The 121896-nt window shown below is 43.7% G+C and overlaps 3 protein-coding genes, 3 long non-coding RNA genes, 1 other non-coding gene and 1 pseudogene across 10 annotated transcripts; 5 read left to right on the top strand and 3 right to left on the bottom strand.

Annotated features, from left to right (window-relative positions):
• The first annotated feature begins 16367 nt into the window (after positions 1-16367).
• On the top strand, positions 16368-40357 carry TXNDC8 (thioredoxin domain containing 8). 3 transcript variants are annotated; one of them, XM_072958986.1, is made up of 6 exons: positions 16368-16475; positions 19853-19957; positions 24045-24104; positions 26504-26569; positions 39265-39330; positions 40252-40357. In XM_072958986.1, the coding sequence occupies exons 1-6, from the start codon at positions 16452-16454 to the stop codon at positions 40312-40314; spliced, it is 384 nt and encodes a 127-aa protein (XP_072815087.1). In that variant the 5' UTR covers positions 16368-16451; the 3' UTR covers positions 40315-40357. The 3 variants fall into 3 exon arrangements, with proteins under 3 accessions (XP_072815087.1, XP_031532976.1, XP_072815088.1); XM_031677116.2 differs by lacking the exon at positions 39265-39330; XM_072958987.1 differs by lacking the exons at positions 39265-39330; positions 40252-40357 and adding an exon at positions 31273-31356.
• Positions 40358-50289: 9932 nt separating this feature from the next.
• On the top strand, positions 50290-52958 carry LOC140695883 (uncharacterized). Its single transcript, XR_012071721.1, has 4 exons — positions 50290-50364; positions 51128-51276; positions 51639-51755; positions 52176-52958. It is a non-coding gene; the product is annotated as an uncharacterized lncRNA (long non-coding RNA).
• A 1082-nt stretch (positions 52959-54040) lies between these two features.
• On the bottom strand, positions 54041-54867 carry LOC116280257 (ADP-sugar pyrophosphatase pseudogene; annotated as a pseudogene).
• A 4437-nt stretch (positions 54868-59304) lies between these two features.
• On the top strand, positions 59305-59380 carry TRNAI-AAU (transfer RNA isoleucine (anticodon AAU)). Its single transcript has one exon. It is a non-coding gene; the product is annotated as a tRNA-Ile (tRNA).
• A 6467-nt stretch (positions 59381-65847) lies between these two features.
• Positions 65848-68840, bottom strand: LOC116280341 (uncharacterized). 2 transcript variants are annotated; one of them, XR_012072185.1, is made up of 4 exons: positions 68464-68840; positions 66944-68059; positions 66691-66782; positions 65848-66466 (listed from the first exon to the last, which is right to left on the bottom strand). It is a non-coding gene; the product is annotated as an uncharacterized lncRNA (long non-coding RNA). The 2 variants fall into 2 exon arrangements; XR_012072184.1 differs by lacking the exon at positions 66691-66782.
• On the top strand, positions 67752-79136 carry TXN (thioredoxin). Its single transcript, XM_006214779.4, has 5 exons — positions 67752-67883; positions 72089-72193; positions 72643-72702; positions 78331-78396; positions 78861-79136. Exons 1-5 carry the CDS (start codon positions 67860-67862, stop codon positions 78921-78923), a joined length of 318 nt encoding a protein of 105 aa, XP_006214841.1. The 5' UTR covers positions 67752-67859; the 3' UTR covers positions 78924-79136.
• On the bottom strand, positions 71787-76814 carry LOC116280342 (uncharacterized). Its single transcript, XR_004189686.2, has 3 exons — positions 76524-76814; positions 74460-74614; positions 71787-72254 (listed from the first exon to the last, which is right to left on the bottom strand). It is a non-coding gene; the product is annotated as an uncharacterized lncRNA (long non-coding RNA).
• A 21199-nt stretch (positions 79137-100335) lies between the features above and the next one.
• Positions 100336-106502, top strand: C4H9orf152 (chromosome 4 C9orf152 homolog). Its single transcript, XM_006214798.4, has 2 exons — positions 100336-101009; positions 104734-106502. Exons 1-2 carry the CDS (start codon positions 100817-100819, stop codon positions 105258-105260), a joined length of 720 nt encoding a protein of 239 aa, XP_006214860.1. The 5' UTR covers positions 100336-100816; the 3' UTR covers positions 105261-106502.
• Positions 106503-121896: the final 15394 nt, after the last annotated feature.

The following is a 121896-nucleotide window of genomic DNA, read 5'->3' as shown; positions in this document are numbered from 1 at the left end:
TGGTCCTACAGTAAACTGAAGGCAAAGGAAATCTACCCAAGTCACAATCATTCCTGCTCACTGAGAAGCAGGACCAGCCTTTGTGTGTTCTCTCCTAGTTTCACCTTCTGATACATAGCACACTTTAATTTACTAACTCAGCTCCTTTTACGCAGACTGCCAGACTCGATGCCTTTCCCCGCTTCTGTGGACCAGATTCTCCTTTTTATTTACCCCCTGACCTGTAGTCGCCTCTCCACCACGGCTCTGAGGTTAGCTCACAGCAGAGAGTTATCATCTGCCTGCCTCCCTCCATGCAGATAGAGGTTATATCTTATGTATCAACATATCCGTGGTGATATTTGCTGTAGAATATGTGCTCAGTAAATACCAAGGAAAAAAGGAAATAGTTAAGACTGGTGGGGAAAAAAAAAAAGCTTTCCTACAAGATAACAAAAAAAATGTTGAGGGCAGTCCTGGAGTGTAGTATCATAGAAGTATAATATTTTAGATAATGTGTGGATGTATCCGTCTAACCTCTTGGTACAGACCTCCACGGGAAAAAAAAATGGGTACTTGGCATTATCTTGTCCTGTACTTAGTAGTCAATCATGTATTTATTTCCTCTTCAGTCTTTATTCTTCATTCATTCCATCCAACAAATGTTTTGACTGATTGCCGGCTACCGGTCATAGACCATTGTACGTGCTGAAGAGACAGCAGGAATTAAAGTCAGTAAAGTCCTGCTCTCAGGGACAGACAAGCAAACAAACAAAAAATACACACACACACACACACACACACACACGCGTAATTTTTCTTCAGAGGAAAACAACCCAATGACTCAATTCTGTTTTCATAATTTGCGTTTCCGGAGTCAGAGACAGAAGAAATCTAAAAGATGAAAATGTTGACAGTTAACTTGATGTTTGGATTGATTCAGAGAATGCTGAGAAGCGGTCCACACATTATTACCTATCGGTGTGCTGATGAGTTTTGGAAGACGTTTGATAGTGACAGATTACTTCAGTCAAAGAAAAAGAGTGAACAGCGTTCAGTGTACCTGTGCACAGGGACCATCCTTTTGTCCTCAGCATTTGTGGGTTTTCTCAGCCCGCCCCCTCCGCGGCACTCACCTTGGCACGTGCTGTTTCATGTCCATCATTGCCAGGTGCTTGCTTTTCAAGCCACTTTGCAGCTTTAAACTTATAAATAAAGTGATGCTCTATCTGTGATCTATAAAATCTGTTCGTTTTATTTTTATTTCCTAACAACCGAAATTGCTCATCAGAAACCTTTAGTGTCTTTTGCCAATATGCCAGAATAGAACTGAGAGGGACAATGGTCTACCTCTATTCTACACAGAAGGAAAAGTTCTTCCCTTAAAAGCATGTTTATTAAGCCGGACATGAGTCTTAATATGCCCTAATAGGTTTTATTATTATTAAGACATAAACTGGGTATTGGATAACTGTTTGGGATTATTAATTTCACTGGTTGGGATAATGGCATTTTCAGTATTTTTTAAGGCTTGGTAGTTTAGGTAGTCACACCAAAGTACGTACTAATGAAATTACATGGAGGCTTGGATTTGCTTTCAGATGCTCCAGAAGGAGAGTAAGTGGTGGGGGTGGAGAGGCAGGTACAGCAAACACAGCAATAGTTAAGGCTGAGTTAGGGATATGTGGACGTTCATTACACCCCCCTCTCTACTTTTGTATGTGTTTGCCGTTTTCCACAATCAAAAAACAAAAGAAGTGTTTACATCACATTTGTTGGCTATGATCTGATGAATCTTGTGTTTGATATTCATGAAACTTGGAGTCAGTGCATTATTGTTTGCTCCCCAAACTGACAAATGCATGGTCTTTAGGAAACCCATGGTCTGAAATTATAGAACCATAGGATGTGTCCCTTCTTTAAAAAAAAAAAATGTAGCTGACTCATTCTCATGCCGTTTTCTTATTAATACGTAAGATGCATGAACTTAGTTGCTTCATCCTCTGGGCCACGTACCACTTCGCACACACATCTATTAAAACACTTTTATCTTATATATCATGGCTAATTTATGTCTGAATCTCCTTCATGGCAAGATTTATTTCTTATTCATGGCTGCAGTGATCAATAGCACCAGCTCTGTAATTCAACCACCCACATTCAAATGCCGGCCCCTGCCCCTGCGAGCCGCATGCATTGGCCAGGGTGCCTCCCTTGCCTCATCTGCATAATGGAAGCAACCCTAAGACCGACTCCAGCTGCTGTTGTGATGACTGAGCCTCACAAATAAGTCGGTACTCACATAATTTGCTGAGTCAGACAGTTTTTCTCAATCACGTACGTTTCCTTGTGAGTCCCGTTACTACACTAACAGTCTATGGGACTGTAATCCAGGCTCTTTTATCGCCTAATCTCATACTCTGTCCTGGACTGGAAGAAGCCTCGTAACAAGATTGAAAGCCGAGTCCTTCAAAGGAAAGTGCAGGCAGCGTTAACCCCAGTGCGACATTGCTGACGTGCGCTAGACAGGTGAGTGAGACCTCTGGACCTTATGGATTTGATGCTTCGATGGTCCCAACCCTCTCCCACTAAAGAAGGAACAATATGGTGATAAGGGCGCTGTCAAGGACTTGGAAGTAGAGTTGAAGAGAACTTTTATCCTTGGTCTGTGGTGCTATGCTATCAATTTGCCAAGATAGTCAATCTGCCTATTACCACCCCGAGCCCCTGCTACCACCACACCAGTGACCCTCCCCACTTTGTTCTACCAGCTTGGTGTTCAGGATTCTGACTCAGGTATCATAATAAGGACTTGAGGATTGATAAACCTTTGGCCAGAGTTGCCTCGCCACATCCCCAGATGCTATAACTGTGTCTAGGTAGCAGTTAAAATTAGACTTAAACACAAACCACAATGTTCAACAGAGTTAGGCTGCTAAACATATGTCATTCATCTAAAATATGTATGTTTACCATCTCTGAAATGGGAATACCTCTTACAATGGCGTTGTATGGTATTATTGGCAGTTTAATAGTATATCTTGCCATCCTAGTATCTTATTTTTTTATTTTTTTTAATTGAAGTATTGTTGATTTATAAAGTTGCATTAGTTTCTGGTGGACAGCATAGTGATTTTTTTGTACGTATATAGTTTCTTTTTCATTATAGGTTGTTACAAGCTAGTGAATGTAGTTCCACATGCTGTATAGTAGAACCTTGTTTATCTCATCATAGTATCGTAGATTCGGTAAGAAGTGATCAGATGAAATCCTTTCAGATCCTAGCTTTGTGTCAATATCACAGTTGACGTATGGAAACTTGCAGGCTTAGGTGATTACTGGCCCAAGTCTCTAGAGATATTTGCTGGGTCTTTAAAAAGCCTTATTTAGTCTCTGAGTTCTCTAAACCCTGCTATTTCTAATAAAAAACAAACAACACGATAGATGGAAAACATGTGAGTTCTCTGAAACCCTGAACTTTGATTTGAGAAATTGTTTTTGTATGAGTCATTGTGGGGTGTCTCTCTAGACCCTGAGCCCCCCCACACACACCCTGCCCACTGCCAGTTCTTGGGTTTTTCTAATAGCTGAGTGGAGACGATAGGAAAAGGGAGTTGGCTAAATCCACCTTCTTTGATAGTCATTTCCTTTCACATACTTAAACAACCTTCTCCGCCCATTATCAGCCTTATCATCAAGTTCATGGGTAATTCACATAAACACGCCCTGGAGGGTTTGTCTGTTTGGCAGCGGGCTCTGGACTACGCCCCTACGCCCTGCGCAGGGTGACTTGGTCTTCTGATCCTTTTCTGGGTGTGCTGACCTTCAAGTTCATATTCCTCTTTCCCAGAAAATATGCCTTTCCTTCCATTAGCTGCTGCATTAACAACCACAACTAGTCGGTCATTCTCAACAGCTTCACTCTCTGCAGCGTTGTTGTTACCAGAAGGGATAAGGACCTTAGTGAAGTTCTTAAGGTCCTTAGAGAGCCCGAGGACTCTCATGTTCAGGTTTTCAAAACGGAGCTCAGGGGTGAGGGACTTACCCAGAGTGACATCCTCATTGGCGATAGAGTGACGAACAGAACCTTGGCCACTGCCTCTGGGGGGCGTGTACCTCGCCCCTCCAGCTGCAGTCCAGATTCCCTCCAACTGCAGCCTTCAGAAGAGCAGACAGACCGCAGAACTGGACAGTTAGCGTCCTCTTCGTAATCGTTCTGGATTATAATAAAAGGGTAGGAGAATGCACTGGACATTACTATTATCACCAAGACTATGGTGGTGTTAGAGGTGCAGCAGTGTAGCTTGAGAATGGAGCTCAAAGGTCCACTTGCAGATGACTTTAAGATCAAGAAAGAATCAGTTGTCCACATCAAAGAGGGGAGGGGATGTGGAAAGGGGTTAAAGCATGTCTCACACTGTATCCCTGACCCCCTCACCTCCGCCAGGCAATAGGTTCCTAATCTTTGGTCCCTTAAATGCCTTCCCCATTTGAGGAGCTTCCTTGGCTGGATTCCTGCATTACCATTCTTCTATTACAGTAAAATTATATGATGTGGACTTGGGGATGCATTCGCCTCCTCGTCCTATTGAAGATCTTGGCTACATTCCCTCTTAAGCAAAAACACACAAGAACACACACACACACACACACACACATGATCCAAAGAAGGTTCAATACTTTTGTCTCAAATTAAGATGATAAAATCAAAACTTAGCAGACTTAGTGATTAGAGATGGGAGTAAAAAGAATCTGACCTCTGTACCTCTTAGTCTGTCTGGTCTCCTTGCTCTAGAAAATTAGACCTTCCTGCCCAGAACTTCGTGTTTTCACTCTTAGATGTTCCCTAACATGACGGAAAGAGGCCCAGTCTAAACCTTCGCTTATCTCTTCTACTCATTCTTTTGTCATTTTGTTTCCTGCAGAAGTCTCACCTCCCCGTCCCCATTGCCAGATGCCACCCCTTCTCCAGAAACTGGCAGCTCCCACGACTCTTCCTGTGTAGTGCAAGTTTTCACGGTTCCCAGCTTATGTTTTTCTCATCCGTCTTTTAAAGCCACTGGATAAAGCAGTAGAGGAAGCTTTTAATTGCCAAGTAGAGAAGGAGGACATCTGGACTCAAAGCACAATTTCCTTTACTTTTTTGCTTTTTCTCGGAATCGCCCCTGACTACTTGCAAGGGTGAACGCCCTGCTGATAGCATCCATGTTGCAAAAGGTGATGAACCTGGTCTGACTCTCTCCAGCCAAGATAAAAGAAGGAATTTATCATGGTGGCATTAAGTAAGAAAGCTTATTCTGAGGGTGTGCTGGGTCCACCTTATCTGTTTTTTGGAAGCATGTGAAATATGAACTTGACCGTGGCACCTGTGTGTTGTCGATGTGTTTCTTACCGAGCATCTGTTGTAAAACCTCCAGGTCATCCCTCCCTAATGTGTTCGCAACCATTTCAGGGGGTCCTGAAGCTACCTTTACACTCTTCTCCAAATAAGTAACACCTGCCATTCTTTCTCTCTTGGCTCTGGTTCTTTAAAATGAGACATCCCTGGAACTTACCTTGTGAAGTTCCTTCCAGAACTTGCTGCCGTTTCCTTCCCATCACCAGGTATCCATGGCCCCCAAAGATGACCCGTGCCCATCACACTGGCTTATGATGCTCTGCTTTTCCCAAACACTCATGGTCGCGATAATCTAGCATGGTGATTGCCAAATGGCACTGCTCACATTTCCAACATCTCATGAAGATTATGTGTGAAATTCAGTTCTTTTGCGACAGAGGATTATTCTCTGAGACTGTGCTCCCCAAATCCTCCTGTCTCTCTACTCCTAGTGCCTTCCCCAATTAGCCCAATTCAGTAAAACCTTGTGTTTTATTTTGAAACCACCCATTCGTGTAGTTTAAATTTTTTCAAAGAGGTAATACAGTCTCCTAGGCCTGTCTGTACTGGCTTTGCTCCGTGTTCTGTCTCTATCTCTTGAGGGAGGAGGATGGAGGGAAGAAAGGAAGGCATCCGGTGTGGATCAAGCACCAAACTGTTTTCAAGTGGCAAGGCTGGGTGATTAACTAACTCTAGTAGCGACAGAAGGCCCTCACAAGGTGTTTTTGTCCCAGAATTGTTCATGTTGGGCAAGCTAGAAATCACAGACCATGTGCCTTGCCTATGTCCTGTAGCACAGGTGGAATTGTGGTAGAATTTGCACATTAGATCATGGCATCTGTCGAATAAGCATCATTGGAAAGAACGACAGTGGGAAAGGCCTAGGGAGTCACAAGTGATTGAAGGATATACCTGATCATCCAGTAGCTTCTACAGAAGTGGGCTCACATGTGCTGAGATCTGCCTCGTCTATGACTCCCACATGCTCATTTGGTTTGTTACTGCAAGTGCAAAAGCATGGTTTGAAACTAAAGGAAGGAAGGAAGGAAGGAAGGAAGGAAGGAAAGAAGGAAATGATGGAGGGAGGGAGGGAGGGAGGGAAAGAGAAAGAGAAAGAGAAAGAAAGTAACCTAATTAAAGAACAGGATGCTCTAAGTCATCTACTTGAGTTGTTTTGCTTCTGTGGTGAAATAGCATTTATCAAAATCCAGATGAGGTTTTTGCCCAAACAGGGCAAAACAAGGAGAAACTTCAACAAATTTCAATTAATTTAAAACCTATTCTATTTAACTTCGTGTCATCTTTATGCCCCAGTAGAGGTGCTCACTGACTGCGTGCTCAGTGTTAAAAGAGTAACAATGACAATCTCATGGATTTATGGCGCAATCTTTAGTTTTCAAAGTCGGTTTCCACATATAATCTCATCTGATCTCACAACAACTCAGGGAGGTGGGCAGGCCAGGTGGCCTGAGGCTTGTTTTATAGATCAGCAGTTCTCAAACTTGTGCAGGTTTGGAGCGATCAGAAGTCGTGGTGCCCCCTGAGGAACGATGTGAACTACTGACATTGTCAATTACATGGTAACGCTTGTAGATTCTGGGCAGGAAGTGTCAGACTACAGGTCAGGCAGAAGCCATGCAGGCTGCTGGGGGACCAGGTGATTAGACCTGGGGCTGGAATAGGTGGGGAGAGAAGCAGAGTAGGTCTGGAAGGCAACAGCAGAGACTTTTCTACAGAGGGATCAATTCAAGGAGCAAGTTGAGGAGCCCAAAGTAGGCAATGCAAGAGGGTCAGTGAAACAGACATGAAAACACAGAGAAAGGGGTGAGAGGGCTGCATATCTGGACCATGAACAGGGCTAGGGTCCCTGGGGTCCTGCTGATTTCATGATGGTCAAACAGGGAACCAAAATTAGCCCAAAATGTGGAACCCAAATGCTGAAGGAAGGTCAGTATTAGTCACCTTATCCTCTGATAAGTTGGGTTGTACCATCCTGGAGGGCTCTTCTCCAAGACCTAGGTGAAGGATGAGGGAGGTTTGACCCTTTTCTTCCCTCTGCATGCACTGATGATAGGGCCCCCTGCACCATGTGAAGTGCCCCCATGAGCGTTTGTCTTGCACGGGACTTGGGGAGAGTGGAGGCAAGCTAAGAACCACCTGTAAGTCAGAGCACATGAGCGATCACCACAACTGGACTCCCCATTCAAGGATTGATGGACAAAATAACAGATAACTACAACAAAAAAAGAGAAAACCACACATAGGAATGTTTGGATTCCCCTTGGGAGTTACTGCAGAGAAAAGTGATGAGGGCGGAGTCTCCCGGGGGTTAGTTTTAGTGAGTTGAGTGAAAAGGGGGTCCCCAGCAGTCCGCAGAGTAGGAGAAAATGTTCCCATTTGGTCAGTGATATTACCATTCCTTTAAGTATAAGACTTGTAACCATGGCATCTTCTGATTCTTTCTTGTCCGTTATAGACCTGGAGGATATAGAAACTTGACAAATATCTGTCAAGCCAGTGCCATCATTTCTATTTTACGTATGCAGAAAATGTTGCCTTCTGCTCCACTGCCACTCTTGTAAAATTCCTCATTCTATCATGGATGAATTTCTGTATTTCCCAACACGTTGCCCTGAATCGGTATCTCTGCCTCTAGCCTGTACAGTATTGCTCATCCTTCCTAAAGGATGCCTTTCCCCCATCCCTTTCCCTGCTCAAGAACACTTAATGCGCCTTCTTCATTGCTTACTAACCTCAAACTTCTCTCTCTAAAGTCCCTCCATAATTTGATTCTGGTCTACAGAGCCAGTCTTAATTTCCTTACTTGTCATCTCAAACCTGCCCTCCATAGGGGCATTCAACATTCAAACATTTAACTTTCATACAACTTACATTTCCATATGTCATCTATTAACACTCTATTGTCCTGCATGTGTAAAAGTTATTATTTTTTTGGTGGCGGGAGGTAATCAGGTTTATTTATTTATTCTTGGAGGAGGTACTGGCAATTGAACCCAGGACCTCATGCATGCTAAGCATGCGTTCTACCACTTGAGCTAAAAGTTATTTTTTAATCTAACTTTACCAGCACTGATTTCTTTCCAGAGCTTTCTTCATCACTAATAAAGTTTTCAGTGGACAAGTAATATTAGCTTTTATACTTTAATTTAAAATATGTAATAAATAAATGTGGCTCTGATGCAAGAATAAACACACAAATCACGGGGAGAAAAGCAGAAATGCTTAAACACGCCCTCAGTTGTAATGTTATCACAAAGCCATGGAGGAAGACCGACCTTCAGTAAATCGAATCAAGGAAAGTGTACATATATTCTCATCTGTTCCCTCAACAACAAATAGTGACAATTACTAAAGAGTAAAATGTACCTGGACACAGTGGGGGAGGCATATATGTAATATTTTATTTGTTGAGGGGTGGGCACACCCTCTATCCTTCATGTATTTTGATTGTCCTCAGTTTTTGTGTTTTCATCATTACCAAAAAAAATTTAATGTTAAAACTAAAATTACTTCTTATTACTAGGAAAAATATGAGTATACACCAATAGCCACAAAAGGAGAGTTATCTTCTCAAACATACAATCAGTGGGAAAATGAAAAAAAGACATCAATATATTTGGCTAAAAAAATTAATTTCTGTCCCCCAAAATGATGAATTACTTAAAAACTTAAAATACAGAGTCTCACACATAAAAAAAAAAAAACCAAACAGCCCTCCTAATAAAAGTAGTTCAATACTCAATCATATTATATAAAAAAAGAGATATATGTTCAACCGTGTTAGTAATCAAGAAAATACAAACTAAATACAAAACGAAAACTATGATAATGTAACACCTTTTCTATCAGTTTAACAAAAAATTGGGTTATAAAAATCAGTAATAATGCTGGTGATGGTGTGACGCCGTAGGCAAGTTCTTGGACGTGCTGGTGTATGTAGGTTTGTGCAAGCGCTCAAGAAGGAAGGGTGGCATCACACATCAAGGTCACTAAAAATAGTACGTTCCTAGGAAATGACTCCAAGAAAGTGAGTTTCCACAATTACTTATTAGAAAGTCACTCATCACAATTTCATGTGATGCTGTTTTATGATTGTAAGTTTATAGAGAATATAAGAAAAACATACAAAAAAAAGTCAATTCAAAGACAGTGCCCTCAAATGATAGAATGGTATGCAGCAGTTAAAAATCATGCAGTCTGAATATATAAAAATAGATTAAAAAAGAAAAGTTTCTTTTGTATAGCACAGGGAACTGTGCTCAATATCTTGTAATAACCTTTAACAGAAAAAATATGAAAACAAATATAAGTATGTATATACAAGACTGGGACACTGTGCTGTACACCAGAAATGGACACATTGTAACTGACTGTGGTTCAATTAAAAAAAAAAAGAGGAAAATCATGTGGTCCAAGTATATGAGATAATGGGAAAATGCTCCTGGCAGAACATTCAGAGAGAGAACAGAATACAAAATCATGTAGTAATACAACGGTGATGTAATTAAACTAAATTTCACATGTATACGTGCGTGTGTGTGTAACATCAAAATATAAACAGTGGTGGTAATACAATCTTGGAGATAGTGTCCCAGTTAATTATTTTTCTCTTTAAAAAAAAATCTTTTTTTCTTAATGGCGGCACTAGGGATTGAACCCAGGACCCCATGCACGCTAAACACGTGCTCTGCCACCGAGCTATAAACCTCCCCTCGTTTAATTATTTTTCTGCTTTCCTGTTTTCAGTAGTTTGAAATGTTTTTGTAATAAAAGCCATCAGGAATACATAATTAACTATAGATTTTTACAAGAAGCATTGGAGGATTTTAGAGAGACCGTAAGCCACCTGTGGCAGTGAGCGGGGGTGACATGGAAAGTGAATGAAGACTCCAGTGTTCTCTGATAGAAAGGAAACAAAGGGATCTTTCAGCAGGAAAGAAGCAGCCATGAGGTTTTAGTAAATTCTTTTCCTTGGTGATCCCGGAGCCTCAGTTTATCCAACGGCACACAGAGTTCCTTTTCTGGTTTTACAGAACAAGTTTGCTGATTCAAGCAGATTGTTTTCTAAACTGACTCACTTGTAACATCGCCCTTCCTTCCAGTAACAGGCATTTCCCTGACCTCAGTCTGTGTTCCAGCTCTTTCCATGCCTGAAAAAAAATCCCAGGACTTTTTGGACCTAAATCTACGATGTTTAGGGCAGTGATGCACCTGTTTCTCCTTACTATGACCGCAGCTTCTCCGTATCTCCCATGCTGGCAGAAATCTCCCTATAATGGTGAGAATTGCCATGATACTAAATAACTGACCCCCCTGAACACTTTGCCCTTAGCAGGTTTTGACCGATACAATCTCACTCACTTCCCTGAAGGCACATTATGGGGGAGCTGAGTGATAAATGAGAATGGCCGTTTCTTCTTTATCTTTCTGCAAATCCCTGGCCTCTTGCGTTTCTTTTCCTCCCCACTGTACTATTCATACTCCCGCCCCCTAACCTTGAGCCAGTGCCAAATGCCTTTCAAATAACAGCTCTCCTTCCTGCTCTGTCCCAGGGACTAGCCATCGGCCCGGGGCCTTAGCAGAGCTTTGCTTCCTAGCAGTAAACGGATCACTGAAAGCCATAGTCCCATCTCAGTGCTGAAATTCCAAGCATACATGCTTGTTTTGCTTTTTTAAAATTGAAGTATAGTTGATTTACAGTGTTGCGTTAGTTTCTGATGTACAGCATGGTGAATCAGATATATATATTTTTTCGTATTCTTTTTCATTATATAGGTTAGTATAAACTCTTTCATATAGTTCCCTGTGCTGCACAGTAGGGTTTTATTGTTTATTTTATATACAGTAGTTTGTATTTGCTAATCCCAGCTCACTTCTGAATGTTGCGGTTGCCCATCTGATGTCTGGGAAGAGCAATGGTTGCATTTCTCATCAGTATCGCAAGGCTGATCTTTAGCTGGTACGTGCAGGAATGGCCAGGTGAACCAGTTGTTAAATTATCAGAATATAAGATGGCTGATAAGTAGCCTTTGCCCCCAGGTCCCACCTCATTGAGGCTCTTAGAAGTCCCTCTCCTTGGACACCTCAAATCTCCCCAAGTCCAGCCACTGGAAGGGTTAATACCTGGCAGGAGACCCAGCTGAGCTGATGATGAGCGGCTGTTGTCCATTTGTACTGATCACTGTCCAAGTCTCTCAGGGTGTTAGATATTTTGGAGGCTGCTCCTGCATCATTAGGGTGTTAAAGGCATGATACACCAGACCAACATAGGTTACTCCAGTTGCTACAAAAAACCTTCCAGTCTAGTGGTCCTCAGACTTGAGCACGCAGCAGAATCACCTAGACGGCTAATTCAGACACATATCTGGGCCCCGCCCCCGGGATTCTGATTCAGTAGATCCAGGATTCGACCTGAGGATTTGCATTTCTCACAATTCCCAGGGCATCTGCTGACGCCGACGCTCCCAGGACCTCTGTTGCACGGACAGCTCCCTGATAGAAACGTTATCTCTAGAACAGAGCTTCGCAAACACCAGTGTGCATAAGGATCACGTGGGGAACCTTCCAATACAGGTCCTTATTCAGTGCATCTGGGACGGAGCCTGAAGGTCTCCTTGTCTGTCAAGATCCCAGGTGATGCCAATGTCTGTGCACTTGAATGGCGAGGTCTTAGGGTGAGAGTTCGTGCTTCTCACCCCCATAATGAAAGTCCTAAACATAGGAATCCTTTATCCTTTCTGTGCACCCTTCCCTTCTTATCCTCCTTTTTTTTATTTGTTATTCTTTCGTTGTCGTAGTTGTTCCTGTAGCTTCTTTCTCTTTTTTTAAACAAACTCCCAGGTGATGCTGATACTGTTAGTCCGTGAACATGCTGAGTAAGTAGTAAGACTCTTTAATGTGTCTAATTCTACACCTCGACTGCAGCGCACTTGAGAACAGCCCCGTCTTTCTCTCATCGGTATCCTTGAACTCCTCCCCATCAGCCCTCAACTAACACCTAAACCAACACAAAGAGGAAGATATCACCAGAGCATTAGGTAAGAGAGAATAAACCGGCTTTTTTTTTCTCCCTTAGGATAAAACTAATAACCATCTGAGTTTAGTATTAAACAGTTCTCTAGCTACGTCTGTGGTCCTTACCATTTTGGTGTGTCTCTGACAGTTCCGAGGTGGACTGCAAGTAATGTCTGTGAATGATTTCTTTCTTTATTTTTATTTTTTATTTATTCTTTTCAAAGCCTTTTTTCACTTTGCCCCCTTTTGCTCTTCCTCCCTCCCATCTCCTCTCACCAACTGTCTTTTCCTCCTTTCTCCCTTTACTCCTTTTCTTTCCACTCTTTTTTCTTGTCGATGTTTTCAAGATTTCAAATTCCCAACCCACTCTCTGGATTCCACCCCTGGATAATTTTTTTTTTTTTTTGATGCAACCCTAACTTCTCAGAAAGCGACTCCACCCAGACTGTTTTGGAGCTGCATGATTCCAACAATGCGGTCATGAAATGAGTCTAGGAAAATATGTGTGCATGCTTGTCGGGGAAACAAAGCAAGCAGTCAAGTGCGAAGGGAAGTGCTCTTTTCTAGAAAACGCTTGACCGGGAGCTTTCTTCCAAGACTAGAAATTCGCCCTGCTTACCAACTAAGCGCTTTCTCTGCAAAACATTAAAAAGATGCCTGTTTTTGTGAACTTGGCTGTTTCCTGGATTTTAATGGTGCTCAATTCTAGCTGGGAATAAACAGACTTCTGTGATCCATCCTCTCCCTGCCCTTGGGCTGGGCAAGCTGCTTAGTGGGTAATTCGACGGAAAAGTCTGCAAGCCCTAGCATGGAAGACAGAAGTCCTGGCCCCGCCTTGCTCTATTTCCAAGAACCCAGGGATGTGGCAGGAGTTTGTTGGTTCAGTAGCTGCGCCTGAGAGTTAATTCTGTACTATCTCCTCTCCAAATGCAGTGGAGAGAAGTTCAAGAAGAGCTAATTCCTAAGGGGAAGGATGGTAGAGATGATAGATGTCTTCTTGGTGCAGAAACAAAAGGAATTCACTGAATTCAGTTCATCCAGTGCTAGGTGACTTGCTAAGGGACCTGCAGATTACAGCTGCCCCTGTACTCCTCCCTATCTGACAGGTGACCCGGATTTAATTTCTAAACTAATTCCAGCTGGGATAAGTTATCTAAGCTTGCTGTACCTCGAGTAGAGTGGCCACAATCGTTTAACAGATAGTTGCAAAATAACATAAGATGTTGCCTAGAGCGGAACCCACACTTCAGAAGAGTGGTTCTCAAGCTGGGGCTTGGAAGACGTTCAGTATATGTCAACATCTATCTTTCCTTCTTGAATGAAAAAGAAAGAAGAGAGGAGATGATAAGACCTTTAGTGTATAGCCATGAATACAGCTCCTGGCTGTGATGGTCGACACAGCAAAATCAGGGGTCTCAAACTCGAGCGCCAAGAGAAGCCAAGCAAGGGCTATTAATAAGTAAAGCACCTGAGGGACAAAGAGAAAAAGAATAAAGCAGACAATGGACAAAGACTTTAGAAATAGTTCAAATACCTATTGTAGTAGAAAACCAATGGCTGGATACACACAACAAAAATGGCATCTTGTCCCTCCACCGCGAGTTCTCAGAGCAATAGAAGATGGTGGGGACAGAGCTCAGCTGGAAAGAGCACCCCCTTTTCTAGAGGGGCAGCCACTGCTCTCCACCTGACAGTGTTCATGCAGCTCAGGACGAAAGGCCCAGCATTGTCAGATCTTATGACTTGTTTCAAGATGAGTAAGAGGTTTTGTTTGTTCCTAAAACGCTCTAGTTTATAGATGTTGGCCAACCCTGTGGTATGACCAACACATTGGGGCCATCGAAGGGCTTGTGGACGTGAGGTTTCAACCTGTGTGCTGCTTTTCCTTTTCCGAGTTCTGCCAGCTCAGAAGGGGGCATGCTGACCTGCTGTTTGCTTTCTGTTCTTTAAGAGGTAAGAAAACCCTTTCTGACGTAGAAACTTGGAAAGCCAGGACGGTGCGTGCCTTTGCCGGCTCGGGCTGGGGGTTGCACACACCTGACTAGGCTTCTTTCTATCTGCTAGTTCTCACCATAGTCCTAGGATGTGAGCACTATCTCTGTTTTGCAGATGGAGGAATAGAAGCTTAGATAAGCAAAGCTTTGCTCAAGAGCTCACAGCAGCAACACTCAGGTTTGAAACCAAACTGTTTTATCCCAGGTCGGTGCCTCTCATAGATCGTCAAGTGGAAGGATAACATTTGTCTGAGTCTCACTAAAGCTCATTTTTCTTCCACGTTCTCCCTTAAGAAATATTAGGCAGTTGGGGAGGCTCGGGAAGAAATTTAGATTACTGAACTGCCAGTTGGTAAATAGTTATTTCACAACATTAATGAATATTTTGAGTCTGGACATATTGGAGGCCAGAAATTAAATTCCTCAATCCTAAAGGTAGATTTCTGTCTATTGTTATGTACCTTGGGTGAGAAATTTTTAAACACCGATGATGATATTGAGTCATACTTCTTGCAATTTGACCCAAATAAAGAAATTTCTATAATACTGCATCTTAATGTTTTCCAGGTGAGTATCAGAAGCCCCAGCTTAATTCAGTTTAAACTATAAAGCAACTCGCTATCTGTGGAGTTGAAAATTCCAGGCTTAGATGGAGCTTCTGGTAATGTTTCATCCAGCGACTCAAGAAACCCAAAATTCAGGTTTCCTCTGTGTCACCTCTCTGCTTTCTGAAATATTGGCCTTAAACAAAAATTGAGTTCCTGTGTGTTTTGTTTACAACATCTTGCTTGTAGCCAGATAAAGAAAGAGAAACTCTAACTGACACAAGGGCTCGGAATCGCTTTCTCTCACTTTCTTGTTCTCTCTTTACGAACCCTTGGCCTCAAGACAGGATCGTTGGTTAGATTAAGATAATCAGGGTCGAACTCTGGATTTAGGGTTAAATTCATCCCGTACAAACTGCATAGCTGCTATAAAATAGAGGAAGGATAAATTTGCCCACAGGAAAACCAGTGTATTTGGGGGGAGAAAGTGGAGGAAATGAGTGGTGGGCAGCAACTGACGAGTATCTGCCGGCAAAAAAACAACTTGGCCGAAGCCACACAGAAATATTCATCGTTCATGTGTCATTTCGCTCATACAAAAAGGAAAGACAGATAGCTCGTTCCTGAGAGACCTGACGGGAGGTATGGAAAAAACCAGAAAGAAGGATTTTGCTGTTTTTTGTTTTACAGTAGAATTCTGCTATTTCTCACTTTGTCACTGTTGTGACGCCGAGGGAGAGTGGAGGAACACTGGTCATGGCCATGTTTGGGTTTTTTTCTGACACTGAATTCTGGAAAATGACGAACCACCCTGTGCAGGCTTTGGCAAGCTGCTGCTATTTTTGTAATGCTCAGCAGCTAAAATGTTGATATTTTTTAAAGATTGTGAAAACAGAGAATAGAAGACAAAAACTCCATGTGATCCGTGAAGCCCCAAATATTATCGGGGTCTTTGCAGAAAAAGTTTGCCAACCCCTGATCCAGTCCATAAAAGTGAAATTTCCTTACCTCTTAAGTAATTGGAGCCAAAGAACCCAGTTTAGGGACTCTGTGACTCATAAAGCCAAATTTATAGGAAACATTATTATAGGATTAAGGCTTTGGTGTCTTTCTCCACTGCAAAATAATCCCTTAAAAATCCTAAGTGAAAATAACTCATCTGTTAAAGATTACCTAGCTTATTGTTCATTTGGTGGTGGCAGGGGGTGGAGGAGGGGAGGGCGGGGCTTGGAAATAGGTGATAGAAGATTAAAAGGAGACAGGCACGTCACTGATCTGGCACACCAGGCCAGCAGTTGGCTGATTCTTGGCTGACCACACACTGACTAACTAGTCATGGCATAAAAATGAAATTAGCTCCAGGCCTGCCAGAGTGCCAGGTTCTGAGATGTCATGTTTAATGATGTCATAGAGAACTTACCCTTAGGTTCCGGCAAGGACCCTATAATTACTAAGAGACAGCTACGGTGAGCCAACTAACCCAACAGCAAGAGCTTGGTCAGCAGTTCCCAGGCGTAAATCATGGTGCAGAATATCAGAGACATGGCAAGTATTTTTTTGGCTTCAAGGAGTATTTCAAAAGAGACCATCTTGAAAACAGATTTGATAAACTTTCAGAATTATTTCCTTTGTTGCTCTGTAACAAGAGATTTTTTAAAAATTTTTTATTGAAGTGTAGTTGATTTACAAAGTTAGTTTCAGGTGTACAGCAAAGTGATTCAGTTATACATATACATACAGGTATATATTTTCTTTTCAGAATCTTTTCCATTATATGTTATTATAAGAAATTGAATATAGTTCCTTGTACTATACAGTAGATCCTTGTTTATTTACTTTATACATAGGAATATATATCTGTTAATCCCCAACCCCTGATGGATCCCTCCCTGCCCTTTCTCCTTTGGTAACCATAGTTTGTTTTCTATGTCCATGAGTCTATTTTTGGTTTGTAAATAGAATTTGTATCACTTTTTTTTAGATTCCACATATAAGTGATACAGTATTGATATTTGTCTCTCTCTGACTTACTTCACTCAGTATGATAATCTCCAGGTCCATCCATGTTGCTGCAAACGGCATTATTTCATTCTTTTTTATGGCTGAGTAGTATTCCATTGTATATTTACACCACATCTTCTTTATCCAGTCATCTGTTGATGGACATTTAGGTTGTTTCCATGTCTTGGCTATTGTATATAGTGCTGCTGTGAACATTGAGGGACATGTGTCTTTTTGAATTACAGTTTTAAGAGGAGATTCTTTTTAATGCTTACTCTTCATGTTGTTTCTTGAAAGATAGTGCTCTCTAGGGAGTAGCCAAGAGAAAAATTGATCAAAAAGACTTTTATGCCTTCCTGCTTCTCATTTCTTGCTCTGACTCTAGCTGGATCCAGGCCAGCTCCTAACATATCCCATCCTTACCTGATCCCACTGATTTTACCTTAGCTGTACCTGGAGAATTTTATGGAAGTAAAATAGTCCACGTTTGCCGTACCCTAGGAAAGAGAACAGAAACTCCAGGCATGCCTATAGAGTAGGGGCAGGAAAAGTGATGGCCAAGGGCTTCAACAGTTCCTTAGGTGGTATTTTTTATAAAGCTAGTTTCCATTTATTGTCCAATGGCACTGCCATAACAAATCTAAATACATATATAAGCCAGGGATAATTCTGTTTATCAAGAAGAAAATTGCCTCTAAAAGAGCAGTCAGGGGCCTACATCCTTTACAGGAGTGGGCATTAGCATCCAGACTTGCTGACTCCGACCTCATTACAGGAGGGCCAGGAGCTGGAGGGAAGGGGGTCACATGGGGCCCAGGCCTTCCATCTCCCAGCATCCTCAGACTTAAGACTTTAAACACTTTGTCCAAATGTACCTGTATGTAAGGTCACAAATATGAGACTGACTAGACTGAAAGGAGGCATTGCCATGTAACTTTGATATAAGAAAATGTTTTCAAATAGCACACTTGCTAACAATTTGAGGTTTTCTGTTTTGTTTTGTTCTGTTTTTTTCTGAGAATCTCACAGAATATTTGGGTCTCACTCATCCTCTGAGAAGCCCTCTCCATCTGCTCCACAGGGACCTATCATGAGAGCCTATAGTCTCCTTTATGTCCTTATTTAAATGTCACATTGAGTTGGACCTTGGCCACCCAGACTGCACTTGTCATCCAGCTCCCATCCTTCCTTCCTTCTCTATGTTTCTCCTTTTTTCTTTATTGGCAGTGATCACTAACTCATTATATATTTTACTCATTAATCTTACCATTTGGCTTCCCCTCAGCTGTGAGTTCCACAAAGGCAGGGGTTGGAAAGCTTTTTCTTTCTGTCCACAGCTTATCCCAGCAGCGCACCCCATTCCTGGTGTAGAGCAGGCCTCGGGAGGTACATGTGGAATCACTGTGTATACAATGGGATGTTCCCTTCAGAGAACTTGGCCAGGTCCAATTCATAGGACCAGCTAGGCTAGTCACACCCTAACAACTACTGGGATGTGAAACGAGTCCAGGGGCTCGTGAGGACAGCATCTACCTTATAACTTCAGAAGCAAGTTAGAAATGGAGGCTTGGCCTGGCTCTGTGCAATGTTAATGGCCCCTCTCTTAGAGGAATATTGGTAAAGGAAGAGAGTGTCTTTGAGCCATCAGTCCCACTCACTTGAAAGAAAGCCATTTGGCAATGTAATTGTCAAAACTCCCCTCTTATAGAGTGTATGACATCTGTGAATAAACCCCATCCCTAATCCAGTGATAGGCGCTGATTTACTTACTTCAGAGAGTGAGCCCATCCCTCCATCTTAATCAGTGGTCCAGGGATGAACACAGCATTGCATTTGAGCCAGAGAGAGGAAGAGTGAGCCCCACAGCTGTGAAGAACTCAGGAGATGATTTCGTATAGCGGTTAAGAAGATGGACTCTGGAGTCAAGCTTACTAGGTTAGCAATCCCAGCTACACCACTCACCAGCTGGTTGACCATGAGAAAGTTAATAAAGTTAGTTTTCTCATCTGTAAAATGGGGGTAATAATAATAATACCCACTCCATAGGGTGGGTGTAAAGATTAAGGACGGGAGTACCAGGCAGGGAGTAAATTAGGTACTATCTTGCAATTCCAATGAGAAAAGGAAAAATAAAGCTTGAACAAAACAGTATATAGCAGCAAATTATTCACTCATCAACTAAACACTCCATGAGCACCTACTGTGTGCCAAGAAGGGGCCGCGGAGGCGCAGGAGTGAATCAGGATTGTGTTCTGTAGGGACTTGTTGGGAAGACAAGCCATGTATGAACTAACTGGTGTAGGAGAGCTATTGTTTGGAAAGCAATCAAGCGTAGTTACCGTGATCTGAGGCCCCAAGAAGGGAACCCTTACTTTGCTTAGATGATACAGACAGCTGATGGTAAATTCACCTAAGACATTCAGCAAGAAGCGTGTCTAATCCTTAAATGGATGGTTTTCACTATAGCTTTTTAATAACGATCAGCCCCCCCAAACACCAAACGAGACAAAACCAAGAAATGATTCAAGGTGTTAGGTTACTTCTTTTAAATTTCACTCTCAAGGCATGTTTAGGTCCTTGTTTACAAAAATCGAATATAGATGCCCACTTTGAAGAACCGTTCATCACCACCCTCCACCCCTCATCTCTCGCTGGTCAATCCCGATTTCTCCCCAGAGGTATCCAGCCATTACCACCACCATTACCAATCCATTTGGGAAATGGAATTCTAATCTTTTTTTGTGGGTTTATTGTCACTTATATATAGTTAACAGATAAAAATATACATGCCCTCAGGGACATTTAGAAATGGTTGGGCCCCCGGGACAACATGGGGGTGAGGCACCATAACTCAGCTGTCATTTTATTCCCTGCAAGACTTTATGATGATACCCATTTCCTCATTTATGTTCTGGTCTCAGGATGAATTAAGAAAATTTTTGAAAGCTGCTGGAACGAATCTTGTGGTGGTTGAATTTTCAGCAAAATGGTGTAGTCCTTGCAAAAGGATTTATCCTCTTTTTCGTGTAAGTATCATCAGTATCTTTTTCACACTTTTAGAAGGAATTTAAAGTTCCCAAATTGTTCTGCCAGTAAATCTTCAAAGTTGGCTCTTATGAGCCATTATGGAATCATATTTCTGGGAAGCATCCTGATAAATCTGAAGGTAAAAGGCTAAGATCTAATAGATCATTCGTACAGACATCGGAAGATTAGTACTACTTGTTGACGGATGATTCTGCAAGGAACATCAAGACGTGAAAAAATAAAGAGTACAATTGTACAAGAAACAGATTATTCATAATAATGACATTTTACCAAAGTTCCAGAGTTCAGAACTTCCAAATATCGGAATAGATTCAGCAAAACATGATACTTGTTTTTAACCATAGTGTAAAAGAATGAACTGCCCCCAATCCTTCAACACTATTATCAGAACAAATCCTGAGTCCTACATATTCCCTTCATGTCTGATCTACTTCATGAAATAATCTAGTAAAATACACCACTTAGTTGTAATTGAATATTTATATTCAGATCTTTTTCCACATATGTGTTGGTTCATATTTTTATCGTCTCCCGATTATAATTTTAATGTCTCTACAATGTGTTATCTAGTTAATTTTCCTACTGCCCCATTTAAGAGTTGTCCCATTTTATTTATTTTTGGTGAAACATGCTGCGGAAAGAAACTCTGGGTATTTCCATTTCTCCTTACTGTGCGGAAGTTTCACGTTTACAATTTTGTGAATTTTATTCCTTCAAATACAAAGTTTTGACTTCTCTACACAACTGAAAATACGCTGGCTTTTGGTTTTTTGCGGGGAGCCACTCGTGACGGAGGGCTGCCGCGCACAGAACTTGGGCGTAAAACCCCAAAGTGCAGGGCGCCAGGCTCTGAGATTGAGGCTGCCGAGCACAAAGGTTGGGCCTAAACTCCCACAGTGCGGGGCGCCCGGCTCAAAGGTCAATTGAGTTAGAACAATCTCTGTCCCGCCACCCCTTTTACTAAAGAATACACCAGGTGCGCTAATGCCTGAGGCCATTAAGTCACAAAGGACCTTCAGAGGGAGAGATATGATCGGCACACAAATCAGTGATTTTTTAGAGAACAATCACCTGAGTTAAAAATATACGAGTCACGATGTTAGTTTATAGTTTAGAGAAACAATATTTAAGTTTATGACTTTTGTCTTATGATCCTGCTTTGGGGAATAGTTGATCCGGGTTTTTTGGGAACACTAAACAATAATGATGTCTTTTAAGTTAATGATTTTAGTACATGTTGTTAATATGCCCTAAAACAATACCGCTGCCTACGTGCAGGAATGTGTGAGCTAATGGGTTAAAATCATATAAATGAACTGCTGAAAATAAACTCGAGGTCCACTCTTGACCTAGCGTCTTGCGGGCTAGAGTGAGACCCTCTCAACCCCAACTTGTCTTGTCTTGCTGTCTCTTTGTCACGTCTTTCCTTTTCTCAGTCCTGCAGCACAGGTTTCTGGACCTGATCGATTGTCGGCTGGCACCGACAGTTTTTTTTTTTTTTCAGTGAGGTTTCTAACATTTCAACTTTTTTTTGACTTAAACTCTTGAATCTCCCTGAGTTCATTCTGAACACAGTCACAACCTTTGATATTTAATTTTAAAGAGATGGATATTCAAATAGGGAAGTGGGCTACATGACATCTCAACCGTCATTCTATGCTTAGAATTCTTCGAATATCCAAGGGGGTACATTTTAATATCTGACAGGTCCCTGATTCTGACAGTCAAAACTTTGAGCAAAAGAGTCCCCAATGTTTAGCTTCCAAAGTATAAATATCCTCACCTGCTACGAAGTCAAAGCCAATCAAATCCCAGTCTGGAACTCTAGCTGCAAGGGAGTCCCGGGAATCTATCTGTTTCCATTTCCAGGCTCTGCAGGAAGGTGGAATGAAAGTTATTTGGCTAAACCGTTACTCAAGACATTTTCAGATACACAAGAACTAAAACTTGACTACCCACAGGGTCTCTGCTAAAGGATGTATTGCAACAAGATAAAAAAAAGTGAATCCTATGAAAATGAACGTTTTAAGAAGTGATGTAAAACTTCTAAGCCCTGAGTGAAATCCCATTTGATCTGGGCCTTGGTGACTGAGAGCAGGGCTTAGCAAACTTTTCTGTAAAGGACCAAAGAGCCAGTATTTTCAGGTTTGAAGGCCATATGATCTCTGTCATATATACTCAGCCTTGATGTCATAGCACAGAAGCATGACAGTGGTGAACACATTCACATAAAACTTTGTTTACAAGACCATGTGGAGAGTTGGGTTTGGTCTATAGGGCATAGCTTACTGATTCTGGGCTAAGAGGATCACCAGGTGTAGAACCATAAAGACCATTTCTGGAAAAAGGGAGGGGATCCACTCATTGAGAAATTGCATGATGTGATCGTGGGAAGGCAACACCCCCTGAGGCTAACTTACAGTGTACACGGTGGAAGGGGCAACACACAAGCCTTTGAAAGGAAGCTGAGCCAGATGAAGAAGGCCCTTGTGTTACAGCTTCATGAGTTGCTATAGAGAGTCAACAGAGAAGAGTGTGTAGAAAGGTTTTGCCGTGATATGTGGGTTTTAGGAAATACTCTTAGCAGTGTTGTATAAAAGTGGGCTGGAAAGACAGAGGCAGGTAACCCAAGGCCAACAACAACTGAATGATGGGTTTACCAAAAGTAGAGCAGGGGGTTTGGGAGAAAAAAGGAAGGATAAATTCAATAGACATTTGAGAGCTGAGATCAGCAGGACAGGTGACCAGATGGTAGCAGATTACATGTGAGGAAGAACAGAGCAGAAGGAAGAGTTGTTGAGGGCAGAGGAGGGTCCTAGGTAGACGGAGTCAGGTAGAGAGAGAGGGCAGTGTTCACAAAGGGAACCCCAATTGAGCAAGGAACCCGTATCTGTACCACGTCTTCTGGCTACTACTCGATACAGAAATGACAACCGCTCTTGTCCCTGTCCATTTCCTGTCAGACTCAGGAAGCTCTGAAAACTTCATAAATAGGACCTGACCCTGGGAATCAGATTTCCACATAGGTCAAACCCATTCCCCCTGGCTCCTACCCGGGAACATCCAAATAGCTGGAAATTTGAAAGTTGCAAGTTAATTCCCCCAGACTTCTTCAGCGGCACTGTCTTCCTGCCAGGCGTGGAGATGCTGCCAGTCAAAATCAGCATCTTTGTTCTGAAAAAGTACTCTGTAACACTAAAGGACTTCGTGTTTCTTATCCAAGAGTTTTCCCCCAATTTCACCATCTTGATGGGCCACCGAAGTGGGAACTCCCACGTTGGTCACCTTCTGTGGACAAACCACCGGAGAGAGTGCCGATGACGGAGCTCTGCACGTGTCCATCTAATCAGCCCACATCGTCTTCTTCCTGCTTCCCCGTGGGAGCAGCCCCCAGTGACAGCCCCATCTGTGGTTGTCTCTGCTGGGCCAAGCTCTGGACACCTCACATCACCATCAAAGAGAGGTTTCATTTGAAACAGGTCACTGGAAATGCTTGAGATACAACATTAATGCAAACAAATCAATATGCTATTGTGTCCTCAGAGTATGAACACAGCTGTCTGGGAAAAAAAGGGAGGGAAGGAGGGAGGGAGGGAGGAAGGAAGGAAACCCAGGAGCTGACATTGACAGGCTGCTACTGCTGCATCTGGTACCACCAGACCCATTACCAACACCGTTGTCCATGTAGCTGCCAAAGATGCTTCCAGAACAAACAGAAGCAGAAGAGAGTTGTTTCTGCCTCCTCCCATTTTCCTGCCAAGGCTTCCATTTGGCAAAACCTAACTGGAAGACAGCCAGCCGGCAGAGGATTCTGGGAAATCTAGTTTGATCCCTCGTAGGACACACACTTTAGGTTCTGGTTCGGCAGTTGATCTTGGCTTGACCTTGGCAGCATCCGACCTTTGACTTTGGTGCTAGAAGTTCTAGGTGGTGGTGCAATGCCAGTATGATGCCTAGCTCTCTTGAACAACCTTTCTTTTCTTGTTTTTGCCCCAAGACACTTCTGCTGTGTAACTGAATATTAACATTAAGCTAACGGGGCATTTTTATTCTTTTGCTTTGAAGGCAATGTCTCAGCAATACCCAGGTGTAATGTTTGCCACCGTGGATGTGGACGAGGCTCGGGTAAGAATCTGAAGTCCTTCCCTGGAGATAGTTAAATTCGATGCAATGTCATTAAGAGCATGGTCTCAGCATTTAGATCATCCATTTAAAGTCAAGGCGAATTTCACAATTTTTTCTGGTGAAGTGTAGTCAACTCCTTCATAAAGCTCTTTTATATATATATATACATACATACACACACATCTTTTTTTAAGATAGCAAATATGTAGTTCTCCTGCTGCGCCCTCCCTTCCCACACTATGGGTGAACTCACTAACCAATCTCAGTATTCTTCACCACTTGCTCTGGATGCCGCCCCACAGTCCTGCTCAGCAGAGCGGCTCTAGGCAAACAATACCAATTGGATGGAGTTGGGCTCAAGGTAAAAAAAGATTTTCTGTAACAGATTCACCTATAGTAGATTTGCTAATCAATTTCTAATGCCTAACTCAATGCATGACAGACATTTTAACATACCTTGCTTTCCTCGTGCTCTGTCTTAGGCTTTTTGTGGAGTTTTTTAAACATCATGAGGAGTTCCAGGAACTCCTCCCCTGAAGTCCCCGGAGCCTTTCTTCCTCACCTCCACCCCACCCCCAAAATAACCAGCCTGGCATCCTTAATCAAAATGTGCTTATTATGACACACAATGTGTCTACAAAATTACTCTTCCTAACATTGGTTCATTTATAAACATGAAAAGTAACAATAACAGGTGGCCTGTGCATACACTGGATTGAATTTGAGTTTTAGAATCACAAGAAAAAAATACCTATTATTCACCCATTCTGCCCTATCATAGTTGTGTGACTTTTGACTTCTTATCAGTTCATCTCTATAGACTTCAATTTCTCAGATGTAAAACAAGGTACTAATACTTAACAGACTAGGAAAAGATTTTTTTTAAATACCCCAAATATATGCCATACTACCCAGAACATACTAGAAGTTCCATTTTTCCATTTCATTCAAAAGCATGACAGTGTTTAATTGCTCTTAAGGCTGAATCATATGCATTTGGAATACACAGCGAGGATCATTGTCTTTTTGTCTTTTTTATATTCACAGAGTTGTGCAACTCTGACTACAGTCAGTTTTGGAACCTTTTTACTTCTCAAAAAAAAAAAAAACACAAAAACCTTGTTCCCTTTAGCAGTCACCCCCAGTTCCCTCCCCCAACCACCCCGATCCTAGGCAACCACAATCTACATTGCCTGTAGATTTGCCTATTCCGGTCATTTCATATAAATGGAAGTACAGAATTCATGGTCTTTTGTGACTGGTTTCTTTCACTTAGTGTAAGTTTGCAAGATTCATCCATGACGTAGCATGAATAGTTTCTCCATTTCCTTTTATTCGTGAGTAATATACCACCTTTTATTTTTCCATTCATCCTTTGGATGGGCATTTGGGTGGTTTGCAACTTGAGCTATTATGAAATAATACTGGTATAAGCATTTGTGTATACATTTTCATTTCTCTCGGCTATGTCTCTAGGAGTGGAATTGCTGGGTCCTGTGGTAACTCTGTTTAACATTTCGAGGAACTGACAGATTGTCTTCCAAGCAGCTGCACCGTTTTACATTCCCTCCAGCAACCTGTGAGGGTTCTGATTCCTCCATACCCTCCCTGACATGCCTTACTGTTTCCCTTTTTGGTTGTAGCTCTTTGTCTTTTACAGTGAAACAAAATACACAATTTTCTAATCGTAATTTATTCAGTGTTGTCATTGCTCTGGTCATGAAGATTATCATTTTGTGTGTGAGGGTGTGTGTGTATGTTGTGGGTGGCAGGGAAGAGATTTGTTTTGATCCTATGGGTGGCTAATTTTCTTTCGACTCTTAGGATAGATAAAAAGGGGCATTTGAAATCAGACTGTAATGGATGAAAACAATTGGAATTCTGACATATTTTCTCGTCTCTTGGCTCCAAATCTTTCACAAAGCTGGGCAGTGAAGAGTCGTAAGGCTTAAAGGAAAGAAACATGTAAGATTTACTTAAAATGCAAGGCATTCTATCACCCCGTGTCTCAAGTGTGAGTTATAGAGAGACCTTTACTCATTCTTATTTTTCGCAAGATGCTCTTTCCATATTGGGTTCCACTGGGGCCCTTCTACAATCTTTCTCAAGCTCTTTTCAGTAGAGCTCATTTTGTCCTTCTGTCCATTTTGTTTTGGCCCCCGTCTCTTACCCGTCTCCTCAAGCTCCTTGATGAGAAATTCCAGGAACAGTCATTTTCTACTTTCACATTCCTGGAGGCTTTGTGGATATGTTAGAAAAGTTCCTGGCAGGAGAATCTGTAAAGTATCAGCTGTCCCTTGGCTTTCAGGCCTGCCTCCTGAGAAGTCACCAGGAACCATGCTTGGTCCAGAGAGAGGATACCAGAATTGTGACTTCATTCTGTTTCTTTTCCTTCCCAGGAGTTGGCCGAAATTTATCACGTCAAAGCAGTACCCACATTTCAGATGTTCAAGCAATTCCAGAAGGTATGTTTCCATAGTAACCAGTAGATTGAAATAGATTATAGAACCATCAGAGTCGGGGAAAAAAAAAAAAGGCCTGGGGTATCCTGGATGGATGAAACAACTGTATATATTTTTAATCTTAGCCATGTGATTTTTAGTTTATGAACTTTACATATTGGTAAGGGGTTAAAAAAAAATAACATGAATTGTAATCAATCTCCCCATTCAGACCATATGAGGTGTCCCTATCTATAAGAAATACCCCACTATCATCGCTATCTGGGTCCAAACCATCAAAAAAGAATCTTACCCATAAGACATAATTAAATTCTTGCACCAATGTTTACAAGTTGTTCACAACACTTGGGTGAATGTTAATCCCATGCTATCACAAGGCAGTATAGCCTAATGGCTTCCCACCTCCTAGCAGTTTACTTAACAAGCTCTTTGTGCCTTAATTTCCCTATTTGTGAAAACACAGATCATAACACGTTTTTCCCTCTCATGGGGTTGTTGTAAAAATTAAGTGAATTAGCATGGCTAAACTTTGTAGACCCATCCTGACATGCATTAAGTGCTCAATAGCTCATGTTAGCTGTCATCTTGAAGATATTAATGGAACAAAATGTCTCTCATGTTAGCTGTCATCTTGAAGATATTAATGGAACAATATGTCTAAACTACTGGGTATGTGATGAAACTAGTAATTGTATATATGCCTGGGAGCATTGTCAGTGGTGCGTATCTTATGAAAAGTGATTTTGCAACATACTTAAGAGGAACAAACTGTGCATTCCCTTCCCCACATTATCCCACTCCTGGGGACTCTGGCTACAGAAGTGCCTCATGGAAAAATAAACAGCTAAGTGTTTAGTAATCGTAGAATTATTTCTATTACAATATGGAAATCATCTAAATGTCTTTTTTTTTAGTAGAGTGGCTAAGTGATTTATGATCTATCTATGCAGAATAGTACACAATGAAAAAGAGTTATAAAGACTATATGCAAAGTAAAACAAATTTCTTACTTAAACTTTGTAAAGATTATGTCTGTCGTATGGAGAATGAGAGCATCTGATAAGCTAGCTGTAGGATTTTCAGTTTCCATTTGCTTGTATATGTTTGCTGTAACGTTGTTGAAGCAATGGATTTAAATAATTTTCAAAAAAAAATCCCACTATCTATTGCCTCTCTTGACTTTTTACTTGAAAATTGAAACCATTTGACGTAGGCATCCTCAACTCCCCCACCTACATTGTCAAATTATTTGTGTCATCTTTTATTGTCGTCTCCCCCTCTTCCATCTCAGAAAAGAAGATGCCTCCTCCTTTGAAGTCAGTTCCGTCCATCTCTTGATTGCATCTCTCCCTTCTGTGCCAAGCTTTTACCCATCAGTTATCCTTTTTCAAACCTGGTGTTTGGACCCTTGCTGTTCTTGCCATCCGGCTACCATTCTGCATTCTCTATTAACAGTTCTCTGATTCTCCTCCAGGGAACCAAGTGCTTTCCTCTTCTGAGTCCATGTGCTTCCTTAGGGCTCCTTCTCCAGGCCTTGACCAACCAGTGGACTCCATCCCCATCAGGAAGGGGCCCTTCACTCCAGTCAAGCCAATCCAAGCCCAACCTGAGCTAATTTCAGGACTTTGCTTACGCAGCTGTGTGAAAGCCTTCTCTTCGGAGTGCACTGAACTTGAACTTGCAAAGACATGAGACTGATGCTACCACAGCCTGCTCGCCCCCACAGGGAACCCAGAAATGAAGCCACCATACGAAGGCTAGCAAGTCAGGCCAAGAAGTACCAATGGCATTGATTAGACCCTGGATCTATCCATGCCTGAAACCGAAACTTGCCCCATAGAGTCTTCAGTTATGTTAACTTAGAGTTGCTTTTTCAGGCATTTGCAACTGAACATTTTCTAATGAATAGCTGATGTTCTCTCAGACTCTTCTTCACATCATGGTCTAATTCTTGAAAGAACTGAATATATTTACCGCTTCCAATTCCATTCATTCCCTCATCTACTCTCTTGAAAGTCAAGACCCAATTGCAGTTCCAAGCCCACTTCTGTTTGACTCAGCTCTTAACTTCATACATTTTTCTGATGCTTTTCCAAGCCCAAGTGCCAAGGATCCTCCAGCACCTACTTTAAATGGCCATTTCTCAACCCTTGAATTCCTTGATTACATAAAAGCACGATTAACTAATCACCTCTTATATTCCAGAAACTTCCTCATCTGTTGGCTTCTATCCCTGAGTCCTCCCCAAGCTCTCCTCTGGCTTCTTTGTCTCCTGCTGTTCTCAAATATATGTGTTTCCCAAGGCTCTTTTTTTTTTTTTTTTCCCATTCTGCCTCTCTCCGTTAGTAATTTCACCCTGACTTCTTGTTCTAGCTGTGAATTACCTTTCACTTAAACAGTAGCCCTGCTCAAGCCCAAGTTCATGCCAAAGCTCTGTTCTCTTTTCCAGGTAGACCCTTGCACAGCTCCAGGTAGGTCATGCCCGCTCGATACCCCTCCCCTTCCGTTGTCTACAGAATCACGACTAGACCCTTGCATTCAAGTCTGACTATCAAGTTTCTCCATATTCTGGCCCCGTCTGCCTTTCCGAGCCCATTTTTGTTTGACTCAGATCTTAATTTCATACATTTTTCTCATGCTGTTCCAGGCACTTGGAATCATTTATATCTTACTTGAAATCCCCGTACCTAAGAGAATCCCCCCGTAGATTAAAAAAAAATACTCATTTTGTGTTTGATGAATGGGCGAATAGGCGAATGCTGGTGTCTTTCCCTGCATTCCACTGCCAGCTCTGCCTCCCTGCCTGATTCTGTCCTGATACTAATCCGACTCAGAGAAAGTTTCTCTCCAGCTCAGAACATCTTTCGGGTTTCAGCCCTTCTGCAGATGGAATTGCCACTGCTCAGCAGTTTGTTTTATAAAACAAACCTTTGGGGTTTCAACTGATTTTGTGTCTAGGCTCTTGTGCAAATCCATAGCTGTGCTTTTGAGGAAAGGCATGGCCTCATTTGGTCTCAGTTCTATATGGACGAGGAAGAGCCCTCGCTTGGGGGTGGAGGGACTTCTTATGCTCAAGTATTTCTGAACTGATACCCTGTAGGGTGTGGATCCCTTTTGAATGAATGGAACAGAATGCCTGTGTTCTAGGATCACTGAGGATCTCAAATTGGAATTTCATGGCAATCAGCTAATGGAAAATGAAATTAACTGAACTGATGACAGTCAGTGAAGCTGATCTACCTGCTTATATTCTGAGACCAGGGTCATCCAGAAGGCCTCTAATTGTAACGTGGATACCCATGTCCCAAGACATTTTCTTAAGAATGGAATTTCTCATTGCATAGTACTAACCTAGCATCCTGGTTATGGAGTTACCTTTTTTTTTAACTTGAGATTATTTATGTTGTAATGTCAAATGCGTCTACTTCTAAATTTTGTTTTTATCTGTGTGTAATCGAATCTCCAGAAAGATTCATACCTGAGTCAGTTTAGATATCCTTTGTAAACCTGCAGAAAAGATTTATAACATTGACTCCATTTGACAGAGTATCAATCCTTGAGGGGAGGGTATAGCTCAGTGGTAGAGTGTCTATTTAGCATGTACAAGGTCCTGGGTTCAATCCCTAGCACCTCCATTAAAAAAATAATAATAAAAGTAATTACCTCCCCCCCCCCAAAAAAAGAATATCAATCTTCTGTGCAAAAGACAAAGGCCAAAAAAGGGAGGGGGAGGGAGATAATAGAGACACTATATTACAAATCTTTTACCTCTTTTGACTTAACCCCTAGCATTTGGTATCTGAGTAGCCCTGTGGGGCTTCTGCAAGGTCCCCACTTCTAACCGTTGCATTCAGAGCTGCAGGCAAACCATGAGAGCTTGGAAATTTCCCCCAGGTTCTACCCAATAGTGGTCTGCACAGGAAAACCACTGGAACCAGAGGAAGTTTGGGGTGGCCAGGCAAAAAAAAAAAAAAAAACCCAAAACAGTCCATGTGAGTTTCCCTCCCCTCCAATAGAATTGACTAGGAAGGCTGCCAGTGACATTCATTGTTTTCGTGGGGATAGAGAAAAATTAAATTTACTTCTTTGAGACCACTTCTATAAATGTGCTCCCCTCTTTAATCTGGGAAGGCACAACTGAAAATTGACTTATTGAAGCAGTTAAGTTTTGTTTTTCTAGTATTAAAAAAAAAAAAACCTGAAGTCTAATTTCCATGAAGAAATGTTCTAAGAAATGTCTTCACATTTCTGGTAAACATCTGGCAAAGAGCCACTGTCCATTAATGTTTTTAAAAATGTACAATGGATAAAAAGCCTTGTGATAATTCCCCACAGAACAGAGAGTGAAGAGAATAGTTACCTCCCTTGAAAATATGATCTGCTTCTTTGCATTAGATCAGAAGGCTTAGGGAATCCCTTGGGTTTCTCTTTTTTCCATGCTGCCCAGAATCTCAGGATTACCTCCTCTGCTCAAATACAATAGCCCCCCTTACCTGCAACTTCCTGGCACTGCCTCGGTGCCATCTCCACACTGGATCATCCTTTAATGGTTTTGTTATTTTATCTTGCCCTTGAGTCTAGCTCATGTCAAATATTTTCAAAATACATAGGCTATAAACAAAATAAAACTTAAAAAACAAAAAACTAAAACAAATAGAGCTACGTAACAGTGACCTAGGATCATGGTGGGTAATGGGTCTTCCTAGATACTGGAAGTTTTCATGCACACGTTGGATGAACACCTGGCAGGGATACGCTGGAAAGAACAGCTGTAATTATTTCACAGTTTTAGGGCAAAGGACAGCCAAAGCAAATTCCAGGTAATAAATAAGGGGGGCTTTTTCCTTCCTGCTGTACTGCTTCGTGTTTTCATCTAGGACATCGCATCACGTCCCAGTGAGATCAATTGTGGTGAATGAAAGAAAGAAAGAAAGAAAGAAAAGACAAAACAAAAAGTGCATTCCTGTGGTATCTTTCAGATGGAGCATCCAAAACCTTGGCTGATTTTTGTAACCAGAATATTACACTGCATCCTATTATAAGTAGTTCATGAATTTGGTTTACAGACCCTCTTACAATCCAGTAAAGAGTATAAACTGTCTCTCCAGGAAAACACACATATGCATGTAAACTGGAGTGTGCATATAGTGTTAGGGTATTCATCGAGCCTCTGAAGCCCATTAGTAGATCCCCAATGTTAATAACATTGGTTCCAAACCAAAGTTGGTGTATGTGTATGGAGCAGAGGAAAGGAAGAGTAACAAAGATTTAGCAAGTCTTGGCCAACTGCTCAAGTGTGAGCCAGTTGTCAAAAGGTGGCCCCATCAGTCGTTCTTTGATACGAGAGTGAAATGGTTTCCAGAAGCTCTTAGGAAAGATGGGATATGGGTACATAAATGCTAATAAGTGAGTTGTTCACAAATGAATAATTCAAAAGAACTGAGCTCTCATATTAAGCGGGAGGAGGCCCTTGCCACGGGGCTCTAGCTGAGCTCATGGACGTCGTTGCCAGCAAGCACTCTCCTTGAAGTAGGTACAGAGATGGAAAGAATCCCAAGTAAGTGGCATCATCATGTGCTAGAAAGAGGACAGGATGGGAAGCAGGGGTCACAGACTCGATGTCTTCAGGGGCCAGGCAGGGACAACAAGTGAGACAACAGGAAGTGAGGACGATGGAGGTCCCTGTAGAATCACCCTCCCAAATGCTCCTTGTTCCAAGTTCATTAAAAAGTGTTTGACCCAACCCCCCACGAGTGTCTGCAGCTAGCTTTTGCCGTCTCTGGAATCAGATGAACCCCAGCTCTGCTTCCTATTAGTGGGGGACTTGGGAATGTGCCTTAAGCACCTTAAGGTTCAGTTTTTTATTTGTTTTTGAACTTTTTTTTATTGAGTTATAGTCATTTTACAATGTTGTGTCAATTTCCAGTGAAGAGCACAATTTTTCAGTTATACATGAACATACATATATTCATTGTTGCATTTTTTTCACTGTGAGCTACCCCAAGATCTTGTATATATTTCCCTGTGCTATACAGTATAATTAAGTTTCAGTTTTATTCTTTGTGAAATAAAGACATCATCATGTGTCTTTGAACTATTGTCATGAACATTTGTGATGATGTAACTAAAGTGCCTAGCGCTAGACTTACCACATACTGTAAAATGTGGCCATCATTAGAGTCCCAGGATCTAGCTGTGCACCTCTCTCCCTGAGAATTTACAGATAGAAGTTTAGAAACAAAGGTTAGGCGAGATCTCCAAAGCTCTCTGGGTAACTACAATATTCATTTAAGCTAAGTCATCTTAACCTTCAGGACTTACCCACCGAATGGTACTCAGCCTTAATGGATTGCGTTAGTTACAGAGAGGGTCTGCATGATGAGAAGAAAAGAACTCTCACAGGGTCTTCAGGGCTCTGAGGAGGGCAGATCCCTAAAAGGGGTTACGTTTCAGCCCCATAAGTAGCTGATGTATTGGCAGAGAGTAGTTGACTGGAGGAGGCAAGAACTAAGTGACATGCAGGGAAAGTCGAAGTATAGCAACTGTTTACCACCATTTAGCAACCTTTAGCACCATTGCTAAAGATGGAGCTCTCAGCTGTAGCAACGTAAAGGCAGTAATTACTTGTGTACCACTTTTCTGCAGGGCAGGGATTAGGGCAAGGCCAGTGTGGCAAGATATTGCTGGTGCAAGGTGGAAACCTGTCTTCATTTGGATTTTTGATGTTCTGTTCATCATGGATTTGGGGCATTACATTTTAATAGTTTTTAAAATATTCATTAAGATATTATTTATCGTATTTATTATTTATCTTAATGCTAAGTTTTTGGCACCCTTAAGGGTACCAAATTTAACATTTTTTCCACCCTAGTCCCAGCCCTGTTTTTCCCTGAATTTTAATTGTTGAACTACAGGAGTGTGTTTCATTCAGTGATTCGCCAGAAGGATTTACAAGACTCAATAGCATGTTATGTTCATAACTAAGATTTACTACAGCAGAAAGTACAGAGTTAAAGCAGCAAGGGAAAAAAATGCATTGTTGGAGTCTAGAAAGGTCCAGCACAGACTTCCAGTTTTCTTCCTTGTTCAGGGATATGCAGGAGAGTGCTCTCTCTAGCAGTGAACTTCTGGGACGTGTGTGGAATGTCTCTGCCTAGGGATGCCCGTTTGAGTTGCTGAGTTTGAGACCTTGGTGGGGGGACTAGTCACGTAGACACATCTTGCTAAGTAACCATTGCTATACAACCAGCCATGACAGTGGGAACTCAGGACCCCACCAGTAAAACCAGGTGAACATCATCCATATTCAGGTTTATGCAAAACAACTTGAGAAGCTAATGTGGCATAGTCCATTGCTCCAGATGTGTGGAACAGAATCACCCATCACTAACACAGAGAACACTTGGAGGACCACATTTCCTAGGGGTTGATGAAGGATCAATCATGGTTCTCTTGGAGACAGGCAAGGAGTGCGTCAGGACCCGCTACGTTAGCTTTTTTCTCACATGGAGTTGTGGAAAATCACAATGTCACCTTTAGTAGCAATAGTGCTAAATTGTGCTCATTGAAGAACATGGCTTAGACCCATGTCAAAAGACTTCCTACTAGTCCCTTGAAGCCTAGACCTTGAGATGACGCACCTATGGGAGAATCTGGGGCTGCAGAGGAGAAACTTACCCACCCAGATGGAGAAAATACTGCTGCTTTTCAAAATTATTGAGCCCCGAGAATGAGGACAGAGGGTGAGAGCTTTCCAGGGCTATCTGTAGAAGGCAGATGTCAGACCCACATCAGATGTGCTTTCCAGAAGGAGAACAGACCCGCCCCTTGAGCAGAACACTCCCAAAACGGGAGCAGAGAGGCCAGAGCTCAGCTGGTAAGCTCACCTCTGAACTTGGGGAGGAGTAAGTGAAGGGACATGGGACACAGGTCTATTTTCCCAATACTGGATGGTTGAGCAGAATGTTTAAAGAAAACGTGAGAACAAGAGTACATGCCATTGAAAGGAATGGCTCCCAAACTGTTTTTATCCCGGAGAACAAAAATTCCACCCCACACTTCCAGTAGCGTGCAGAATGGCATCTCCTCTGACCTGAGTCCAAAGCCACTTGTCCTCTACTCAGGGTAGCTTGAGATGGATTCCCACAACGTTGGGCTCACGCCTCCGTTTTCGACCGAAAGCCCTGTTGTCCTGAGTGACTAGCCCTCAGGCAGCTTCAGTTGATGGTATAGAATTAGGTTTGGCAAACTACAGCCCCAGGGCTAAATCTGACCTTCCACCTGTTTTTGTAAATAAAGTTTTGCTGGGACACAGCTCAGCCCATTTGTTTAGGTAGCTGCCTACAGCTACCTTCGGACTACAATAGTTGATCTGAGTAGTTCTGACAGACCATAAGGCCTGCAAATCCTAAAATAGGTGTTATCAGGCCCTTTATTTAAAAAAAAAAAGAGCTTGTCAACTCCTAACATAGAAGCAGCAAAGCAATTTAGTCATTATTTATGCCACCAATGCGCTAAGAAACAGTTGCCTAGGTGGTTTCTCAATCTGCTGCAGGAAGATGAAAAGTGAACCAGTGTTGTTACTGAAATCTCACTATTGCAGCAAGTTGAGAAGAAGGCCAGTAGAGACGAGGAAGAAATTAGGTAATAGATCACTCTTATACGCTCTCTTCTTGGATTCAAGTGCATGTAAATTCAAGCTGTTGGAAGCACTATTTCAGATAGGCTGTGTCTTCTTGGTTGGATTCTGCTCAACTCCAAAAACTTTAATGGACCTGCTTGGATTTATTTGCAGGGTCTCTGCCCTGGGTGTTGTGGAAGTCAAAGAGGAAGTGTACAAACACCTGCAATATGATGCATATGGTTTGGGGGAAGGAATGGGTGTGGGTGGAGTCTGAGACAGAAGCCGAGATAGGATCAAACAGTAATTAACACTGTCCACCTCGCAATAGAAGGTTGAGGTACTTTTAGACGTTCTCTTGTCAGACATAGCCTTGTCATCTTATTAATCAGTTTTAGTGCCTTAATAAATCCTTCCTAAAGAAGAAAAAGAACATCATACTATTTCAGATTACAAAGTTGTAGTGTACATGTGAATATTTCTACAGCCATTCCCCGACAAGTGTCTTGCATCAGTCGGTTGGTTGGGCTTTTTTGCCTGTGTTGTCATTCTTGCTGTTTCTTTGAGAATTTTGTTGTTGTTGTTGTTGTTGTTGTTTTTAACTCACTGCAGATGTCTGTAAATTGTTGAGCTTTCATACAGCTGGTCCAGATATGACTGTGGTGTTCACTCAGCCACGTTGCACATCAACTGGCCAAGGCATGTTCTCATCATTCTAGGAGTGTGTCACTAGTCAGAATCCTTAACTTATATTCTCAGAAGTCACTGCCTCTCTAGCCCTTTGGCATTTTCCCAGTGATAGGAATAGACTATTTTTTTATAGGTGAATGAATGTGTTTGGCGTGAAAAATTGCCTCTCATTGACCTGGGTGGTCCGTAAACGGAGGGGGAGGGGTTCACTTTATTAATCTCTCTATTTTTATCTGTTTGAAAATGTCCTTAATAAATATTGGAGTATTTTTTTGATTGTTGGACGCAGGTGGTTCTGTAATATATGGGGACAGCCACCCCTTATCCCACTGGTCTTTGCAAACGGGAGCTAAAAACTTTCATCAGCCGTCATTACTAGAGTGGCATGAAAAAAAATGAAGGCATTGAAAAGAGCAGGGTAAAAGCTCCTTCCTGACACCTCTGTGGAGCATGCCTTCTAGAGGTACAGCCAAACATTCAGGTTATAAAGGAGAAAATATTCTCGGTGGAAATTGTATGTTATTTGCCTTGCATACCTGTCCCTTCCAAAGAAAGCTATGTATGAAATAAGCTCTTATCACTTAAGCTGCTCCTCACTCATTAACTGTATTTATTAAGCTCCTGTATGCAAAGCCCCATGCTAGACAGGGAGACACACATATCACGGGTGCCTTTGGCAAACTGGACAAAGAAAGAATAAAATAGATCACATAGCACCTCCTCCCTGAAACTTAACACAATCTTGGACCTGGACCTCAAGGACCAGAAATCGGCTTAGCTCAACGAACTTCAAGTCTAGCACCGTTAACAGAGCACCTACACTGGGTAAGGTTCTGGGCTGGACACTAGACATGTGGAGAGAAAACTACAGTACAGTCCCCATCCTTGGTCTAGTGGGAGAGACAGATTAAAAAAAATCAGGTCTTTAATAGTGGGATGTACTGGGTACAATGAGATGACAGAGAAGGACTTGAGGGAAGTCTTCATGTGTTAAATCTCGAAGGATGTTTAAGATTAGCAAGTGAGAGAAGATGGGAAGAAGCAGAGTTATAAAATGTCGTGGGTGAGGGTCAGGAATTATTTGACAATCACACACCAAGAGTATAAAATTATCAAATTATCACTAGAATGTGAACACCACGAGGGGATTTTATTTTGTTTTGTTCACCACATGTCTGACTTATGGAAGGCACTCATTAAGTATTTATTAGATGAATAAATGAATCCACTACAACGTGTTACTAGAGTTCAGAGTTTATGGTGAAGAGTGACCCTAGGCATAGACAAGAAAAAATCAGGAAATCCTGGTATGAAGTTTCGATCTTATGATGAGGGAGAGAAACCCTGAGAAATTTTTACAAAGGATAGCGTGATGAGATTTGTGTTCTGAGCTTCAGTGGGGGAAAAGGACCTAAGGGGCGTAAGACTGGAGACAGAGAAACAAATTATAAGCTCTTGCTTAAGTCCAGGTGGAAACTGATGGGGTAAAAAATCCATGGAATTCAATGACAAATTTAAGGTCACCTAAAGCCATGCAAATGGCTAGCATGAAAAAGACTGGCAATACCAAGTATGGTCCAGCCTGGGGAACAACCAGGAACACTCATCCCCTGCTAGTGGAGTGTAAATTATTACAACCACTTTGAAAAACTGGTGGGTGTCTCCCACTAAAGCTGAACTCAGGCGTCCCCATTTCAGCTAAACAACAGAACCCAAAGAGAATGGCCGCTCACATGCCCCCAAAGATGTCCCTACAAAGTTGTGCTCCTGGAAGCACTATCGATCATAGCCAAAATGGATAAACTGTGTTATAGTCATGCAACAGAATGTTTTTAAAAAGCAAACAAAATTTTAAAAAAACAGAAAAATGAATGTACTGCCATTATACAGATAAATCTCATAAGCACCATGTTGAGTGAAAGAAGTCAGATGCAGGAGAATACATACTGTAGAATCCCATTTATAGAAGTTCAAGAACACCCTAGGCTAACTTACGATGAAAAATCCCAAATAGTGTTTGGCATTGGGCACAGGGCAGTGACGGGGAGCTAGCTGCCAAACTCCATCTATCTCTTGATCTGGACCTGGTTATACAGGTGAGCTCTCTTGGCAATAACTCCCCAAAACGTATGCTGAAATTTGCGCAATTTTCCGCATGTGTATAACGGTTTTAAATGTGGCTTCAGCTTCCCAGCTCAGGGAACAGGGTGGGCGATGGTGCCCTGTACTAGGTTCTAGGTATCTAGAAGGAAGAGGAGATACCTTCCACAGTAGCTAAGGCTCGTAGTGCACTTGGGACTTCTGGCTGCCCTTTGGTGGCTGTCCAAGCGTCACAGCACAGGCATGTCATAACATGGAAACCACCGCTTCCTGGAAATCTCCCTTCAGGGATATGCTTTCCTGTTGCTAGTACCCCGACAGATGGTGCCATCCCTTCACGGGGGGAAGTCTCCTCCAAGAAGAAAAGCCCGTCTTTAGGGACCCCCCAAACTCTGGCTCCACACTGGTTTTTGGCAGTAGCGGGGAGACCCTCAGATAAGCAGACATAATTAGATCCACTAGAGTTACTGCCATAAGGATGACAAAAACAGCTTCTTCTCACCCAGTAGGGGTGCGGGTGTCTGCAATTACATGGCGGTGCTCATGGGGAACAGACCCTTCTTTGCCGGTGCCTTTCTTCCGCTCAGCTGTTACGTGTGCCTTCACTGGAGTCCAGCCCCTCCTGCAGCAGAGGAGTAGAGGATAGAGGCTCAGGAGGAATCTTGGACAGAAGCCACGAGGAAGGATAAGTGGGAGCCACTGCAAACGTAGCACCCTTCCAGCTCCTGTGGGGAAAGACAGGCTGAGACGGAGGCGGAAGCCCAGGTCTCTCACAGCCTGCGTTCCACCCCAGCGTGGGTGACAGGCAAGGGGCAAAGTTCCTTTCCGACTAGATCAAGTGGTCTAGGAGGTCCTGATAACCCCGAGCGACAAGGGTTAAAAGAGCACTCCCCAGCCCCCACCCTCCGGGCTTATGGAGCAACCAAGGCTTCCTTTGTCTCACCTTGGGCAGGAGTTTCCTGGCAGTGGGTTCAGCACCTTGGGCAGTCGGCTAAGCTTAGCATCCTTTTCCTGCCCCCTGCCGAGTCCGGTCATTCAGTCAATCCTGCCAATGTTACTGCCAGGACTACTTGTCTGGGTACCTGCGCTGGCCTCAGAGGAGTTAAGAAACCCCCTTATGCCCCAGAGGCACCATCCAGCTGCCAGTGACTCTTAGGAAGGAGACGATCGCAGGTCCTTTCTGACACCTTCCTCCCCCGGTGGCCAAGGCCAAGAGAACTATTTATAGAGGAGTTGGCTACAAACCAGACAACCCAGATAAATCATGAAATTCTGCACCCACACTTAGGTAACCCTATTCTCAAGAATCAAAAGAGCAATTTGCTGTAATAGAAGTGGATCCCTGAACGAGCCGGTAAGTGAAATGGGATCAAGCCAGAGGCACAAAACTGGGTTTACTTTCGAGGAACAGAACGGCCCGTGATGCCTGTGGGTGTCACGCTGCTCCCTGGGGAAGGAGAATCCTTAGATGTGGGTGTAGTCTCTTCTCTTCTGCACACTGAGCACCGAAGTTAGCACTAGACCTTTCTAACCCCTGCTCCCAAAGTCCTGCCACCCCGTCTTGCTGCTGAAATCTCCCTCCCTGAAAACTTAAGTCTTCACCCAATCTCAGCCTAGTTTACCCACATTCTTCCTTCTCCCCAACTACTTCATACATTTGAAACTAAACTGATAATGAATAGTAAGAGTCTTTAATTTCCATATTTCATCAAATAGAAGATGCTCATTGGCAGATGGACCATTATTTTATCTACTACTGAAAAGTGTTCCAAATAAAATCTACCATCCACTGTGAAATGTGCCCTGACTCAGAGATGTGCGAATTGGAAAAGAAAATGTGCTTCTTAGAATCAGTTGATTAAAATACTGTTACCTGGACAAAAAGTCAGGGCATGAGAAATCACAAGCCATCTGAGTTCAGGGAATCATGCATGTGAATTAACCAGCCCTCAAGTGTACAAAGGCTCTGAGAAGTTTCAATGATTGGTTTTCCTCATTTCCAACAAAATAATATGTTTTAGATCTTAGTTTAGAGGAATATTACAGAGAAATAGATACATCTGACAAAACATGAGCATAAACAATTTCGAAAAGGTGCCACATAATGAAAACATCAGGACTTGAACGTGCTTAATGTGTATTTCCATTTAAAGTATCTTGCAGAGGATGGGAATGAGCAGAGGATAAATTTACCAGCAGGAACAAAATTGCTCAAAGCTTTATCTTTGCGGTGTTTGAACCAATTCGTATTTCACCTTTGTGTATTTGTGAACAGATTTTTGAATTTTGTGGAGCTGACCCTAAAAAATTGGAAGAAAAGATTCAAGAACTCATGTAAGCTGATCTCCAAGGCGAAATACACTTGCAACGTTGTAAAAGGCCACAGTGAACGTGTTTGGTTTCTTCTCTCCAGCAAATGTCGTGCTGTCCTGTTGCTCTCTCTCCTGACGCTTTGCAGGTTGAATTCCACATTGCAATCGCACTGCAAAAATCACTTAAAACTCTCGAGTGATCATTACCCTTCTCTAATTTGGCCTTTCCATTTACTCTGAGCACATTCCTTAGGCAATGACCTTCGCAGCACAGGCCCTGCACAGCTAAGTAATGAGGAGGTTTTCCAGAGGTTGCAGAAGGTGGAATTCGTCACAGCAATCACGAAACCAATAAATGTCTTATTAGCCTGGTGCCCTCCAAATGTATAGAGGCCTCTTCCCAACTGAGCCCTTGTCTGGGGTACAAAATTCTTCTCCAGTGTGTCATCTTATATTAGAAGAGTGTCATTTTTCTCTCTCCCACTGCCTTTCTAAAATTCTTCTATAAATTAAAAAAAAATCCACAAAAACAAAATCCAGAAAGTTACTTTCTTGCCTATAATGTTGTTTGTCTCTTTTAAAGACATATTTATTTACTTTTTATTTACTCTTTTAATGGGAGGTACTGGGGATTGAACTCAGGACCTCGTGCATGCTAAGCATGTGCTCTCCCACTAACCCTAAGCCCCCCTCGTTTGTTTTTAACTGAGATGGCTCAGACATCTAGAGCTCAGAGAAGATGGCTTCTTATACTAACTGTGCCCACCATGGGGCTGCCGTCAGCTGGTCTTAAGTCATAGAGCTGAATCAGCTTTCCCTAGCCAGTAATGACTCAGATTTTGACAAAGCAAAGGATCCATGTACTTTGATAGAATTCTTTGAAATAGGGTGTCGAGGAAGCCAACCCAGGCTCACTTACACAAGAAGCAACACCTGTTAATCATTCCACGGATATTTATTGAGTACCTACTCTGTGCCAAGCACTGTTGCAGGCACTTAAAATAAAACTTGATTCATAGACCCCCGAAGGCAGAGGTATAGCCAGACTTCATATGGGATCAGAAACAAGGGAAAAAGGGACATGGGGCACCCAGGATACTTCTGAGTATTTCTGTCCTTTGCTTTTCTCTTTTCATCTGAATCATCCTTTCTGTTGCTATAAATAGGTGTTCTTCACTTCCCCATCCTCCTTCTGGAAAGTAGCTCCTGCCAATAACTCTCAAGCATGCATTATCTCTTCCATTCAAGAGACTGACCAGGTGATTCCTTCAGGAAAGTTTCTAGCCAGGTGGCAGGATCACAATGGAAAAACGATCCTGCTCCAACTATAGGGGTGGGGTGGCAGGAATCCCAGGAGGGCAAGAGGCTGGAAAGACTTAAAATATCATGTCCCCTACAAAAACAGATTTTAAAATAAAGTAACAACTTACAGCAAAATTACTGGATAAAAGCTCAGATATACAGCTACGCTTACATATGTAAATACTTACTGTGAGCTAGGCAATGCACCAAGCCCCTTGCATTCATCAGCTCATTTAACCTTTGCAACAATTCTATAAGTAGCCATGTGCTGGTAAATGTTTAACTGGTTCTCTGGGAGGAAAAAAGTTCTGGTTTGTAGTGACTGTCGATTTCTGTGGTGTAACTCCTTGGTAGATTTCAAGTTACCAACGTGACATCGCTGAACGTGTTTGGGGAAAGATGTGCGTAAAAGGCTCCTGTGAGCTGGTTAAGATGCAGCTCCAGCCCACTGCTACTTACAAATGAGGTACTACTTTTAGCCCTATTTTCTTCCAGAGAATAAAACAGACAAGAATCTAGTTAAATGACTTGCTCAAGTTTGCCCCAAGGAATCCAAGGTTTTCAAATCTCCTTCATCTCTTCTAGAGAATTTATTGGAATTTCTTCTACCTTCAGGTGCACTGACTGCTCTGACACGTGATGAAGTATCTCATTTTCATGTTGATCAGTAACACAGTGTGTACCACTTTTATCTGCCTGTGGGTTTCCTCCCTGCCTGGATCCTGTAAAGCCCTGGGTTGCTCCATTCCGAGAAAATAGGGATCTGCGGTCTTGCCTCCAACAATGACTAGTCCCTCATTCGTCCCCATTGTGGATCCTCCTGTGGTGTGTTCACACTTTTTTGCATCCTCAGTAAACTTTTCATTTCACTGCTGACGGTGTATTCTTTTAAAAGACATTTGAAACTGCAATTAAACTCAACCTACATGGCATCCATGATGCTCCTAAATTGATTCAAGTGACTCCACCTGAACAGCCCTGGCCAAGTCTGCCTACACAGGCAATGACAACTCTGTCAGACCTGCCCCTTGTCAACCATGACTGTGAGGTGCCACTCGTCAGATGCATCTGGATTTCGGAGACATTAAAATGTGAGATAACATGCACCTGGAGCGTTCAGGCTCCTTGATCTTCCAATTCAATGGTAGTGCCATAGCAAAAGGGTAAATTCAGGGAACCCAAGTCCCTAAGCAAACTGTCGCAAAAAGGCTATTTTATTTATTCTGAATGATAACTCGATTTCAGCCCTTTGTATCAGTATCAGTTAATCGATGCTTGCTTCCTTAGGAAAGAACAAACAAGAGGACTCCAGCAGGGAGCATAGAGCTCTCTCGATCTCTGTCTAACCTCGAGTTGCTTATCTTGACTTTTAGGATGGTTAGCCTGGGATTCTCCCATAGGAAGGGAGCGTGTTCTCTTACTGTAATTCTCTGGTGTCCAGCCCAATGCACAGGCCAGAGGAGACCCAGGAAACATGAAACTGAATGCAACGTGGTACCCTAAATTAGAGCCCAGAGCCGAAAAAGGACATAAGTGGAAAAAAAGGGTGAAGTGTAAATAAAATCTGGAGTTTAGTCCACAGTAACGTACCAGCGGTGGTTAATTTGACACATCCATGGTAACTGATTAGCATCCAGGGACTGGGTGAGAGGTATCCAGGAACTCTTTTTACAATCTCTGTACCTTTCCTGTGAATCCAAAATGATTCCAAAATTAAAAGTTTATTTAAAAAAAATAAATGCCTCTCTGACAGGACTGCCGAGGAGAAGCACTATGCTTGGTAAGCACAGGGCATCCCTATTTGACCTAGATTTAACCGAGGCCGGAAGTTACCGAGCACTTCACTTCCCCATGAAATGACTGTTGACCTGAGGGCTTAAGAATGAGGAAGACTTTTATGAAAATTACAGGTCACAAAGTTAAACAGACTGGGACGTGGAGATTACAAGAGCGTTTTGGTTCCAAGAAAGTTTTTTTTTTTCCCTTTGTTAATAAAAATCTGAAGTATTGCAGGTGATGCTATAAGCAGACAGGCTAGGGCAGGGGGTCCCTGGAGGAAACGAACCAGATACAATTTCTGACTTAAGAAAAGCCATTTTGGCCTAAAGCATTTTGTGATCTAAACCTGGCCACACAATGCTTGCCCTTGAACAGGTCTCAGTAATTAATGATCTGAAGGAAACAAAGGAATGAATAGCAACCTCGGTACAGATAAAATCAAGTCCTGGTTCCTCCTCAAGGGATGTAGATAACAGTCTGATACATCTTTGAGTTCTGCGGGAACTACGCCCCTCCCCCCACTCAGGTGGAAGAGGGTAACTATGTGCTAAGACCTCAGACCGGTCAGAACCTAAGGAATGGTGACGTTGACCTTTTCTGACCCTCGAGACTTCAATCAACTAAACCTTGGACTCTGGAGGGCTTTGCACCTGTACCATGCTGACGTCGCCTCTGCTCAGGCCCCTTGATGCACATGCAGGTAACCTTAGCCTAAAACTTCCCCAGCTTTGCTGTTCGCGGAGAGGCTGCTCTGGGAAAGACCGCCGGTGTTCTCCTTACCTACTGCAAGTGAAAAGCCCTTCCTCCTGCTCTTTGCCTGGGTTGGGTCTTTTGGCTCCACATCCCCCAAGAGGGGAACCCGGCTTTTTCTTTTTCAGTGGGGGTTGAGAAGGCTGTGCCTTGTTTTTGAGGGATCTCACTGCTTGTTTGCTTGAACAAAATCAACCCTGTTATTTCTCTTTCTCACCAGCCTGACCTCAGCAGCAGAGCAAGGATGGAAGGTTTTATGGCCTCTAATCTTTAAATCTTTGGACCCAGGTGTACCAGGACAGAGGAAAAGGAGTTCCTCTCTCCACCAAAGCGAGAGTCCGGGGGGTCTTGGACCTGTCACCCTCCCGCATTCCCCAGACGTGCCATTCTGGAGCCCAGGTGATACCCGAGCGAGGCAGACAAGATTTCCATGGCAGGGATCTCAGCTTGGAGCTAGCCCGTCCTAGAGGGCCAGGCTGCTGGAAGGGCAAAGGATGTGGCCAGGGAGCTGTGGGCCAGATGGAGACCCTTGGCCTAGACCAGCACTTGCGCTAGTACAGGGGAGCGAATATTCCTGTTACCGATCTGAGTCCTTGGACTCTTTAATCAAAAGAAATTGTTAAGAGGCCAGGTGAGGAATTCAGGCAAGGCTTTACTGGGACTCGTGCTGCAGCACAACGGAGTGAAAACAAGAAGCAGTTGTCTTTGCTCACTCCTGAGTGGAAGGCAAGGTGGTTCTTTAAATGGGGTGAGGATCGGGGCAGGTCCATAGGTCAGACAGGAGGTGTAGCTTAGGTGGCCTGCCCACCCCCTTGGTGGTGCTTTGTGCAGGGCTCATGCACAGCACCCTGCTTTTGCTCTCAGCACCTCAGAAATGGCAGTTTGTGTCCTTTTTGCTTCTTGTTCATTAATACCCCAACTGCGCATGTGTGCAGCTATTTTCAGTCCCTTGTGGTTTCTTTGTATTCTGTTGCTCGAGGAAACGTTTGTCGAGGTGCAAGCACTCCAGTAATGGGACCCAGGCCCCAGGCTCCAGCCTCTCATTCCCATCACCTTGGTTAAGGCCTCTACCCATCCCCAGAGCACAGGTGCTGTAGAGAAGATGGCTGGGAAATCATTATACGGCAGGCGGCAATGGAAAGATGGAGTTGTGTGCACAAACATGGACTATGCACACATTAGGCCAACGAAAGTCAAGGACTACCTGTAATGAGTCAACTTCTGGCCTCTGGAAAGCGTCTTTAGAGAGGACGAGCAGGGTGGGGAATGAGTTCCATGCCCAGATGTGACATGGATGTTTTACGTTCTGTAGCGTCGTTGCATGTTGGAGCAGGAAGATGTTTCATTTTCTTCGTTATTATTTCAGTCCTGCTCTCCCTGTCAGCAGTATAACAGGATACATGTCAGAGCCCCAGACAGTTCCCTGCAAACCAACGTCTTCTCCATCTCCCTTTCAGCAGCCAAGGTCTCTCCATGATTTCTCTTGCCCGAGAGTAGAAGAGGGATCCCCCCTTTGATAATGGCCCTTCTATTGTGAGAGGAACAGAGAATGAGATGTCGCTTCATTTTTGCCATGTTATCTAATGCGGAGGTGTGCATTTCTACCAACACAATGGCTATCAAGCACTAACAGTGTTTTCTAGCTGAGATATGACTCAATAATGATTCATAAAATGCAATGTCACGGTTCAGCATTTTCTTAAAACAAAAAATTGGAGTGCATTTACAGAAGTTAACATTAAGTCTTATTTCACAAAACTCGTTTAGTTACATGTATGTTTATACTAGGGTCATGATGTAAAATACATTCCTCACTGTGGGTTCTGGGGAGTCACGACTGAAAACCTTTGCTATAAGGGTTTTATCTTCATCAGAGGTGACCCGGTACAGGGGTTCTCAAAGTGAGGTTCTGGGACCAGAGGCATCACCTGGGGACTTGTTAGCAATGTTCTCACACCCCTGCCTCCAGGCCTCCTGAATCAGACACTGGGTGGGGTAGGGGTGGGGGGTTTGTGGGAAGAATCCAGATTATTTTGGTACACACTCACATGTGAGCACCACTGGTAAAGTGCATCAAAGGATTAATTACAAACATCAACGAGGCATTAGCACCAAAGAAGAATGACCAAAAAAATCTGCAGCTCTTTTGATCAATAATGAGCCTCATGAATTTCACATACTATTTCATTTAACCCTCAAGCAAACCTGTATCAGTAATAGAGCTGTCCCTCGGTATCTGTGGTGGATTAATTCCAGAACCTCCTTTGGATGCCAGAATCCATGGATGCTCAAGTCCCTTATATAAAATGGTGAAGTATTTGCAGATAACCTACACACACCATCCTGGATATTTTAAATCATCTCTAGATTACTTATAATATCTAGTACTATGCGAATAGGTGTAAATACAATGTAAATGCTATGTGAATAGTTGCTTTCATGTGGCAAATTCAAGTTTTACTTTTTGGAACGTTCTAGATTTTTTAAAAAATTTTTTTTAATTTTCTTTTTTTTTTTTTTTTACATTTTCTAGGTGACTATTTTTTTTTTTCCTTTTTTGAGGTAAACAGGTTTATTTCTTTCTTTATTTTTGAAAGCGGTACTGGGGATTGAACCCAGGACCTTGTGCATGCTAAGCATGTGCTCTATCACTTAACTATACCCTCCCGACCTTTTTACAAAAAAATATTTTCAGTCTGCAGCTGGTTTGCAGAACCCTTGGATACAAAAGGCCGGCTGTGCTAGAGTTCTATAAATCCCCCAGGTGAGCCTTATTCATCCTCCTAAAAACAATGGGGCTTTTCTCTGGAAAACTCCTCCATCAGCTCCTGAAAGGCTGGGTGGGAACTTGCCTCCGGGTGAGAATGCAACCTCAGGCAGGATTCCTTAGCCCTGAGTTTTCCAAGCTTTAGTCATTTGCATGCCACTTTTATTATCACCCACTTACGCTATTCACTTGTTTTATATGAGTACATTTATTTTGCAACAAATCTCTTTATCAACACACCTTAAGCAGAAGAGGGGTGTTGGGCTCAGAAGTAGAAGAGGCCTTTATAAGCGAATACATTGAAAGAAAAAGATTCAGTGATGAAACTCGGCATGAGGCTTGTCACAGACTCGAAGGCTTAATGCTCCCTACTCCCCTCCCCTCCCCCCTTTCTTCTCCATTCCCTTCTCCTCCCTTTTTTTTGTGGGGGGGGTCTCTTTCTTCCAAGAGGAAGAATGACTATATTAGAGAGGTGGTAAAGATAAAATAGCACCAAATTAAGACTTTCTTTAATGTCTCCTAAACTTAAAACTGCCCTAAAAAATAAAGCCTATTAATTTTTTGGTTTTGTTTTTGTTCTTTGGGGTTTTATTGTTTGTTTGTTTTTGTTTTGGTGGGGGGGGTAATTAGGTTTACTTATTTGTTTATTTAATGGAGGTACTGGGGACTGAACCCAGGACCTCATGCCTGCTAAGCATGTGCTCTACCACTGAGCTACACCCTCCCACCTCCACTTAGTGTCTCTTAAACCTAAAACTGCTCTAAAAAATAAAGTCCATTAATTTTTTTGTTTTTTGTTTTTGCTTCTTTGGGGGGTTTTGGGGGGGGTTAATTAGGTTGGTTGGTTGGTTTGTTTGTTTAATGGAGGTACCAGGGATTGAACCCAAGACCTCGTCATACATTCTAAGCATGTGCTCTACCACTGAGCTATACCTTCCCCCCACTAAAGCCCATTAATTTTTTAAGAAGTGTACACATAAAAATAAGAGTTTTAAATTGGAAAAAAAGAACACGCTCCCTGCGTGAGTCAAGGCTATTTCACGCTGCCTTCCCCAAGCTACCCCAAGTCATCAGAAATTACTACCTGAAATTATCCCTCACAGTAACATTGGTCCATGGCCTCCATGGTGGGAAACATTCCTTAGCCAAAGTCTCATTACATGAAACAGTAAGAAGAAAAAGTGTAAACTGAATGGTTTCCTACTGATGGCAGAATGAAGTTGTGAATCATTCATCTTTCTGCCAAAGTTCTCCATCCATGATCTGGCCCTCGTGTTTATGTTAGCCCTTCTCCCATTGCCCTTGCCTGCCCCTGGCATTATCTCAAACTCTCTACTCTTCCCTGCATCTGAAAATTCCCCCCCCCCCGCACCTCTGCCTGTCAAATCTGACTCACAATCATCCAGCAAACATACCATTCCTTCAAATGGGCCACACAGTCACGTGATGCCTCCCTGGGTTTTCCCAGACAGGGAAGGCATGCCCTCTCTTGTGTGTCTCTGGAGCAGTGGGTGCACAACCATTACAGCCAACATCTTTTGTGGGGAGTGGTAGATTTCTATGTCTGTCTCGGTTACCAGATAAAATACACAGTGCCTAGCCAAATTGGAATTTCAGATAAACCATGGATAATTTTTTTAGTGTTAAGTCTGTCCCGTGCAATATTTAACTGGGTGTCCTTTATTTTTTACTTGCTAAATCTGGCAACCCTGTGTCTGTCTCCAATGAGACTTAGCTTCCTAAAACAAAGGCTGTGGCTTTCCATCCTTGTGTGAACAGTCCCGAGGACATTACCAAGCATGTAGTAGCAGCGTGGTAACTACTAGATGGAGGAATGGCTGCATGGATGGCTTCTGCCCAGACTCACACAGGAAACCCTAAGAGTTCAAGTCAGGCCAGGAATTCATTTCTATTCCAACCTAGAAATGCAGCTTTGGAAGGAGGAAAGAGAACATGCTCAAATATAATACATTTATTACCTACAAACTAGGCGCACAGGAGGGCGCAAAGCTGTCCACATGATTCTCCAGCTTGTCTTTAACACAATAACAAGGCACAGGTGCAAGGCTTTACAAGTCTGCAATCAGTTCCCACACAGGTCCCATTAGGAGGGTGAGAACTTGGTCTACTGAATCCAAAGCCAAGCAGAATGAGCAGCAGCAGCCAAGAATAGGTCTCCACCATGTCGGGGCCAGTTCGGCCCCTGTTAATCAGATAGCCAATGAATCACCGTGTTTTGCTTTAAAGCATTCCTATGAGGGCACTGGGAGAAGAATGACAGGCTCTAAAGTCAGAAAGACCTGGGTTCATAGTTGTGACTCAACCACTGCCGGGCTGAGGCCTCTCTGGGACTCAGTATTCCTGTCTGTAAACCCGGCTATAATGGGTACCTTTGGAAGGTGGATGCAAGTATTAAATGAAATAATGTACATGAAGTGTTTTGCATGGGGCCTGGTCCATAACAAGGGTTCAAAGGTAACAGTGATGGTGATGAGGACGATTATGTTTTCATTTCCACGTTTCAGCCAGACTGTAGTCTCTCAGAACATATGAACTGAATTAATTCTTTTGTTTAACTTCTTTTATATCCTCCAACAGCTTCTAGTACAATGAGCAATAAAGATTTTTCATCCTATAGACACTCAAAGAGACCGAAGTTTTTTAACTGTTCAGTATTTTCTTGCCTTTCATAAAGATGATGATATTTCACCCCAAATAGGGTAGGGTCAGACCAAAAATTAAGTGTCGGAGGTGACCGGTGGGCTGCACACCATCATTCACAAATCATTGACAGACTAAGTTCGGGCAGGTAAGAAATACTAGAGAAATAAAGAAGGAGGCCTTTCTTGAAATAGTAAAGAACAATTTGGGTATAGAAACCGCTCTCCCCACAGTTCCCGCCAAGATGTTCTACTGGATGTGCGCCTGATCACGGGTGCCCACCCTTGGGAACACACCTCGGCGAGGTGGTGGTTGCACTTCTCATCAGCTACTCAAGACGCGAGTTCAGAGTGATTGATATCTACTCTCAGCAAATGAATGTGCACCATATAGAAGACATTCTCCATCTTAAAATCCTTATTCGTTGCTAGCTTTATTAACTACAGCTATTGTTAAATTTGCATTTTCATATTAAGATCCCTTGACTTAAACCTAGCAAAGTCCTCATTGGCACCTGCCTTTATAAGGGTGTCACACACACCCGCAAATCATATTCTTGGAAGTCTGTGGCTTTGAGCAATTTACTTTACCTGGGATGAAATTTTTTCATCTGTGTGATGAGAAAGTTGGAATTCTGTGGTCTCTAAGTTCCCTTTCAGATCCTTTCCTTCTGTTTGGTCATTGCATCCTCTTTAGCTGATCCAGAGCCCCCCCAAGGCTAAGTCTATGAAAGAATGCATTGGTCAAATTATTTTTTTTCTCATCTTTTGAGTATTCATTTCTGGGTCAGCTGTAATGTGTACTCCAGCCAATCCAGGTGAAAAAGGATCCCAAGGTTGAGGTTTAGCTCTTGGTAACCAGAAAGGCCACTGACAACTTCTTTTACAAGGCTTGGGGATTAAAAGGAGCTTGACACCTAGAAAACATTCAGTAATTATTGGTTGTGTCATTGCTGTGACTGTCTGTTATCACTGCGATGGAGGAGATTAATATACAGGAATGACTGCATCCTTGTCTACTCCCTTGATGCACCTTGGGAATGCCCACCAGCTACTCTGTTGTGCAGAGAATGCCAAGAGACAGGGGGGGAGAGGAAGAATTAGCTAAGAGTAACAGCCTGGCTTGATGAGAGCAGAACTAGATGTTTCCTGACTTTTCTCAGTTTTCTTATTGTCACCCTATGCTTGTAGTTTGTATGAGGAATTCATCCATGTTGAACAATTTACAGGAGTCCCGATGCCTTAAATTACACCAACAGTTATTCATTTCCTTATGGTAAACAGTATTGGCTCCCAGTGGTCTTTAAAATGTAAATATACCCAGGTGGTAACACAGCAAATTCGTAACGCTTTTTTTAAAAGTAAGTTTCTTAGAGGGGTAGGGGTGCTTGGAGAGGGAAACATCCTGAGAGCATTTCAGAGTTAGAGATCAAGTAGAAGCAATGCGGTAGTGAAGAGGGTAAGAGAAAAGGATTTTAGGATCTGAAACGAGATTCTATAAAGGTAGGGCAGGGGACAGAGAAGATACGCCCCACTTTATGGTTTCACCTCTGGTCTGCCTCTCTCCCCCACCCTGCCCAGGTGTTAAGAGTCAGTGGAGTCCTTTGGGAGCTAGACCTGCTACATATAGTTCAGAAGTGCTCTGAGCCTGTGGCGTGTGTGGCTTCTGACAGCACCTGGTCGCCTCATCCTCAGGGCACCTGGAAGAAGCAGCCCTAGGACACTTGGTGGTAAGTCCACTCTGAGCAGACTATTGAGGACTTGCAAATCACACAGTCTCACCTAGAGCGGACGCTGTAATGTCCCCCAAATTCCTACACCAAGGGGAGGTCCCCAGCCCCCAGTTGTTGTGGCTATTGGCTGATAATGGCTCCCTTCTCCTGAGAATTACCCGCAGTTGATGGGAGCCCTTTGCCCAGGAGGTTATGACCCCTCTAAAGGCAGCCTGTAGTCAGTGACTAATTTGGGGGTAAATCTATCTTGGGGTTTGTGCTCCAGAGCCCGCTTCCTACGGATCAGAGGCTAGCCTTGACCTGAGACCTTGCTTGATTCTGTCCCTTTTCCCTCTGCTGCTTCACTCCCTCCCTTACAGGCTTTTTGGAAAGAGCACCCTCAACAAATTATATAAACCCCTATACCTGTCTTAGGATCTGCTTCTCGGAATTGCTACCCTTTACTTCATTGAATCTGAGATACTGTCAATGGTAAGGTTATTATTAAGAAAGAAAAATGCTGACAGTTAATATGTGACATGCCTTCAGTTCTCAGACACACCCTAATTTCAGTTGGAAAAAAATGCATCTTCGAATTAATTATGGTACATTTAATATATACGGTCTCGCTACATTGCATACACCTATGCCACCTGTTTGCTTATAGACAAATAAACTTTGTTTCAACTATCCTTTTACACAAAATAATTTACAAATCTAGAGAACCACTGCTGTGGTCTGAATGTCTGTTTAACTCTCCCTCCTCCAATTCATACGTTGAAATCCTAACCCTCAAAGGTAATGGTATTAGTAGGGGGAGTTTTGGGGGGTGATTAGGTCCTGAGGGTGGAGCCCTTATGAAAGGGATTAGCGCCCTAATAAAAAAGATCTCACAGAGCTTTATTCTGTCAGGTAAGGATGCAAGAAGTCTGCAGCCCAGAAGAGGGCCCTCCCCTGATCTTGGACTTCCAGCCTCCGGAACTGTGAGAAAGAAGTTTCTGCTGTTTACAAGCTACCCAGCCTGGGGTATTTTGTTGGAGGAGTCCTATTGCCATATCGAAATTTGGCTTTAGATCCCTTATTTATGGGCAAGTTTCATCTTACTTGGAGTTTCACCATCAGAGAGAGCAAAGCGAGCTGTTTTGAATAGCAGGGGAAATCATTGTACCTTATCCATGTACAGCTGCTTATCAAGGGCTTTCAGAAAAATTATTCCTGTCCACAGACCGTGAATTAGCCTTTGGGACAGTTTCAGACTGACTGACATAGAATTAGAGCTAGGGGACAAGATACACGGACCCTGAACCTCTGGGGAAGCATGTTGCTTTCAGGATGAAGTCTTACATCCTTAACATGGATGCAGGGCTGTGTGTGATCTTACCCCACTCTAAGTCTCTACCTTTATCTCCTAACACTCTGACCCCACATACACGCACACAGTCACCAGCCACACTCTGGCTTCTTTCCTGTTTGGGAAAGCGCTGTCTTTCTGCCATAACACCCTTTTCACATGCTGTTTCCCCTTCCTGGGATGCTCCGCCCTGCATCCTCTTTGCCTGTTTACCTTTAGCTCAAAGCCTTATCTGATTTCCCAGCTTATAAAAGGGCCCCTCATTTCACATTTTAATAGCACTGCATAGTTTCCCTTCCTGTGAGTGCATAGTTGCATCTTTTTAAAAAATATTTTTAAATTAAAAAAAAATTTTTTTATTGAAGTATACAGTCAATTACAATGTGTCAATTTCCGGTGTACAGTACAATGTCCCCGCCATGCATATACATATATATTCATTTTCATATTTTTTTCATTAAAGGTTATTACAAGATATTGAACATAGTTCCCTGTGCTACACAGAAGAAACTTCTTTTTTTAACCTTTACACTTATTCCTATGGTTATGCAATTAAGACCTATTCCCTTGTTAAGTTACATATTCCGCAAGGATTGCTCCAAGTTCTTGCTCACCGCTGGACCTGTCCCCAGTGTGTGGGGCACCCGATGAATCAGTTGGTTGGCTAATTGAGTAAACAGGGCTGCAAAAACCTTCCTCAACCAGCTGCATGAACACGAAGAATAGTGTAGTGCAATGATTAACTGAGTGTTTAGCCCCTGAATCAACGACATTCAAGATAAAATCGTGGTTCTGCCACTTACTAGCTGTGGGATTTGGGGCAAGTTAATTCACATTATTGTGTCTTAGCTTCCTCATCTGTAAAATATTTTTACATACATTATATATATAGCATGTAAGTATAATAATTTGGTATCTTATCAAGTCAAAGATGCCCTTGATAGTAAGACACGACATGTATCATTAAGGAAAACCAAACCTACCAATTAAACGAGAACACAAGGTTTCTTATCCCTGAGGCTTTTTTTGTACAAAACTGCCCTCTGTCCATCCGGAGGATTAGACAAGCAGCATCACAGGAACACTCCGCTGTGTGTGCTCCGCTCGCCCCCAGCCCTACCCGGGAGACTCTCTTCCATGCCTCTGGCCCCACTTCTGCAACACTGTCTACCAGCTGGTGTCAGTATGTTTCAGCCGAGAACCGGGAAGATGTTATGAACAAATACCGCAGCATGTGCAGTATCAACCATGCTTGTCATTCAACTGAGATGCTGAAAACGTGAACAGCCAGGCCCGTGTATGACGTTGTGGGTGACATCCCCAGCACCGCCTTGCCCCACTGGCTGACCACACTTAGGAGAGGCACAGGCTTCTTAAACTCCCCTCAGATTCAGAGAAATTAATATGTGAAAATAAGTGCGTTGGCAAGTTTTTACTTTTTTATTTACATTCTGCATAGTTTTTATTTTATGAAAAAGCTCATTTCAAATCTACGTTAAACTAAGCTGAATACAAAGTGTTGGTGAAGGAAGCCTGGGGGGAGGTGTCTCATTGACAAAAACATATGGGTCCTGTCCTCTGGCCTTACAATTTCAGGCAAGGCATTTCAAATGACTTCATGTTTGCATGTTTCAGTGCTGGAGCCCAAGAAGAGACTTGCCTCCATTGTCAGATGTCCATCAGCTCCTAGAGCATCAAGTCCCTTCTGCAGGTTGTTCTTTGGTAAAGAGATTACTCCCGCAATTCTCCATCCCCTGGCTTTGCCTTAGGTCTTGTGCTTTCAGCATCATCTCCATTAATAGTTACTATAGCGATGTATGTGGGCGGTTCAACACACCTGGATCTATAATTCAGTGGAGAACATCCAGCAACATATCCTTTTGTGGGGGGTAATTAAGTTTATTTATTTATTTTGGAGGGGGTACCAGGGATTGAACCCAGCTCCTGAAGCGCGGCTGAAGCGGGCTGACGTGACCATCCGGGACACCTGCAGAGAATTCTAGGCAGTAACCTCCCATTGGTGGGCGGAGCAGCTTCACCAGGATGATGAGCTTATAATGAAGAGTTCTTTGCAGCTCCGGGAAACCCGCCACCATCCTTTCCTGGCCGTATTTCACCAGCTCCCAAGCTCTTGTGTCACCCGTAGGAGCCATGTAAGTGTTTCCAGGCTTGACCCATTTTCCTTTTGAAATCAACTCCTCTGAAATAATAGACCGTTTGGTATTTTGAGAAGAACCTGTTGGTTCTTGGTTTTCCATTTTCAAACTGGTTAGTCTTTATAGTCCTTGGGCAAGAAGTTCACATCCAAGATGTGGGGGTGAAGGGAAGGGCACGCCTCTGGGGGAGGGAAAAAGAAGGGTGAGTCCCAGGCAGCAGCCTCAGGCGATATGGGGCTGCTGCTTCTCGATCTTAGGTTGCTGTGAGAATTAAGTGCGTTTGAATATACAAAGCACATGGATTACTCATCTGAAAGCCTGAGCACACAGTAATGAATCATCATTGTCTCCCAGCAGATATGATCACCTCTGCCAGGCAGTCTTTATCCTCAGTGTCCTTCCCTGGGGTCCCCTGGAAGGACCAGCTCAGCTGACATCGCACAGACTCAGCACAGCCCTCGATGAACTGAGTCGTCCATTCACTTTACTAATGGAAACAATCAGGAGTCGGGAGAAATTCAGGCTTTTTCAGCTGTGCAGCTGAGAGGTGTAACTCTCCACTGGAACGCCAGCGCCATGAGGGCAAGGATTTTTATCTACTTGTTCACTGCCATCAACCCAGTGCCCAGGACAGTGCTGGGCGCCTAGCAGGTACTCGCCACATTTAGTCAAATGAATGGCTGAATAACTCTGTAGATATTTACAAGAGTTAATAATATTAAGATGAGAGAATTCACACCGTGGAGATGACTCACAGCTGAATCAAGTGTAAAAAAGCCATAGTTGCCCTTTTTCTATGCCTTTAAAATATCCCAGTTTTATGGGACAGTTTTAATGGAAATAAACTTAGTAAGTCAAAGTTCTATGATTAATTATACTCTGCTTCCATTATAATTACGTATTGATCCAAGGCTGTTCGTGGAGCACCTGGCAGCTGTGAAAGAAAAACAGTAGCAGGTGTTTGGACTTAGTTCATGCTTGCTAACTAATTAGATGAGGATTTTTCCCCCTGGAAACCCGAAGCAGTTTTCATTTGGCTCCGAAATTGAAAGTCGGAACCCAGGGGCTTCGGCCAACTCTGTTTATCTCTCTTGCTTCTGGACCGGAAGATAGTCTAGCATTAAGATGCTTTTTGCAGATAACTAATGTTATTCATTAGAAGTCGGTTTTATAGTTTCGGTCTCAGCATTCTGACGATGCCAAATTTTACACAGCGGATGGACTAGAGTCACACTGTTACGGTTTGGATCATAGCTCTACCATTCGCCGGCTGTGTGACTTTGAGCATGTTAGTTAACATTTCTGTGCTCCAGTTTCAACATCTGTAAAATGGCGATAAGGATGATGTTTACATCACTAGATTATGATGACAATTAAACAAATAAATGCCTTGGACACAGTAGTGCTGTATGTGTTCCTTGAATCATAAAAATACTTTAATACTTTAGTTCCCAATAAAGTTTTGTCACTAACTGATTACGTGATCATTTAGGCACACAATCGAAGTTGTTATAAACAGGTTTATGTCAGGCTGATATTCACATGTGCCTAGTAAAAACAGAAAATGTGATTCCCAAATGCAGACTTGGTTGTGCTTAAGGGCGGTTTGGGTGCCGAGCGTCAGCTAAGCATTTTGGCACCCTGCAAGAGAAATTCACTCCGGCTACGTTAAGCAAAGCCACGAGGGAGGCCCCCAGAATCTAGCCTTAGGTAGGATGGGAATCTAGCATTTCCAGGGATCTCAGAAGCAGGCCCATGGAAAAATCCCTGTAGGAATGACTCCCATGATTTTCCCTCTTGCATCACCCCCCTAGACAGCTGAGTTCTTCTGAGAGAGTTTGATTGGCCTGAATCACCTGCCCACCCTCGGGCCTGGTGGGAGGGGGCAGGCGTGGCCCCTGGACGGCTGGTCCCAACAGGAGTACAATGAGTAGAGGAGAGAGTTATTCAGAGGAAAAGCAGGGCGTTATTACCCAAAGAAATGGGGAGGGTTGCCAGGCAAGCCAAAGCATCAGCCATCCACCCCATGAAGAAAGAAAACGGAGGGAGGAGAATGTTTTCTGAAATTCTGTTATGTTTGCACCGTAGGCCTTTCCCAGAATTTAAATGTATCTCTCTCGCTGAGAGGCTGGCCCAACCTCTCGGGGCATTCGCGCAAAAAGAGCAAGATCCTGGCAATCGTTATGAACTGCTTCTTTCCCTGGCTGAATGAAGCAGCTCTCCGGTTGTTTGTATTGCATTAATTTAAATACTAATCGTTGCCTCACATTTTCATGAGAGCAACAATTCCGAGTTTAATCAAAACACATCATGCTGAACTTTCAGAATTCAACAAATAAGTGGACAAAAATGACTCACATATTCATGAACCTTTTTTTTTTTCTCAGTTGTGTTGTTTTTGGCTATAAGGACCGTAACATCCAACTTGAAGCTGCATAAGCCAAACAAAAATGTCCTGAGGCACCTAACTGAATGTCCAGATGTCAGAGAGGCATTGGACGGGGGTGGAGTTTCACCCAGTGGCTCCAGCTCCTCTCCTCTGAAATCACCATGCTGCTTTCTGCCCTGTTCTCTCCCCATGTTCTTCATCTCAGGCCAGAAGCAAGATGGCTCAGGATTCCCAGGCCTCACAACTACACAGAACAGTATCTGGAGGAAGATGAGGTCACTTCTTAATGCAGATCGCAGGAATAAGGTAACGTCCCAGAATCTTCTAGAGAACTTTCTTCTTATCTCCTGGGCCCAGACTGGGTCATGTGCCCAATCCTGAAACAACCTTGGGCGTCAAGGAGACGCCATCTGTTAACTGGCTTAGATCTGGGGCCTTGAACCAAAGTGGCAAAGGGAGTTATATTACCATGCCTGGTTCCCAACTCACAGGCCACTAGACAACGAGGGAGGGAGAAAGGAACATGTGTTAAAGAGAAAATAAGGTAGGTATTTATCTTTTTTTTCTCCCCTAGTATCTGAAACTGACTCCTGCCCCACCCCTATGTCTGAGAAATTTAAGGTTTAGTGGAAGACAGAGGCATTAATGATATAAACCCCATCAGTTTTCTGACCTCCCTCTCAGCAAGAGCAGGGGCATATAACTGAGGCTCCACTGATCACACACCACTGTCTCGGTCAGGTTCTTTTTAGAACCCATGATGCAGAGAGCCTGGAAGCTCCTGGAAAATCCATTTGAGTGGCAGGTGGTCGCTGACTTCCAAGGACATCAGTGACACCAGCAATAATGGTACCTCCAGTGTGGGGCTGCCAGATTTAGCAAAGGAAAATACAGGAAACCCAGTTAAATTCAAATTTCAGATAATAAACAACTTTTAGTATAAATACTGTAAGTATGTCCCAAATAATGCATGGGGCATACTTACACATTAGACATTATGCATTGTTTATTTAAAATTCAAATTTAACTAGGTGTCCTATATTTTATCCTATAACCTTAATCTAGTGATGTCCAATTTCCAGTGGCAGCCAACTCCACCCAGGGATGTTTGGTATCAATGGCAAAAGGGTCCCCACCAGACTGGGTTTGTGGCTCGTTTTCAGTTGTGGTCCATCTGCTATCTCCCTCCCTTGCTTCTGCTCAGTTTCCAAAGTTCTGCATCATTGCCAGAAATTCTGTAAGAATAAATCATACAACGTACGCTTTGGTTGCTTGCTACTCTGAACCCTGATCATACAAACCTCAGCATCCACTACAGAAATGTGAACTTGTCCTTTGGCATTGATGTCAGTATGAAACATCAAGGGGAAGGGAACATTTTTAGAGCAGAAGTAGCATGGTACTGCCTTGTGAGGTCTGGGTCATAGGAGAGGAGGCTTCTTTGCAAGGTTCTGCTTTCTAAGCGCTTTGTCTTTACCTTAAGGAATTTCCTAACAACGTCTCCTGGTTTAACTAACCTTCAAGTGTAAAATGGAAAAAAATTCTGTAATCTTAGGTAACTTAAAAATTAAGGATTGCAAAAGTCTGGCATAGGCAAAAGCCCCTTTCCCTTTCCTTTAGCCCATCCTAACTAATAAAACTAAGCTATTTTCATATATAATAATCTGACTACCATTGCATTTAGCAATGTGAATATAACGAAAATGTGTAGTGTGAAAGGCATAATGCTTTTTGGATCCTAAATTGAACTGTACTCCTATTAACCTATTACATTCCAAGAATAATCTCTCTTCATGGTCTGAATTCCCTTTGGATTAGGGGCTGATACAAATTTACCAGTTGTCACCGGGGAGAACAGTGAAGCAGTTTAATTACGCTAGAGGTTATAGACTAGCTCATGGAAGAGGCATCTTGGTTCTGGATGGTGAAATTTGCTACCCTGCACACATGCCAGGGGATACTGGGTCTCTTGAGCTACTGGCTTATTAAGTGATGATAAAGGTTGTTTGCTGAGGTTGAACATGGTGTTTATAAGCTGGGCACAGCCTCTCCAGCCTTTTCCAGCTTCACTCCCTCACAGTGGGGACAGCTGGCATGGCTCTGGAAGCCAAATATGAAGCAAAGATTCTCTTCACATTTGACAATCCCAGGGGAGTGGTAATAGCTCAGTGGTAGAGCGCATGCTTAATGTGCATGAGGTCCTGGGTTCAATCCCCAGTACTTCCATTAAAAAAAAAAATTTGACACTTCCAAATATGACAGGCTACTAAAGCATAAGTGTGGTGCATTTTTTTTCTCACCCAGTAGTCATTCTTCTTTTCTCACACACCCTGATTTTCTCATGGGAAATTATTGCTCCCTACTATGTGAAATCCCAGAGAAACAGAGAAACCAAAGCCTGTCATTCTACTAAAGAAGCTAAGGGGTTCCCTGAAGGCTCCTTCCACAGGATCCTACATCTCACGGTCCCAGCCTAGCCATTCTGGCCATGTTGACTGGTCCCCCAATGGGACACAACAAAACCTAGACTGGGCCTCCAGAGGAAAAAAAAAAAAGGCTCTTTTTCACTGGATTTAAAGTGCTGGAAGATTAGGTTTGAAAGCGTAGGGGCCAAACCGCTACCACAGTGAAGAGGCTTGTCTGAAAACAGGGCAAGTCAGAGGCCAGAGAACCAAAGGATAAAAGAGAAACTGGGTCCTGGTGACATCACTTGACCTTTTGCATGAAGTCATGACTAGAGCTACACCTTTCCCTGGAATTGCCAAATTCCCCTTTTCTAGGTCAGTGTGGTTCCTGTCATTTGGGCCAGAGTTTAAATGATAGCTGGTTTTCCCCCTACGTGCAAGCATGAGACTGTCCAGAATGAAGATCGTCACAGCCAGGGCGAGGACCAAGGCCTCTGACCTCTGGGTCACTGTTGGGCAGGGTCTTATCCAACTGTAACTTCAGGCAAATCCCCTCACCTCTCTATCTCCTCCCCATCAAAGAGATGTTCCTACCTGCCCTAGAAACTCACGTGGCCGTTGTGGGGGTAGTAATGTGGAAGGAACAGATGTGGAAAGGCATTTGGCTACAACACTGTTCTGTGATGATAGTACTGTATTTGCTTTCTGAGCAACCTGGGAAGCTTTACCAAAAGAAACAACTCTGGAACGAGGCTTTTTTTTTTTTTTTTCCTCCTCAAAGGGCATAATTTCTTCCAAAATTGAAGAGTTTACAAGATAGATTGCCTTTTAATTCAGTCATCTTGCAGTTAATTTTTTGCTTCATGTCTTAAGTTTTTGGTGCTCAGACCATATTTCTACTAAGAGCTTATAGCTGTTTTCAGGTGGGAATGGCCAAAAGCAGAATATAATTATGTCTGTGGTCTATGACTAATTTAGATAATGTTCAGTAAGTGCTACTTCACAAAACCCTGCCCTCAGCGCAGGATTAAATGGAATTGGTACACTGGTTTGTTTGAATGGGTGAGGAGATGGGGCTGTTCTACCTTGTATGTTTCAGTTATCAGATTTCTCTAGAAAATCGAATGAATTTCTAAATGCGTTTCCAGAGAAAATGACTAAGTGTGAGTAACACCATCATTTCCTGTAAATGGTGAAAGGGTTAAAGATCAAAAGAGAGGGAAAAAACTCAAGTCCTCTGCAATTGTTTCAGAACTGTGTTAGCATAACTGCTACCGTAAAACATGCCATTTTGTTATTAGACAAAGTGTTTACTAGTTTCTGCAATCAAGAAGCGAAACAGAAAAGGACCTGAAGTAAGTAGAGATGAAACCCCCATCTCTCAGGCTCTTGTGTCTCTACAAGGAAATTTTGGCCCCAACAAGGTCTGATTATAGCCGCACATCTAAGTCTGTTTTCCAATCTTGTGGCCAAGGTCGGGATCTGCATTCTATTCAGGGAGCAATGAAAAGATAACTGAAGAGTCTCAGGCAGAGGCATGCGGTGCTCAGATGTCCATACTGATAGGTAAATGGATTACAGGGAAGCAAACATTGTAGCAGGAAGGTGAGTTACGAGGGTGTGACATGGTAAGAGATGACGTGGTCTGGACCGGGGCAGTAGCAGTGGGGGTAGAAATGAGGAACCGCCAAGTGCTTTACTGGAGTAGAGATATCCTCGATGAGCAAAACGAAGATGACCTCATATCCGATAAATTACTTGCAGTGATACATCTGAAACTGTTGTTGACTCTTCAATTCCCCTTTGCTGATAAAGATTCTAATGAAAGACTTACCCTGTTTTCCTGGGAGGAGGATCATGAGACAATATGGACCTCACAAACATGTGCCAAGTGGCAAAGATAAACAAAAGTAAGGGCCAATATAACAGAAAAATCCAACGAATGATGTGGTTATATCTTGGCTTGTGTCACCTTGACTGTACCCTCAAAGTTGCCAACATCAGGAATAATTTTGAAAGCACTTGTTAGACCATTAAATTACTTCTTTGTAGTCAAGTGATTTCTACATAGTTCTAGGATTAGACTTGCTGGACAACCATGTGCTTCAAATGAACTCTTACTACTTTTATGTCTTAAGGCTCCAACCAAGTAAAATTCTTTAGTGGGATCAGTCTCCTTCCCTTAAAGTTTGCCTGTTTGTAAGAATAATTGTTGGATTATTGATAGAGTGCCACTAAACACTGTGGCGCGCCAACATCCATGTAGGTAAAGAGCAGATCATTGAAAAGACATACTTCCTGGTGGATGGGTGGTTATAAATAAAGCAAGTTGTCTTCCGCACAAGAGTCAGGGTCACTTTTAGCTCTAGACCAGTTGTTAATGGCACCAGACAAAGATAATCTACCCACATTTTCTCTCTCTACCTTTTGGAGAGATAAGATTTCCAAAGTATGATTAGAGAAATTGGACTCATCTGGCTTCTACAGGAAGGGTTTTTATTTCATTCACAAAGTTGTAGAATCACCATTATCTAATTCCAGAATATTTTCAAGACCTCAAAAAGGAACTCCACACCTATTAGTAGTCACTCCCCATTCCCCACTTCCCCCAGTCCCTGGGAACCACTAACATACTTACTGACCCTATGGATTTGCCTATTCTGGACATTCCCAAAAAATGGAGTCATATTAAAAAGTGGCCTTTTCTGTCTGCGTGGCTTCTTCTACTCAGCTAGCCTATTTTCAAGGTTCATCTATATCGTGGCATGTATCATAACTTCATTTCATTTTACGGCCAAATAATTTTCCGTTGTGTGGATATCCCACATTTGGCATCCACTCATCAGCTGATGGACATTTGGGTTGTTTCTACATTTAAGCTATTAAGAATAATGCTGCTATTAACAAGTTTTTGTGTGTAAAAATATTATCAATTTCTTGGGTACATATCTAGGAGCAGAATTGCTAGATTATATGGTAACTCTATGCTTCATTTATTCAAGAATTACCAAACTGTTTTTCACAGCTGCTGCTCCATTTTTCACTTATTTCCACCGGCAGTGCATCAGCATTCCAGTTTCTCCACATCCTTACCAACACTCATTATTGTGCTATTACAGCCATCTTAGTGCGTGTAGAGTAGTAGCTCATTGTGGTTTTAATTTGCATTTCCATAATGATTAATGATGGGGAACATATGTTCATGTGCTTATTGGCCATTTGTCTATCTTCTTTGGAGAAATGTCTATTCAGAGCCTTCGTCAATATGCTAATGGGCTGTCGTTTTACTCTTTGAGTTGCAAGAAATCTTTACGTATTCTAGATCTAATCATCAAAAAGTTCCTCTGCTCCTCCCTGCAACACCCCCCCTCCACCCAGCATCATGACCACTGAGCTGCTTTCTGCCCTTCTCGATTAGTCTTTCCCATTCTAGAACTTTGTATGAATAGATTCATATGAATGGGTTTTTAAAGCATGGAGTCTTTTCTGTCTGGCTTCTTCCACTCTGCATAGTATCTCTGATATTCATCCACGTTATCATGTGTATAAGGAGTTCTTTTCCGTTGCTAAGGAGTATTCTGTTGCTAGGGCTATGTCACTTTTATTAGATATCAGTAGTAGCAGTTTTCACCTGTTCATGAACATTCAGGTTTAGTTTGGGGCTACTATCAATAGTCGCTATGAACGTTCATATGCAAGTCTTTGTGCAGATCTGGGTTTTCATTTCTCTTGGGTAAATACCTAGAAGTGGAACTACTGTACCATATGTTAATGTATGTTTAACTTCATTTAAAAAAAAAAAAGCAAAACAAAACAAAACCTTTCCAAACTGTTTTCCAAAGTGGTTGTACAATTTTACACTTCCATCAGCCATGTTATGGAAGTTTCTGGTTAATCTACAAACTCACCAACGTTTGGTGGTATCAGCTACTTAAATTTTACCAGTCTAGTGGGTGAAAAGTGGCATTTCATTGCGGTTTTAATTTGAATTTCCCTGATGACTCATGAGGTTGAGCATCTGTTTACGTACTTATTGGCCATTTACGTGTCTTTTGAGAAGTGTGTGTTCCAGTTATCACTATGTTTTTACCAGTCGTTCATCTTAGTATTGAGTTGTAAGAGTTCATTATATTCTGGAGATAAGCCCTTTGTTGGATAGATGCATTGAGCATACCTTCTCCCAGTCTGTGATCTACCTTTTCATCAAAACCAACAACAACAAAACCCAGTGTTTTTCCAAGAGCAGAGGTTTTAAATTTTAACGAAGTCAAATGTATTAGCTTTTTATTGTCTAGTTAGTGACTTCTGTGTCCTAAGAAATACCTGCCCCAAAGGTTGCAAAGATGATCTCCAACATCTTCTAGAAGTTGTACGGCTGGTTTTGTTGTAAGAAGTGAGATGAGGGTCATGTTCTTTCCTCCTCCTTCTTCATCTTTTTTTTTTTTCTTTCAGTAATGATATGCACAGGATTCTTGAAGGAGAAAAAAGAATCCGGAAGCAGCAAAGGGGAAATACCCTTACAGTTAGAGTTTGTAAATTAGCATAAGGAATGTTAGATATTTGTCACTGGTGAAACCAGGGGTATTTAAAGATATGTGAATGGGCTGGCTTGAAAACTGGGCTGACACTTCCTCCCCTTCAGGAACAAGGTCTAAGAGTTGGTGCACATTTCATGTGACCAGACGACCTCTCTGGATCTTGATTTTCTTCTCTGTAAAATGGGAAGAATATAAATCTATCTTCTAGGGGATGTTGAGATGAATGATGTGACACACCCAGTTTCAGGCCCGGCACTGAAGGACTGTTTCACGCTTTTATTTGTTCCTTTGCCTTCCATCTTCTTTACCATAGTATTTTGAGCTCCCAATTTTATACCACTTAGCATGTTCTCTTTTGTGTTTCTTCATTGCAACTCTCCTTCTAGACGGAGTCTTTAAGCTTAACTCATGCGGGGATCCCCTTGGAGATCCCAGGGCAAAACTGATCAAATCTTAGTGTCCCTAATCACCTGAGATGCTGTTTTAAAAATGCTGACTCCAGGGATCTGCCTCAAAAGACTGCGATTCCCTAAGTCTGTCCGGGTGTGGCCCAAAAATCTGCAGTATCATCAAGTAGCTTCAGCGATGCTGAAGGAGGCGATTGAGGGCCATACTTAGAGAAATCTACCATCTGAGAAAAGCTTGCTTCAGAAGCCCTAGGGCTGCATTTTCTTCAAGTCAGACCTGAACAAAGACAGCAAACCTAGTTTTCTAATTCCCCAGGGAGCCTCAGACTGAGCCGACCCGGAAACCTGAAGCAAGCTCATCACCCAGGCTACAAGCCTCTGCTCTTCCAGATGACGTAGGAATACCAATTTTGCCTGTCCAAAATGCATTTCCCCTTTCCTCTGGTAACCCCCTGGATTTTCCTCACTCCTGGTGGAAATGATTGGTTCAAGCAAAGCTGATGCCTCTCCCCTCCCACCCCTCCCCCCATTCAGGTCAGTGAAGGGCAGCATCCCAGGCAGTTACTAGAACCGGGAGAGGAGCGCTCTTCCTTCGGGGACACTAAAACAGTAGGGACCTAAGTCTGCAGGAGCCTGGACCAGGTGGAGACACTAGGTGGAGAGCCCACTGAGAATGAAACAATACCCACGGTGCTCCCAGGACATCTGTGGGCTCTGGAGTTCCCAGGAGTACGCGTTACTAATTCTTTTGTGTTGAAGTCATTTGAGTTGGAATTTCTTCTTAAAACTTAACGAGTTCTGACTAATGCGCAGAACCAGGCCCTCGCGCGACCTTTCCATCACCTTCTCTCCTCTTCTCGCCTCGACCTCTCAGTACAAACAGATCCTCCCTCACTGGGCTGTCCCAGCAATTCCTCCACACCTCACACTCTTCCCAGAATGTCATCTCCTGGCCACAGCTGAACTGTTAAGGACTAAGTGTCCCATGTCCCTGTGGCAGGGGACCTTCCTCTTTGGGTAGGGCCAGGTCAGGCCCACTTTTCTTTCATGCTGTGAGGGGAAAAATTCCTTTGAGACTGATGTTATAGAGCTCACTGTTCTGTACTAATTTCCTGATGACTTGATTCACTTAGGGCTGTTCTCAGGTCTCCCCTTCCACCTCTGCCATCGTTCCAGAAGGATTTCACCATTCCCTTCATAGCCTATAATCCGAGTTCATATGCCACTTACTGCGTACCAGGCATGGTTCTAAGCACTTTATGTATATTTTATCTCACTCAGCCCTTCCAATAGCATGAGGTATTATTATCCCCATTTTATAGATGAGGAAACTGAGGCACAGGAAGGCCATTTAGGCTTGTCTAGGGTTACCCAGCCACTCAGTGGGAGAGTGGGGATGAAGACCGGGAATCTAATTGCAGAGTCTGGCCTCTTAACACACATGCTAGCCTCCCAGTTCCCTGTTCTCTGTCATTGTAACAGCCCCCATATCTACTCTATGTTGGTCCAGGAAGGTGGAGCGGAGTCAGTACCTCCTCTAATTGTGTCACTGGATATTTGGAACGTCCTTGAAGAGGAGATGTCAGAGGGTGGACTGGATGGCCACTGGAGATCTGTACCTCTCCTTCCTACAGCACATTTATTGCCATCTCCCACATAAAATGTACAACTAACAGAGAGGCGCAGAAGCTTGGATGAAAGTTGGGCTGAAGATACAGCAGCAGAAAAGCCATGTTCTGCTCCTGGTACCCCACGAGGCCTCTTCTGTGCCCTACTAGTCCTTATTCTCTATGCAAAAGTTCCTCCTTCAGTCTAGGACTGTCCTTAGAACGTGTCCCTTGTCTACATCCTTACCCACAGCCCTGCGCTCCTCAACCTTCCAGAAACGTTGCACAGTAGGTTCAAAACCTCTGGTTTTCTTCATTCCCCTCTGAAAGCGCAGAGAGAAGGAAGCCAGGGACCCTAGGGAGAAGCCAGGGAGGAATGTCACCATCCCAGCCAATCACACCTAGATGCACCGAGAGCTGCTCCATCGGAAAATCATGCTCCACCTTCTTGCCCCAATTCATCCCACTCTTTCCAGGCATCTGGCTCTCATGCCTCTCTCCAGCTCAGCAGCTTCCCCACTTCTACTCCCAGCTACCCACAGGCCCTCCTGGCTTCCTAATGCCAGCTAGAATACGCACCTTTCCCAATCCCCAGTGCTCCAAACCCAGCCTGCAACAGGCAATCCTGTATCAACGCAAATGGCCTGCTTCTCTGTTCCAGGCTCTACCACCTGTAAGAAAAACTCACACACCTGTGTGTACTGGTGCCATTATAAATAAAAACCCTCCCAGCTCAGCATGCCTCACCCCCCACCCCCCGCCACCTCGACACCAAGCAGGACTAATTAGTACTAACAGCAGCTTTAATGGTAACTATTTTTTGAGCGCTTACCATGTGCCGAGCACTAGCCCCATCAATGTACAGGCACTTTATTTAATCCTCAAAATATCACCACCAGGAGTTAGGGACCATCTTGATGCTCATTTTACATAAAGGAAAACTGAGGGAACGGGAGTTCACGGTCTGCTCAGGGTCACAACTGCGTCACTCTGGCCACACTTAGAACCCACAACAGCAGTCTGTTCGGAGGTGCCCAGCCTGTCCCTTAAAGTGCTGTGTCACGCTGGAGCAGCAAGTTCACCAGTGAAAGGAGGAGGGTAGAGAAGAGAACCGTCACGGTAAATTCCGGAAAGGAGGGGCAGAGAGAGACTTCCTGGTAATCGTTACTCAGCACTTTGTGGGTTCGCGGGACTGGGGGCGGGAATGTGGCGGGTCTTTTCCAGGAATCCTATATGGCCTCTTCTGGAGCCTGGGCGCGTTCGATTGCGGCGTGGCCGGACCCTGCCCAGGTGCCTGTGGCTCTGGGGGTGGCCAGCCGCCTCCCCGCCTCCGCCCGCCGTGCACAGTGCACGCGCACTTTAAGTCCCCGGATGACCCTCCCCAACGGCTCCCTACTCCCAGCTAGGGTGCGGGCCGGCAACGCGGAAAGTTTCGGTCCCAGAGGGCTCCCTGGAGCTCCGCCCCACGCCCTGCCAGCCCCGCCCCAGCCCCGCCCCCCGCCAGACGGGGCCTCCCTGTCTGCTGCTCCGGGAGGCGGAGCCTAGCCCCGGTGCCTTGGCGGGCGCGGGAGGAGCGAGCGGGCGCGCCCCCGACACACGCACTCCGCGCGCGCGCGCGCGCGCCCCGCCCCGTCCCTCGTAGCTATAAAGGGAAAGCGGGCTGCGCCCTCCGCGAGCTCTCTGAGGTGTCTCGAATCCGCTTCCATCTCTTCCATCGTAAGGTCGCTTGTCAGACTCCAGCAGTCAAAATGGTGAAGCAGATTGAGAGCAAGGTACGTGCTCCTGGGGCAGGCCAGGGCACGGCGTGCAGCCTCCGCAGCTGGGGGAGGCGGTGGGCCGCAGGTGGGCAGGCCGCCCTTCCGCATCCCTAGGGGAAGGGGACGCGGCGGCTCGGCCCGGGACTGCGAGAAGCCTGGGCCTGGTCACGCCCGAGACGGTGAAGCATGCCCTGGAGGAAGGGAGGAGAGGGACAGGGCGTCCTGGAAGGCGGGGTCCGGGAGCCCAGGACGCGCGGGCTATCACGATCCCCCCATTGCGCCGCCGCCACCCCCGGCCTGGGGAGCCCCAGCTGGGTGAGGGGATAGAGGGATCCAGCCCTTGGCGCCCATTTGTATCCGGTCACCGGCCCGGGCAGGGAGATGAAGGGCTCCTTGGAGAAAGCCCAGGCCTGCTGGCCGCCACTCCCTCCCCGGGGAGAGGCATGATCTACCCCCGCTGGCTGGGGTGAGCTCCCTGGGGAGCGGATCGAGGCGGAGACCCCCTGCTCCTTCCATCACTGCCAGCCGGCAGCGATGACGCGGGCTGCATCCAGGCGAAGGGGGCGGTTCCGGGGTGGAGGCCCTCCCCTCCTACCTCGTGTGCACCGGCGCAAGGGGCCCAGGTGGCCGCTAGGAAGTTAAGTTCTGGCCGCGCCCTCCGGACTCCTCCTGCGGCGCGGGGCGTGTTTCCGGCAGCGCTGGCTTTGGAATGACTCAGTCCCCACGGCTGGGCCCAGGGGCCTCCACTGCCCTACCCATCTTGTGATTCACCCACGACCTGTGGGTTTCGCCGAAGCCAGGAGTCCCCCTGGGAGCAGCCGTACCCCGTGGTGTACTTGTCCTTTGAAGAGTGCCCGAGGCAATTGTTCCATTGCGAGAGTTATTACAAGTGTAATGCTCTCGTGCTCGAAAAACGCAGAGCCTAAACACAATGTTAGGTGTACTGTAGCCACTCAAGAGGTGGATGTTAAACGCAGAGCCAGAAAAGAGTGGGAGAAAATTGATGTTGCCCAAACAGTGGGAGACCCTTCGAAACCGTTTCCCCTGTGATACACTCCACCCCAGTAAAGCAGGGGAAAGGCGGGTCCTCGCCCCTGGAGTGCCCTGACCTGTTAGGTGCTGGGATTGACTTCGAAAATGGAACGTTCTCCGTTAATGGTCCCTTGTCTTACTGTTACTTTTACTATCAGAAGACATAACACAGCATTGTAGAAAATTTGGGTTGCTCCTGTTTCCTAGTAGTTGACATTTTATTTGTGTTTGCTGAGGGTTTCATTTGTTGTCTAATTTAGCCTGAACACTTTCCGTGTAATTAGAAGCTTTTTCTAATCATCTCAATATCCGGACACATTGCTGGTCACTTAGGCAGTTTTCGAGGCTCTCAGTGAATGTCTTTGTTCATAACACTTTGTACAGAGTTCATGCTGTTTCCTCAGGTTAGGGTCTTGTGCAGGTTTGGGTCAAGGGATGTGAATCTTCTAAGGCATGTTGAATGTCTCAAAATGCTCTTTGCACTCCCACCTCATCACGCTTCACGCTGACTTCTTCCCTCCAACGCTGGCCAAATCATTTGTAGGAAAAGTTGTCTTGCTCTCATTTGAGTATCGTTGATTGTTAGCGTCTCTGAATTTCTGTCCTCCCCACCTATGTTGATTGGCTAATTGTAGTCTGTTAAAAACCAGTCTGTTAATTGGCGTATCTTTAATCAATTTGATCTTAGTGGGATTTCTATTGGAATCATTTGTGTTTCACATACTTTTATTCAATAGTACTGAGTAGCAAGTAACAGTCTATGGGGGCTTGGGGGGTGGTCTTCTGCTGCGTCTAGTGACTTCATCAGTAGAACCTGTAAGAACCCATTAAGGGAGTGAGAAGATCTGAGTGGTCTACATTAGTTGTCTCACAATCCATTCACTACAGACAGAAAAGTGATTACTGGAGCACTTCTCAGCCTTTGTCTATTTTAGTTGTCATGGTTACAGCACCCTCCTCCCTTCATCAATGAGGAAATGCACAAGGGTGATGGGAAATTCATTACTCAGAAAAGGACCACCACCTGGAACCCAAAGGCCCTGATGATCAGTTGATCCTCAAAACCATGAACCAGGGTCAATCAGAAGTTAAACTAATTTGACTGTTACTTGTAAATATTGAGTACACTTTAGATTTTCATTCTGATGGATTAATGTTGTTGCCAGTGGCCATCCAAGACAACTCTGAGGTTTTGGCAGTTTAGAGCCACTGGAATCTGTTTCAGATACAAGTGGGGTAATGAACTGTAGATGTGAGGAAGAAGAAATCAAAAGTTTTCTAAGAGTGGTCGCTGCTATTTATTGAACTCCTAATGTCTATACACAGGCACTCTGCTAAAATGCTTTGTAAATCACTCTTACACTTATTGATTGCCTTTGGAATGCGTATGTTTAGGAAAAGGGCTCCTAGACTGCTTATTTATCTGCCCCCACCTTGTTTTCAGAATATTTGTCAGTGATAGGGACCCTTATCCATCCTCACTGGTAGCTTCTGGGAGCTAGAAATTGTGGTTTGCTTCTTAGCAGGAGAATCTTAACTCATTTCTGTTTTAGGCAAACTTAAGTATCCGGGGAATAGAATTTGTCATGAAGTCTTACATACACCAGGTTCTGTGACTCATGTTCAGTGAAGCCAGCGTTACTGCTGAAAGATATTCTAGTTGAAAGTAACCTCACCAGTATTTTCTGAGGGCCAGCCTTGTTCACAAAACCATGTATTCATCTGACCAGACGTTGTCATTCCTTATTTTCCAGTCTTGCCTGGATCTTGCAGGAAGGAATGGCTGGTTTGACCTACAAAAATCACATTAGGGAAGGCTTTGAAGGAAATTCATCTGGAAAAATGAGTGATAGTTTGGAAAAATAATTTCTATGCTTCCTACTCTCTGTGTACAGTGTGCAGGTCTGTACCTGCACGACTGAGGTTACAGAAGTCATACCGTTCTCGGGAACACCATTTGTGAATTGTTTCCCCTGAAAAACATAGAAGTAGAAATTAGAAATCTAAAGAAGTAATGTCAGAAGAATTCACCTTAGTGGTTTTTTTGTGCTTTAATAGTGCTTTACTTTTTCCTTCTTTCCTGGACCAGATCTGGTCTGATTCTCAGCTTCCAAGGTGTCAGTTTTTAATTAAGCCAATGTGACTGGCGTTTTTCCCCTTGAGGAACACCGATATAGATGTTTGTGTTTTGGGTTTCTCTTTCCGGCCCTGGTTTTGGTCAGCACCAGCTGACTAAGTGCGGTTAAAAATGAGGTTATTGTTGAGAAAAAAATGTGACAATGAGTGTGTATATGTCCATGAATGACTGAAAAATTGTGCTGAACACTGGAATTTGACACAACATTGTAAAATGATTATAAATCAATAAAAAATGTTAAAAAAATGAGGTTATTGTTAATCATAGAAGGTTAGGTTCCTAGGGTTACAGTAGCAAGACCATTGGTAAATTATTCAGAGAGGTTGGTGGTAAGGGAATTGATCAAATTTGCTGGTGGAATTTTATTCAACACCCATTGCTTATACAAAATAACATCTTAAGAAAATTCCCTTCATAAGGAACTAAAACTGTTTTTCATTTGGTCAACAGTGAGGGCAGAAATCAATGATAGGTAAACAGAATGATCTCAGTTCTGTAATCTCCATTTTAAAAAGTACAAGGAAATAGGCTTAAGGTCAACAGTGGTTAAGTGTAAGGATTTGAAGGAGGTCATTTTCCTTTTTTTTAGCTTTTGGGTAGCCTACCATAGACAGTATTAGCTTAATCAAAAAGTGTTTGTTAGTCTTTAAAAGCCCTTGTGTTTCATATGCAAAATTCTGTGCCTTTGTGAGTTACTCAGTTGACATGACCCTTTATCATTCCACCATTTAGTGACTATATACCTAGACTTGATGTGGAAATATTTTTAATACCAGTGTCTATTTTTATTTGCCATTTGTTTGCTTAGTATTTTACAAATATTTATGAAGATAAGAACAGTGATAGCATACATCATGCTTTCATTTTATCAGGTAACAACACAACACAGCAAGATTTCTGCAAACAGTGTGCTTTTTTTTTTTTTGAGTAAAAAATGGGCCCTGAAAGCAGGCCCTCCAGATTGTACCCTGTGTCACATTTGATCAGGTTTTATCAGAGCTGTTGGAAATAAATGTAACTTAAACACATGTTTTTCTCTTCCCCTTTCTAGTATGCTTTTCAGGAAGCCTTGAACAGTGCGGGAGATAAGCTGGTGGTAGTCGACTTCTCGGCCACGTGGTGCGGGCCCTGCAAAATGATCAAGCCTTTCTTCCACGTAAGTAGTGACCAACTTCTGCTTTTGTGAGCCGTTTGTGTTTGGGTCAGCGGTCGCGCAGCTAGGAAAGAAGGACAGGACAGTTAAAGCGGTTTGGCTGGGTGTTGTTGGGTCTTTGGTCTACAAGTAATAATAGTGTTACAACTTGATTTAAGGTTGACACATACAGCCCAGTGAAGACACTGGCAGAAGTTAATCTGGCTGTCTTCAGTGGTTTTGCTCTTCTTCAAGCTGAAACCTAGGCCTTATCTGAGGTTCAGGAATCAGAGTGGGTTATACTAGGAAGAAGTTGAGTCAGAGAGCATATCCTTTCTGTTTACTTGTCCCTCGTCTTAATATTTGGATCTTCAGTCCCTACTTTTAAGTTTTCATTTAAGAAGCTTGAGTGTGTTGACTGCCATTACCCAGGGCTCAGTCTTGGTAAATTTTTTTATTTTGAAATTTTCCAGTCTCTCTCTGAAAAGTATTCCAACGTGGTGTTCCTTGAAGTAGACGTGGATGACTGTCAGGTACGTGGCTGAACTTTGGGATACGGCTGACCTTCCCGCATTGGCCTTTTTCTCTGAATTGCACAGTGCTTGTGTTCATAGATAGAACTACAACCCGAGCTTAAAAGTGTATTTCAGAAGAACAGGTGATTTTGCGAATTATGAGCTTCATCTTAGGTATCAAGAGCTATTTCTGTCACATCCTCAGCTAAAATGGCCATCCTCTTTACTAGTCACCTGTCTTTCTAAAAGCCCACATATTCTACCTAACATGCAGACACACTCAACAGATAAAAACTGAAAAGTCCAAACACCAAGGTGCCAGACAGTTGAGGAGAATCTGGGGGAACACTCCAAGGCTGGTTTAACTAAAGTGCTTGTTCGGCACTTCGTGTGCCAGGGACACTGTTCTGTGTGCTGCACACATATTGACTGATTTAATCCTTGGTCTTACCATGCCCATTTTACAGACTTACGTAAACCCAGAGAGGCTGGCCACGGAGTTAGTTAGTAGCAGATCCAGGATTTAAATGGGTGTGGGTAGTTTTGCTCAGCCCCAGTGGGGCGGGAGGGGGTTACGGTGTGAAGTGGTAACAAAGGCGCTGGACCCAGGTTCCAGTCCTGGCCAAGTGACCTCTACGTTAGGCTCATTCTCGTCTCTCTTGAGTCTAAGACCAGCTCTTCATACTTGCCCACCAACCTTGTAAGTTTGCTTACTCACTATGCAAACATGGAATGCCTACTAAAGGTCCAGAAGGGTCTATACAGAGGGGTGTGTGGCACCACCTGTGAGCACCTCCCAGTACCAGATTGCTGCTTCTCAGCACATTTCTCTACTCGACCCATCCTTATTTCCTGTCCTAAGCTTCACATCTTCTCTGGGAATCCTCCTCCAGCTGCCCCCTTTTACACCAGACTAAGTAAGGTAGTTGCCGGGCTTAGATGAGATTGATCTCTGTCAGTTTCTTGGGCTCTGGAGCCCTCTCTTGTTCACCTTTGTTTCCCCTCCACCTCGCATGCCTACCTGCATGAAGTAGGTGCAGAATGAACGAGTCTGTATGGTTGTCAAGTTATTCCGATGTGTCCCAGTAAGTACGAGTAGACCACATGTGTTTGGGGGGGAAAATGCACTCCCTGTTTTAATCTAATATAGGCTAATTTTTTCTAAATGGTCACCTTGGCCAGGTGAAAATGGCACCTGGGAGGGACTAGAGAAACTGGTACTGAGCCTTTCTGGGAGGTGAATCAATTTTTATATGGAAGCCCTAACATGCTCAGTGCTACACCAGGCCCTTGCCTGCGTTATATCATTTAATCCAGAGAGTAACCGTGAGAACCGTTTTTAGTAGCACCCCCACTGAACAGACAGGGGGACTGCAGCATGGAAGGAAGAGAGGTCGACTGAGGGCAGAGCCTGTGGAGTTGACTCCTGAACCAGGACAGCTGCTGTCTACCTTAATCCGAGACCCTTGGGGAGTAGCTGTGCAGAGGCGGCCCCGGCTGCTAGGGGACAGCTCCTCCTCCTTGTCTAGCTGGCACCCTCATCGGCACCCTGAAAGTGTCTAAACCTCTGGACCTTGAAGTGACCCTCTCACAAGTAGGAGGCGGCCTTTCACTTTGAGCAACGTATGGGCCTTTTTTCTCTGAATACCTTTAATGACCACTATTACACCATCTAAATTGCCTTACTGATCTTTTGCAGCGTTCAGAATTGAACTAATTCCAGAACCCTTTGGTCACCCCATACCCGTAGCAACAATCTGTCAGCCCCTACTCACCTGGCCACGCAGCAGAATTAGCAAGGCAGGTAATGCAGACAAAAAGCAGCTCCTTATCAAGCAGCAAGTTGTTTTTCCCCATGGAGTTTATGAATTACATGAGCAGATCTGCTTGCTTTGGATCTCTATAGGTAAACATCCCCTCAGTTATGGCTCTAAAAGAATACAGGTGAGGGATAAAAATGATATCGTTCTCATTATTTTGAGTATTAGGTCACTATCATTAAATAGATGGAATGTTTTAGAACTCAATTTTTTTAAAAAAAAATTTATACATATAATTCCTGCCCATGAACTGCAGACCCAGGGCACTTAATAGTTATAGGATCTTTGGGGCAGGCAGCATCCAGTTTTAACAGAAGAATCTCTAAACACTTGGGCTGGAAGAGATTCTCTTGGTGTAATAGATTCAAATGGACATATAATGTATATACAAAAGTTTTTTTTTTTTAATTCAGAGAAATAGGAGCACAAGTTTTGAGAACAGTAGACTGATCTTATTTCCGTAACAGCAGGCTCTGCTTCCAGCTCTACAGGGAATGATACTTATAAATTAAAAGAAACAAAGTAATTTAGGCCCGATAGTTTTGCAACCTTTAAAATGCCATGTGTTTCCATTTGGTTAGAGGAGCCAAGGATGCATTCAACAGAGACAGCAAGAGCAGGCTTAAAGTTACTCTGGCTCTATGGAGCGCTAAGCTAGGAACTACCGGAAGGAAATGTAGTAAGGTAAAGTGTAGTCGTGGTGTAGACTCACTAATAAAAAGCTGAGATTGGGCAAAACTATAGGATGGAGAACAGATCAGTGGTCGCCAGGCGCTGGGATGGGGAGAGGGTTTGACCATAAAGGAGCTGCTGACGAGGCTTTGGAGGAGGGAGGGAGGAGTCCTGTAAACTGAGGATGGTGGTGTTTATAGGACCATAACTTCTGCACTGCCCAAAAAAGTGAATTTTACAAGTCTAGATTGTTTACCCAAAAAGGGGGAAAATGGGAAGAGGGGGTGTTGTCAGGGAGTGGCAAGCTTTCTGTTTTTAAATGAGGAAAGTGATTGGATGAAGAATGTTTTTTAAAACCTCAAAAATAACAATTAGGATTTTTAAACTATGTACGCCTTTCAAAGCCCTACAGGAATGGGCAAATTAGTCCCTGGAACAAGTACTAGAAAACAAAAGGGAAAAAAAAAAACATTAACTTGAGGCAGTTGAGATGAAATATTAGTTACAGAACTGCTAAGCTTCACTGAGGTCCCTAAAAGATTTTACTAGATGGGTGGACTGTGTTCCTGGATGTGGACTCGGTATTATTAAAATGTTAGTACTCTCAAAGTCGTCTCACTTTAACTCAATCTCAATCCAACATTTTTGGGAAATTGATCTTTCTGAAATAATGCAATATTTTTTTTTTTTCCCCTGGAACGAATCTGAGTTGATTCACAAGGACGCGTCTAAGTCTCAAATTACCTAAAAGCCCAGTGGGGAGGGGGAATTCAGTTATGGTACAGAATCCTGTGTCACCTTGAAAAATCACATTCACACCCAGTGAGAGAATTCTTAACGCTCTAGCTCAGAGTTTACCATGTAAAACACTTCACAGCAATTTTAAGACATAAAATATATGAACGTGGTTTAAGAAACACTTAGAATTTTTCTCCAAGTATTGACCCCACTTCTGAGCATTTATCTTGTTTCTAGTTTTTTTTGGGGGGGGGGTTGTTTTTTAAAGGACTTATTGTAAGTTAAGCAGTTGTACCAACACAGCAATGCCGAGCTCTGGCGTGGTGGGGTATGAGGCACCCGGAATCAGAACAGTGATTAGACTATCATTTCTAGTGCTTGGGACCCTCTATCTTCTGCTGAGAAAGCTTTGGGAGTAGCTTTTTCATCTGAAAGTTGTGATCAGCGTCCGGGTCCTGTTGGCTTGCATGCCTTCCCGGGTGATGCAGCTCAGTTGCACCCCCGTAAGTGGCCACGATTAGAAGTGGGGAGGGTTAGCTCACACCTTTCCAGACCACTTCCACTTTCCTGCTCTTCCCCTGTGGGTATAAAAACAAAACCAACACCCACCTCTGAGGCTCCTGCCGACTGCTTGTATGAAAGATGGTATCCAACTGGCTGCTTACAAGTACCAGGAAGAGAGGAAGGGACCACGGTGAACAGCTGCTCTCCTCAGTGCTGGGGTGTCCAGGCCAGTGTTCCCAAATACTCCAGTTCAGGAGGTATCTGTTGGTGGGTAAGCAATTCAGAGTTTTTAAAGCCTTACAAGAGCCAAGCCTAATGTCTGGACCAGCTTCAGCCCCCTAGACAACCAGTTTTCAACCTTTTAGCTAAACCAGTCCCTCTACCCTTCTAACTCATCATCTGGTTTCCTGCTACTCATCCACAATTCGTCCAGAACATGACATGTGCAGCTCGTAGTTACCTGTCAGCTCTCCACCCCATCGTCCATCTCGATGCTCACACTACAGGGGAGTCGCTGCAGTTATAAATTGGTACAACTCAAATTTTATGATCTTCATTTTGATGGTCTTGTCACATGTTCTTATCTTGGTAGTTTCCTTCCTGGTAACTCTTGCTTTCAGTGAGTACTCAGTGCCCGGAACAACATAGCAGGCATTCCGTGTATAGCAGCCATTTTTATTCCAGCCATTATTGCCCCACGCCTCTTCTTACCAGCATTTACAGAAACCATTCCGTGTATAGTAGCCATTTTTATTCCAGCCATTACTGCCCCACGCCTCTTCTTACCAGCATTTACAGAAACCATTCCGTGTATAGTAGCCATTTTTATTCCAGCCATTACTGCCCCACGCCTCTTCTTACCAGCATTTACAGAAACCATTCCGTGTATAGTAGCCATTTTTATTCCAGCCATTACTGCCCCACGCCTCTTCTTACCAGCATTTACAGAAAACGTCAGTGTTATCGGGAAAGAGCTTGTCAACAGTAGTGTCCTCCTCCCTTCCTGCCGGGCTGGTGGCAGCACACACACAGACTCAAAGATATAAAACCACACTTCCAGTCTCAGAGGTGGGGGTGAAGCAAGGCTGGCGTGCTCCCATTTACTGGTGGCTCATCCTCGGGACCGCTTGGGTTCCTGTGGCCCCCACTTCCCAGTCCCAGCCTGGAAGCCCCCATGGTGTTTCGAGCTGACCTTCCTTTCCTGGGAAAGTTCTTTGGTTTCTGTGCTCTGACTCTTGGGGGTTCTGCCTCCTTGTTTGCTGTCCTTTGCAGCTTTTGGCTGCTTACGTGCTGCGTGGTTCTGCATTTCTTTCCTGACCCTCTTGAGTGGCAGGCTGATGGGTTCAATCCCTGATGGACCTGTTCAGCTGAAATTCTTGTCCAAAGCAAACCACTGTCATGGCATTCCGCCCCACCCCCACCCCCCGCCCCGCCCCGCAAGCTAGTGTGAGCGAGTTGTTGGGAGTGAGGTGTTCTGAAACAAAAGCAGAAAAAGCAGCGTGGAGCTGTCCCTGTGGATGACCATGACTTTGTTATTCTTGAACAACTCCTTTACAAATAAGTTGACGTTCCTCTCACCAACACTAAACTTTAGCCTTTGTGACCATCATCTCTGTCCCTACCCCCCTCCAGTAAAATACCTGATTAAACAGTTTGAGCTGCTGTCTCGTGTCTGGTGCTAGCCTCTCTCGAAAAGCGGAGTACATAGTAATAATTTTAATTAGTATAACCAATTTGGCTTTTGTGCTGCCACTGTATTCATTTTATCATTATATATTTAAAAAAGGAAAATCCTAATGCTGAGTTGTGGGTGTGGAACAGAAAAAAGAATCTGGTTTTAGCCATGTCTGTCAAAGCTGAGCACTCATGGTCCTGTTTTTACCCTCTCCCTCTCTATCCCCCTTTCCCCCAGGATGTTGCTTCAGAGTGTGAAGTTAAATGCATGCCAACCTTCCAGTTTTTTAAAAAGGGACAAAAGGTAGGTACATCTGACCTTGAGGAAAAACAACCAGGCAACAGGAAAACACGGTGTATAAATGAAGAACCCGAGATGACTTCTCCCTCCACACTGGGGAGCATGTCCCCATTTTCTTCTTTTAAGAAAATTTAAATATGTCGTTCTTCATTGATTAAGAAGTCCATAATGTGATGTCTCATTGATAAGTGATGTGGTTAAAACTAGCACTAAATCCCTGTGATTGGTGCTTCATCTTTATATCAGAGTGCATTCATCTTTAAGAGGTATTTGTGTAAAAAATTATATTTGAGTTTTGACTTTTGAGAGTCTTTTCCTTAGATTTTGTTTTTAACTTCAAAGAACTGGGTGTTATCCATGGGTATTAATTTTAAAATATGTCCTCTCTCCACCCCAGTGATCATCTCTGACACACAAAATAGGGGTGCAATACTACATCTAATGGCAATTCAATATTCTTCCCGCAGGTGGGCGAGTTTTCTGGCGCTAATAAGGAAAAACTTGAAGCCACCATTAACGAATTAATCTAATCATGTTTTCTGAAGACATGACCAGCCATTGGCTATTTAAAACTTGTAGGTTTTTTTTATTATTATTTACAAAAAGGAAAAATCAAGTATGAAAACTATATGCCCGACTGCCATCTGATAAGTGACAATAAAATATTAACTGTACCCTTTTTAAAACTGCCTGGTGTCTTTGAATAGTTTTCAAAATAAATGAAAAGTGGCCATTTGATGATATTTAATGTCTTAGTTATTTTCATATATTCTTGATCTCTTTTTAGTAACTTTGTAGACCACTGATTCCTTGAAGAGTTTTAGTATATTTCTGGAAAAACCTTGGGCGATGCACAGATAAGAGACTAGTATGTTAAAATTCTGTGGGTTTTTTTTTTTAATCCTTATGAACAGAAAATAGTATTTTGTTCTAGTGTGCAAATCTCCCATGCTCTCTTTGAGATTCCTGTCCCAAAGGTTATACTGAGCTGCCAATTCTGCTAAAGACTCTTATTCTGTCAATTAGGGATTCTTCATAGGCGGCACACAGGGGAGTTCCTGCAAACATTACTGTGGGAATTTTGATTCTCTCGAAGTATCTGAGAAATTGGTTTTATAGGCCAGACAGAAGTTCCAACCCAAGTGGTCAAGAGTGTGGGTGTTACTGTTTATTTCATTCAGAGAACATTGTGTTCTAGACACAGCAGAGGGCTGGAAGAAGTTTTTTTAATTTGTATAATAATGTCAGAGTTAATCATACGCCCCTCACCATTCTTATTTAATCTTTGCAACAATCCTATGAAGTAGGTACTGTAAAACCCAGTTCCCAGCAAGGAAACAGGCAAAGAGGTTAGTAACTTCCTGGATCACACTAGTCAGTGGAGGATCTGAGATTCAAACCAAGGGGGTCTGGAGTCTGAGTACGTGTTCTCAGCTGCTACACTGCCTCTCGGTGTAACCATCTGAATAAACTAGCAAAGTGATAGGTAAGGAAAGAAACACTAAGAACCTAAGATGGGGATGCTGATAACGTCTCAGTACTATTGAACGCCTGTTACATGCCAGGCACTGTGCTAGGCTAGGGGTACAGCTAGAAGACGTCCTTCTCATACAGCTTACATTCTGGAAAGGGAGGCAAACTAATGAATGACTGGTATATCCTATGAGGCCAGAACAAACAAGTGGGTGCAGTAATTGAGAATAATAGGGCTAGCTGCTTGGGGTGGAGCAATTCTGTGAGGTGACTGAGACCTGATGGTGAAAAAGACCAACCAGAGAGCTTTCTAGCAGAGAGAACAGCATGCACCAGAGCCCTGAATCAAAAAAGAACTTCGTACATTATAGATCCATCAGGGAAGCATGAAATATAGCCAGGTAGAGTGGCAGGAACCAGTCATCCAAGGCCTGCCTTGTTCTAGGTGCAAAGGGAAGCCCTTGAAAGGCTAGCTAGAAGTGACGTGCTTAGATATTAAGAGTTCCTTTTGGCAGCTGAACGAAAACTGGGTTGGAGAGGGAGGCTAAGGACTGGAACACCAGTTAGGCTTTGGCATTTTCCTAGCCCAGAGATGACGGCTGGGATTGGGGGGTGGCGGAGAGGTGGGGGAGAGGGGACAAAGTGAGACAGACTAGGAAACACCCAAGGAAAGACAATCCAAGGGCTTCTGGGAGTACGAAGGATTCTAGAGTGAGTACCCAGTTTTTGGCTTGAGCAGCTAAGTTGGGGTGCCAGGTAGTGAGTAAAATAAGGTGGGTCAGGTTCTCTCTGGATGTGTAAAGACATGCTCTGGTGGTGTACATTGACGATGAATGATGTCATGCAGACTGTTGGGGACTAGTCTGGACTGGAATAGGAATCTGAAAGATGTTGTAATATAGATGGCTCTTGAGAACAGATGTGTTAAATCACCCAGGAAGAGAATCCAGAGTGAAGAGGGCTCCAGACAGCCTGACGACCTCCCAACATTTAGAGACCGAGCAGAGTGGGGACCAACAGGGGACACGTAAAGGAAGCCAGAGAGGAAGGAGGATAACCAGAAGATGGTTTTATCCCAAAAGCAAAAAGAACATTTCAAAAAGAAAAGTGCCAACTCTCAAATGCTGTTGAGAGACTAAGGTGACAAGAAAACGAAATGACAGCAGTGATTGTGGCAGAACTCTTATGGAAGGCTAGAGATGGAAACCAGATTGTTAAGAACTGAAGGGTGAGTGATCAGAAACGACCTAGAGATCACACTTGTCCTATCCATCCTAAGGGAAGCAACGTTTGTGAAGGAAAATGTCCCAACTGTTGCAGCACTGTTTATAACACCACAAAACTGGATCTCTATCAATACAGATATGATTAAATCCAACATGATAAATCCTTTCTAGGTAATATAGAATAAAGAGCTATTAATACAGAAATAGGAAAATTTCAAAGTCACTGAGTGAAAAAAAGTAACAGAATATGTACAATACAGAATGGTAAAATTTCACTGTGTAAAACGTAAGACATGCTACATTTCTCTACAGGTAAATCTTCATGTAAATTAACATGAGAAACTCTTCAAAGAAACATTTCTAATTTATCACAGCAGTGATTTCTGGAGAGGAAGGTAGGTAGAGATTGATGGTTTTTAGCTTTATCCATAAATGTTTGACTAAATGTCCATCAACAGATGACTGGATAAGGAAACTGTGGTATATTTATACAATAGAATACTACTCAGCCATAAAAAAACAATAAAGTAATGCCATTTGCAGCAACATGGATGGACCTGGAGATTGTCATTCTAAGTGAAGGAAGCCAGAAAAAGAAAGAAAAATACCATATGATATCACTCATATGTGGAATCTAAAAAAAAAAAAAAAAAGGACACTATGAACTCATGTATAAAACAGAAATAGACTCAGACACAGTAAACAATTTTATGGTTACTGGGGAAATGGGGTGGGAAGGGATACATTTGAGAGTTTGAGATTTGCAAATATTAGCTACTATATATAAAAATAGAGTTTAAAAACAGTTTCTTCTGTATAGCACAGGGAATTATATTCAATATCTTAAAATAACCTTTAATGAGAAAATAAAAGTGAATATGTATATGCAAGACTGGGACATTGTACTGTACACCAGAAATTGACACATTGTAACTAACTGTACTTCAATTTAAAAAAAAAATAGCAAAAACAAAAGAATCTGAGACCAGGGGATTAGATGGGTTGCTAAGAAAAACTGGGAATAGGGATGGAAAGCGTCTTTGAGGCGAACCATCTTCAGTGATAGAGGGGATTGGTAGACATTAGATGGCAGCAATAAGGAGGTTAAGAAGGGCATGAAGGCGTTTCAAAGGAGGAGGAGATTTTGCAAGAAAAAGTGGTTTGTATGGGGGTATTGGGGGACAAGCAAAAACCCCAGTCATCTCCTGATGGGAACTTTGTGAGTGTAAAAGACTGGGGAGGGAGAACCCTTAGGTGATTTCTGTTAAGAAAGGAGATGATGCTCCAAGAACACACTGAGGATACCAAGAAAGGTCCCACTCGAGATTCTAGAAAGGTCCTGATGGACTGAGATTCCAGCAGGTACTGTGAAAGGAACTGGGAGAGAGAGAGAAAGCCTGGGGCAGAATTTGGTCAGATTAGGGGCATGGCTCTCAATCTGGGTACCACATTGGAATCAACTAGAGAGCTTTAAAGAAAATCAATAGGGTTCCATCCCCAGAGATTTTAACTGGCCCTGGGTGCTGCCTGGACACCAGGTGACTGGATGTGCAGCCAAGGTTGACAATCACCAGTCAAGGAGGTGTCCAGTACGGCCACAGGAAGAAGGATGATTGCCTGAAGCTTAGGCTTCTGACAGTGATTGTGGTGAAGGGTTTAATTCTGATGGGCTCTTAAGAGTGAGATGGGTCAACACCCAAACTGTTGCAGAAGACTGCTTAACAGATTAGCTTTTAACTTCAGAAGCATTTTAGGAGATGAACATAAATATCATGGTCTTTCTTCCTCCCATTCATAGAGTTTTATACCACTTTCCTGCCAACCTCCACCAAACAAGATGTCAGTGGCTCAGCTTGGTTGCTTTACCGTGGATCAAGTGGTTAGAATAGATGCTTCATAGCTGAAAGTGTACAGTATTAACTATTTGAAATATTAACGATGTTAGAGTTAACTGAAAAAAAAAAACTCAGTAATTGGACAGTACAATTGAGTAAGATGTTTTCCTCAAAGTAGGTAACTGGTAAATCTAGAGATGATAGTGAGCACTTTCCACTTGGTACAAAATTCATGTAATAATGAAGGTGAGTACAGGATTTACAGTTCACAGGGTATAGAGTGACTAGGGTCAGGAAAAGACGGCAAATAGTCTTCTATTATGTGGATCTACTATGATTTATAGTATAGCACATTGCCCTAGGGTTGGTCATGGTTTGGCAGAGGAAAAAGTTCAAAACAGCTAATCATCTGATTTATCAGGTCATTTTAAGAGCTTCGGAAAAGAAAGTTATTATTCTGTCTAGGAATTGAGGCAACCCTTTACAAAGATGGTGGTGTTTGATCAAAGCCTAAAGGAAAGAAAGAAAAGCATCCAGGTTGATCCAGAAGTGGTGTGGGTTTAGGTGTCTTTGGAGAAGGGTGTGGGATCCAGCTAGAATTTGGAGCAGAGCAGCAGACGAAGCCACAAGGGAAGGTTGGGACTTTGAAAGCCTTTGAATTAATTCGGCTTCAAGGTCCCTACTTTGTGATGTGTTTTATGTCCTAATACACACAAAAACATTTGAGCAGCCCACTGGATTAAAGTGGAAAGGATTTGGGGAGATCTGTATACATCTTGCTAAAATACTAATGTTTTTATCTTTAAATTATTTTAGTACAAAAGCCAAATATAAACCACTGGGAAGGAGAGTAAATAATGAATTTGTGTAAAACTTCCACAAAGACATCCTAGTTTCTTAAGGTGAAACTTCAAGCTTGTTTCCATGAACATAACTTTTTAAAGGTTCGCTTGTGAAATAAATATAAGATACGTGTGCAAACATACATGGAATTATTCTAAATGTATTATTCTGAGATCTGCTCCTCACACTCAGTTTAAAGCTTGTGGTTAATACACATGACCATAGTTGATTTGTTTTCCTGGCTGTAGAGTATTCCATTATATGACCGCACTGTAATTTGTCAATGTCACTGTTAGTGGACTAGAGTTAGTCTCAGTTTTTATTTCCAAACAATGTTGCCAGGAACATTCTGCCAGGAAAGAAGTTCTTTAAGGCATATGGGTCGAGTGGAATCACTGTGTCATAGAGCAGTGCTTCTCAACCATCAGCTTGTACATGAAATCACCTGGATATCTTGTTAAGCTGCCAACTGACTCTAAATCTGAGATTCTGCAGTTCTAACAAGCTCTCAGGTGACGCCAATGCCACTGACACATGAACCTACACCTCGAGTATGAATTTGCTCAATCATTAGATAATGCCAGTTTCACCAGGTACTTACAGGAATAAGTTCTTATTATCCCACATACCAACACTTAGTATTCTCAGATTTTTTAAATTTAAGTTAGATTAAATCCAATTTAGTGGCTGTGCAATCACATTTTCTGGTTTTATTTTGCATTTCTGGGATTACTAATCATGTCAAGCATTTTTAACATGCTTAATGGTTACTCAGATTTTCTCCTTTGGGAAGCACATTCAAGTCTTTACCCCTATTTTTTCTACTGTTCATTCTTTTACTGATTGTTCAGCATTCTTTGTCCATTCTGGATATCACACTTTTATTGATTTTATGTTGCAAATATGTTCTTAGCTTGTGAATTTTCACCTACTTTCTAGAGTTTGAATGAACCGAAGTTCATGATTATAATATTGTTTTGAAACCTCCAAGTCCAGTAGCTAATTGCCTCTAACATTTGGGAACATTTTGTTTGACAGGTTGTGCTATGCACAATTCCTAATCAAGCTTTTTAAAATTTCCTCTTCCTATTATAGCTAGTAACCATCAACAAAAAACACTTCACACTTTAAACAACTGAACAACCAACATCTGACATATTATTTGAAAGAAACAGCTCTTCCTTTGTTTAGCTACACACTAAAGTATTAAAATTTACTATGATAATGCCAACATTTCAAATCCATCTCATGTCTTCAAAACCTAATCTTTCAAAGTGGTAATACACCTTGTTTTCAGAATACACATGCACTGTTGGAGTAGCCATGCACATCAGTAACAATGGCGCAAAAGAATCAAATATTTGTTAAGACAGAGATTCGGCGGCTGCTTGCAGCTGGCCTTCCATCCACCCCAACCTGCATCACAACTCCCTCCCCAACCAGCCATACCTTGAGGTTGAGCTTCCTGGGCACGCGGGCCACGGCTTCCTTCTGAATCTCGGTGGGCAGCTCATCTGCCGTGGAGAACGCGGCGGCAGGAGAGGCGGGCGGACGGGGCTCAGCTCGGGCTGGCATCGAGATGGCGCGGGAGGCGCTGTTTGTACGGCGGCCCACGAGCCCTGGAGCAGCCTGATGGCGTGCTGGTGGAGCGATGCTTTGCGCCACACCTGCAGCCTGTTTGCCTTCTCTGGGATACAGGCTGGGAAGCTCTGCTCTAGGAAAGAGCTCTTAGTAAACTCTACGTCAGGGTGAAAAAGGAGGCAACGGATGGTCACTCTCACCCCTGGCTGCACAGTCAAATCTACTGGGCTAGCTTTAAACTTATCCTGGGAGCCGGCCCCCCCTCTCCCAGAGAGGCTGATTTAATTGCTATGGGTGAGGCGCAGGCATCAGTAAATTTTGGCAAGTTCTCCAGGTGATTTGAATGTGCAGCTGGTAATGAGCATCACAAGATTAGCTTGCCCGAAGGTAGGGATATCAGTCGGGGGTTTATGCAGTGAGAAACCGAAGGACCTGAACTGTTTCCGTGCTTGGAGTTGAAGAGGAGATGCTGGTGTAGACCAGTATGTCTTAGAGTGTAGTCCTGGGAGCTTCTAACAAATGCAGGTTCCTGGGCCACAGCTATACAGTTAGAATGTCTGGGGGCGGGACCCAGTGATCTGTGTGTTAAATAAGCTCTCTCTCGGTGATGCTTAGAACACTAAAATTTGAGAAGTGATAGATATTTTGGAGGTAGAAGCTACAGGATTCTAACATTAATATCTCCAGGTATTAATATAAAGATGAAAAAACGGGCTTTAAGAATTCACTGGTGGGGGAGGGTATAGCTCAAGTGGTAGAGCGCATGCCTAGCATGCGCAAGATCCTGGGTTCAATCCCCAGTAACGCCTCTAAAAATAAATAAATAAACCTAATTACCTCCCCCACAACAACAACAACAAAAAAGAATTCACCAGAGTGTTAAATACCGTCAAAGAAATATGTGTGTATATTCACCCAAAGGCATGCATTGAAATGCACCTTGGTGAATCCAAAGAAGACCCTATCTGGCCACCTTCTGAGAAAGAATACACATTGTTCTTGTAAACCTCAGTTCTGAGTTTGTTTGTGTTGCAGTAATCTATGTAGAGCTGTGACATACTTGAATCAATGCTGACGTAGGAGATGGGTGGAAGAAGCAATAGGTAAGAGGAGAAAAGAATAATTTGCTCATCAACTCTTAGCCTTGAGATCATTGATTCTGGCATTACAAATATCATTTACCTGCAATGCTGGAGATTTCTTCTTCTTGCTTCTCTTTGTGTTTCAATTCTCAGTTCCTGAGTTACTCACAAAATAGTGTAGCATTTGCAAAAGTTGCTCACGACAACTGAGAAACATCTTTGCAAGTTACAGAATTCATACTGCTCTTGAATTTCTATGTAGATATACAGGCCTACATGTAACATGTGAACTGTGATATTAATGAGAATTCTTACATTGGGAAGTAGATGGACATTGACTACTAGGATTGAACAGCTTTATTTTTCATAAAAATATTGAATAAGATTTAATTTCACAGATTAAGTAAAAATGTTGACTTTATTGGATAATCTATGTTTTTGTCCCTCACTTTTTGAGGCAATTGTGAATATTTAAAGAGAAAAATAATTTTTGAAAACATGAAAATGTTTCAATTTTCTAATGTTTAATTTACACTTTTATCTATGGATTTATTTTGTAGTATTATTTTAATAATAGATTAAAATATATTTAAATTTTGAGTATTTGAAAACAACTATACATCATTTTTAAAATCGTTAAATCACCGAAATGAATACAAATCAAGATCATAATAGAAGTAGACAATGACAAAAGAGGAGAAACTGAAAGGGACAAATACAGATTTCTAAATAGAAGGCTACTTGCATAAAAAAAATGCCAACAATAAAGTTTAGCAGGTTTTACTGCATATAATCCATGTAAACTTCAGATAGAAGACATTATGAACTATTTATTAATGAAGATTTAATTACTCATGAAAATAATAAAAATGAATAAGATAATTATTCTTATCAAATCCACACTGTGAACTTCAAGTCAGATTAAATCCTTGCAACTTCATGTTATTAGCTAAATGACTCTTTGGCTACTAATTAAAACATTGAGATAGAAAAGAGAATTATTTGTGTCAAATGCATAATTGAGAAGTAATTATGGCTGCTCCTTGCAAAATAAAGTAAATGTATCCATGAAACCAGCAAATCGATCAAAAACCCCCAAAACCTCTGGAGTGTTACTATGTTTGTTGGATAATGAGACTGGAAAGTGACATTAACCCTTTTGATACAAAAAAAAAAGGATGCGGGTGTGAGAGGACGGCATGTCCCAGGTCCCAGCCGAGTCCCTGGGATACACCCCATCAAGTGAGGGTCCTTTGCTTGGAGAGGAAAGAATTCAAGAGTGAGCCACAGTAGAGTAAAAGTTGGTTTACTCAGAGAGACACAACTCTACAGACAGAATATGGACCATCTCAAAGGGCAAGAGAAAGGCCATGAGGTGCAGGGTGGTTAGTTTTTATGAGCTCAGTTATTTCATATGATAACAAGTAGGAAGATTATTTCAACTACTTTGGGGAAAAGGTGGGGATTCTCAGGAATCGGGCCACTGCCCACTTTTTGACCTTCTATGGTTAGCCTTGGCACTGTCATGGCGCCTGTGGGTGTGGCATTTATCATGCTAATAAATTACAATGAGCATATAATGAAGCTCAAGGTCTCCTGGAAGTCAAATCTCTCACCATCTTGGGCCTCAAGGTTTGCTGGGAGTTGACTCTCCCACCATCTTGGTGCCAAGAGCTGTGTCATTTGTTTAATGGTTGTGTCCTGCCCTCTTCCCTCCTGTCTCACTTTTGATAGCATAAGATATAAAATATAGCAAAATATAAACGTGCTTCAAATTAATGGTAATGATTTTACATTAGAAAACATGGTAGAAACTATGGGATTTCACTTAACACCAAATCTTTCAAACAGAGTGTATTAAGCAAGTCTGTTTATTCTGATGTTTTAACATCTGGCGGCTTACTGACTGTGGAGGGATTACGCATCCCAAGACTGGCCAATTCCTAGAACTGGTGCAGGATTCACCTGTGAGCATGCAGGACTCACCAGAGCCCACAAACCCACAGCCTCCTCTATCAGGCTCTCATACTTGGAGCCACTATCCACCTGCCCTCATTACCCCAGAGCCAAAAAAAAAAAAAAATTATATTAAAAACCCATGGTGTGAATTCTCACCATGTGTCACAAGCATGGAAAACTAAGGTTTCCCTGCAACATCCCCAGCTGTGTCTCCCACAGGCACCACATTTGCTCCCCAAGGCTGAGCAGTAAGTACTGGTGTGTTTCTAAAAGTTGGAAAGAAGGAACCTCACTACACAGCTGAGCCAGGCCCAGAGCTAGGAATCTGAAAATCCAAACCCAAGGCCTGCCATCACCAGGCTGTGATGCCAGGTACCAGGCAACCAGGGACAGCTCCTATGCCCCAGACCCATTGAAATTATGCAAACTAGCCACCCCTAAGCCTGTTTAACCTACCTCTCTTGTTCCTCCCTGTGGAAACCACAATGATGGCTTTTGTCCATGTTTTCCCCTTGCTCTTTCTGCCTCCTGACCCTGGTGCTTCCCCGTGTGGCCCTCACAGAGCATGGTGCGCCCCCTCCTCTTGGGAACTGTGAGTAACAAGCTATCAATGGCAGACATCTGATCTGTTGGCCTCAACATATCTTATTACAGGAATAATAAAACCTACATCCTAAAACAGAAAGAGACTGTAGAATCCAGCTTTTACAATCAAAGTTCAAGGGAAAATATTTTATTACTCCCATTATGTGTTTTACAACCATCTCCAGGATTATCTCTGGCCAATGTTGGTATTTATGGCTGTAAACGAGATTCTTCATTAAAGGAATAAGAAACATCACTTGTGCATAAAAAAGAAAACACACGTGCAATTAATACAAGTAGGGGAAAAGGTGAGTAAACAATAAACCATTGATGATACTGAACAAAGACAAGTCCTTACTGGCGCAGAGTATTGGCTCAACATTCTTAAACAAGCAAACCAGTGTTGACCAAACGTTTTGCTTCCTGTTTAAGAAACCTCTGCTTAACTGACTGCACAAAATCTACAGAAAACGATGGAAAGTAGTACGGAGGATTTAAAATTTTGGTGCTGGAATGGGCAACTGAAAACAGTAAGATGAATGGCTATTATCCAAGATGGAGGACTCAAAATTGAATCTGTGGATAGAAGAAATGATCATACTCTCAAACAAGAAATTCATATTCAGTTCAATTAGGTTAAGGCAGGGATGAATATCAGCCCAATGAACAGTTCTGATATGTGTTGTTGAACCACCAGTAGAAAACAAGTTAAAGTGAATATTTCATTCATTTTAAACCTATTGTAAGAAGCTCAGCTCTGAACTTCAGGGATGTGGAGACTGAACATTTTCTATATACTTATTGGCCCTTTTTTTTAAAGTACCTGTTTTAAGTCTTTTGACTACTTTTGTATTAGGATGTCTTTTTCTTATTCATGTATATAGTTCGTTATATTTTCCAGATACGAGTTCACTGACTGCTGTTTGTATATCTGCTCTGTGACTTGCATTTTTACTTTTAACAGCATCTCCAATAAGAAATCAAGAAGTTCTTAATTCTGATGCAGTCCATTTTATCAATAATATCCTTTATTAGTCGTAGTTTTTCTGTCCTGCTTAAGCAATCTTTGCCTTCACCAAGTAAATAAAGATTACTCTGTGATTTCTTCTAGAGGATTGTCTTTTTTACATTTGGGCCAACCATTCATCTAGAATTCAGTTGCGTATATAATGTGAGATAGAGGTCAGGATTATTTTTTCCCCATAGGATATTCATTTGACCAAACACTGTTTTTTAAAAAGATCACCTCTTCCCTTTCTACTGCTAGTGCCACCTTTGTCATCATTTTAAGCAGTTTTATTTCAAGGGAGTTTTCTATTTTGATATGTTTGTGGGTGGCTTGACATCTTTAATTTAGGTTCTCAGTGAATTCAATCCAGGAACTTTCAGAGGGGTGTAATTATTGTCAATAAACAATCAGGGAGTGTCTTCAGGCAGTATGTCAATTGGCCTTCAAGCAAAGTACAAACTCCAGTTTTCAGATGGACCAAAACTTTTCCCCAGGCTCTTGCTCCATGCCTCCTTGCTTCTGCAGATGGCAGATGTGAAGGCATCAGAGCTATAGAAACCTGGTTCTCCCTCCTCCACGTTCACAAGCTTCCTAAAAGCCCAAATGATTTCTCTTTTTAATCAGAGATAGCCTCATAGCTACATTCATTCTCCATTGACCATTCAATGGAACGTCCACTCTCCCAAGAGAGCTGGGCTAAACTGGGGGTAAGGGGGGCCCAGAAGCTAAACAGTGACTCTTAAAAGGCTTAATTTCTTCATGATTCACCAATGAGGAAGTAGGGAGGCCACCCCAGGCCCATCTCCACCCAGAGCTTCTGAGGAGAAAGAACTGAGCAGCCCAGGACAAATGGAAAAATGACTTCCAGCAAATGTTTACTCTGACTCCTGTCCTCAGAATCCCTTGGTGGCTCATCCCATCTCCACATCCACCAAAACACAACAAGAGCCCATTAAGAACATCAGAAAGGGCCAAATTAAATGTCAAAAATCAACAGGAAAATTATGCAAAACTGAGCAACTCTTACCAGGCCAGTTCATGTTGGGTGGTTTCTGTAAGCCCAGGGGTTGTTAAAACCTCTTGGGATCCCAAAGACACAGAGACAGTTGAAATCTTTGGTAAAAACAGAAGCAGAGAACGGTAGGACTTTCCGTGCATTTCCCTAGCGTTTAGGGCACACATCTGGATCTGGGCAGAAATTGATGTTCTATCCAGATGTCCACAGTGCAGGTGAACAACATAGTTGAGACCCGCAACTTGGATAACATGGTCCAAGCAGAAACTCAGCCTGGGCAACGAGACAGGGCAAAATTTACAGATCCAACAGCTGTGAGGACAGTCCAGGGTGTAAGTCTGTGACATTAGGTTTGCTATTTTCCCCTGAATGTCTAACAGGTTCAGAGTCCATGTGGTCGGGGTCGGGTGCAGACGGCCCAGGCCATACCTGTGTTAAGATCGGACAGAGAGCTCAGACCTACAGCAGGTCCTTTCTTCCACATCCCGCCTCCCCTCACCCCCAACTCCCATAGAAACACACCTCTGCAAACAGACCTGCCAGGCATGTGAACAGCAGGAAGATTCTCCAAAACTAGGTAGCATGAGAAACAACCATTTACATAGTTCAGTGGTTCTCGGCCCTGGCTGCACCCTGGCGTGCTTCAAAGTGCCGATGCCCAGGCCCCTCCTTCCGTGATTTGAATTCAATTAGTGTGGGAGGAAGCCCCGGCATAAGTAATTTTTAAAAGTTACTCAAGTGATTTTAATGTGCAATCAGGACAGAGAATCCCTGAGTTAGTTGAAACACCTTAGGACTGCAGTCATCAGATTATGGCAAAAACAGAAAACAGTCCCCAAGATTGTGGGTCCAAACTGCTGGGGAAGGCTTTTCAATCAAGGATCAGATTCAGAATCAGCTGATGAAAGGAAAACTTAAAGATTACAGAGCAAGGGATCAAATTATTCCTAGATGTTAACTTATTTTTAAAGCATGTACAAAATATCATCTGATAACCTGATTAAAGTTGTTTAACCTGGTTATTTTTAAAAGAGGGTTTTGCTATAATAAAAAGTGGGAGAACATCTAATCTCATATCTCCATTTAACTCAGGTTTCAATACCAGGGAATACGGGCTATGGAGCGCTGGAACAAACATGAACTTTGATAGCAAGGCATGAATGCTACACTGCCAGTTATTAGCTGTGAGACCTTGGGTAAGTGACTCAACCTCTCTGAGCCCCTAAGACAAAGGTAATAATACTTGCTTCTCAGGAGGTTGCAAAGATGAAATGGGGCGGCATATTTAAAGCGTCTTTGTTATGCTCTTTAACGCTGGAAATACTTGGGTTAACTTAGGGTTATGGTAACAATGTTCAGGGAAGGTAGGAAAAAGGCAAGTCACAGCCCCACCTAGACTTGCCTGGGGCCACTCCAATGTCCCTGGGATGGGGGGCAGCCCTGGCTGGCCAATAGGGGGCACTCTGCTCTGATACTCTGCCATCATCATGGTTCAAATACTTCCCATCTCTTTTCTTTGACTATGGATGAATTGGCTCTGTCTTGATGAGCTTTGAAGGCTGATTAGCTGTCACCTTCCTGTAATAGGTAGAGAGCCCTATTCAGTACAGTTTCCACCTTAGGCCACTGACTAGTGATAGACGGTGTCCAGGGAGGATGGTGAGGTCACATGGCACCCAGGATGCAAAAGGAGACCCTCCGAAAGAAGCTATGTGCATGCGAGACCCTGTGGCAGGCAAGTGTCCTGCACAGTTTATCTCGTACGGTGCTGAGCATCCCACCCAGCAGCAAAGAGCTGCAGAAACCAAAAACGTTCAACTACGGTTTCAGCTGTACGGGTGGCTATGACTCAAATTCCCCACTAGAGGGCAGGAAATTTTAAGACGACAGATTTTATTTTAGGTAAATAAACTGGATACATCATAATAATTATTGAAATAGAGAAAAATCATAGATAACTTTTTAAAATTTACTTATTTTTTTGAGGCAGGAGGTAATTAGGTTTATTTATTTACTTAATGGAGGTACTGCGAATTGAACCCAGGACTTCATGCATGCTAAGCATTCACTCTTACCAACTGAGCTATACCCACCTCCCACAGATAACTTTTATTGTACACATTCTAAGACCAGAAACCCCCTAAGCACTTTAGCTGCGTTATTTAATTAATTTATAGTATTTGCTTCACCTTGTTCTTATCAGAAATTGTAATTACATGATTGTTAGTTTTGTTCATTTTTGTCTCCACCCCTGGAGTGGATGTTCCATGAGGATAACGTTTGCTTAGTTGACTATTCTATAATGATCAGTGAGTTTGGAGCACTATAGTTGTTACATAAGTATTTTTAAATGAATAAATGTTGAATGAATTGGTTCTTGACCTCAGAACCAAAGGTGGGGTCGTTATTATTATAGGACACGGTGTTTTGCCGTTAGTGAAATTGTTTTTAAATTTTGTAACATCCCTTTTTAGGTATTTAAAGTCAGTTATTAAGTGGTTGTCCCATAGTGTTCCTTCAATAGATTTTACATGTTTTATTTTTTTTTTTTGGTGGGGGGAAATGTTCTTTTAGAGAGTGACCGGCATTACCAAGACTAAAATCCATAAGCCCTCCCTTTATAAGAACTTGTACTGTTAACATATTATCTTGATTAAAGGTGTTGGAATTATCTCGACCAATTTGTGGATTTGCATTTAACAAGCTTTTATAGTGTAGACTTCATGGCAGCTACCATTCCAAGGACTTTACATCCTTACAAAGGTGCTATTTTTATTAGCCCCATTTTACAGATGGGAAAACTGAGGCACAGGGAGGTTAAGAAACAATCTTTCACAACTATTAGGTGGCAGAGCCAGGATTCAAATCCAGCTATTCTGGCTGTAGACTCCAGGCACATAATCATTACACTGTCTCTACAATTTCTTTAATGATTTTATACAACCATTACATAAAGTAGTTAACTGCATACCTAATGCTGGGGCCCTGGGTAGCCCACCCCAAAATATACCACAGTGGGATATTATTTTGAATTAAAGTTACTTAAGAAACGGCCAATGCAAGAGGGACACTCTGACTCTCCTCTCTGTGTCCCCAGAGGCAGGAAATAAATCATGTGAATGGCGCCCTCCCTGCATCTGGAAATAGGACACGTTTATTCCATGTATGGAATTCGGGCCGAGAAGTCTGAATAAACAAGCCTTGTTACTTCTTTAAGTTACTATCCCCAGCCCAAATTCTGTTTAGATTCTTCACTAATTGAGCATCCAAACTGAAGTTTCTTTATCCTGACAATTCCTCTCAAGTTTATTGTTTCTTTGTCTAAGACGTATAAAAGCTGCCTGCTTTGGCCACTTCTTGGGTCCCATTTCTGTGAGACCTCCAGACCTATGAATTTGTTTCTTTCCCCCCGTTTATGTCTTGCGTCAATTTTATTATTAGTTCAGCCACAAGAACTCAAGACGGGGCGAGGGGAAAATTTCCCCCTCCCTGGCAGTAATGATTCTCATAGGCCATAGCACAACACATTTGGGGAAACATCGGTGCGTATTTCACAATGAACTTTAAATTGTTGGAGACAGAAAAATAAAGAGGTCAGAAAATGTCCTGGCCTCCCAAAACCTTGTTTCTAGACAGGGAGCTATTCTGTCATTACATGATGAAAAATGATAAACTCTCATCCCCTTTCCAAAAAAATCAAACATACAAACCAACTAACAAGCAAAGATCAGCTTGCTGTAGGGCAGAGCTCTTAGCATACCAACAGAAAAGCCAAAGCCACAAAGCCAGATGTATAGATCAATGGAATGGGATACGGGACCCAGAAGTAAACCCACACACCTACGACAAAGAAGACAAGAATATACAATGGAGAAAAGAGTCTCTTCAGCAAGTGGTGCTGGGAAAGCCAGACAAACGCATGTAAATCAATGAAGTTAGAACACACCTCCACACCATACACAAAATAAACTCAAAATGGCTTAAAGACTTAAACATAAGACAACATACCTTAAACCTTCAGAAGAGAACACAGGCAGAATATTCTCTGACATAAATTGTAGCAGTGTTTTCCTAGGTCAGTCTACCAGGCAATAGAAATAAAAACAAAAATAAACAAACATGACCTAATTAAACTTATAAGCTTTTGCACAGCAAAGGAGCCATAAGCAAAATGAAAAGACAACCTACAGAATGGGAGAAAATATTTGCAAACAAGGCAACTGACAAGGGCTTAAATTCTGGAATATACAAACAGCTCTTACAACTCAATAACAAAAAAAACGACAACCCAATCAAAAAACGGGCAGGAGACCTAAGCAAGCAATTCTCCAATGAAGACATACGAATGGCCAATAGGCACAGGAAAAGTTCAATATCGCTAATTATCAGAGAAATGCAAATCAAAACTACAATGAGGTATCACCTCACACCAGTCAGAATGGCCATCATTCAAAAGTCCACAAATGACAAACGCTGTAAAGGGTGTGGAGAAAAAGGAACCGTCCTACACTATTGGTGGGAATGTACTTTGGTGCAGCCACTATGGAAAACAGTATGGAGATCCCTTAAAAAACTAAAAATAGACTTACCATATGATCCAACAATCCCACTCTTGGGCATGTATCTGGAGAAAACCCCCATTCAAAAAGTTTGGGATTAGCAGATACAAACTGCTATATACAGATTAGATAAACAACAAGGTCCTACTGTATAGCACAGGGAACTATATTCAGTAGCTTGTAACAACCTATAACAACAAAGAATCTGAAAAATATATATAAAGGTAGAACTGAGTCACCGTCTTGTGCACTAGAAACTAACACAATATTGTAAATCAACTATACTTCAATAAAAAATCATTTTTCCTTCAATGACATTAAAAAGAGAACACCCAGAAAAGCTCAAGTATATAACACAAAAAAAAAAATCTTTTAATATCATCAAAATGCAACACATTTTCAGCTAAGGAAGTTTTGTAATGAAAACAACCATATGACTCAGCAATTCTACTCCAAGGTAAAGTACCCAAGAGAACTGAAAAGAGGTATTCAAAGGAAGACCTGTACACCAATATTCAGAGCAGCGCTATTCAAAACCATGCTATTCACAGTAGCCAGGCTGTCCATCAACAAATGAATGGGTAAACAAAAGGTGATCTATTCATACAGCGGAATATTGTTCAGCCATAAGAGGAATGAAGTTCTGATACACATTACAACACAGATGAACCTTGAAAACATTTCGCTGAGTGAAAGAAGCCAAACACAAAAGGTTACATATTGCATAGTTCTATTTATATGAAATGCCCAGAAGAGGAGGATCCATGGAGACAGAAAGCAGTTTAATGATGGGGACGTAGGGGAAGGGAGAGTAACTTTTTAACGTGTCTGGGGTTTGTGTTTGGGGTGATGAAATGTCTTGTAACTCGAAAGAGGTAATGGTTGTACAACATTGTGAATGTACAAAATGCCGCTGAATTGTTCATTTATAAAAAGTTCAAAATGTGAGCTTTATGTTATAAGAGTTTTACCTCAATTGAAAAAAAATACAACAGATTAAAGAAAACGATTTACTTGTATTTGAAGACTGTAAACTATTCCATTATGTCTGGACCATGGACCCTGCCAAGACTTCTACATTCTTTTGGTTAAAATATAACCTAAAATCAAAGCACCATCATTTGTTTCAAGTGCTCTTTGTATTTGCTAAGGAGGCAGCAAGAATCAAAGAATTCTCAGAGGGACATGGATGCTTAGCTAGATACTGATAAGATTTCTTTGAACATTGTAATAATCTAGTGTGGTGAACTGTGCCCCAGTGGTCTACGGGGTAATGAACGCAAAAGAAGTTTTGGGTGAAAAGAGGGTCCAGATAATGCAGCGTTAATTTTAAAAGCATTCTCTTTATTTTCTTGAGTCTTGAAATTGCTTTGACATTTAGGAATTAGGATAGGTGGCCAATAGTATTTATTGTTTTTCCCAACATCCATTTCCGTCCTCTTTTCTCTTACAAAGCCTGAGAAGATTTTTAAAAAACTACATTTCCCAGGCTTCCTTGCGGCTAGGATTCTCTTCACCTAGTGTGTGTGCTTTGGGCTCCACCAATCAGAGGTACTTTCAAGAAATTTTATGGGCAGAGAAGCAGAAGGCATGCATCCATTTTGGAGGTGTGGCTCATGGAAGAGGTGGTGTGACTTGAGGTCTAGAAGTTGTCCTGGCAGCTTCCTGATTTAGCAGGTGGTTTCCCAGTTCGGTAGTTTGAACAGCAGTGATAACATATTCATAGGATTGTTCTGGTTATCTATTGCTGTGTAATAAACTATCCCTAAACTTAGTGAATTAAAACAACTATTTATTATTATTTCTTTTTGACAAGGTTCAGGTAAGCAATTCTCCCTTGAGGTCTCTTGTGAAACCACATTTAGATGTTGGCCGGGCTGCAAATGTCTGATGGCTTGACTGATCTGGGTGCCTGGGGGCACTCACATGGCTGACAGTGGATGCTGGCTCTTGGCTGGGGGTTCACCTGGGGCTGTTGACTGAAGCACCTACATGCAGCTTTTGCAGCTTCTCCACAGTGCTCAGGCTGCTCACGGCAGGGTCTTTGGGCTCAAAGAAGGAGCATCCTAAGAGCAAGCATCCCCAAAAGCAGGAAGCGGAAGTCATCAGAAGCCATAGTTAAGGGCTATGGTCAGGTTCAGGCACAGCATCACTTCCATCATACTCTGCTGGTCAAATGATGTCACACAAATAATCCGGGTTCACAAGGATGAAGAGATAGATGTCATCTCTTGATGAGGGAGTGGCAAACTCAACTGCAAAAGAGGATGTAGGATGGAAGATACTGTTTATGCCATCCTTGGAAAATACAATCTGCTGCAAGGGTAGATGCAGAGTGGTTTGGAGGGTAAAAGTTCCTCTTTCTGCTTTTCCAGCCATTTTATAAGCTCCTAATTCCCATGTGAAATCTCCTTCTGCTCACCGTAGCCGGAGTGGGATTTGTTGACTACAACTGGATCCTGACCAATGCTGGAAATCAGGCAACTGATACTCCAATGTAATACTCTGTAAGTTACTGAAATAGAGCAATGATGCTCTGAGCTTTGAGCATCTGGAATTGGAAAGTCTTGATCTTGGCTAAGCCACTTATTAAGAAGTCATTTACCCTCACCAAGCCTCTATTTCTCCATCTGGAAAATGGGGGTGATGACGATGATGATGATAACAACATGACATCTACCATATATAATTATTGGGCAGATTAAATGAACCCAGGTGGAATATTGCCACAAAGCCTAGCCCATGGGAGGTAATGCTAGGTGAAGTTTGTTTTGGTTGTTTACTCAGCTTATATTGCCTCTCTCTCTTTGGGAATTGCTCTGTCTATAAACACAGTGAAGTTAAGTAGCTGGCCCAAAGGTAAACAAGCAATTCTCCAGTGAAGACAGACAAATGGCCAATAGGCACAGGAAAAGTTCAATATCGCTAATTATCAGAGAAATGCAAATCAAAACTACAATGAGGTATCACCTCACACCAGTCAGAATGGCCATCATTCAAAAGTCCACAAACGATAAATGCTGGAGAGGGTGTGGAGAAAAGGGAACCCTCCTACACTGCTGGTGGGAATGTAGTCTGGTGCAGACATTATGGAAAATAGTATGGAGATTCCTTAAAAAACTAAAAATAGACTTACCATACGATCCAGCAATCCCACTCCTGGGCATATATCTGGAGGTTAACTCTAATCCAAAAAGATACATACACCCCAATGTTCATAGCAGCACAATTTACAATAACCAAGACATGGAAACAACCTTAATGTCCATTGACAGATGACTGGATAAAGAAGTCGTGTTATATTTAACACAATGGAATACTAGTCAGTGATTTAGAAAAAGATAAAATAATGCCATTTGCAGCAATATAGATGGACCTGGAGATTGTCATTCTAAGTGAAGCCAGAAAGAGAAAGAAAAATACCGTATGATATCACTCATATGTGGAATCTACAAAAAAAAAAAAAAAAAAGAAAGAAAGAAAAAAAAGGGGACACTATGAACTCATCTACAAAACAGAAACAGACTCCCAGACATAGTAAACAATTTTATGGTTACCAGGGGAAAGGGGGTGGGAAGGGATAAATTTGGGGATTTGAGATTTGCAAAGATTAACCACTATATATATAAAAATAGATTAAAAAAATTTCTTCTGTATAGCACAGAGAACTATATTCAATATTGTATAGTAAACTACAATGAAAAAGAATATAAAAACAAATATATGTGTACACATATGACTGAAACATTATGCTGTACACCAGAAATTGACACATTGTAACTGACTACACTATAAATCAACTACACTTCAATTTAAAAAGTGATGAAAAAAGATGACATCATTGGAATGGGCTGTAATCCAATATGACTAGTGTCCTTATAAAAAGGAGAAATTTGAACAGAGACATGCACACAAGAACACCATGTGAATATAAAAGTAGAGATCAGATAATGCTTTTTTTACAAGCCAGGAAATGCCAGAGGTTGCCAGTAAACCACCAGAAGTAAGGTGAGAGATTCTCTCTCACTTCCTCAGAAGGAACCAACCTTCTTGACACTTTCATCATGGACTTGTGGCTTCTACAACTGTAAGACAATGAATTTCCGATGTTTAAGTCAACCAACTTGTGGTGCTTTGTTACAGCAGCACATACGACCCCATCTCTCATCCCACAGCCAGTGGCTAAATCCCATCCAGTTATTCTCCAAAACATCTTCTAAATTCAGCTGCTACTCTGTTTCCACTGCCTCTGTGTATGCTAGGTAATTGGGTGACTATGAAAGAAGATAGAAAGGAACATAATTGGCCAAATGGAGCCAGGATACGTTGAGGCTGGTGAAAGAGAGAGAGGGTTTAGGATTTTAAGAGGGTGTAGCCATGGTGGGCTGGCAGGCAGAGGAGGAGGGCGGCGCACCTTGCTGTCGGTAAGATGAACACCAGCTTAACGGGTTGGGAGATGCTAAGACCACAGAGGCTACATCCAATGTGGGGCTGGCTAGAGGCCAGGACCCCCCTGGGTCTGGAGATGTGTGTTGGGGGGTGAGTGAAGGTCTTGGGGAGCACCTCTGTGGCTGGGTCTCCCTCTGCCTGGATGCCGGTGCACATCCCCGAGGCACCAGTTTTGTGAGGCTGTAGAGGGTGCTCCTTTTCCAACTGCCAACCAAACAGGCAGGTTTGCTGACGAGCATTCAGGTTCCAGTCCAAGAGCCGAGCAGGCACTTGGCATTGCCCAGCACTAGCTCCAGCTCTGCCAGGAGACGGGAGGCTTCACGGTAGCTCTTGGGGTCGGATTATAAACTTTGGGATCAAACAGTGAAGGACCTGGAATAGAACACTCCTTGGACCCTGGCAGGACTCTGAGCAGCTGTGTTTGTCTTTCTTTGTCCCCAGCTCCTCCCCTCGCCTCTTGCCCATCAATTTCTCCTTTTTATTGACTCCCTGCCCTTTCTGCCTCCTGCGGCCCCCAGGTCCTCACTCTTCCCTCACCCCATTCACCCCGGCTACTAGCACCTTCCTCCTCCACTCTTTCCTTCCCTCTCGGCACCCCTTCCTTCCCTCCTCCCCAGTGTCCCCCCTCGCTGCCCCCTTTTCCTTCTCCTTACCGCCCCGCCTTCTCCCTCCTTTCCCCCCTCTCCCTACCTCATCCTCCTCGTCCTTCCACCTTCCTCCTCGCTCCTCACTCCTCTCACCTCTCCCTGAGCCCCACCACCTCCCCCCAGCCCCTCCCATCAGTGTTTGCTTTTCTCCCGGATCCGGATGAAGGGGTTGCCCTGCCCGTGCCCTGCCCTGCCCCACTTCTGGCAGCCGGGGTCTCGCTTCATGGCCGAGAGCTCCAGGACTCAGGCCCCAGGGAAGGGGCCCCTGCTCAGCATCCAGCTCCTGCGAGCCCAGTATGAAGGCTTGAGACGGCAGCAGAGGGCCCAGTCCCACCTGGTGGTGCTCCCGAAAGGTACAGCTGGGCACGTGCTGGGAGCAGAAGGGAAGGGGGAAGGGCCTGGCTACGAGCAGCATGGGTGGTGGGGCTGCGGGCAGGGCCGGGCAGGGCCGGGCCGGGCTGGGCCAGGGCTCTGCCGGCCCTCCCGATGGGGAAGAGCAGGGAGCCTGGTTCAAGGCAGCTCTGCTGGGCTCAGAACCCCCCCCCACCCCGCTGACTGAGCCAGGTGCCTCAGCACGTGTTGTTTCTTGCTGGACTGGTTTGCCCTGTGAGCCGGGCTTGGCCCCGCTGATAGGCCAGGTGGGGGAGATGGGAGCTGTGCTTCCTGGCTGGGTCTCAAGGAGGCAAGAGAAACTGGCTCTGGGGAGTGAAGACGTGGCATTCCCCACAGCCTGGGCCCTGGCCAGAGGAGTGCAGGGCTCGGGGAGCCAGGAGGCACCCGGTGGCACCCAGGCTTCCTGAGGGAACTCCTCACGCCTCTGACAGCAGCCAGGAAGGGGCGCTGAGACAGGGGAGCTCCTCCTCCAGGGAGAAGCCAATTCCTTTTGGGAACTCAGATTTATTCCAGGAAGAAGTCAGGAGCCAGGGCTCAGAAAGCAAGCGATGGTCAAATCCCAGCCCTGCATCCTCTAACAGAGAGGGACAAGTCAAGAGAGGTAGGAAGAACCCCTCAAAGGGCAAGGCTGTGCCCTGGGAATTCCTGGCTTATTTATACAGTCTCGTTGAGTGGCGCATTTCGCGTGAGGCCAGGCTGGGAGGGGATGCGGGCCAGAGGGACCTCACTGTCTGGGCTGGGACGTGTGGTGCCCTGGGCTGAAGGCACCCGCCTCTCATTTCTCGGATTGTTGCCAACCAGCGGGATCCCTCTATCCCTGGAGGGCAGAAGCTGAACGCTTCCTAAAGTCCTATCCCCTCCTCAACGGTGTTTATCCATCCAGTCACTCAGCGAACATTCACTTACACCCCTAGTAACCAGATTTAACACACTTCTGATTCAGACACAGATCCACGGGCTGGGCATGTCCCAAAGCCATCTCAAACTCGGCAGGCCCCCTAGAATCCTTGCCTCCACCCTCCCCACTGCTGGCCTTTCCTCCTGCATCATCACCATGGTGATGATGCTGTGCAAGTGAGTCAGGGCAGATTAATACAAGGAGGAGAGCTCAGGGCCTGCATCCCCAGGGAAGGCTTCTGATTCCCCCAGGTTTGGTCAGGATCATTCCAGGCATTTCTAGCAGTCCACATTCTTGCTCTAATGGTGAGAAGGAGTGCACTGTCTGAGGGGGTATTCCTGAACTTGGTTTCTGGAGAAGAGCCTGAATGTGAGCCCCAGCTCCGTCACTTAACGTGCTCTGTGCAACTTTGAACAAGTTATGTAAATTACTCTGTGACTCAGTTTCCTCATCTGTCAATTGGGAGTGACTGTAGTCCCCAAATTATAGGGTTGTGGTAGGAATTAAATAAATTAATACGTATAAAGCTCCTCAGAGCTTTCTGTGCAGATTAGCTGAGGACCACCAGGTCACCAGGTCACCAGGTCACACAAGTCTGAGCTGGAACGACACTTGGAGCACTTGGTCTGCACATGAGGAATAAGGGGCTTCTCCGGGGAGAAATCAGAGTAAGATCACAGATTATAGGTGAAAATGATGGTGGGGGGCAAAAAAGTAAATTTTGCTGCCTACTACCCTTAATAACAGGGTAGATGGTGGAACCGTTGATTGAGATCAGGAATACAGGAGAAAAAGATTCCTGGTAGGGAGAGATGAATTTGTTTTTGAATTTGTTTTTAAGTATGCTGCATCTGAGATAGTTGTCTGTAAAACTGCCAACCAACCTGGATCTCAGGAGAGAAATTTGGGCTGAAGCTCTAGATCTGGGGTCATCCACATATAGGTGGTAGCTGAAGCCATGGGCACTGTGGAGGGTCAATGTGTATATGGCTAAGAGGCTAGGGTGACAATTAGAGTCCTGGAATACTGAAATACCTCAGGGAAGACAGCAGTCAGAAGGGCAGCAGGGGAATATTATTTAACCTGAAAAAGGAAGGAAATTCTGATGCATACTGACTCTTGGATGAACATAGGTGAACCTTGAGGACATTATGCCAAATGAAATAAGGCAGTCACAGGGAGGTGGGTATAGCTCTGTGGTGGAGCACATGCCTAGCATGCACGAGGTCCTGGTTCAATCCTCAGTACCTCCATTTAAAAAAAAAGTACATAAAAAATTTTTTTAATGGCTAAGATGGTTACATTTTATGTTGTGTATGTCTCACCACAATTAATTTTTCTTAGAAAATGAGGAGGTATTTATGCCAGGAAGCCAAGCAGGTAGAGGGAATTTAGAAAACAGTGGTCCTCTGTGTCCAGCACAGCAGAGAGACCCAGGAAGACAGTGACCACTGAGACTGGCTGTGACTGAAGCTGGATTTTCATGTCTCAAAACACTGGGTTGTATCTGGAAGGGTAGGTATGCTGGGAGCTAATTAGCAGAAGGAAGGCCTCTGAAATTAGCTTTCTCCATCCTGTCTTAGTGTCACAGAATGTATTTAGGTTCCAGAAATGTGGTGACAGGTGTTCTGGATTTCCCAGCACTGGAGTTCAGGGGCTTCCTTCTGATTTTATTCCTTCAATACCATCTACCCCCTCCCACCATGTACTCTGTCACCTGCAGGGCCTCCCGCAGTGACAGATGTCAAAACACTCAAGGGAGCCCCACTGACATCTCAGAGGGAATTCCAGGCTGGTCACAGACCTACTTTCTACAGGAAAATGCCTCTCAGTCTTTCCTCCAACTCTCGCTGCCACCAAGAGTTGACAAGAAACTATCACGTTCCACCAAGTGGTAAAAAGCTGTCCCTGAGAAGGAAGAGAGCCTTGGTCTGCCTTCTCATCCCTAAAGCCAGTTTCGGGGCGGGGGAGCAGCAGATGCTGTAAACGTCATATCCCATAGGACAGTGTCTACGGGAGAGAAAGATAAAGGCCAGTCCTCCAAAAGGAGCCACTTCAAAACACAGCTCCTCCCACCTCTGCCTTGGGTGGTAAACCCCTTATCAGAATCCCGGGACACAAAACCCTGGAAGTGAAGAATTACCTTTTCCACGGGCAGGTGTTGTGAACCCACACATGTGGGTGAGCACATGCGTGCTGTTGCTCCTTCTCATGCTTTCAGCCTGAAATGTTGGTTCCCCAGCTCTCCCTAGGGTTCACTCCCACACTGCCGTCAAAGACCAAAGTCTGTTACTAGACTCGATCATGCTTGAATTTTTTTCCATTACATTGATTACCACCTGAAATTTTATTATCCTAATTTATTTGCTGTTCTCTTTCTACTCTGCTAGAACACAGCATGAAGGGGTGGATTTTGTCTCAGTGTTCACTCTTATAGACCTAGGACCTAGGATAAATGATGCCTGGCACATTCTAAGTGCTTAATAAACATTTGTTGGATGTGTGAATAAGCGTATGTGAACATGTGTGTGTGTGTGTGTGTGTTAGAGAGAGACAGAGTGTGTGGGTGTGAACATGTGGCTCAGGAGGCAGGTCATGCGTGTGAGCGACTGGAACCATGTGAGTACCCACCAATGCATGGATACCCACATGCAATGTTCTGGGTACCTAGTCCCCCTGATGTTTTGAGCATGACCTGCCTTCAGCTTGAAAGCTCTAAGACCCCCAGAATGGGAGCCACCCCTGTGCCTTCCAGTGGTGACCCTGCTGGTGCCTTCCTTTCTCAGGAGGGAACATGCCCACGCTTGCGGAGTCCATGGTCAATGCTGTTTGGATTAACAAGGAGAGAAGGCCTTCACTGTCCCTGGAAGAAGTGGGTCCTGAGGCAGAGGGGATGCTGGAGGAGGCTGACCAAGGCTCTCTTCGGGCCCCCGAGTCTCCATGGCACACACACCTAGAGGTGCACTGTTTGGCCCAAACCTTCCACCAGGAAACCAGCCATCAGGTGAAACACAAGGACAAGTTCACGGGGTCTGAGCAAAGGCTCCCTCAGGAAGGAGACCCAGGTTTGCTGGAAGACAGTGAGATGACTCAGCACGAGACCATGATCCCAGAGGCAGCCCAGCATGGAGGTCAAGTGGGAGACCCCCAAACAAAGGAAGTGGGATCCAGCTTAAACACTGGCGCTCAGCGCCCTCCTTCCATAACGAACCTACACAGGTCTGGAAAACCAGCTCACTATCCGTTTCCCCAGCGGAAAACCCCCAGGATCTCCCAAGCCGCCCGGAACCTGGGCTTATATGGCCCAGCCTAAAGCTTTCTGCTCAGAGGTGTAAGCTCGAGGCCCTCTCTGTCCTCATCAAAGGACCCGGGAGGCAGAGGCACCGCTAGGGCCTTAGCTTTGAACAAGGACTGGACCAAGTCAATTGTAGGGACTGTGGGGAATGAACTTCACTGTGGCCATGTGGTCTTGCCCTTCAAAAGAGAAGAGATCTTCCCAGACCAGCCTGCTCCCAGCTCAGCAGGGAAGAGTGCCGTCCGATCACCGCCGCCCCATTCTGCTTGTGTAAGAAGACACTGCTACTGAGTCCTGGAAAGTCCAGTAGGATATCTGCTCACTCCCTAGAACTAGAGAATTTTGAAACATGAAAACGGGGACCCTAGCCAATGCGTGCCTCGCAGTGCCTTGGTGTCAACAGGCGTGGGCGATCTTGCTTTCAGGAACTTCTGAAGAGTTCTCACCTGTTTTGGAAAAGATGAGCTCTGAGAATTGTCCTTTTCTGGTTGCTATGCCTGGAGGCCAGCTCACTTAGAAGTTACTCTATTCATTGGTAGTGACCACACCTTTTCAGCATGAGCCTCCCAAAGTATGGTGACCCTGGGTATAAGGGTCAATGCCACCTGCTGTTAGAGGGTCTTTAGGAAGGGTTGGTCACCTCTCCGCTCTCACTGAGACTGCACATTCCAGTCTCATTACAGATTTGTTCCCTTCCCTCCACCCTTTCTTTCTTTCTACTTTTCTATTCATCTGTCTCCTCTCTCTCTCCAAATTAAATACTGCCAATCTTTGAAGATTTATTATAATAGGAGCCTGAGAGAAGAAGACAAAGAAATGTTCATGCTTGGAAAATATGTGTTCCTCAAAAACTGCTCCCCTTTCAGCCAAATTTAAATCACTCAGCTCCTTCCTGGTATATTTTAAACCAAAGACAAAGTGAAGCAGGTGTTACTTGGGTGACGGGGAAGAAAGTACCTTAGCTAGTTAATGTTTAACTTTAATAATGATACTTAAACACAGCGAAGGTGCCTTCTCCTTGTGCCAGATCCTCTCTCCATAAAGTTTTATCCACATCTTCCTTTTCTCCTTGTGGTGACCCAGTCTTGCCCATCCACACTGAAAGTTGTTAACTAGGAGTGTCATTACCTGCCAAAAATATGTATGTGCCTTCTCCTTAGGCCACCCTGAAATTCCCTCCAAGTTGGGGATTAATTATGATTCCTTTTGTGAAAAACTAATAAGAGCCAGTTGTTAATTTTTTTATAGTCTAATGAAAAACAAGACCATTTTCTGAAAAAACAAAACAAAACTGTGTCCTTTACTTTTGTTTTAAAGAGGATTCCTACAAATAACTCTTCTTTCTACAGTGTATCAATCAGGATAGACTATGTTTTGCTGAGTAACAAATGACCCTCCACATCTCACAATGGAAGTTTTTTTTTTCCATTCATGAAAATTCCACTGTAGATTCGGGCAAACTTCCAGGGCAGCCCTCCTACACATATTACCAACCATCCAGGCTGCTTCCTTCTCATGGCAGCACTATATCAATACTGGTTTCCCTAATCACTCCAGCAGGAGAGGAAAGTGCATTAATTGTTATGAACTGGCTCTCAAATCACTTTGCTCACATTATGTTTCATTGTCCAAAGCAAGTACTATGGGCATATCTCCACTTCAAGGGTATGAGGAAGTGCAATTATTCCATGTGCGGGAAGGAGAGAAAGAGTAGAGACATGGATGAGTGGTGCTAAAGGCTCACAGGATAGAGAGGAGTCAGGTCATAGCACAGTAAGTAGCCATTAAGGGTTTTACATATGAGACAAAAATGATTTGATTTTCAGTTTAACCAGATGACTCTGGTTGTCTAAGGAGAATGAGTTGATGGTCATGCTAAGAGGCAATGTCAGGTGGGGAAATGGCCAGGGCAAGCTGAGTAGGAAAGATACTATTAACTCAAGCAAGAGTTGGGTAGAAGTGGGGAAAAAGTAGAAACATTGATATAAGTTTATTTTGGAGAAAGAATCAATAGGATTTACTGAAGGAAAATTACAAGTTCAATTTGAAAGATGCTGAGTTTGAGATGATCAGACACACAAATGAAGACATCCAATAGGCAAGTGGTTAAATGAGACTAGAGTTCTGGGCTAGACATTAAGAATCAAAGTGTTATGAGTATGCAGAGGTACCTAGAATGAGAGAGGATGGGCTTACCGACAGAGTGTAGAGGGAAGACAGGATCCAGAATGGGTCCTGAAAAGTCTCAGTTTACTTAGTTGAAAAATCACTAGGGACTTTTCCAATCCTTCCTTAGAAGAGGTGGGGTAAAGGGAGGAGGAGACAGCGAGGAACATGGAAGAGAGGTGACCAGGAGAGGAGGAGAGCCTGGGGCCTGGAGCCTCAGACCTCAGAGGCAAGAGAAAGTGTGAGACTTTGCACAGGTCACTCACTCCCCTGTGCACACCTTTCTCAAGTGCCCATTTTCTGGAGTCCACATTATTCTATCTGGAGCTGCGTTTCCTTGACATGGGTTTAAGAGGCCAGAGTCCAAGAGGCAATACCAGATATGCAAAAACTTTTCAGCCAAGGACAGGCCAGGTCAGTGTTAGCAAGTGCAAGTCGGAGGCAACTGACAGCCACCAAGGTCAGCCTGCTGATAGTGCCTTTGCCCCAGAGGCCTGGCTTTCCCCTGGGACCGGGTCATTCTCAGGCCTGGGGTGGGACTGAGGATTAAGTGTTCCCTGTGGTAGCGTTTAAAGGGAGAGGGGGCAAGAGGAGGGCTGGTTTGAATCCTGCCCCTCCCTTTCCACAAGGCTGCTTCTGCCAGGAGCATTAGACCAGAATGGTCTGTTTCCCCAGCACACCCATACACTTCTCCCAACCCCTAGGCTGTCAAACCCGCTGGGGCAAAGGGCTCAGATCATATCTGGGTTGTCACACCACCTTCCCTGATTTTCTCTTCCCAGCCAGGCGTGAGTAGAGCTAACCTTCTCCCTTACTCTCCACAGTGTTAGCAGAAGATTTTCCTAAACTAGAGAATAACCAGCAAACCTTGCAAATCCTTCATCAGGCGGGTTACCCTAGGGTCACCCAGCCTTCCACCCCACAATGAGGACTCCCCCACGTGGCTGCCACAGATAAACTTCCATCTTCCGGGGCTTGGAGGCTGGAGCATCTGGGCACCAATCTCAGCACTGCCATTGGTAGACGTCACCTGGGCTGAGTTATTTAACTCTCAGAGCCACAGATTCCCCAGTTGTAAAACGGTAGGTGGCGGGGGTGGGGGTGGGGATAATAAAAGTGGGGGTGGAGTAGGCGAGAGGCTTCTCATTAGCTGTCAATTCTAACCCATCGCCACTAGGGGGCAGGCTCCCCGCTCAGGCCGGCTCCGCCTGATTCCCTAACTTTTCAGTCACTCCCTGTCATTAAACCTCTTTCATTCCATTTCTTAAGACTTGAAACGATTTTGAATTAAAAAATCTCAGATTCGAGTCACATCTCTACCTCCCTGATTTATACCTTTAAGATTAGAGGGAGGGGCGTGGTCGTCTTGCTCACACGCCCCGCCCCCTTCTGTTCGCGAGGCTTTTTGGCGTGAGGGTAGAAAGACACGTGGAGCAGACGGCGCTTTCTGTGACTGGCTGTGGTGTAGTTTTGGTCTCTTTTCCCTGGACCGTTTACCCTGACCTGGCTCAGGGTCTGCAGGCTTGGTGTGGACCGGCAGTGGCCCCCACAGGCTCCTGCAGGTGAGAGACGATTGCAACAGCTGCCTCAGCCCTGGGAGACTGGTAATGTCTGTTCATGCTGCCAGCCGTCCCTCCACACAGTTGCGCTGGAGGTCCACCTCTCTTTGCCCAGTGCCCTGAGCTCGTCTGCCCTCTGCCCACCCCCTGCCCGGGGACAGGGGCAGGGGGTATTTTCTGCGTCTATGTGTTAGAGCAGCAGATAGCTAGATACGAGCAGAGAAAGGGGGACACAGACCAAATGGCAGGAATTGGGCAGAAAGGAGGGGCACAGGCCAAACGCAGGAAGCCACACATCATGTCAGCACCAGGGGACCCTGGGCAGAGAAAGAAAAGCAGGAACCTTGGGCCTGATAAGGGATCATGCCTTTTGGGGTGATGAGTGGCCTGGAGAAGAACAAAGAAAGGTGAGAAAAGGCAGGAATTTCCAGTGTCCGAATGTAACCTTTTGCTCATTATGCCCTCATTTTGATAAAATTAGCCTTGCAGATCAGAAGTACCCATCAGGCACCGACGCCATGACACTTCCGATCCAGACTAAATAAGGACAAAAATCCCTCCTCCCGTCGGGAAGGAGGAGTTGGGATGATAATCAGGGAATACGACCCCAACCCCTTCCCTCCCCAATGAGTATTCCGCCCACTCATTTTTACACCCTATGTAGCTAACTTGCCAAAGAAACTCAGGGCAGCCACCCACCTGAGCCTGCCCGCTCTCCCCTGAGAGTGTACTATCCATCCTTTAATAAATCCTCACTTTACTTCTTTAACCTCTGCGTCTTGTCTCTGAATTCCTCCTGGGACGGGACAAGCACTTGGAACACCGGTTGCCGGCAACATATGGGTGGTAACCATCCTTTCCCCTTATCTTCCTGGCTGTGCTATACTGTCATCTTTCCCACTGAGGTCTCTCCGCATCTCCTGGAGCAAGCCTACTCTGAGCAATCACGCAACTGGGAAATAAAGTGTTGCCCCGCCCCCCTTCTCGCAGATACTACCGTCTTTAAAAAAAAAACAAACCTCTTTGGCCTTCCTGCCCCTCCCCCTTGTCTTGGAGCAGAACTAGTCAAGCGTTCACTTCCATGGAGAAGAGAAGAGGAAAAGGCCTCCACACAAATGTGAATGTCCTAAGATCAACAAGGCGGGACACTAGTTCGAGTGCTGAGCACAGATTTTCCCCCCATCCCACTATGGCAGCGAGGAACAGAAAACTTCCATTTGTACAGAGGTGACTGGGTGTTTTAAAGAGAGAGTGAAGGTTTGCAGAGGGGGCGAGTACGGGCTCCGAGGTCAGGGGAGTGAAATATTACAGACAGAAGGAAGGTGGGATTGGTGCACGTGAAACCTACCTAGGTTTGCTAGCGAGCTCTTACCAAAGTTAGGTTCCTACCATCCCACAGAGGCAAGGAGACAGGGACCTACCTTCCTTCAGGTGTTGGCTGGCACGAAATAGTAAATTCTTCTGGCATCGGTGCAATTTCTCAGGCAGGCTCTGTAAGCGGGGCTGGGGGCCTCCTGGGGTTGTGGGCTTGGCCTGTCAGAAACGACGTTCAGGTTGGCTCAGGTCTTCAGGCCAAGGCTGAGGGCTAATCAGATGAGCAGAGGACTCAGAGGAGCCTGGCTGGAGTTTGGGCCTGGTCAGTCCCCAGAGGCAGCCTCCTGCCAGCCTCCTGTCACTCGGGGAAAGGAGTCCTGCCCATCCCATCAAACTGGTTTCTCTCCCAGCCGGCACCGCACTGGGGCTGCACTTCTCAAATCTTCTCAGACATCAGAATCACCGGGAGGGCTCATTAAATCCCAGCTGGCTGATCCCACTCCCATCAGTTTCCCACCAGGCAGCTGTGAAGGGGCAGGGCAAGAATTTGCATTTCTAACAGGTTCCCAGGTGATACTGATGGTGCCGGTCTGGGGACCACACCTATAGGACCACTGCTCCCGGGACTGTGGCTGACCCACAAAGCTGACGATTCTTCGAATGTGGGGGGGCCTTTGTGCCTTCTGTTTGCTGTGGATTATACACAGCCTTTGGGGGACAAGGGGGAAGTGTCCGTGGGTACCACAACTCTCCCGTGGTAGTGGCTACTCCACAGTGTAACCCCCACCCCACCCCCTGGCTGCGCTAGGCTAAGGGGGGCTGTGGGCAGAGACAGGAGACTGTCACCACTCTCACTGTGTCCCAGCTGAGTGAGAGGACCCTGTTTCTGCTTTTTAGTAGGAAATTAATCCTGCAGTACATCTGCAGTCAGAAAGGAGAATTTCCTTCCAGAAAATGAGCTATTGATTGGGTGCAAAGAAATTCCCAAATCCCCAGCCATTTTCCAAGTCCAGAACTTTCCAGGCATCCGGGCTGCAGGTGTACTCACAGCGGTGTTCGAATACCGCATCCTGCCCTGGTTCCCTCCTGGCCCTGTCCTTGAGCATTTAGGCTCCTCCAAAGGTGCCTCCAGCCCTCTCACTGCATCAGCGGACACCAGCTTAAGCCACTGGCTAGGAAAAGGGCTTCTTCCAAAGTTCCCTGCCCTCCCAGAAAATACGGTTTTGTTAGTGTCTCCGTATGTATGTGGAGGGGGCCCTGCCGCCACGGCGGATGGAGCGGGTCAGTGGGGATGCTGGAGAAAAGGGCTCTAAGAGTCTGGTTCCTTCCCGCCTTAGGGGAACTAGAGTCAAGTTCTCCTCTGAATGTCATACCCATCCGTCACATGTCCCACTGGCCAGTCATTCCAACACGGGTCTATAACTTGCTTCCAGGTGGCACAGCGAGCAGATTGCAAAAGGAGAATCAAACTCAGGCAGCCACACTCTAGAGTCACGCTCTATAAACTCTTAACTACTGTTAAATTAATTAAACAAGGAGGCCGTCAGACTGGCGTGTCTCTCACGTGGTGGTGGCCCACGGCAGCAAACCGACAGCCACGCCCATCAATGCCTCAAGGTTATGAAATTGAAAGCTAAGATCAACGAACCACAAGCAGCCATCTAGGCTTTAAGCGCTAGACCATCAATTTCCGACCTGGGTCCCCAGTCTTCTCTATCAAAAGTCTCTTCCCAGCTCCTGTCCATGGAAGGTTCCTAACCATTTCCGGTTTGGTGCCCCTCGATTGGAATTGAATTTTGCTCAAATAAACTCTTCGTTTATCTTCTGACACTACGATACTTAAACCACCTCCCCCCAGCTCCTCCCCTTCCTTACGTCTATGGCATCATAGCTGGGACGTCGCCTTCAAGGACTGGTGGTGAAACTGATGCTTCCATCTGTTTGAGAACCGTTTGACATTTTCTAAACACTGCTCCCTAAAACTAACTTCTCCCCAGCCTTAGAGGCATTGGCGTTCCCAACTCTGTGTAAACATCCCTTTAGGTCACTTCCTTATTGTTGAGAAAGACCCAGTTCATCTACTTGCAACATTTTCATCTGCACATAAATTCCTGAAGTTTACTTAACCAGCTGCAATGTGTTTTTCCTAAAGCGAATGAACAATACACTTCCTACAAACAGTGTTCAAAGGACCGAACTTTTCATTTTCATCTTATTTCTTGGATTTGTGGCAATTACATTATGTTTTCCCCTCAACTTCCATCCAGAAAGATACCACACCCACTATGTATCATTAACCCCTTCACCTCCCCTTTGTCCATTCATTGATGAATCCACCCTCTGAGTTCCCAAGTCCAGGATGATAACTAAGTGCTCGCTTCGGCAGGACATACACTAAAAACAGAGTAACAACCAAGACTTGGCAGCGTGTCAATACCTCTGCCCTGGCTGAGACATAGAGGAAAAAGCTGGTGGTGGCCCAACTGCGTCTTCTGCCAACCCAAACTCCGAGTGTTTTTAAGGTGAGCTTGAGCCAGCCCTCAAAATCACCACCAGGTCCAGATCCAGGTTAGCAAATCTCCGAGGGCAGAAGCTGCCCCTCTTTCTGAGAAATGGAGGCATTCTTGTGGTTGGAGTGTCCTGGATGTCAACCAAAAATAATAATAATAATGCAGGAGACTGCAAATAAGAAAAAGAATTTATTTGGGGTCTTAAGAATTGCAATTTGGGAGACATCAATTGGCATAACCCCCGAGGACTGTTCTGAGGTCGAGAAAATCAGGGCCTTAGAGAGACAAAAAGCCACGAGGTTGTGCAAAGCTGCCTGGTGAGAACTGCGATTGACTTTGACGTGAGACCGGAAGCATTTGTCCTTAAAGAATCCCCAGCTGTTTTAGGGTTGGGGTCCTGTAGGTAAATAGGCTGCCAGGAGGCGTTTGAGGGCAAAGTTCTGACCTGTTTTCTGAGTCTCTGGCAAGTGTTCTGGATGACTTCATCAGCTCAAAGGTCAGATTCCATCCGGGCTGAGGCGTGCAAGGGTCACACTCCCCTGGTGGTCTCCCAGCTCCATTTTGGAGAGCTCTGTTAGCAGTGCTGACCCCATTTTGACTTTCCATCCACGTGAGAGAGCCCGTCCTTGCTCCTGCCCCAGCCACGGACTCTTGCCCCTGCCAGTCTCAGACTCCGCTTGCCAGACTGTCCCCCAAGACCAGAGCCTTTTTCTCCTCTTATGGTGCTGTTCCTGCGACATGCGTGGCTACACTCACAACCCGAGGCCTGGGGCAAACTGCCCCCCAGATCCGGGCCTCCTCTCTGCTGACCGCAGCTACAGGCTGGCAAGATCCTAGGGAAGACCCCTGACCCCCTACCCGCCACCACCAGCCTCCAAAGGGCGTGTGTGCCAAGGAGACTCAAAACTAGTGCCAAACCCCGGTGAGGTGGCCCCCCCAGGGCCTGCCAGCCCCCCGGGCCTGAGGCTCACACCACGGTCAGCCCTGTCCCCTGAGACAGTGCTTCCCACCCCTGACTGCACACGAGAATCATCAGGAAGCTTGGAGAATATTCCATTAAACTCCAGTCTCTGGAGGAGGGCCTGGGCATTGGTGCCCTCTGTTTGGCTTTTCCATCAAGGCACGAAATATGCAAAGTGTGGGAAGTGCGCTAATCTTGTATTAGTTCAAAGATTTATTTTTACATATATATCCACTTATTTTCACAGATATAAATAGATACACACACTTATGTAACACAGACCAAGACAGACGTTTCCACAAAGTTCCCTTGAGCCTCTTCCCTCATCAACCATGATTTATTTTTTTCGTTGCCCATTTCTTTCCTTTTTTTTTTTTTTTTTTTTGGCCACTGTGAATAAAACTAGTATCATTATTTTTACAGGTCCTTTGGTGGAAGTTTGTTGGTTTGTTTTTTCTTTCTTTGTTAAATTCCTGCTCCCCTCCTTTTTCTTTTTCATTTTCTTTCTTTTTTTTTTGCATTTGCCTGGCCTTGAGGATGAAATGGAAAGCATTACCACTCCCAGGTGTGTGCCCAAAATAATTGAAAACAAGCTCAAATAAGTACTTGCACATGCACGTTCAGAGAAGCACTACTCACAAAAGCCAAAGGCTGGACATAGTGCTGATGGCTGGGACGGATGGATGGACGGATGAACGAAATGCGGTCTAACCATTCAATGCACTATTATTCAGCCTTTAAAAAGGCAAGAAATGCAAATCCATGCCACAATGTGGGTGAACCTGGAAAATATGATGCTAAGTGAAAGAAGTCAGTCATAAAAGGTCACCTATTGTGTGGTTCCATGTGTAGGAAATGTCAAGGGCTGGCCAATCCATGGATCAGTGGTTGCCAGGGCTTGGGGAGAGGCATGGGGAGTGACTGTTTCATGATTATGAAGGTGATGTTTCTGTTCGGGATGATGAAAATGTTTCAGAACTAGCTAGAGGGGGTGGTCGTATATTATTGTGAACATACTAAGTGTACTGACTTGTTCACTTAAAAGTGGTCAGTTTCGTGTTATGTGAATTTCATCTCAATCAATTAATTCTTCAAACTTCCGTCTGCTTGGCCAGCAAACCCTCTGACTGCATCCTCTCTGTCTCATCCGCACAGTTCTGTCCCGGGCACTCAGCCCTTTTCACCGCTGCCTCCCTCTTACGTCTCTGCAGGTGGTTGAGTGCCTGTGGGACACCCAGCCCTGCTCACTCACCCAACACCTAGGACTCATTTTCTTTTATTTTTTTCATTGTACCAGTCTTTAATGAAAGTTGTACACAAGATTACTTTATCCCTGCATCTTCTCAATTCTTTCTTCATAGGTTTGCCCTTTTCCTCTCCTACCTGGTGAGATTTGGCTTTATCTTCAAGGGTCTTTTTGTGCTCTTTGTCCCATTTTAGTCTAGTGATGAGCGCCTTGCTGGGATGGGCAGTGGGTGGATGGGCAATCATGCCATCAGCCTTCTCCCACTGCACCCATTCAGCGTAGATGACACATTTCTTCCTGTAAACCTGGACCACTTTGCTAACTTGCTGTCCTTTGTATTGTCCTCATATGACCTGAACTTCATCATCCTTTCAGGTGGGCATGGATCGAATATTGCACTTCTGTCTCAGCTCTTTGGAAAGCACGTGAAGACACCCCTTCAGTGATGGCCACAATAGGGAAGACCCAGGACCTGTTTTAAATGGGCCCCAGGAATTATAGACTTTAGTCTGAGAGTAGAATCATCTCCATGCCCTTGCTCCTCTAATTTATTCTTCCTCTACTTTCGATGGAGGCTCAGGTGGACCAGATGGAGTCTGCTGATGGTGGGCTCGGAAGAGGAAGTTCGGACATCATGTAGCTGGGACGTGCCCAGCCTGCCCGGTCCTCACTCTCCTCCGCCTGCCTGTGGTGGGCTTGCATGTTTACCGCTCACTTGCAAGGAGAGAAGTTCACGGGAATTCTCTCTGGTCACGCTGACGAAGCGCAGAGAGTCACTATTGAGAGACCCCCCCATTCATCTTATAATGAACCTTCTCTTTTCCAAGTCACCGGACTGATTGCCAAGGACCAAGTGCACCTGGCAAGCAGGTGGTTTAGGTGCCGTTAAGATTAGGAGTAGGAGAATGCAGCAAGAAGATACGTGCATTAATGACACATCCATTACCTTAAACATTCCATTGCTGAAGGGACCCACAGTTCAGCCTGTACTCAGACCGCCTTGTGACAGGCCAAGGGGCAACACGGCTACCCCTGGAGAGAGAGGTGCATCAGAGGGGTCTGGCACCCTCAGGCTGCTCTGTCCTCCCACTGCTGCGTCATACAGATCTTGTCCCACCACTACCACCAGCAGCGAATGTGCAAAGCATTGGAGAACTGGAAGTCCTGAGCCTACGTGTGATGGCAGTTTCTTTTATTTACTGATTTTCGTTGAAGTACAGCTGACTTACGATGTTGTGTTAGTTTCTGGTGTACAGCATCGTGATTCAGTTTATATATATATGTGTGTGTGTATATATATATATATATGTATTCTTTTTCATTATACATTATTACAAGCTATTGAATGTAGTTCCCTGAGCTGTACAGTAGGACCTTGTTGTTTATCTATATAGTAGTGTGTACCTGCTAATCTCAAACTCCTAATCTATCCCTCCTCCCCCTTTCCCCTTTGGTAACCGCATATTTGTTTTCTGTGTTTGCTGTTTGCCAGACTAAATGACATGGTACCACCAGAATCTGGTTTGTAAGTTCATTTGTATCACTTTTTAGATTCCACATAAGTGATATCATGTATTTATCTTTCTCTGTCTGACTTACTTCACTTAGTATGATAATCTCTAGGTCCATCCATGTTGCTGCAAATGACATTATTTCGTTCTTTTTATGGCTGCGTAGTATTCCATTATATAAATATACCATATCTTCTTTGTCCAGCCATCTGTCAGTGGACATTTGGGTTGTTTCCATGTCTTGGCTATTGTAAATAGTTCTCCTATGAACACTGAGGTGTATTCATCTTTTCAAACTAGAGTTCCCTCTGGATACATGCCCAGGAGTGGGATTGGTGGATCATATGGTAAGTCTATTTTTAGTTTTTAAAGGAATCTCCATACTGTTTTCCACAGTGGATGCACCAAATTACATTCTGGTGGGAGTTTCTTATAGTGAGCTGGTCCTCTCAGCACATTCCAGATACATGGCCAGCCTTAAATGTCAACTGCCCACCCCGCCCCGGCTGCCCAGATTCCACAAATACCAGATGATACCGTAAACCCAAGTATTATTACTAAGCATTGCTGGCAGGCTGATACACCCTTCCTACTCATGAGCCCGTGGTTCAAGAACATCATTTATCTTTAGTAAATGCATTCTCTAGTGTCTGCTAAGTGTCACTGCCACACTTCAACAGCTCTGGAGATAAGCATGAAGTCATTACGGACCAGCTGAGATTAATGCAGACTAAATGACATGGCACCACCAGAATCTTCTTCTGGACAATCTGTTTGGCTCATGACCAGAGTCAGAGAAACCAGCATGAGTATAAGGAATTGCATCACCCTGAGAGGCTCCAAAAACCTTCCTCAGCTGCCCTGGAGCGAGACGCAGGTAATGTGACTGAGGGACGTATGGACACTGTCAACTTAATCGTATCCATGAGTGACCGTCCTTGTGGCTTTGTAGCCCAGGCTAAACGCCTCATAGCCCCCACTAAGCCTGCCGGCACTGCTCCCGTGATGTGCAGGATGTGTGGGATACAGGTGTTCATGTGATGTTTGGGTAGCACAAGGAGACATGTGTTATCCTTTGTGTTAAGATACAGGGGAAATCTTGATCCATCCCGAGGACTTTTCAGGACCGATGTTTCCTTTCATCTATTCTGGGTGATGATTCTTCTTCCCATAGCTTGTGCAGCTGTAAATGTGGGAAGAGATAAATTAGATGTGGACTTGTAATGAGGGAGGAAATGCAAACTTGAAATCAAGTTTTTAACAGCTTATTCCTTTGGACTTCATTTGAGTTGTTCCCTTGCCAGCTTCTACGGTCACAGAGAAAATCCTAGGATTACTGTTCATTTATCTCTAGAAGCCAGTCTGTTGTCTTAATCCATGCCAGGAAGCCACAGCTACTGAGGAGCCAGGGAACGGGCACACCTGTGCTTTCAGTAAATGGCTTTACTGCATCTTACCATCTCCTAAGGCTGGACCATGCCCCCCAGACAGGTCCTGAGGGTGATGGAGGAATGGGCGAAAACGAGTTTGACTCTAAAAGACTGCTTAAAACAAGCTGCCCTCTACATACCGAGGCAATAGAAATAAAAGCAAAAATAAACAAATGGGAACTAATTAAACTTACAACCTTTTTTCACAGCAAAGGATACCATTAGTAAAATAAAAAGACAATCTATGGAATGGGAGAAAATATTTGAAAACAATGCAGCTGACAAGGGCTTCATTTCCAGAATATATAAACAGCTCATACAACTCAATAACAAAAAACCAAACAACTCAATCCAAAAATGGGCAGAAGACTTAAAAAAAACTTCTCCAGTGAAGACATATAAATGGCCAATAGGCACAGGAAAAGATGCTCAATATCACTAATTATTAGGGAAATGCAAATCAAAACTACAATGAGGTATCTCTTCATACCAGTCAGAATGGCCATCATTCAGAAGTCTACAAATACTGGAGAGGTTGTGGAGAAGAGGAAACTCTCCTACACTGTTGGTAGGAATGCAGTTTGGTGCAGCCATTATGGAAAACGGTATGGAGATTCCTTAAAAAAACCTAAAATAGACTTACCATGTGATCCAGCAATCCCACTCCTGGGCATATATCCAGAGGGAACTCTAATTTGAAAAGATACATGCACTTCTGTGTTCACAGAAGCACTATTTACAATAGCCAAGACATGGAAGCAACCTAAATGTCCATTGACAAATGACTGGATAAAGAAGATGTGGTATATTTATATAATGGGATACTACTCAGCCATAAAAAGAATAAAATAATGCCATTTGCAGCAGCATGAATGGTCCTGAAGATTGTCATTCTAAGTGAAGTAAGTCAGACAGAGAAAGAAAAATACCATATGATACATTTATATGTGGAATCTGAAAAAAAAGGACGCAAATGAATTTATTTACAAAACAGAGACAGACTCATAGACATTAAAAAACAAACTTATGGTTATCTAGGGGAAAGGGAGTGGAGAGGGATAAATTAGGAGTTTGGGATGAACAGATACAGACTACTATATATAAAATAGATAAACAACAAGTTCCCACTGTATAGCTCGGGAAATCAAATTCAATAGCTTGTAGTAACCTCTAATGAAAAATACAAAAAAGAATATATGTGTATAACTGAATCACCATGCTGTACACCAGAAATTTACACAACATTGTTAATCAACTACACTTAAAAAAAACAAAACAAAACACCCAAAAAATAAACCTGCCCTCAGACCTCAAATGCTCCCCTTGGACTGTAATGTGAGAGAGAAACTTCTGTCTTCTTTCAGCTACTGAATTAATTATTGGGTCTATTATTAATTAATACATTAATTAGTGTTGACAGCCTACCTTCACCCTACCCGATACAGAAACAGACACCTAGAATTGGGGCGATTGTGTAAAACGTGTGTGGGTGTGTGTGTGCGTACATGTGAACAGTAGGGGCCGAGGAAAACGGGTGCTTCAGGTTGGAGACGGGAGAGGATTTCTGTGATGCTGCAGAACATTTACAGACCTCAGTAGGTATCTGTGATAACTTAGAGGGCAGACTACTTGCCTATGTGCCCAGGGAAGCAGTTGGAAAGAGCAAAGATCTTAAAGGGGTGTTGGCTTTTAGTGACAGTGGCTGTTTTTAACAGAGACTGTCAATGCCCCACTCAGACCCCCACACCTTCGCCACTCCAGTGAACAAGTCCAAATTTCAACCAGCACAGAATCGTCTCCTTCTTGGCGCTGGTCTGTGCTGAAGATAGACTCTATGGGGAGAAAGCAGAGCTGGCCCAGGACCAAGACTGGAGGTTGGTCTGTTACTAAATCAAGTCGATGGGAAGGGAAGTTTGGGGCGCAGGAGCCCAGGCTTTGGCGCTGACTGCAGAGGTTGGATCCGCCTCTCACCCCAGGTCACATCACCTGGAGCAAGTTATTCAAACTCTCAGTGGGAGTTTTCTCATTTTTAAAATGCAGATGGTACTAGTAGGAGGAAGTGCCTCAAGGGAGTGTTGTAAGAACTAAAGGAAACAATTCGTGGAAATTGCTCAGCACAGCGGGTGCAGGGCAAGCCGGTAAGAGCCATGCGCCATTATTGGCGGAAGCATGCAGGTCTCTGCTGCCACCTGGTGGCCACCGTCAGTTTTCTACTGCAATGTAAGTGTAAGTGAAGAGCCACGTTTGACCCCACGTCGGATTGTGCAAGTGGTAGTTTTCATTGTAGTGCTTTTGGAGTTGCCATTTGTAGATCCCAGTGGATCCCCATCTTGTGTGAGGAGTAGGAATCGTCCTCCTGACCCCCCAGGAAGGCTCATGGCCGTCGAAACTGCTTTTACCTTGGAGACCACTGCCATCTAGTGGCCACATTTCATCCCTGCAGGCAAAGGTGAGCATCTTGAAGTCAACGGAAAATCATTGAAGAGGATCAATGGCGATTCCGGTCAATATGGCGATTCTGTAGCCTTTGTGTTCATCTTGGGAAGTTCCTTCCTAAATGTCTCCTTGCAAGCGCCTAGCATCCTTTGACCCTCCACCGATGAGTTCTGGAATCTTTCTGGCTTTTGCTAAATGTCTTAGCACTTGCTTGACCTTGGACCAGCTTTGTGTCCACAGTCCCAATGCTCAGGAAGAGCTTCCCCAATTCCAGCTGAAACCATCCTGATAAACCCTATTTTCACTTATTCTTTAATGCACAGAACTTGACACACATTCGGTACTTAGTATTTGCTGACTGAACGCAGGGCTTTAAAGGAAGTGAACTCGCGGGGGGGGGGGAATAACAAAGTACTAGGGATGTAATGTATAAATGATAAATATAATTAACACGGCTGGATGTTACATATGAAAGTTAAGAGAGGAAATCCTAAGAGTTCTCATCACAAGGGAAAAAAATTGTTTTCTTTTTCTTCATTTTGTGTCTGTAGGAGATGATGGGTGGTCAGAAGACTTATTGTGGTCATCATTTCATGGTGTATGTGAGTCAAATCATTATGCTGAACATCTTACACCTATACAGTGCTATATGTCCATTCGATCTCAATAAAACTGGACAAAAATGTTAATTAAAAAATAAAAAATAAAGGGAGGAAACTCTGAGCTCATCTGTACCAACTATTCACCAAGCAATTTATACCTAACTTATTTAATCCTCACAGCAACTCCCGAAGTCAGAAATCTGATCTAGATGAAGCCAGTGGTCAATTGTCCCCCTGAATGAATGATGCACCTCAAACCTGAGTTCCCTGCCTGATCCCAAAGGCTGAACGCTTGTCCGAGAGACACTCACACTATAAGTGGAACTTGCTCACAGATATGGGGAAATTGTCTGCAACACAAAGTCTACTGTCATGTATTTGTCTTCCCACCTCTCTTCTTCCCCATCCTCGATCACAGATCCTGGTAACGGGGTGGGCGCATGCCCTAGGCTGGGGTTTTTTACGATCTAGGACTAATCATGAGCATCAGAAGAGCTGGTCAGAATCCTGACTCTCTTGATGGCCCCCGCCTGTGACTGGTTCAGAAGAACCACTCCAGGAGGCAAATGAAACCCCCTGTTAATTAGGCTCTAGCTCCACACCCTCTAGGTCATCCTGTGTGTCTTCCAGTCACAGGAGTTTTGTTCTCCAACAGTTATTAAATATTCAGGAATTTTGAGAACCAGTTGTTCAACAGTTGGGATCTTGAAATTAGCCATCATAGGAATATTCACACCACAGAAATTAGCAAGCACTCAGGACAAATGGGAGAGACGGGCATGGCTCCATCTACCAGAAGTTATCTCGTGGCCTGTTGGCTTTAGTCCTATTTGGGCTCTCACTCCGTGCGCACCTGTTACAGGTTAGAGCCCGCCTCCAGTGCTCCCATGTGGTTTTCCGTCCCTCAGTTAACACAAAA

This window comes from Vicugna pacos, chromosome 4 (assembly GCF_048564905.1).
Source record: "Vicugna pacos chromosome 4, VicPac4, whole genome shotgun sequence".
Classification (NCBI taxonomy): Eukaryota; Metazoa; Chordata; class Mammalia; order Artiodactyla; family Camelidae; genus Vicugna; species Vicugna pacos.
The sequence above is the reverse complement of the archived record's forward strand: the minus strand, read 5'-3'. Positions and strand labels throughout refer to the sequence as shown.

Bases quoted from the DNA above. Each gene is read 5' to 3' on its own strand.
- TXNDC8 (XM_072958986.1), top strand. From the start codon at position 16,452: ATGGTGCAGAATATCAGAGACATG. The intron at 19,958-24,044 runs GTAAGTATCATC...TTTGCTTTGAAG, and splicing joins GGATTTATCCTCTTTTTCGT to GCAATGTCTCAGCAATACCC. The intron at 39,331-40,251 runs GTAAGTGAAATG...ATTTGTGAACAG, and splicing joins GTGGATCCCTGAACGAGCCG to ATTTTTGAATTTTGTGGAGC.
- TXN (XM_006214779.4), top strand. From the start codon at position 67,860: ATGGTGAAGCAGATTGAGAGCAAG. The intron at 72,703-78,330 runs GTACGTGGCTGA...CCTTTCCCCCAG, and splicing joins TAGACGTGGATGACTGTCAG to GATGTTGCTTCAGAGTGTGA. The intron at 78,397-78,860 runs GTAGGTACATCT...TTCTTCCCGCAG, and splicing joins TTTTTAAAAAGGGACAAAAG to GTGGGCGAGTTTTCTGGCGC.
- C4H9orf152 (XM_006214798.4), top strand. From the start codon at position 100,817: ATGAAGGGGTTGCCCTGCCCGTGCCCTGCCCTGCCCCACTTCTGGCAG. The intron at 101,010-104,733 runs GTACAGCTGGGC...TTCCTTTCTCAG, and splicing joins CCTGGTGGTGCTCCCGAAAG to GAGGGAACATGCCCACGCTT.